The sequence below is a fragment of the Larus michahellis genome, chromosome 1 (genome assembly GCF_964199755.1).
Source record: "Larus michahellis chromosome 1, bLarMic1.1, whole genome shotgun sequence".
NCBI lineage: Eukaryota > Metazoa > Chordata > Aves > Charadriiformes > Laridae > Larus > Larus michahellis.
The window spans coordinates 84,062,182-84,206,360 of NC_133896.1; the positions used below are offsets into that span (position 1 = coordinate 84,062,182).

Below are 144,179 nucleotides of genomic sequence, written 5' to 3' on the forward strand. Positions count from 1 at the left end.
TGCCCAGTGACAGGACTAGAGGCCATGGGCACAAACTGAAACACACGAAGTTCCCCCTGAACATCAGGAAAAAGTTTTACTTTTACTGTGAGGGTGACTAAGCACTGGCACAGGTTCCCGAGGGAGGTTGTGGAGTCTCCATCCTTGCAAATATTCAAAAGCTGTCTGGACGTGGTCCTGGGCAACTGTCTGTAGGTGGCCCTGATTGAGCAGGGGGCTTGGACCAGATGCCCTTCAGAGGTCCCTGCCAAATTCAGCTATTCTGTGATTAATAGTGAAAATAACCTGATGTTTCTTGTCAGTGTATTGTGAGAGGGTACAATCTGGAAAAAAGCTTCTGCTGAGGGTGACTGATTTGGTATTTAACTCTTAAATTTCCTCAGAATTGTTCTGTACAGCTCTACAGACAGAAGCCTGAAAAGACTGTAGGACCACTCAGTCTGTCGCTGTCACTGACAGAAGATAAAGTTCAGGAATATAGTAGAAATATTGACAGGAGTCACCATCTTAAAAGTAGCAACACGACCTATATCCCTGTATTAGTCTTCTCTTCAAATCTCTTTTCTTTCCTTTAAGGAAAGAATAGTTTGTAGACTGCTTTTTATGTCAGATAAGCACCAGTACCTGCCTCCAGGTGAACCCCAGGGTTTGTGAAGAATTGGCTGCAGCTTTTTACCTCAGGCTTAGGCTTTACGGTTACTGTTTGCTGTAGGTCTTTAGCAAATGGGAAACGCTGTGGGATCTGGCCCCGTGTAAGGGGGGAGCTGGGCCTTAGCGTGCCACTGTGGAAGCCTTGGCTGAAAGTCTTGGGGGATCTGCGGGTACTGCTGGAGAGCAGGGTTGGAAGACTAATAGTGTCATTCCTCCTCACGTCAGCCTCAGTCAATAAGCTGGTGAGAGATGGCAATTAGTTTATGTTTCTTCTACCTGCCTCTTGCGTTTGAAGCTTGTAAAACTTCGTTGGATGGTTCAGACCATCCTGCAAATCCCCTTAATTGTAACAGGGGAAAAAGAGTACTAAAACAGCTTCAGAGGATCTACGTTTTCCTCCTTTTCTGTGGATCTTGCTGTTTGGTTTACTGCAATCAGTTACACCCAAGGGATTTCTGCTTAGCCTAATTGGGGCTGAGAATTGAATGTCCTGCCTTATGACTCCCCACCTGCTGCTTTTTAGCAGCTGATAAAGATATACTTAAGGGAAAAATGCTGAATTACAGCATTTTATTAGCTTGGGATCGGAAAGACCTGGTTATTCCGGGGAGTCCTTCTCCCAGCCAATGTGGGATAATTCCTTCCAGGGTATTCCTCAGACTTTTTAAATAGCTGATGTGGTGCTGCTTCTAGCTTTTCCCTTTTCAAGAGGTTATTTTCCAGTTCTTACCATTAGGACATTTCTGTTGATGCTTGGGTCACTTTCTTTTTGTACTTAAATCCACCAGTTTTAGTCGTAGTCCCTCATTCTAATTCTCCATCCTGTGTCTCTCCCATGAGAATCCCAAATGCCTGGAAATGGTTACTGATTTCATTCTTCGTCACTTGATAGTCTGCCTGACTGTCTAATGATGCAAGATGTATGTAGTGGTGGGTATAACTTGGTATTTTTCTGGTGTTTTCAATTTTCAGAACTGATTAGATTATGATACCCTCCTATAGAACATGGCCTAGGACTTTATTTGGTAGTATCATCAAACCGGTTGCTCTATGTATTTCTCTTTTTGTCTTTCAGTGCCGTTCTTCAGCAGCACTGCTATCCAGTTCTCTTCTTCCCACTGCATATCTACATTTTTAAGTCTTAAATATATCGGAATCCAGCTGTATGCTTGTTAAAATAATCTGTGAGGCGTTTGGTGACATTCACTGCATTCTGGCTTCTTGAAGGCTGCCAAAAAAAAAAGTCAGAGCTACAGAAACAGTCAGAGCTGCAATGTGGGTAGGAAGTTACTTGTATACAGCATGTAGCTAATAAGCAATATTTGAGGATCTGAGTTGGCCAGGGTAGCAGAGTCGTGTTGATTCTGTTGTTGGGAGAACAAACAACAGAAAAAGCATCAATCTTGCTTATGTTTCATACCTCTAATTTAGTCTCTGAAGGCCCTTTTGTATCACTTCACTGTCCTACTGGGTTTTGGGGTTTCCAGTTTTGTGTGCCCTGTGAATGCCATCTGTTCATTATTAAGAATGATAATGGGGCCAGACTCCAAATTAGTAATAAACTATTAGATCTATTAATATTACATAATATTGATCTTTTCTATTGTTTGGTAGATAGATAGCAGGCTATGGTCCTTGGACATGATGACTGGTGGTACATTCTCATCATCTTGTCGCCACTTCTGTAACCCTATTTGCACATTCCAACCTTACAAGTCTCTGGCCTTCTGTCAGTTTCATAGAACTGCAGAGAATTCTTGGTTGGAAGGGACCACCAGAGATCTCTTGTGCAAAGCAGGACCAACTACAAAGCTACATCAGCTTGCTTAGCTTCTGATCCGGGTATCTTCAAGTATGAGAATTAAATGTGCTAAATGTTTTGTCTTTGCGCTGAATTCTCTTGCATCCATGCAAACTGTACCTTTGACTGTCTTGCACTGCGGTGGTCTTACAGCATGGGTAACGTAATCCTTCACATTAGCACATCTGAGTGGAGAAACACCAGCAGTGGGGGGAGGGCAAGATCTCCTTTCTGGATATTTATGAGCACTGCACTTGGCTCACTCTAAGTTACCTTTACAGTCAGTTGAGAAGAAAAGGAATTGCTGAGTGTGATTCACGGACAACCTTAAATGTTGACCCACTTACAATAAGTGGGTCATGTTGTGGAAATGTCTGTTTGACTCTGGTGACTATAATGGGAGTTCAGATGACTAGCTGAGATGTTTTAGTGATTCTGTAAATTCCTAGAGATAACCAGGGTAAATCTTACCTCGAGTTTCTAAAACCTGTTAGAGATTAGATATGGGTTCGATGCAGATTTTCAGCCTCATAAAGACTGCAATGCCTCTGAGCAGGCCCAGGTGACCTGTTAAACACCTGGGATGCTATAGAGCACAATATTTGAAATGCCTAGAGTCTGATGCAATGATGGAGTAGTATTTCGGAATCATGTTTTAGGTTATAGGCATCTTTTTTTTTTAGTCTCGCTGTAAACATCAGAGTCCTTTTTGGCTCATACTTAATGGTTCATGGTGCTAACTTAAAGAGATATATGAATGCATTGCTACATGGTGTGTTGTAAGGATAGATCCGCTAACTGATAGATACCGAAGTGCTCAGTTACTGCATTAACTGAGGCCACAGAAGGACCTGAGATGGAGTGGGTGGTGAGATGGAGAGGGTAACGTAGTAGAGTTTTCTGTTCTCTAAATCCCTTGTCACAAATTGTGTTAATATTAGATCTCACATTTTGCATGATTCAGGAGAATGCTGTAGGGGTAAACATTGGCTTCTAGTCAAGCACAAGTGCAACAAGAGAAAGGGTGAAAAGAAAATGTGGAGGAAAGCACTGTGGACTCAAATGTGGACAGCAGAAGGGAGGGGTTAGATGGTGCTGTTCTCTGACCTTCCAGAGGACCACATAGAAATGAGTCCACCAAGAAAATAATGGGAAGGCTGAGCTATATGCTTTATCAAAAATATACCAGAATAAGGTGGAAGAGTGCACGTCTTAAAATAAAAGTCCAGTGAGTATTTTTGCCCAATATAGGGGGCGTGAAAGGGAAGTCCACTAGGGCTTTGAAATTTAGTAGTAACAAGCACCCACAGGAGCAGAATGTATGTGTACCACTGTATATTAGAGGGAATATACGTCTAAGCGTAGATATGTGGCTAGCTTATGTATGTAATGGAGGCTTTGTATGTTTGAGTACTGTCTGATGGAAGTGATTGTTCTGGCGCCTATGAATGAGCAATTCGTCTTTCTCACTCTCTTAGGTCTAGTTTTTCTCCTGCCATTTGGAGCGTGAAGCCTGGTGATCACCAACTTATGCTAGTGACTTCAACGTATGGGATGGCATTACTGCAGATGAATGAAGACATTAGAATAATTGCTTGCTCTAATCTTGCAATGAAGGATTGGGATATCCTTAAAAAATGCGTTTGAGTAAGTGTAGTCCATTATGCACCATCATAGCTAGTAAGGTTAAGCTGAAGTTTTTTATGCTGATCAAAAACTAATCCAAGCAGGGCTGCAAGTTGTATGAGTGCTGGATGTGATTTGACAACCAGAGTAACACTCCTGTATATGACAAGCAAAACTTGCTGGAGTTTCTGGTTATGTAAAATGAGTTTCCAGCAAATGTACAGTCAGTCCCTATCTACCACAGTATATACAATACATGAATGGGGGCACCCACTTCCCCAATCTTTTCAGTGCCCCTATAGAAAATCAGTATTTCTTTGACATTCCCACGCTCTGTGTCTTCGTACTCCCCACATGCTTGCTTCAGTGGGAGCTTTTTTCCTGGTGGACTTTTCAGGGTTTTCCCTTCTTATGTCATTGGTGAAAATACACTAACGTTTATCCTCTAACCTCACACTGTTCAAGGTATCTCAGTAACTGAGGTGAAGCTGGGTGGGCGGCTTGTTACTTTTCTCTTTGCCTTAGAGAAAAGGAGGGCGCTGTGTTATGGAATAAAAAAAAAAAAAGAGAGGTTTTTTGAGCTAGTAGGAAATGCTGCTGCTCCCCACTGTTGCACAGAGGTGTACCAGCGTGGAAGTGAGAGGAGGAGAGGTACTGATGGTTGGCAGGGAATTATACTGTTTTATCTGAGGAAGAGAGTCATGGGCTTGCTCTGCATTTCCTTTTCCTCCTAGGCACTGTTGTGTCAGTGGAAAGAAGCAAGAGTGTCATGCCAGAAACCTAGAGGCTTCTAAAGAAAATGGTTTGCCTTGTCCCAACCATTCCTGCTACTGAAGACGGTCTACTTAATGCTGGCAGCATCCTTACCCCCATATAAAGAGTGAAAACTAAACCCTTCTGCTTTCTCGGGCTTTATCTTTGCCTTAAGTGGGAAGAGGAAATGCATGCAGGACTTCTGGGGGGAAGGGATGCAGCAAAAGCTTAATGAAGGGAAACTAATTTTTGTACCTCATCCTTTATGGGTTTAGTCCAACTGTTGGGATCACTCTTCTTAAGGTCTTACTCAAGATCCTTCTCTTCTACAAAACATAGACAAGGTGTCCTGAAAGGTGGATGGAGGTAGTAGGCAGATATTTCATACTGCTATGATAATTGGAAGAAGTTTCCAGTATATTGTATTGGTAGATAAATTTGTCTGCTACATTGTCCTCATCTCTGCATCACTCTTTAATTTCTGAAGTCTTAGGATGAGTGCTTAAGAACTACTTTAAGTACAAGAGTAGTCTTTATAGACATTTACACTGGGTTTTGCAGGATCAGGGCCTGAAGATGTAAAGAGCATTGTATTGAAGGTGAGGTCTTCTGTGCTGATAGAGAACCTAGCCCAGCAGATACTGATCCTGAGTGAAGTCTTTGGATGCTGCTGCACAGCAAATATATGAATATCAGTTGTTCTCATGTCTCTCTCATGGTGGGAGAAATGCCTGTAAAATATTCCTTCTTTCTGTCTTTGCAGGAGGTGGAAAGCAGGCAAACAAAAAACGCGTGATTTTTCGGAGATTTGTAGGGGGTGGAAAAGCAATAACTTAGGGGACAAGCCACAGTCATTGTCACTCCAGGAATTGACTGTTATTAATTGTGAGCTTCTGTCCCTTATTTTTCCTTAATAAAGACTCCAGAAGGCTTTTCCACTTAGCGAACAACCTGTTCTACACAACAGGGAGTAAGGAAGATGAATTCATCTGTATCTCAAATTTGGATGAGGAAGGAGAGGAACATTTGGTCTGTGGTGAGGGGACACAAGCTGCCTCTTCTAAAATGATCTTCTACAAAGGCCAGTTAAGCAATATGCTGGGTTTGCTGATTCCACACCTGGAAGTGTGTGTGCACAGTTTTTCTTTTCATGCTGAAAAGTTAACAATTTTAAAAACCGCATTTAGGAAAGTTTGAAACAGCGTTTGAGATGCGGTCTTTGCTCAAACTCCTTTTGTTCTTGCTATCTAGGTTGCATATTTGTATATGCTGGTGACACGAGTTCTATTTGTTTATAATTTTTTAATGGATAACCTTAAAATATACTATTACTAGTCATACCACTTTTATATTTAAAAAATAAAATAAATGTTTCCTTCTCTACTATTCTTTCTGTCAATCCATTCACCTCCCCTGTGATAGCTAGCTGGCTTGTGCACCATTCAAGAAAGCTGTGGTCATGGGGCAGATTCCGCTGCTCCAACTATCCACTGATATTGCTACTTCTTAAGCATGGCTTAGTCTTTCTGTGGTCTGTAGCACTGTGCCTTTACAAGCAGAGATTTTTTTGGTAAGCATCAGCTGTGTTTCCTATTATATCAAATTAGCAATAATTTACTTAGGGCAAACATCATGAGTTATGAAGTGGGATTGTGTCTAATTGCGCTGGCCTTCTTCCATCTGGGATTTCACCAGCCTTTTCCCTATGATCCTTGTTTGATAAAGCTTCCCTCTGAAGTAAAAGCAAGGTCTGGGAAATGGCAAGCTGGAGGACTCCGTATAATTCTCAATATTCTGAACTAAAGCACCCTGGTGGTGTCGCTCTTACATCCTGAACCTGAAAATCGCAGGAGTCCTATCAACTTAAATGGCACCATCAAATGCCCAGCTCCCTGAAAGGTCAGGCCATACATGCAGATGCTGTACCAGGGTTTAAGATTGGCATGATAAGATGTTAATTTTGCCTATAGACTGATTAGCATCCTTCATAGAATCATAGAATCATAGGGTTGGAAGGGACCTCTGGAGATCATCTAGTCCAACCCCCCTGCCAGAGCAGGGTCACCTAGAGCAGGTTACACAGGAACATGTCCAGGTGGGTTTTGAATGTCTCCAGAGACGGAGACTCCACCACCTCTCTGGGCAGCCTGTTCCAGTGCTCTGCCACCCTCAGAGTAAAGAAGTTCCTCCTCATGTTTAGGTGGAACTTCCTATGCTCAAGTTTGTGCCCATTGCCTCTTGTCCTGTCCCCGGGCACCACTGAAAAGAGCCTGGCCCCATCCTCCTGACACCCACCCTTTAAGTATTTATAAGTGTTGATAAGGTCACCCCTCAGACGTCTTTTTTCCAGACTGAAGAGACCCAAATCCCTCAGCCTTTCCTCATAAGAGAGGTGTTCCAGTCCCCTAATCATCTTTGTAGCCCTCTGCTGCACCCTTTCCAGCAGTTCCCTGTCCCTCTTGAACTGGGGAGCCCAGAACTGGACACAGTACTCCAGGTGCGGCCTCACCAAGGCAGAGTAGAGGGGGAGGATGACCTCCCTCGACCTGCTGGCCACACTCTTCTTGATGCACCCCAGGATGCCATTGGCCTTCTTGGCCACAAGGGCACATTGCTGGGTCATGGTCATCCTGCTGCCCACCAGGACTCCCAGGTCTCTTTCCACAGAGCTGCTCTCCAGCAGGTCAGCACCCAACCTGTACTGGTGCATGGGGTTGTTCCTCCCCAGGTGCAGCACCCTACACTTGCCCTTGTTGAACTTCATAAGGTTTCTCTCTGCCCAGATCTCCAACCTGTCCAGGTCTCTCTGTATGGCAGCACAGCCTTCCGGTGTGTCAGCCACCCCACCCAGCCTGGTGTCATCAGCAAACTTGCTGAGGGTGCACTTTATCCCCTCATCCAGGTCATTGATGAATATATTGAAGAGGACTGGACCCAGTACTGACCCCTGGGGAACACCACTCGTCACTGGTCTCCAACTAGACTCTGTGCCCCTAATCACAACCCTCTGAGCTCTATCTTTCAACCAGTTTTCTATCCACCCCACTGTCCATTCATCTAACCCACACTTCCTAAGCTTCCCTATGAGGATGCTGTGGGAGACCATGTCAAACGCCTTGCTTAAGTCAAGGTAGACCACATCTACCGCCCTCCCCTCATCTATCCGTCTAGGCATGCCATCGTAGAAGGCTATCAGATTAGTCAGACATGATTTCCCCTTGGTGAATCCATGCTGAGTACTTCTGATAGCTTTCCTTTCCTCCACGTGCCTTGAGATGACACCCAGAACGAGCTGTTCCATCATCTTTCTAGGGATGGAGGTGAGGCTGACCGGCCTGTAGTTCCCCGGCTCCTCCTTCTTGCCTTTCTTGAAGACTGGAGTGACATTGGCTTTCCTCCAGTCCCCAGGCACCTCGCCTGTTCTCCAGGACTTTTCAAAGATGATGGAGAGCGGCCCAGCAATGACTTCTGCCAGCTCCCTCAGCACTCTCGGGTGCATCCCATCAGGGCCCATGGACTTGTGAATATCTAGATGATCTAATTGGTCCCTCACTCGCTCCTCCTCAACCCAAGGGAAGTCGTCTTCTTTCCCTGTTACTTTATTCAATGCCTGGGACTCCTGAGGGCTGGGCCGAGCAGAAAAGACCGAAGCAAAGAAGGCATTCAGTAACTCTGCCTTCTCCACATCCTCCGTCACCATGACTCCTGCCTCATTCAGCAGTGGGCCTACAACTTCTCTGGTCTTCCTTTTGCTTCCAGTATACTTGTAGAAGCTCTTTTTGTTGTGCTTGATGTCCCTAGCCAGGTCTAATTCCAAGGCGGCCTTGGCTTTCCTTGTTTCATCCCTGCACGCTCTGGTGGCATTCTTGTAATCCTCCCAAGGGGACAGTCCCTTCTTCCACTTTTTATAAACTTCCTTCTTCCACTTGAGCTTTTTCTGAAGCTCCCTGCTCAACCATGCAGGTCTCCTGCGTCCCTTGGCCGATTTCTTTCTCTTAGGGATGCACCGATCCTGAGCTTGGAGGAAGTGGTCTTTGAATATCAACCAGCTTTCTTGAGCCCCTTTGCCTTCCAGAGCCCTAGCCCACGGGATCTCTCCAAGCAGTTTCTTGAAGAGGTCGAAGTTAGCCCTCCTGAAATCCAAGGTTGTAATTTTACTTCTTGTTGTTGTTTTGTGGATAGTACCCATGATCCTGAACTCAATCATTTCATGATCACTACAACCTAGGGTGCCCCCAACCTTAATGTCCTCCACCAATCCCTCTGTGTTTGTCAGTACCAGGTCTAGAAGTGCTCCTCTCCTTGTTGGCTCCTGTACCACCTGTGTCAAAAAGTTGTCATCAATGCACTGGAGGAGCCTCCTGGACTGTGCATGCCTGGCTGTGTGGTCTTCCCAGCAGATATCGGGGTGATTGAAGTCCCCCATGAGAACCAGGGCCTGCGCTTGCGAGGCTACCTTCAGTTGTCTGTAGAAAGCCTCATCAGTCTCCCCATCCTGATCAGGTGGCCTGTAATAAACACCCACAACAGTGTCCCTCATATTTGCCTGTCCCTTAATCCTCACCCATAAGCTCTCGACCCGCTCTTCATCCGCCCCTAGTGAGAGCTCAATGCATTCCAAATGCTCTCTCACATAGAGTGCAATTCCACCACCACGCCTTGCTGGTCTGTCTTTCCTGAAAAGGACATAGCCATCCATGACAGCATTCCAGTCATGCGAGTTGTCCCACCACGTCTCAGTAATTGCAATGAGATCATGGCCCCGCAACCGCACACAGACCTCCAGCTCTTCCTGCTTATTCCCCATGCTGCGTGCATTGGTGTATAAGCATTTCAGAGAGGGAGTTGTGTGTGTAGTTTTGACCCTTGAGATGTGGTGTGCCTTCTGGCTTTCAGAAATACTGGCACACTGGCCCACGAGCGCTGAGCAACTACACCCTGGCACCTCACCAGCAAGCCCAGTACCATCCCCACCCCCCTTCAAATCTAGTTTAAAGCCCTCTCAATGAGCCCCCATAACTCTTGTCCTAGAACCCTTTTTCCCCTAGAGGTCAAGGTATTCCTGCCTGTTACCAGCAGGCCAGGCGTTTTGTAGATCAGGCCATGATCAAAGAACCCAAAGTCCTGCCGGCAGCACCAGGCTCGAAGCCAGGCATTGATCTGCTGGCTCCTTCTATTTAGCCCTTCATCATTCCCCGCAACTGGGGGAATAGACGAGAACACAACTTGTGCTCCTGATCCCTTGACCAGGTGTCCCAGGGTCTTGAAATCTTTCTGGTCTGTTTTACACAATGAACACAACTGATTTTAGCAGCGATTACAAAACAGCTATTGGCTACGCTTTAGATCCTATTTATGCTCTAAATACTATGAATAAGTGCTTGCCATTAACAGAAAAATGTACTGTGTTCTCTCTGATCCTTTGAAAGTGTGTAGATCCTCCCCGCTCCGCCCCCATTTTTGGGTCCCTCAGCACTTGGATATTGAACTTTTGGGAGTGATGCTATACTTCACGTATCCTTCTTCTTACAGGCTACGTACTCCTACCTTTCCAACACAAAGCAGTGAAATCTTTCTTAATCTAAATGTAATGCTAAATGTAGAGGTGGAAATGCACAAGAGTAGAATTATATATAGTTCAGCCAATAGTATTGTTGTAAACTAAATGTATCTAGTAATTATCAGGATGTTCCTATATTAAGTTTTAGAGATCTCCTGAATTAGCTGTTTAAAAAAAAAAAAAAGAAACTTAAAAACAACATAACATGCACCAACAATGACTGACAGCATGAATGCTCTCAAGGTAAGTATGTCAGGGGTGTATTGGGAGATTCAGGTTTGGATTTGCAATGGCTTATGGCAACAAAAAAAACCAGTATATGCTGGGCTACAAATTATATAAACTTCCTCAGAGAGAAACTAGAAGGAGGCGAGCAGTACTACTGGAAATGGCTCTTGAATGTTGATGGAGACAGTTTGAATCTTCACTGACCAGTGTTCTGCATAGTTAGGTGTGTTTAAACAAAAATTAATGGGAGTCTTCACCGCCTAAGCAACAATTGAACAGAAACTGAGCACACAGCAACTGGTTTTAGCCCTGACGGCACACAGACTAGCCAACAGGAATACAAGCAGAAACAGCAGAAGGGAACAGGTTAGCTGAATTACAGTGGTTCCCATGTTCACTGTTCTAAAGTCCCGAATTTTAGGATCCTCACCTGAACAGCAAAGGTGAGGGATTTGGTTTTGTTTTCAATTCTTCATAATGCTCAGGAGTTTGGGAGGAGGGTAGGTGAGTTAAGGTGAGTCAGACTAGCCTGCCTGTCCCCCTGTGACACCTGCAAGACCTGAACAAGATGAGATGCTTCAGTGCAGAGTGCTGAGATGAAATCAAAAGATGAGCAAACCCTGCGCTCCAGCCTTTGCTTGTAATCGAGCTGTCCAGTAGCACTGACATCATCTCTTGGAGAAGGAACTGAGAGGAACTTGAAATCCTGGAGAGTTGAATACACCCCTGTTGGATGGGGCCTTCTGCCCCTCGATGGAGACTAAGATCAAGCTCTTTTATGTACATAGTATTTGAAAAAAAAAAAAAAAAAAGAAAAAAACACCAACAAAAAAATCAACAAGACTTATGTTTAGAGAGACACTGTTAGTTCTGGGAATGGGAGCACTGGCTTTTTCAGACGGTAATGTGCTCAGCTCCCTTTTAGTCCTTACACAGACTCTCTCTCCTCTTTTCCCCTTTCTCTGGGCCCATGGGTTTTAAGGTCTTGTGGGACAGAAAACCTTAGTTTAAAATGAATACAGCATAGTTTTTTTTCTGAAAACAATCGAGATTCGTGCTACAGATTCCCAGCAGAATGGAAGCATTTCAAACCAAATGAGTTACATTGGAAAGCAGAAAGGTAGGATGAGGACGTGTAACAAGCATATAGAAGGACTGCATGACAAATGTCTGCATCATCTCTCTTTTTGTTTTAAATTCTGTCATTACTGTATTCTGTCTCCTGGATACCGGCATTAGGAAAAAGTGAGTTATGGTATAAATTCTTGGGGTGGGTGGGTAATACTGCATTGAAAAGCTCCACAGGGAAATTTTGTCTTTATTGTTTGTGTTACCATATTACCAAAAGGCCTTTGGGAATCAAAACATTATTTGTTAGGCACTATATGGAAAAAGTCTCTCCACTTTAAGTAATAACCATGTAAAGAACAAGTGCAGTGGAAGAAAAGATAAGAACTGGAAGCAATACTAGGAAAATCCATTATATGTATCAATATTGCATAGAAATCTTGGTAGAAGATTAAATTGGATTTTAGAATATTTACCTCTGAAGTATATAATGCTGCGCTGAATCTGTGGAGATAGTTCTAGGGAATTTAGCTTTTTGATCTCTCACTTTTCTTAATGTAAGAGATATTTGCATTCTACTAGTGCAATTCTTAGGCTCCCTAGACATGCCAGCATGCTAGGGAATGCTGATGGCATCATGGAGAAATAGTTGCTTATTTCATGGGAGGAAACTGTCAGAGGAATCATGGAATATGCTGGTAAATAGTACCAAAAAAAAAAAAAATTAAAAAAAAAATAAATATTGAGTGAGCTGGAAAAAGGTTAGTGACACTGGCAGCTATATAGGTGAGATTCCAATAGGATGCTTTGGCCAATGGTAAAAATGTCTGAATAGAATGGACCGTAATTGCAGTTAGTATAAACTTACTGTTTCATCACAGCCATGATCTCTGTGGAAAACATACCTTCATATTATATTAACTTTGTATTTAGACAGTTGTAATTGAGGCCAGAATGGGATATTATTCCATCATGAAGTTCAGCCTTCTCCCTTCCCAGGATTCAGAGGATGCTGGATTTCTAAAGGACAGAGCAAGAGAGACTCATGAAGGGAATGCCGCTCGCTTCATTTGCAGATCAGCGTAACTCTAGAAGTTGTGGTGGACTGACTCTTGCTGTGCACTACTCTACATGCAAGGAGAAGTGGGTGTGCAGCTTCTGGAGTATGCTTTTTCATTAGCAAGTAGCTTTTTTCTTTTTCTCCAGAACACGCGTGTCTGAAATGAGTCTGAAATAGAGAGATCTTGATCTAGCTTCAGTCACAGCAAAGCGTGGACATTGTTCCATCACAAACCAGCACTCATTGCCTTAGCGTGCTTGCTGCTGGATTTGGGTCCATACCATTAAAATCCACTCAACCTAGTAACTAGGTTTATCTGTTTTGTAGATTATATGGCTGTCCCTGGGAAGAGAGGGAATTGTTTTTCCTGATTATTTAGTTGAATACCCACTGTTCTTTGATTCCTTTATTTAGAAATAGGGCATCGCAGTTCCCATAGATTTAAGCAGCTGTCATGTAAAAATCATTAGGGAGTACAAGCAAGTCTTCATCGCCTGTACTGAGTGGAATTTGATCACTGTTTATTGCATTGACATATTGGAAGAGCTTTTGCTTTTGAATGTGGTTGCTGATTGATGCTGACATTAGTATATGATTGCCTGTGAAAGTTTCTTGTTATCTCCACAGGATCTCGGTGCAGAAATCATGGCAACAAACACTTAGATAAGTAAAGGGGCTGGCCTTACTTTGTTTCTTTAAAAATAAATAAAAATAAAGCTAGGGGTAGAATTAGATGGTGATGAGAAAATCCAGACTGAACACTTGGATGAAATATAAGCAATCAGTCAGCATGCTTGTTCCCTATATTGAGTATGTGCGTGTCTTCAATGTAGTGAATGACCAAAAAGACTAAGCACGGCTGCTGGGTGCAGAAGCATAGTCAGTTCCCATCTCTGTGCAGAGGCTGGTTCCCAAACTACTTCCCTTTCCTCCTTTGGAGGGGCAGAGTTGCTTAAGTTGTTTTACAGTTCTTCATACTCTATGGACCCTGCCCTTCTGTCTCTACTCCTGGTGGACTCAGAAACGGAAAAATATCGTCCAAGGTGGTAGGCATTCAAAACTCAACTGGACAAGCAGAGCAATCTAATCTAGATTTTAAACTGGCCTATTTGGAGCACATGATCACACTGGATACCTCAAGAGGTCCCTTCCCTAGTCTCTCTATGCTTTTTAATATCCAGATGCTGCTGGATGTACCAACATGGTGGTTGCAAGCCTGTAACATCTTAATGACCCCTGTTTACAGGAAATTCTGCACCTGTTTATCTGGCCAGAATTATACAATACCAAAGAGAACTGGGGAATCTATTAAAGTTTCTGTATTTAAACCCTTTCTGGGTATTGCTTCCTTATCTGCTTCCCATATGAAATCAAGACTTTACTGTATTGGATGTTATGCCTAGACAAAGCACGTATCTGTGAATGTATATTTTTCTCTTTTCTCAGCTAAAATGTATTCAACTCAGATTCATTCCCTCGGCATAAAGCTGAAGAAGGCTTCTTCAGCAGCAGAATCCTGCTGGGTAGGAAAAGGGCTGTGTTGCTTGTGGGCTAGAATGCGACTCTAAAAGTGAGAAATTTGAGAGGGGTCAGATAGGCATCTGGAGAGAAATAGCTATAAGGGTGTATTCCACCACTTTTATTTGTGCTGAGTAAAATTGTTCTCCAAAGATAGCAGTGCATGAAGTAAAATATTATGTACTGCTACCTCTGTGAGGCCCGAAGGGCTTCAGAACTGTATTAGTCATTCAAAAGAGACCCAGGAATAGATGGTTTCCATCTGTGTGTCTGCAGCTAAACCGCTTCTGCTGTAATGTGTTTGGGGGAGAAACTTGGTGCCTTCCCACTGATGCCATGGTACTGCTCAGGAAAGATGATTTGCCTTGTAACAAGGACTCAGAAAAAGTTTAGAATGTGATATTACCTTTGCTTTATGTTATCAGTTTTTTTTCTTAAATCATGCTCTAGTGTGTGTATACTTACATCTCTATGTAAAAATATATACATTGCTACAATCCATCTGAGTGGGGAAAAGTTCTTATAGAAAACATCACCCACTTACTGCCTTGGGTTAACCCAGAAGGTCTTCTGTTTTATTCTTAAGTGTGGTCCTTACAACTTAAAACATTTTGTATTTAAGCATCTAAACTTGTTTAGAGTTGCTCAGTAACTGCCATTTGAGGGCATTAGGAAAATAAATTTTTTGAGGGGAAATTTGCCGAAACAGAATATTTGAGCATTTGTCTGGAAAAAAAAAAAATCAGTTTGAAGTTAGAAAACATACAAAAATGTCACCCTACTTACCTTTCCAAAATACTATATGTAGAAACCTGGCTCATGTTGCTTATTGTTCTGTTATCATTAAGTATATGCATATGAAAAGGGAAAGTAAACTTCAAATCAATATTTTTTGTAGCAGTCTTACAGGTATTGTTAAAATAAATTGAGTTATGTCTATTATTCACAGATATTTTTTTTTTCTAAAAGCTGAAAATGCTTTACAGATGTCACAAAATGCAAAATCTTCTGGTTGACTGAAACTTGGAATTGTTCCGAGGGGGGGTAAAATACAGCCCCGAAGATCTTAGCCGTACTGGATATTACTGGAGATGTTACTACAACCATATCAGGGTGAGAGAGTTGCATTTATTTCAGTTGTTACCCATCCAACTTCAGGGGCATGCACCCGGGTGAACTATATTTTCTTTGTCATATTCACAAAACAAACTATTCTGTTCCTGTGTGAAGTTTGGGGGTGAACTCCCATCTGTGCAGAGAGGCTGACTGGGATATAAGATGGGGGTTGAGGACTCTGGATCAAAGCAGGGATGTATGAAATTGGCAGTGTAGGCACACCCTGTACTTACCTGGAATAACTTTTACAAAGTTCATAATGACAAGCTAGCTGTTCTTGCTCAAAGGCTATATTCTCATTGACCTCTCGGAACAAGAGAAACTGCTACTACTGTGGCTTATGTCAGTGTAGCTTCATTGACTCCGGTGGTGTAAGATAAATCATGGAAAGATTTAGGTGGAAGAGACGCCTGGAAGCTTCTAGACTGATCCTGTTCCAACACAGGCTGTAATCCACAGTCCTGCTCCAGCAGCCAGTGCTGAGTCCCTCTCTCACCCCAGTCTCTCCAGCAGCTGTGCCCAGGACATGCCAGTCCTGTCCCAAGGGCTGGGCTGAGACCCTCACCCACAGCAGCAGCTGGCACCACAGCCCCAGGGTGCCTGCAGCCCCATCTCACTTCGGTTGCTAGTCCCATGTCTTCTTGCGCCCCCAGTTGCTGGCACCTCGTCCTTAAGGCATTCACACGCATGGGATAGGCTGTGAGATTGTACAGAAAGACAGTTAAGAAAGGTTTTAATAAGAAGATAGGGCAGACTGGAGTGATTGGGTGCAGGGCTTGGTCAGACAAATGTGCTGACCAGTGAGGGTTTACATGTGGCTGGCCCGTTTTTATACCTTTTTCTCTCCGTTTTTTCTCCACTTGGTTTTGCCCCGGTCCCCCTTCCCCATAATGTTCCTGTGGTTTTGCACAGTCCCACAGGCCCACTTCAAATATCCTGAGTCCTGTTCCTCTTGTTTCCCTCTTATGGTCATGTACCAAGTCCAGACTGGCCCTCGCCAAAGCTGTGTCTGGAGTTCCTTGATAGCCCATCAATTAGTGGCAGAACACGTTTGGTCTTTGCCAGTGCCTCTGTCTCTCTTGTGCACCTGGTTTGTGCCTCTGCATGTTCTTGCTTTATTAATTCCTCCTTTATTTAATATCCCCTTTGCACTGAAAGGCTCCCTGATTGGATAACCTTAATGAAGCCGAGGCTCTCACTTTCCATGTACCCTTACAGTAGTGGCTGCCTGTCTTGTTCTGGAGGTGCAAAAGTGGATGTAGTAATCCAGAGTGCTTTGCTGGAGCTGAATAGAGAGGCAGAGATTATGTTTTTACCATTTTCACTTAATTACTACTGATTAAACATATACTTAATATGGTATTCACAGTGTTAGAGTATGAGCAATATTTCAGCGCATTGTTTGCTTAGCTATCACAAAACCTGTTATCATCATTGAACTAGAATTAATTTCTGGAGCAATGCTCTGGGGAATGATTCTAATGCTATTACCCTGAAAACAACAGCCAAAATCTAGCTAATTGCAGTAGGAGCAAACTTTCAGAAGAGAGTTAAACGGCACCAGGAATTCACCTGTTTTCTACGGTTACAATCTTGTTATTTCATCTGGTTAGAGAGAATTAACTACTCATTCCCTGGCCAATATACCCATTATGGTTTTCAGTAGAAAAGCTCCAACACGGCACTACGTGGTTGCAGGTGACCCAGCACAAGCCCTGTTGAGAACAGTGGAGCTAAGATACTTTCTCATCAGCACGAATGGAGGCTCAGACTGTGTGGGTTCAGAGGGGTTCAGAGCACTCCTGAGATCACAGGCTAGTACGCGTGTGAAGGATAATCTTCTTTTCCTTCCATTGAGATGAGAAACCTCAGTTACCTGAGCAGAGCTGTTAGTACCACTGATGCAAATTCAGAGATTAAAATCTGTCCTTTACAACCATGTGCCTATGTTAGGGCCAGAAGGCAGTGTGTTTTCCATGTTGAAAGAGAGCCAGAACTGCGCTGCCAAGCTGTAACATTAGAAGAGCTGTAATGAGCCCAAAAGAAGTTGGGAGAGTATTAGCTTACACAAGTGACCAGAATCTGTAACTGATATGGAACAAAACAGTATTTGTGTCCTCTCCATGCTTCAGGTCCAGCAAATCTCTTCACTCTCTTAGCAACGGCCAAACTGAATAGACCTGCAGGACCTTTCATCACTTCTACCAATATGTGGCCCTTGTCCTGCTGCTTTTGTCAGCAAAGACTACATTTTCCATCACTTCTCTTCAGACAGATTGGACAGCCCTTCTTTCTTTTGCTGAACTAATCACCCCCTTGAATGACAAGCCAGCCAGATGGAAGAAAAAAAAGGAAGGTAAATAGCATATGCCTGAACATCCTGCATGCAGGATAAACACATAAAGGAGACTGGAAACTCCATGGTTTTGACTTCTGAAAATATCTTTATTTAACAGGAAGGGGGAGGATTTGACATCCTGCTTTCAAAGTCACGTTGACTTTGAAATGTGTCAGTCTTCATTCCCTTTCAGGGAAGGTTTCTGGAGATCAAGAAAGAAAACAAGCTTTTTTGGCATATGCCCTGCCTGTAGCTTCTCTTGTTGGTCTGGAAGGCTATGGTACCCCTGTGCCTCTCCTGAGCCATACCTTCTCTCCCTTGCAGGAGCTGAACTAGGGATGTCCATGGTCTGCATCTGATCTTGCTTCTCAGGTAACCCTGCTGAAGATGAGAATAGAAAACAGCAGAAGACCAGAGTCCACCCTTACTTTGCTTAAATAACGTGTGGTCTAGGACACTAATCCACCACCCTCTGTGTACTAGAGTAGCGCCAGTAATTTCACTAGGATCTATGCAGACTGTTGCTCTATGCAGGGCTGCTGGTCTGTGACTGCTTTTGAAGCAAGCCCATTCACTTTCAGGGTTAGGTCAAAGCTTTTTGCCTTGGACTGAAAGCATCAGGAAGGTGTTTTGTCTTGATCAAGTCCACTGTCCCTGTATAACCTCTGTGTATGATAAACATTGATGTTTATCTGGTATGGTCATTCCAGCCTGTGCGGATAGACTTAACAAGCTGCTGCCCTTGGTTTACAGGTAGGGAACTGTGGTACAGAGAAAATAAAGGACACATTTCTGGCCCTGTTTCCCTTTGAGTGTTTAAGGGCATCAGTCCCGTTGGTAAGATTGGTATTCAAAAGTGCTTCAAGCATTAAGAGTCTTAAAAGCCAGTGAAAGACAAAAAGGTTTAGATTTCAAACTGCCCAAGTTCTAGCTGAAGATTTCAAAGTCTCTCAGGTGCTTCAGGCCTTTGATGATTGCTGAAAGATTGCTTAGGGCTAATTGGTTGAGAGTTAGGTGCCTTTGAGAATCTTGAAATACACTGACCTCAGTCAAGAATCCGTACCCCGAATCAATAACTTGCCAGTAAAGCATGTATGCTTTTCACTGGATGTAATTCAAATAACAGAAAATAATAAAGCAAGGCACCAGATGTCTTAGTACAAGTAAGGATGCCTTAAAAAACAGTTTATTTCTTGTCTGTTTCTCTATAAATGATGAAAAAAAATTAGAAGCAAACACTTTACTACTTCAGCTCCTATATTATTTACTGTACAAACGCATTTTCCCCTAAGAAACATAATAATGAAATAGCCATCTAAATCAGGCTGTAATTTCAGTTTTCTTCGGAGAAAATACTACCTCTTACAAGCAGCTCTTAAAAAGCAGAGTGGAAAACATAGTGAGTCTCTCCAGCAGCATGCCCATTTAAGAGTATGTCTGTCTTTTTGTAATAGGCTCATATGATAAGAGAACATGGGATTACTCCACATGTGCTTCCCCATGTCTATAGTCACTGATTCTGAGTGACTGATACCACCAAGGTGGCATCTTAGCCTGATGCAAGACATTCAGGATTGAAAGATGCACACTCTGACAATGTGAAGTGATTTCTGGAAGCCTTTCCGTCTTGGAGGATGTTTATGATGCCATTCAAAATGATCTTTTATCCAGAGAAGATTGTGGCTCATTGCTCACACGTTTTAGTTCAGTCAGCTTTTTCCTTTTGCACTGGGTACAGTTCTTTTCTGTGTTGAAGGCTCTCTCCAGAGGAAGAACAGGCTTGCTCTTATGCCAGTCTTGTCCAGGTGTCAGGTTTAGCATCACAAGGAGTGCTTTGATTTATGCTGCTGACACATGATCGGGCTCTAATTAGTTAAGCAGAGTTTAAGCAGGGGAGTACAGTTCCACTGAGAACAAAATCATCATGAACATTTATGCCAGCAGTGATTTTGGGACTCTAAGATTTATCTATCAACATACCTTTATCAGAAATTTGAATTATGTCTGTTTCTCTCTCAGCTGTATTACTCTTTAATCAGAAGGCTTATGAAGGAGCAACAGTTAGCCTGGAAAAAATCTGTTTCACTTTCAATAGGCGTTGGGTGAAGAATTACTCTGCGTTTGAAACCTTCCCCTTTTGTTAGTGTGCGTGTATTTATTTATATTCTAAATCTTGCTTAAATTATTTTATGCTTGTATCTGTTTTGTTTTGGTGGGTTTTTTTTGGTTTTTGTTGTTGGTGTTTTTTTTTATATGGACCTATCCATGGCTTACAGCAAATTTGAGTGTAGTTATTGAAAAAATAAAGACTTTTAATCCAGAGGAGAGAATCAAATCTGCACTATCTGTATTTCAGAAGATCTCATTTCTTGGGTCTCTTCCTTTGGAAAGAAGGCATTTAAAGTCTCCAAGCCAAATAAATACATAGTATTTCCTCTAGACTGAACAACTGCTGCCATATTAAAATCATTTGGGCGAGCAACTTGACCCATATTTGCCCATAGGTAACAATTATTGATAAATAGAAATGACTCGCCATTGAAGGAAACCTTGGGCCAGATTCACCCATGACATGAGTAGGCACATCTCTATTAGCATTAAAATACTGGCAACCACATATAATAGAAGTGATTTTAGCTTTTATGGTCTTTTTTTGCTTTTTGTGCTGCATATGAGCCAGTGGTTAAGCCCGTCATGCCAGTGGGTACCTAGTAAGGAGATGTTCTATCATAACCAGTTGCTGTACGAACATAACTATACAACATTGACTTTTACTTGGATAGTACTGCATATCTTGCATCACCTTTTTTGTGATACACTTTTATGCCTTTATCTCATCGTGTATGGAAGCTTGTAATCTGATTTTGTCTTGGTTGAAAGAAAAAGAGCTTGTGGCAGCGTGGTGCTTCATTTGTACCCTGAGAGTTCTGGAAATTATTTCAACCCTTCTAGCTCAACGTTGCTCAAAGTGCATTGCTCATTTTATTCTCTTTGGCCCAAAGAAATAAATCAAAGGAAAAACTTAAAAAGAAGAAGGGCAACTTAATGTGAATTTGCATAATACTGTTTGTGCAAGACCATCCTTTCTCAGGTATAAGGAGGAGGTCTTTGCAAACGTGCCATGTCTACATCGGCTCTGTGTAGCACATAACAACAAGTGTGTCCTGCTGAGATGGGGTTGGGGAGAAGACGGGGAGAAGCGTCTTGTGCATGCTGAGGTCTGATACGTAGGCTTTCCTCTAATGTGTTTTATTGACATCGATTACAGAGAATGGAAGTTCTGTGTATGCTGTAGTTTCTGTTTAAGCCTTATGAGACATAAAATGTTATCAATTTTGTTGTCGATATTTTATGCTATTTATAACATTATGTGTGATGGTTGTACATTTAAATTATTATAGAATCATAGAGTAATTTGGGTTGGAAGGGACCTTTAGTGGCCATCTGGTCCAAGCACTTGTCAAAATAGGGTGAGCTCCAGAGATCCAACTCAGAGCTAGACTGGTTTGCTCAGGGTCTCGTCCAGTTGAACTTTGAATACTTTTTCCATAGCTCTCTCGACAACCTTACTCAGTGCTGATCTGTTCTCAGGGGAAGATTTTTTTTCTTTATATCTAAGTCAAATTTGACTTTTCACCATCTGTGACTTGCTTCTCATCTGCTGTGTACTTTTGAGGAGAGTCTGGCTCCCTCTTCTCTATAATCTGACAACAGGTAGTGAGAAGCAGCAATCAGATCCCTCCTCAGTCCTTCTCTTCTGCAAACCAACCCCCTTCAGGTGGGGTTTATTTAATAAGCAACGACTGCAGAGCTCTTATTCCTCTTGATTATTTCACGTGCTCAGTCACTCTCTTGCTTCCCCCAACCCAATGCTACAATCTCTAGATCTCAACTTTGCTCCCCAGCAGGGAGGTCACTGCTGGTCTGGGAAGGTCAGTTCCTGCTATGCAGCTCCTTGCATGTGCCAGTCTGGGGGCCTGCTGGTCAAGGTCCCTGGACATCCCCGAGCATTAGTCTCTGCTTAGCAATCAGATCTCCAGGATTTTCTCCCACTTCTAGGATCTTTCCTCCAATCAAGATCTTCATCTTGTTCTTTCCAAGACCCCTGCTGCTTTTTGGAAAACCTTATTTTTAGTGGCACATCTTCTTTCTTGAAGTTAGACCCCTGGGTTTTCCAATCTGAATAGCATATGTACAGAACAGCAACACATGAATGGCCTCCTAATTGAAGGCTCTGTCTCATGTTTCTTTATTAATAGGAGGATTCAGGATTGTTTTCTCTATGTGCTATCTAAATTTATGATCATCCCTTATTGGTTTCAGCTAGCAAGTAGCCAAATTGCGCTTGAGTTTAAAAGCTGAATTTCAGATGTTCACCAACCCACACACATGCAACCAATTATCTGCTGCCTGTTAGCATTCCCGATGTAAGCTCTTTTTTCGTCTATGGCAACTGGGGAACCCAAAACAGGACACAGTACTCCCGATGTGGTGAACAGAGGGTAAGAGGCAATTTCCTTGACCTGATTTCTGCTTCCTGAGTTGCTATGTAGTTAACCTTCATCACTGCAAGGATGCACTGCTGGCATGCATTCAGCTTTTGCCCACCAGGACACTTGCTTTTAAAAGCTGCTCATTGCTGCTTTGTGGAGTTAGTCTGTTGCAGATGCAGGACCTCACGTTTGCCTATGTGTTAAGTTATAAAATTACTCTTGGCCATAAAGATTCATAGTAAAATTTACTTTAAAAGGGACCTGTGGAGGTTATCCTGGCCAACCCTCTCTTTCAAGCTGGGCTAACTTCAAAGCTAGACCGTGCTAATCAGTGCCTAGCCCAGTTGTGTTCTGAATATCTCAAAACTAAAGAAATACGTCTCAAATCTAATGTCTATGGAATACAATTAATTATTTTAAGAAGGGAAGAAGGTCAATTTATAGGCCAGGATCAGGAAAATCCACTTAAAGATGAGCCAGTAGCACACTGCAGACAAAAAAGATGTACTTGCACAATAGTTCTGCAAGAATGTTAACTCTTCTGATTGACACCTTCCAATACTACTGAAGAACTGGTTTGGATTGACTCTCAGAGTACCAGTAAATAAGGATGTTTCTTCTAATTTCTAGCCTTATTTCTAGCAATGTTTTTCTTATCAAAGTTAGATAAAATCAGATACAGTCTCTGGGGTGAAGAAGGGAAACAGATTTATGAGGCATCAGCCACTCTGCTTTGTCACCCCAGGATGTAAGTAGAAAGAACGCATGGTAAGAAATTTGTCTTGTATTTTATTATTCATCTGAAGTGTTCAATTATTAGTGCTATGCTAATGAAGTCTCTTTGGATTGTCTGACAGATCTCATGATAAACTCCTTAACAAAACAATAAAACTGGGAGGATATCAATTGGCTAATTAGATAATAATCAATATTCAGCAGCAGCAGCTGTGACGAGATTGCAGACAGATACTAGGCTCTGTTCAAGGGCTGGGTACTTTGTTGGTTGAAGTTTCAGGGAACATGTTGCCAAAACAATAATAGTGTCATATGACGATAGTTAGGAGAAAGCAACAGCAGCCTAATAGTGATATTAATCTAAACTGAGTACTTAGAAGGGCTTTCTCCTACATAGATTACTATGAAATAGTTGATCCTGGCAATTCAAATTTTTTCTTGAGATGGGTATTGGACAGGGCAGATATGAAACGCCCTGGGTAGAACCTTAAATTCATAAGTCTCAAAGGAGCCAGCAATATGAACCCATGATATATTAAATGTTTAATTATAACTCCACAGATACAAAGCTGATCAAAGTACTCCTTTACAATCTCAGAGGCAACCAGAGCAGGATTTACCTCATTTAACTGTAGGCATCTACAGAAAAGACATAGCCATTTAATTCTGAGCAAGCTATCTCAAGTCCCATGATATCCGGAAACAAAAAACAAGAGTTGTCTGTTCTAATGGAAGTGTCTGCATTATGATGGAGATGAGATACGTCCTGGAAGTCTCTGGTTCTGTTCATTAACTCCAGAAGCCTAGACAGCCACGTCAAGTGCCTGAAGTTGAGAGAGATGAATCTCACCATGATTAACTGTACCACAAATACTAGTGGTAATGAGAACTTGTTTGGTGGGTCTATTTGTATGGTAGCTCAAATGACACAAGTTATGCTTCGCTTACTGATATACAGCTGAAACTTTGCTTACCAAAATTCAGCTTATTCCAAACGTAATTTGGAGGTATGCAAGGGTGAGTACAATTTGGCCTTGCATTTCCACTCACTTGCAGTCCATCTTCATTGAAAAGGGTGCCCCCATTGGCACTGGGTTGGTGAGAACCATACAGTATCATGGACAGGATATTTCCTCAGAAAATTAAGCATGATCCTAAATATTGTTTTAATCACCTAACTGCAAGACATCTTCGTGCAGAAAACCCCTAAATTTCCCAGAATTACTTCCCACAGTAGCTGGGGGTGCAGGGTTTTTTCTGGGCTTGTGTGAGGTAAAGAAGCAGGCAGGAGAAGACAGCGTGGCCTGGATGGTCAGGGCTGTGCTAGAAGCAGCTCCCTCCCGTGTAGTGGAGGAGGCTGTTAAAAAATGCCTCCTGCAAGCTTCTGCCCCTGGTGCAACTTCTCCTGAGGGTTGTGCTGTGCTGCAAAGCACCTCAGCGATTCTTCTCCTTCCCCAACAGTTTCTGTCAGGCCTGGCTTGCGCTGTCTGACTCAAGCCCAGAGGAGATGACCACTGCACCTTCCACCTGCCAGCAGCTGAGAGGTCTTCAGTCTGGGCTTGGGTATATGAGGAGCGAACAGCATGCAGCAGAGAGACGCAGTAGCTCCGAGTTTTGCGACTGTAGGGCTAATGAAAGACTCAGGCTTGAGGTTTGGCTGACAAGTGGAAAATAAGGATTGGGGGAAAATGAAAAAAAAGTCAAGAAATGGCAGTACAGCAGAAGCAAACAGTTGACACAGCTTATTGCGTCTTAAAGCAGGTTAGTGTTCCAGGGTTGTACTGCTGGGTGAGTTTGACAGGTTTATGCTGAAAGACACCACTTAGAAGTGTTAACTTCTTTTAGCTTAGCCTTATGGAGCCTTTTCACTGCAGAGTATAAAGCTGGCTATAGTCTTCATAATTCATTCTTAAAATGTGAGGTTAATGTGTAGCTACAGTGGATATTAAGGGAAACAGATGGAGCAAGGAACACAGTGAATCACAGGGAATCTGTTCAAGAATTTTTCTCAGTAAGAGAATTTTTCCTACTGAGTCTGCCTTAAATATCAAAGAAATCTCAAGTCACCATATAAATGCCAGTTCTACTGTCCCCTGGTTGGTATTTGAAGTTTCGAGCTAAATGTTGAGTTTGTCTGTTCGGGTTGGGGGTTACCAAGGAGAAAAAGAAAATTCATTCTCATTGAATTCAAGTTAGATCTTTGTTCCCGGTCTCTCTTGAAAATCTAAGAGTTTGATTTCTCTGGTGACCATCTGGACTATTATGCTTCGTAAACCTTACAGTTTGGCCATAACATGCAGGTCTGCTTATTTCAGCCAGAAGAAGACACTCCCAATTCCTAACACAAATCATACCTCATATCTAAACTTACAGTAATTCCAGACTACCCATCAGCTTCCTGGCCAGCTGCCCCAAGGCAGAGGAAGGCTGTGTGGTTACATAAATAGGGTTGTTGGAAGCATCAAGTGAGGTCAGCTGGCATGGTTCCCACAGTCAGAAAGCCCAGCCAGGATTTCCATTGCTCTTCAATCAGATAGGATGGAGGAAGAATGGCTCTGATGATCTCAGCTGCAGCTGGGGGCTGATATCTTTCCAGAGCTGGATAAATAATAAATGGCCCTGGTGATGGATGTCTCCAAAATGTGCTAATAATTTTAATATAATGGAGTGGATGGTATAGGTGTATGTTTGTGCCCTCCGCTGGTTGGAGCCAAATGATCTGGTGTTTTTCATTTGTGTGTAAGTGAACAGAAAATTAGGGCCCATTGACAAATTTGTGGTTATCCCCTGGAGGAAAAGATCAAGGGATGTATCACTACCTCTTAATGTTTTCAAAACAGGTTTGCTTTCAGGAAGTAGAAGCTTTAGCTGAATATCTCTCATTGTGCTTGGTGAAGAAGTGAATGGATGAAATTGAAGTCTATGGAACATGAGGAGACCACACCAAGAGATCAAATAGTCTCTTTGTGCTTAGATTCTACAGAAAATATTTTCCCTGTATTTTCTGTTAAGAGTTTTGAGTGAAACTTTTCTAACCATCCTTTGAACTGATCAAAAAAAGAAAAGTAACTTTTTGTCTTGTTCCCCATTTTGAGAAAAACATTTTGTCAGCTGGTTTTCATGTCTCTTTTTTCTTCCCCCCCCCCCGCCCCATGGCTCATATTGCAGTAATCTGTACTTTTGGAACAAGAAGATCAGAGTTTTGTATATGCCTTTACTGAAATAATCCTCTTGGCTATGATGTGTGGCAAAGTGGCAGGTCTGAAGTCTTTTGTAGCATTTGACCTCACCTGCTGGGTAAGATGTGGTAAGGAGCTGTGCTACTTTGCGTGGAGCTACAGCAAAGTATCCCCCACTGTTCCCTGTGCAGAAACGAAGGCTTTGCACCATGCATTTGGCTAGAACACCAGGCTCATCTTGGCTTACCTCCTCACAGGCTAGTGATGGGGAAGAGTGGATGTGTCTGTGAGTCGGTCCTCCCCTCTGTCAATTCCACCTCCTTTGTCTTTGGAGTGTGAGCTACAGTCAACCAACTTTTAACCATCTAAACCCCTTTTTGTTCCTCTATAGCAAGGAAAGGAAACTCAGCTTCTATTTAGAGGGGACAGAAATCTGTGCTGATGTCAAAGTTCGGAGCTCCCATTAGCAGACGTATGTAGTAGTTCACTCTCCAAAAGGCTCTGTCTGGACTTACACTTGGTTTCTCCTGAGGCAGAAGAAGACAGAATTGACACATTTGCAAAGTCAGAGATGGAATTCTGTAGCTGTTCTGCATAAAGCCATAGGTTCACTATACTGGGGGTCATGAGCAGCCTGGAGAAGGTGTAGGCAACCTCCTTTCCATGGCGTCCTGTTGGTTTTCTGCGCTAATGTGGTGGCAGAGTGGAAAACTGCAAGCTGCTGGGCTAGGCAGACAATCCCCTATACGATTCTGAAGCAGGCTGTCTGTCTCTGCTTGTGTGGGGTGTTGGTTCTTTCAGTCCATAGCCTGAATGGTGGAACCCTCAAAATGAGCTAGTATTACACAGCCCTGCAGGTTTATGTGTCACTATTCAGGACCTGAAATGTGCCGAGTAATCAATAAAGAAGAAAAAAAGCCTCATCCTGTCCCTGCTATTTCTCCTTGTAGAATATGCTGTGGTGGCATCCAATGAGCCAAAGCATGGGGCTTCTCTTCCCTTTTCTGTGTGTTGGTTTTCAGCAATGGTGTTTCTGGATACGTTGATACATCTCTGCCACCCTTTATTTCACAAGGTTCCTTCTTTGCCAGCCCTTATGAAACTTGTGACCTTTCCTTAGTATTTATGTCACTCCACATCTTCTGGGCACTAGCAGGATGCAGTGCAATACCAAGCCTGCTGGTGGTCAGAACCCTTTTTAGACCAGAGGTGGCAGGAACACTGGGCCTGGTTTACACTGTTGTTGTTTCTGTGACTTGAGCAGAGATGTTGCTTACCCACCTCCTCACCTATGAAGTGATGGGAGAGTCAAGGTGAGCATTTCTCACGTTCTTTTGCAGATGGGTGTTGTGTGGCATGTGGCTTTGGTACCCTGTGTCACCGTAGTAACAGCAAGTCATTGTTTCCTGGCAACTGTCAGGGTTGCTAAGAGAAAAATCGGCACCATTTGTAAATCTGACATCTTTGACATCATCTGCTCACATTACATTGGGATAAGTTTGATGGAGAGAAGAAGACCTGGTGGCTACTCTCATCTCCTTTAACCCATCTGTTTGTTGGTTTTCATAAATAATTACAGTCTCTATAAGGCATTGGAATAGCCTGTCTGAGAGTCAGGGAACATGGATGCTGTTGCTTGCCCTCCTTGATCCATTCAATAACTAGAGGTAACACTTTCTGCCCTCTGATATAAGATGGAATGAGTTCTGTGGATAAAAATCACTATCTAGGTGCTAAGTGTTATCGCTGATCTTTGATGCTGTGGTTCCCCAGTACATTTCATAGGTGGCTTCACTGAGAAAGAAACTTTCATCGAGCCGTCTACTCTGCCAGTCCTTCATTCTTAAAACATTTTGCTTCATAAACCCACCTGTCCATAGGCCATTGTGTGAAAGCTGTAGTTGAAGTGGGGAGTGTGTGTATGGGGAGGGGAAAGAACAGCAGATTCAGTAAGGTATTACTCCAGCTTAGCTCTGTGGAATTCAGTGGAGTTATACCAACGCAAATCTAAAGCAACACAGTGATGGATTGATAAATCCTATTTGCTTGCATCTGCCCACTCTGAGCCAGAGCTGGAGACATTACTATCTGCTGGTGCCTGCCAGAGCATGTGCAGAGTGAGTTGTTGTGCTCTCTACGGTGCACAAGAGACAGATGGTGAAACCCACCCATTCTGAAGCATGCCTAGAGAGAGTACGGGTTTTGCAGTGTCGTGGTGCTGGCAGACAATGCCACAGCAATATTCGTACGTTTTAGAGAATTGGCTAGTCTCAGAAGTGCTATTGTACCAGTATTCTCTTCTGGCACCTTTCTGTTCCGCAGCTGCCTGCACAGCTTTTGGCACAAACCACTGATGGAGACTGGGAACTGCTGTGGCTGGACAAGCTCTGTGATTTAATGTGAGAAGTGGACTGCAGGCAAGAAAGCCAGGTCATCTCAGCTCCTGAGGTGCTCTTAGGAGAGGAGAAGCAGCGGAGTGATGTTCTTCACCCCTTCTGAAATTACAGCAAACCCTCCGAGTTAGCACTGTATAGGCAGAGCTTCTCTTGGTTGCGGGGTGGAGGGCAGAGCAGATTAATGGAGAGGATGTCTCCTCTACCCTAAATGGCTAACATTTCTTTAGCTGTACAAGTGGCGCTTGTGACAAGACAATGAAGCCCTGTGCGCTTTTGCAGAAGCCATCAGAAATCCTGGGGACATTCAGAAATGCTCAGTTTTCCACCAGTTCCCTGCAGCTGACAGTACATTTGTGTTGACCTTGGTGACAGCACCAGCCTCACAAATGAAAAGGACATGCATCACTAAAAGAAGAATTAAATTTGCAACGAATGGCTTGTATTTAATTTTCTGTTACTGTCATTTTTATCTGTCCCGGCTAATCCTCGTGTCCCTAGAAAGCCTGCCCTAGTGTTCTGTTTCCTGCAGAAGGAACAACGCCTGTGCCCACAGCAGGGGTAGCTTTCTCAGGTCTTTTGTCAAACGCTGTCGTGTACCCCCCGAGCTCCTTGTTCCTTTGCTAGTGGTGGGGAGCCTGCGGCTCAGTGATGTGGAGTCTTCTGCCTCCTTCTCAGACACAAAAAAAAAATCGGCTCTGACTTTTGAATGGAGTTTGTAAAAGCAGCATTTCTCAAATGAAATTGTTGTTACCAGTTTAGCAGACAAGGACTCTGTATCGGTGTGAGAAGGTGAAAAAGTAATTTGTTAGACTGCAGCTGTCACTTCTGAGATTTTCATCCCTTTTTCTCTTATGTAAGCGTGAGAGTATTACGGACATGAGATATGGGGGTTACAGGCACGTGACATGGCTTCACACACCTATCTAGACATCCCTTTCAGCCTAGCTTGCGTTAGAAGAGGTGGGGGATTAAAGAACATATCCGTTTCTTGTTTTAATAAAATGTAGGTGTTTGGCATAATTACCAGTGCAACAGTGACACCGTGGGTGAATCCAGATGTGATTAGTGTGTTATTTTTCTCCTTTTTTTTTTTTTTTTGTTGTTGTTTGTATAAAACGCCACTGTGGCTCATTTTTCAGGATTGTGTTATTATTATTTTATAGTGATCTGGTTCGGCTCAGAAATTCCTACCTGGAAAACCTGATAAGGTGAAGGTGTCCCTTAGGACCAAGAGACAGTCACCTGTAAAGAAGTGGGCTAGTAGTCTGAGCTACCTAGAGATGTTTGCCTGAGTTGCAGAGGCCCGTGATCTGAGTTTTGGGGGAGAGAAATTATTTGGTGTCAGGCTTTAGTCCTTGGCTTCTGGAGCCAGGCCAAATCCACTTCCTAGAATTAAATCATAGTAGTCGGGGGCACGATGATAGCTGGAAATGACCAGGTGATCCAGTAGCCTCTCCTGTCCTCCATCAGAGATGAGGAGGAAGAGGGATCAGAGCAACTGGGGAATTGAAAACGGAGCCCGTGACAGGTGCCACTCGCTGTGCCCCAGTACAAGAGGCTGGCTTACAAAAGAGGGAAGGGCGAGAGGCTGGCTCCTTTCCACCGCGAGCTCACTGACTTTGTAAGGTCATGGCGGGGCTGCCTTGACTCCCTGTGCGCCGTGCTTTCTGCTGCCCTGCCAGCGCAGCGGCTGCGGAGCTGTGGAGCGGCGCTTCAATTCAGCACACCAGACCGCAGCCAAGTCGAGATGACTTTGCAGATGCCGGTGTTGCGCATGAAACGACCTGAGATGGGCCATGATGCAGCTCTCGCGGCAGGACTGGAGCACTCTACCCAGAGGAACAAGGCGGTGGATTCCTCTTCTAAGCGGAGTCCCTCAAAAAGGGTTTCTTTTGCAAAAGGTTTGGGATTCACGCAGCTGGCCAAAGTGAGAATGCGTTTGTATTTCAGAGTCAATGGGAGTTTTCCTTTACCCTCTGTCAAAAATGAGGGAGACAGAAGAGCTTGGGAACCATGAGAAAAATGTTCCCAAGAGCTCTGTGGATAGGAGAGATTTTGTAGCAGCAGCTTGCTCTTTGTATCCCCAAACAGATCTAATCCAGAGAAACCTGAGCGCAGCAAAGCCTTTTTCTTGGCAGTATCCAGCACCATTTCCTCTCTATGGAAGTACATGGCTCCAGTTCTATGCAGACAAAATGCCAGGGCTTCATCTGTCTCCCTCTCTTCTACCAGCTGAGAAGCCAGTGAGTGCCTCTCTAATGAAGGATTAACTTTGCACTCAGATATGTGCTCCTTGTGCCCTCCCCACATACTTATGCAATCATACTCAAAGCATATTAAGACATGCTCACTGAATAAAGCCAGGTCAGGTGTTGAGGTGTCAGTCTGCTGGCTTATAAGTAGCCCTGGCTCCTTGGCTTTGACTTGGCTAGCAACAGCAAGGCTGTGCTACAGGTTCAAAAAAGTACGATTGCAAAGGTTTTGCTCCCCACTTCCCATCTGAAGGCCATGGCTCCCTGAGCTGGCTGGCAGCCTTCTTTTCTCCGTTGTGATCCACATGCAGCCCCCAGCAAAAGTCCTGAGGCATTTAAGCCCCTTAGCGAGGCCGGGGCTGTGCTAGCTGCCGGTGGGTGGAAGAAGAGCCGGGGAGGCACAGCAGTAGCAGTCCAGCAGCAGGGCTGTTTTGTATGTTTTTGAATGTTCTTGGATGCCAGCCCTAGCTAGAAAAGGGGACGTGCTGGTTGGGTGACAGGGAAACGGGAATGAAAATGAACTCTGGGCATTTTTTGTATTAAAACATGTCTCCCTAGCACTGACTGAACTAATCCTGCAGGACTTGGGGTGCCCGTGTCCCGACAAGCAGGGTTTTCAAGGCAGGTCTGGCTGGTGGGCAGTGATGAATGTGCCCTCGCTTTGCATGCAGCAGGGATGGGGAAAAGAGCCTGAGAAAAACAGTAGCTCCCGCTGCCAACAGCGTAAGGCAGCTGACTTCTCAGATGTCATGCAGATCTGAAACATCAAAGGGGCTTCTCCTGAACTAGCTGACCTTTTATTACATATATCCTTTCGCTAATACCCAGCAAATTATCTTTGCCTTATTTTCGCTACTGTGTTCTAGACGTGTGGCAACCCCCTTGCTTTGAACATGCTCCATGATGGCAGAGAGCTGGTATTCGCAGTGACTCTGCTGCTGCAGGTGGCTCCCAGTGGGTGGCGGTTGTTCCTCTCTGAATTTTTTTTTTGCATGTGTGTTCCTGGAAGTGCCTCAAAGCATGTGTCACCACCCCCATGCTTCAATCTATCTGAGCCATAGGTGAGCATCAGTTCAGCGGACACCGAGAGAAAGTGGGTTTAGCCCTGTTGCTGTGAATGCAAGAGTTGACCATGCTAATACACGTGGTAGGCTGCATCCCAAGACCACTGAGGACAGTAATGTCCAGTGGCTTTCTGTCTCCCTTGAGCAGTCTTGCTGGAATCCACGGAAGGGTTCATGGAAACAGATGTGAGAGAGGTGTTTCTGGGGAATGTGTTACTGGTAACTTCTGGAGATAAACATGATTATGAGATGATGAGATGAAGGAAAGACAGGACAGAGGAGAGAAACCCCCTGCTTTTAAGTACTGTTCTGCTGTGTCTTAAACATGCTGTCATTGGGCCCATCACGTTCTTGTTGAGAGGCAGCTGCACAACGCTGCCATGCCCGCAGATTGCCTCTGACTCTGCTCTCAGGGCTGTCTGCAGCATTCTTTTTCCTGGGTCTGCTGTTCTGGTCCTGGACTTTTTCCAGCCAACGCCTCCCACCTGCATTGCATTCTGGTATCAGTGATTCCCTTATCATGTTCTAATCTGCTGGAATAATTTGCACCGTGTAAGCAATTCTTGAAATGTGCATAGAGCTTATCCTTAGGGCAGAGGACAGACACTCACAAAGAATACGAGAATCACTAGAGTAAAAACAGTTCCTCTAGGAAATAAAGGGTAGAAAACTTGTGTAATGTATTACTTGGACCATTAGGAAACCCTGGTTTCTAGGAGAAGAGAAGAAGTGAAAGAGGTGCCCGTGTGAGCCTGCCTGCGTTGGCATACTGGCCCAAACAGTGAGGGTCAGCTTCAGTCTTCAAGAGTCAAGACCCTGGATGTCTGTTGCATTCACCAGCTATCATGTCATGTCAGCCAGTCGCGAAAGCTAGCGGCTTGAGGCTGTGCCTGTAAAAATGGGTGTCTGGTTCTCTCCACTGTCCTTTTGCAGCCTTCAACATCCATGCAACTTGTGTGTCAAGTCTTTCCATTGTGATCTGAATTCATCCTGCCTTCATAGTCGGCCCATGGGGAGAATGTTCAGTACTGAGTTAAATTATCCCCCAAACTGACTTCCATCTACTTGAAGAGCCCAACTTTCAATGTGCTTGCACAGGTTATCTTCTTTGCCAGCAAACTAGCTTCACTGTTTGAGGGCTGCACTCTCCAAGTGGCACTCAATTAGCATTTTCACTCCCGTTTGATCAATTTGTTGCTTCCTGCATGGTCTGTCCCTTTCTCAGTATAGAGATGGGCTGCTCAGGAAGGCTGAAGTGCCACCGTGAATGTGCTCATGTGCTACGCGGAGGAGCACTGGAGCTGACAGAATGAATAATTCTGTTGGGCATGGCTACAATTGAAAGTACTCTTTGCCTCTTTCGTCTCCTGGGCACCTATTGACTACCATCCCTCTACGAGTCTTAAAAGAGGCAGGGGTCCCTACCATACCAGGACCAGTGGATCAAACCCTCTAATTAGCTCTCTGTATATTTTTTTTCCATTTTTCTCAACCCCAGTGAGTTTTCCTGATTGAAAGATAGGTTTTAATGCTGGACTTAATCCTTAAATAGTGAAGCTGAACATTTATATAGGGTCTTAGTTTCAGGAAGGATGGCCAGGAACTCTACTGACAGCAAAACCACAGTGATTTTTGTTGTTAGCAAGAACACAAATAATAATTGATTATAGTTAGCTCAGGTTTGCCATCTCAGAAAGAATCTGGGAGCCACTGGATGAGACAGAAAAATCAGGCAAAGCTGTATTTGTAGAAGACATGCATGAACTGTACGAAAGGTAGCCTGTTCTATATAGGGATAGCTTTGCCTAGGCTATGAAATATTATTGAAACAAAATTGGAACAATCCAGTTAGGTCATGCAATGAGATATGTGATTTATGAGGGTAAAATCAACTCAACATCATCTTAATGACACACTATTAAATACACATTACTAAATTTGATATCTCCAGGAGCACGCTGCCTGAGAGCCAGTGTTCCTATCTAATTAAGTGGTTTCTACTCATTTTCAAACACATTGCATAGCCATAAGAAAAAGAGTAGAAGCACTGTTTTGGAAGGTTACTCTTCTGGATACAGGTAAAGGTATACAATTTCCAGAAGCCTCACTTTTGCACAGCACCTTTGTTTTGACCTCCTGAGCAAAGAATGACTGATGTTTTAAGCTAATACACCATATATAAGGAATGGCAGCCAAAGAGCCAACATATGTTCGCTTCTGTTTCCCCTGCTGCAGGTAAACTAACCTCTGATTGCAGCATGGGTGGTGGCAATGTCTTAAACAATCACAGCTAATATAATGGCGTATCCATGGACCAAAAACATAGCCAAGCACAAACACAGAGTTACTTAGACTTTCCCTGCTGTAGCAAGGAAGGGAAATAGTGTAAGACTTCCTGTACTTCATCTACCTGAGTTACCTAGATGACCTTTCCAATGCTAATTAAGCTGAGTCAAAGATGTGATATGAATAGTTCTTGAACACAGGAAAAAGCAATAAATATACATACAGAGTTCTGAAAGCTTAAATTACTCTTCCTGATGCAGAGAATGTCTGTCCCCTAAGATAAATGCCACCAAACAATGCTGGATTCCTGTCAAAGTGGCAGCTGATGGCCATTCTGGGAGCATGACTACCAATGGTTCAGCATCTGACATCTTGGCCTGTTCTGCTTCTGCAGGATTCAGGCATCAGTTCAAGTTGGCCTCTCTCAGCAGAGCTCATTCCAGGGACTGAGAGGCGGAAAATCCCTTGCATATAACATACCTTTGACACCCCAAACTTCTATCCCCTCTTGAAAACTGGAAGGTGTCCTGTGCCTCAATTTCTACATACGAGGAGAGAGCTCTTTCCTGTGCTTCTAAGGTTTTGCCCCAAAGACCACAAAGTTCTTCTGTGCTATTTTGATGGGAATCACGTGGAAACATGACATAGATCTTTTCCTTATAATTGTAGTTTATGATTTCTGTCCTTTTCATGAACAACAGCCAGCAAGAGGAATGAGCAAGTGGTTTATTGGTATCGAAACTTGCTTTTCTGTTCTTGTGACCATGCAAAATCCATGGGGTGTTGCAGCGCTCCACATCCAAGCAGAGTGATATCTGGTGATACTCCAGATGATACCTGGCGTGCAGGGGAATTTGTGAGGAATGTCACAGCATCCTAGAAAGCATTCTTGGACCTGCAAAGAGGACCTGTTCTGTTACAAAGTCAACTGAAGTTTCTAGGAACGATATAATCATGTGAAGGGAGACCAGATTTAAATTACCAAGTCAGTAGATGTCATCTGGAGGAACGCAGCTCTGAGGTGAAAACAGATAGCAGTACCAGGGTGAACCAGAGTTCATTTGAATTAGAGGGCACTATGCATGAAATTAACTATGCTTTATGCAAAGCAGTTGAGTGGATGAGCAGCCAGCAAGCCCCTGTAGAAGTGCAATAGGTAGAAGGTTATGTGTTGATGTCTAAAGCAGGACAATAAGTTATTAGTCTCTAGGGGCAAACTGTCACACAGACTGAGTTGCTGGGCTGGGTCCAGGACAGACATACAGGAGAGAGGACCACTGCTTCCTACAGCAGAGCGGGCCTGCGTCTTCTACTGCAGCACAAATACTATATCAGTGTCCTGAAGTGCTCCATGAAGAGGAAGAGGTGCCTTGGTAAAAAGGTGCAGTAGTGGTGGGATTATCATTATGCTACTGGGTGAGATATGCAGGTCGTGTAAATACGCTTGGTATCAGTGGACCTCCATCCACCTTCTGTTTGTCATCGGCAAACAAACTCACTCCATCTCCGTTCTGTCTTCATCCCCTTCTCTGATCACGCACGGCGAGTCAAACAGCTTGGTCTGTGCCAGCCTTTGGGTCAAAGTTCTTGAACCCAATATCAGCTCCACTGAACGCTCCTGTTAGCCTGCATCTCAGAGCAACCCTCACTGTATGCACTAGACTGTCACGTTCGACGGACTATTTTCACACTAAAAGTCCCCTTGCGTTAGATTAACAAATGACAAATAAGCTGCTGCAAGTTCTCATGAGAATCCTACAGGATATGCCAGTGCGGGGACATTTTTTCTTGGGGGAAATCCTGTCACCTTCTATGCATAGAGAATTGCAACAGAAGGGTCCATATGGATTCACAAAGGAAATGCTTCCTGAGCATTTGAGATAGCAACAGCAGACAGGATTCCCTGTCAGTATAAGCGTATGAATGTCCTCTGCAAGCGCATGAAAGTGCCAGAAGTTCTTGGTGTCCAGTCTTTTCATTTTTATTTTTTTGGGGGGTGACTTAATTTTAGTTTGCAAGTGCATCAGGTCTCTTCCCAGGCACTGATAGTCAGAAACCCAGGAAGACTGAATGTGATTTACAGTCATTTCCCCATAAAAATTGGAGGGCCAGCACAATCAGGGTCAAAGACTGAAGTAATAGCAGCTTTCACAGTAACAACCAGTCTTTCATTTCTAGATCACTAGCTCACTAGAGTAGCTCCAGGTAAATTACGACAGAAAAAAGTTCTAGGCCAACTAAGCCAAGTGCCAGAAACGCCAGAATGGCAAAAGGTCTGACAGGAAAGAAAGTAGCCATTTCTATGCCACCTTCCTCCCAAATATGCTCATAAAAAGCTAAACCAGGAAAGATAAGAATGACTGGTCTTCATTCTGCCTTTACTTAGAGCATCCTTATCTGAATTTAATAGTTGACCACAACAGCTAATATCAACATGAACAACAGCACAACAGCAGCTGTAGCTTAGATGTTCAGGTCTATATTTCAGGAGAAATCTTCCTGTGGTGTTAAACAAGCCTTTATCCTTCATTTTCCCAGTTCGCTGTTTCATAATACCAGTAAATGAAGCATATCCTCCTGCTTCATGTGATTTTTAGACTGGCCATTAGGAAGCATTTCTGTACCAAGAGGGGGTCAAACACTGGAACAGGCTTCCTAAAGAGGTGATTGATGCCCCATGCCTGACAGTGTTTAAGAAGCATTTGGGCAATGCCCTCAATAACATGCTCTATCTTGGTCAGCCTTGAAGGGGCCAGGCGGTTTGACAAGATCATCATTGTAGGTCCCTTGCAACTGAAATTATTCTATTCTATTCTATTCTATTCTATTCTATTCTATTCTATTCTATTCTATTCTATTCTATTCTATTCTATTCTATTCTATTCTATTTTTGCTGTCATTGCCTCCCCTCTGAGTCTGGATAGCGGGGGGAAAAGGGAATGAGAGTCCCAAAGGGCACAGCTGTTCATTGAAACTATGGGTAGCAGATTTCAAGTGAAGCGGCTGCCAGAGCAGTCCACACATGCCAGGCTGTCAAGGAAGTGCAGCTCAGGAGCGAAGCACATTAACAGCACTGCAGAGGTTGCTTACCCAGCACCTGCCTGCTTTGAACCTGGCTTGAATCAAATACATGAGCCTGTGAATGCTCACAAGTTCTAAATCTAGTGTTTAGTTTCGAAAGCCCCGTAGGAACTTGCTTTTCCTCCCCCCTCCACACCTTTCCCCTGTGTCAAGCCTTTCTCCTCAGTGACTCTGCTGTGTGGGCTGGGAGCAGGATGCTGAATCTCTGCTACCCACTCTGCTCCCGGATGGGAACAGGAAGGATGCCACCATACCGTCGCTGCCCTGTGCAGGCTTCCACTTCCACAAAAAGACATAAGCTGTGTTTGCATGCAGGGAATCTCTGTGTTTCCCATGCCTGTTTTGTTCCACACCTAAACCTCTTCCGAGTGTGTATGCTGAACAGAAAGCTGGCAGAAGCAGCACCTCCATCAACTTAAGAAGAATTGTTCTTTAGTTATATCCATACAGTAAGAAATTGAAGTGCGGGGGAAAAAGTGAAACTTGTCATTATTTCAAGTGTACATATGTTTTACTGCATGGAATCCTGTTATTAAATAACACTCTCTGTGTACATACATAATAAGAGCGAGTGTATTTGCATGTGTGTCTGATTTTCCCAGCAGTCCTACCGTATTTCTCTTGTCAGGAAGGCGAATGATCATACTTTGCACTATTTTTTCAGTATATGATGCTCCTGAAAGAGTTGATGCTTTACTTAACTACAATTTGATGTGGCCATTTCTTCTCTTATAGAAGGCAGAGGCTTGTGTTTTTAAGGCAGTAGCTATGCTGCTTCTTTCATTTCCCCCCATAATTTGCTAACCTAGGGTTATAAGCATTTGGTGATTTCCTGGCTTGCAGGATTTAAGCACTGACTATGTTTATGTTCCAGAACATGGGTAGCTCCTGCAAACCCCTTGTTCATCTGCAAACTTTCCGTCCTGCTTGTTGACAGGTGGCTTTTCACTCCAGTCAAGGTCTGAGAATCTCCAAGCATGCTGATTCCACGGTAAGTCTGGAATACCCGTTCCAGCACTGCACCACTCTCACTGTGATTTTCTTTTCCTTATATCTAGTCAGCGTATCCCCTGCTGCAGCTTCTGAACAATCAACACAGATTAAGAATATTTTGACTAGGGTTTCATGAGTCTGAAATACCTCCATGGCTCTGCTGGAATAATTTCATTTTGCAAAGTCTGAAATACTTTATTTGTATTTGGATCTTTTCTAATGTGTTGAATACTTTAAAATAAGCTAATTTTAAGTAAAATTTGAAGCTCATAGTCATCCTAAAATTAGGGAAACAACATTTTCACTTTTTCACTTAAGCAAATGTTGTTTTAACAATTTCTGAGGATTTTTCCATAAAATTATCAAAGCCAGCCTTTTACTTTTTATATTTTGGTATTTCAGTGTATTGTGGTTTTTTTGTTTTGTTTTGTTTGTTTGTTTGTTTGTTTGTTTTCAAAAAGTATGTTTTAGTCAAAACATATCCCACTGTATCAGTTCAGGAGCCCATGGAAATGTCTGCACAATCAGGTACTGATGAATCTAATGCTAAGTGTGCACTGGTGGGACATGATCCAAACTGATGAGCTTTGATCCAAACCTGTTAGTCAGTGAAGGTCCAGGCTCCACAGGAAAACCTGCTGAGATAGAGATAGCTCTCTCTTCTTTCATATTTACAGTCTAGATTCATTCTGCATAACTATGAACTCTAAGTAGGTTAGTGACTCCTTGCCCCTCTGTTGCATCTGAGGAGAGAGAAGCATCTAGAAAGGGCAGCTCAGACCTCATCTGACCTGGTTTCCCACCATAGGTGTCTGCCTCCCTGTGATAACTACCCAAGGATCTCAGCTTGATCCAGCTGCTAATTTAAATGCTTTACAGAGGTGGCAAAAACCCACTGCAGCAAACAAGGGCTCAAACTCCCACAAGGCAGCTCCCTTCAGCCTATTGCAGGTATTTTCATCATCTGTGTTAAGATTTAGAAGCCGTTCGTAAAACGGACATTAAAGACTTGGTTTGTTGCACAGAGATTGAGGAATGAGGGGATGTCTCCAGAGTACTAATGCTTAAGCTAGTACTCTCCATCGGGACAGTATGAACACCTTCCCTCCCAGAGAAGGTGGGCAGAAGCAGAGAAGGTGATACTTGTGCATCTTTCAGTGGTGGTTTGAGCTCACTTTTCTAAAGGATATTGGTGTGAACATCCATTTTCTGTGAGAAGGCTTTCCAGAAGTGCTAAAGCAAGCTTGTTGCAGAGTTGGTGGTGATAATAAAATTTGGGACGGCAGGTTTCATCCCCAGCCCTGGTTCCTGGGCTGTTATCACCTCCTTTTCATCTGATGGCTCCCCACGTTTTTTCAGCGTAGCGTTGAGAGGGAAACAATTTGCAACTGAGTCGCACTGAGGCGTTCTGCCTCCATCACCAGAAGGCTTAGTTTTGCTTTTTATTAATTACAGGAGTTGAGTGACTGCTTAAAATGCAACAGTATGGCACTGGTGTCCTGTGAAACATATGCGCCCAGGAGAAAGGTCTGACCTGAGCCTCAGCTGGTGTCCCCTGACGTCAGACCGACTAGACCTGTTTAGAGCCGCTGAGGGAGCTGGTCTCTTGTGCGCAGAGCTAAGCTGTTTGCTAAAGGGCAGCCTCGGCTAGGCTGAAGGACTTGTTTTGGGATGAGAGAATGGATAGTTCCGTACTTCCCACCTATTCTTTTGCAATGTTTGCATCGGCTTACCGATGTGGTCTTGAGAAAGGGAGAAAGCAAGCCTTCCCTGATGACTCCAGTGGTGCATGTATTCTTTAGCAACCCTAGAAAGGGAATGCTGGCTTCCTACGGTGAAAATTTCCATGAGTTAGAAGCTGATAAGTTTCCCAGGGTCACCGAGTCCTCTGGCTCTTCTGCTTTGTCAGAACAAGTAAATATACAACTGTGCCAGGGACACTGAGGCTTAGATGGTCTCTGTTCCCTAGAGTTACTGCACCAAATCTACAGCTGGGGAAAGGCAGCATAATTCTGCTTTGCTCCGTTCTCCTGTTTGAAGCTTCAGCCCTGAGGATTTGTTTATCAGCGCTTCAATATGCCAATACGCCATATTTCAATATGAAAATTCAGCATGTTACAATGCTAACTGGAATGACGTTTAATTTTAGAAGACACCTCCTTTCTGTGTGTAGGAAGATGGGATTTGCTGTGCGCTGAAGTGCACAATAAGGCTGTTATCGAACATTCCCATGCTGGTGTGAATTAGAAGCAGCACAGTTTTAAAATCAGCAAAGCTGCACCCACTTAAAACCAGTCTGCTTTCAAAGTCTTTACAGGGGCATTTTGCACGCAAGTGACCAAGTACGTATTAAGGGTCATCTTTTTTCTGGAGCCACATCGTTTTATATCAGCTGAGAACCTGACTTTGCACCTGTATTCTACCAAGTGTGCCAGATTTGCTATGCGGTTGTGCAGCAAATGCCTAAAGACTGGTATGGTACCTGGAGCAATGCATAACAGGACTCAGATATGCCCATGACCAAGCAGAAAAAGTCACTTTCTGGGGAAGGACTGTGAGGGAAGTCACTCATAGGGAGAGGGAGGACTTTTTGGATCACTGCTAAGGGGAGGGAGGGAAAGGGGAAGGAAGGGAAGAACGGCCCATGAAGCTTTCCATGACAGGAGCTGTGCGAGAACTAGTGCAGAGGAGGATGAGCCACCTTCAGGCTTTGGCTTGGGTGGCAAGGGAGGCAATTCCACCCCCCAGACTCCCCCTTCTTTTGCTTTATCACTGCTTTTCTGCTCTCAGACTCTGCTGTGACCCCCGATTCTCCGTTCAGAGAGGGATGGTGGCAGTGCCACACATGTGGGAAGAGCAGAGCAGGGAAGCACAGCGCCTGCTGTGGGGGGTCTCAAAGCCATGCCTTTTGCTGGGCTTTCAGTTGGCTGTTAGAGGGCTGGCCTAGGGGCTGTGGGTAAGTCTGACTCTCCCATGTTTTATGTAGTCATTTTACACCCACAGAAATGGGGGAGGAAGCACCAGCAAATCAAGAAATCTCCATTTCTTTACACTAGACTTTGCTTGCTTTGCATTATATTCCACGGAGGGAAATTACTGCACAGAGCCGTAAGCAGAGACCTTCAGACCCTCATGTTTTCAGTACTGCTGCTGATATACAAGACTGGAGGCAGCGAAAGGGACGTTTCGCCTGACTTGAACTATCTAACACTTAGGCATAAAGTCAGTTAATTGTCTAGGCTCTTTCTGTTGTTAGTAAAAAAGCTAGGCACTGCTAACGGGTGATTCATGCCGCACTATGGTAGATCTGACAGATAGGCACGGTGACTCACCTCCTAATAACCCTAGTATGCCTCCGCTGGCTGTGGGTTTGCTGAAGACATCTAAATTCCAGGTGGGTAAACTTAGGTGAGATGAATCTTACCTCAGGAATCATTTTTTGCTGCCATCTCTCACCTTCCTGTGCAAACACTTTCAGTGAAACATGTGCGGTGACTTGTGAAGAAATAGGCTCTTCAGTATGAAGCAGAACCTCCGAAATGAATATTGTGAAATGTCAGTGGCTCTACCCACGTACCTATGGCCAGCTTGTAAGGGAGTAACGGTTAGACCTGGAGTTGGCAGCCTGGAGCGTGTCAGCAGTAGAAAACCACCAGTCCGAGTGCTCGGTTTGTTTTCACCCACAGAGATTCAATTACAGGCTGAGATCTCACTGGTTCCTCTGAAATCCCCAGAAAAAAAATAAAAAAATTATTTATACCCAAGGAAAATATTTCCCTATCAGAGCAAAGCAGACTGATTAAATGGCCAAACCAACATGAAACAAAAAAACCCCAAACATTGTAAACAGCACTATTGTTTTGGAGATATCCATCTCTTATTAGAAGAAAAAAATATTTATCTGATAGCATTAAATATAGCCTTTATACATAGGTGAGGTACTTTTTTCAGACTACCAACAACAGGGAAGATGTCAGATGTGCTGTATTTGCAGATCAAATGCGCAAACATCCTAGATGTGAAGATTTATTCCTAAATTTCCATTTATTCCAAACTTGAAACTAGCTGGCTGGGTGTCTGTTCAGTAGATTCCAATCTGAGCAATATTACACATGAGTTTTAAAGAGAGCTGAGGAAAGTTTCTCACATGCATAAATAGTATCTGATTTGATTATTAAGGGTCCTCTCATATTAAACCACTGAGTAGTTGCTTATTTGAACTTGCTCTGTCATTGGCAGAGAGTTGTCTTTGGAAGTTGAAATTAAATATGTAGAAACTTCTTTAAAAACATTATGCAAATTTGTACTCACAGTACTGTTGTGCCACTGGCAGATAATGTGGATTTTGCCAAATGCACGGCACATTACAGGCCTCTAGTGGTAGAAATAAAAATATATATATTAGGATCCATCTCTGTAACAGTTCCTGATGGTACTTATTGCAGTCTTACTAAATTGCATAATGCTTTCTGTTTATAGATTTGGCCTGCTAGTTTGCTCACTTGAGGGATATGGAAATTCTGCAAAGCTCAGAGGTGTCAGTGACAATTTTCTGTTAATCTGAAAACCACAATAAGAAAGTAAACTAGGTTGAAAAAGAGAAAAGTACATAGAGTATGTACGTTTGCTACTACTCTTGCTCAATTTCAAGGGGTATTTGCAGTGCCCAGACATGGCAGAATGCAAGCCCTCCCTGTGAGTCTGGCAGGTTACAACCATGCCACACCATATATGCTGAGGCTCAAGCCTTAGCACTGCTTTTTCTGCCAGGTCTGTGCATGCACAGGGGCCTACCAGTACATCTCAAAGCCTGGCCATTGCCCGGTTGGTATCACCTCCCTGACAAATTTGAAGGTGTTAGTTGTCCAGAGGCATCCTCCTTTCAGTCCTTGTCAAGGAGCATACCATCCTGCCAGGCTGATCTGGCAGCATTTAACACTTTATTTGCCCAGCGCAAATTTATTTGTCTTGCACAAAGTACAAGACAGTGACTAATCAACTCCCAGAAGGTTCTTCGGTGGTTTGTCTTGGGTTTTTTTGAGAATTACAAATTTTCACTAATATTGAGAATAACACTCTCAAACGTGGCTTCAATTCTAAGAAAAACATGATGTGTGAATTTATACCTCCCAAGGCTGGACTTCTGTACCGTTTCCACTACCTTCTTTCTTCTCAAGCTTGTGTTCAAAAGGAGCTGAGAACTGCAGGTGAAGAACAGGAAGAGAGATGATTTGGAGGATGTGAAGGTAATGATTCCTGTGTTTTGGATAGTATTAAGAGGAAAGTGATAATGAAACCTGAAGAAGATTGGAGGTGTTGGGGGAAATTATGTCTGCTTGGTAGAACAGAGATAGGAATACTTGCACATATTAAATGCTGATGGTAACAAGGCCAGCGGTTGTTATACAGTGTCTCTAAATGGAAGAATTTCAAAATTGTGCATAACTGCTAATGAGCTAGTAAGGCTCGCAGGTTGCCTGTAATGAAGTTATCCCTGTTTTATAGGAGTGATACCAAAGAAAGCGTAAAGGTAAACACAGCCCTGCTCACACAGGAATAACTCAGAGCTGTGGGCTGTACTGTGTCCAGTGAACTGGACTGACATGGTATAACCAGGATCTAGGATCTCCAAATGCTGGTGCATGCCTCAGTCTCAGCATTCTACTATATTTATAAAGGAGTTAATGGTTCATTAAATACTGTTGATAGAAGTACTATATGTAAAAAAAATGAAGAGTGTCAGAAGAGACTGAAGCTAGATAAACTATTCCACTCTTTTTCCCACTTAGGTGTTCTTTATTGGACAGTGGGATTCATCACTGGTCACTGCATTTTAGTGAAGTAGGCAAATTTGAGAGGCTTCAGAAGAGAACATACTCGGAAGTGAATACGTTACTGTAAGATGCATCCTCTTGTGCTTGAATTTCTTCAGATCCTCTTATCTCCACTTATCAGGCAGGGGAGGAAGTATCTACGTTGTTGAAGTTTGTCAGGTAGAGTAAAAAAGAACTTGCTCATCCTTTTATTGCTTTCTTTTGGTTTTCTCTGTTACACTCCTTTATCCTGTCCAGGGGATGCGTGAGTTTGGTACACAGAGCACCCACATTTCTCAAACATTCCCACTCACGATCCACAGTGAAATTCTAGTGACATGCAGCCACGAGCTTGGAAACAATCGCTCTTTGTGTTACCTGTTTGTAGCTATGTTTGAAGACAAGTTCAATGTCTTTGGTGGCTGTCCAGTGAGATGAAATTCGGTGACCTACTGGAAATCATATACAGTTCAGGAAATTCTGTGGGAAAAGGGAAAAGTCCTACCATACTATTAAGTAGTACCTAGTTATGATAAAAAACTTCCTTCACTTATCCCAGTAGCCCAGTTGCAGGGCATCCTGCCGTTATTGCTAAGCCAACTCACACCAACGTTTTAAAGAGATTGTTTTTGTAGCAGATCCAGCTGCTTAATGTTCCCAAGTACAGAAGAAGAGACTGTCGTGTCTGAGACACGAACAAAGGCTCATGGCTACATGGCAAAAAAAAAATGCTCAGCTAATAAAATAACTGGCATCAGTCCCTAGTCCACAACTGAGCCCTGGCATCTATGGCTGACTTCCAAGTAGCTCACAGGGAATGAATGTTTGCCTGAGATCTACATGGTAGCTCTGATAATCCATTTAACTGATATGTAAGGGACCCAACAGAAGCGATTTCCTGATACTGCCAAGGGGCAGGTTATTCTATTAATTTAGGACCACAACTGGTCTATCCTTTTTATGACTAATCAGTGCCTCTCGTGGGAGTGGAAACCTGCTTGCCTCCCCTCCACTGCTGAGTGAACTCCCTTGATGTATCACCACGTTCCCAGAATGACTGCAAGCACTTAGATGTCACTTTAGGCCCTTCACTCGTCACCTTTTACTGTGGCAGATGTTGTTTGGCTAAGCTGTTACTCCTGGGGAACAGGGCTGGGCAGACAAGGCTGTGAAATCCCAAAGCGAATCTATTTGTAAGTGGGTTGAGAGCGACCTACTGATGAATTATGTGGAGGGCGATTATGACACTGCACAAACCAGCCTAATCACTACTTCTGCTGGAAACATGACTTCACTATCAGAATCCTAAATGCATACCTTTGGATATGCTTTTGCAGGGAGCAGCAGGAAACCTTTAAATCTGTGCTTCTGCCTTACCTACTTAGTATAGAAATGGAACTATTAAATTGGGCTTTAGCACATTATTCTAATTTCAGTGCACAATTTCTTTAGTTCAAAGGAAGCCCGTGATCCATGTGAACATTTTTTGCAGAAACAGGTCCTTTTTATTCTATCTGCTTTCTTTATATCATTCATTTGGGCATTGCTTGCTATACAGTCATTATATCATGTTTTAATTATCTAAATCTCTTCATGACAAAAAGGCTTCCTTGATATGCTAGGCATGAAGGGAACAAGTTGTACACCATCCACTTTTTTAACGAACAAATGAGACCGAGGTATGTGATCTGCATGCTCAGAAATAGTCTTTCTTTCCAACATCAGCATCTGCTTTGTATTGCATTGTATCTCCTGTGGCAGAGATCAGCATTTTCCTCTCAGGAGGGTAGTGGGTTGTCTTCCAATTAGGAGTGTACACTATCATTAAGAGTGTGTTTCCTATACTGGAATATAGAAGATTGTGTCCCAAAGCACTGTAAGGCAACAAGGGCAAAACTGCAAGTCCAGGAGCACTTACAATCCTGACTTGATCAGTTACAAACTTCTTACAGTAGTTAAAATAGGAAGGAAGACTGAAGTATATTGCAGCTTGAGGTACACTGAGCTACCAAAGCAGGATGGCTAGTCTACATCATCACTCAGGATTTGCCTGATAGCCTGTAAATATGACAAGACCTATGACTATAGGCTAGGTTAACATTCCCTAGTATGTAATGCTATTGAAGGGCAATGGAAAGCAGGAAGTTTCCCATTGCTGCATACTGCAGCAGGAGGAGAGAGAATTCCTGCATTCCTCTGGCTAATTTGTTGTCACCTTTATGAGGACTGTACTGGCCAGCAGCAACAGTGACATTAATGATGCTACCCATGAACATATTGTCTTTTATCCGAAGATCTTCCAGCATATGTAAACAGTAATTAAGCTCCATAACACCTCAGGGAGTCACAAAGGATTCATGTCACTTTTAGGATGCAGCTCTGCAGCTGTTTGACTGCATATGGCCTTACTAGTTATTGATTGATTCACCACGAGCCTAAGGAGTCTGCCAAAACTGGAGTCACAACTGCATCCGTTTTCTGCAATAAATGGAGGGGGAATAGCACTTTTTTTCCCCCAGTGATCATACACACTGTTTTCATTGCTGTGAAAGCAGTGTATAGAATCCAGCCCAAGTCCTCTCCAGTTAGGAAGTTGCCACTCTTTCAATTTGAAGGAAGGTATGATGCCTCAGTAAAGATTTCATGTCACTATGCCTTTTGTTATGAGTTATATTAACTCAAGACAAAGTCTTCTATTTCACATAGGCCATGCATAGATAGACGCTAAGGACGGGCAATAACAAAACTGAAACTTTTTTGCTATTGTAAATATAAGGCAATTTCAGGAATGTGTCTGCTGTATTCCAAACAGTAATTGCATTAGATGGACAGAGATCGGAACATTATGTACTACCTATTGGCTACACAATCCACCATTAGAAATTGGAAAGTTGAGTTGTTCACTTTCTGACTCCGATAAATATCTGCTCTGTTTGGCTTCCAGAACACCGCGAGCAGATGTACCAGATCATTAAAGGTGGAAAGAGGATTTTGCATCCTCAGTTTTTATTGCTACTATAAGTACTTTGGTAGTCACTGCATGGGGAATTGGACCCTGCACATCTTGCAATCTGCATGTTAGACACGATCAAGTGCTTTTCAGACATGGGCAGGATAAAGGTAGGAGTAGGCAAAATGGAAATAGAAAGTAAAGTCGTAAGAGTTAGGGAGACATCCTGGTTTGGCAGTTGCCTGTTGACCACCACATGCCAGCAATTTGCAGGCATTAGTGTGAAAGATTTGAAGATGAAAAGGAGCGAGACATTTCCATGAGGAGGTTTCTCGAGGTGTAAGGCTGAAACAGAAGGGGATGAAAGCATGGTGGCATCACAGAGAGATTTAGGTAAGACTAATTTGATGTAGACATCTTTGCAGAGGGAAGATCATATGGGTATCTGCTGGGTGAACAAGAAGAGGTACAGATGTCTTAGACTTTCAGAATCCCCATGAGGCTGACAGATGTTGGTATGGCAATTCAGAGCACCTGATTTCAAAACCAGAATACATTTTTTGCTTCTAATGCCAGTATTTCAACTATGAGAGCAACCTCTTTCCTGTAGTGGGAACCCCAGTCATTTTTAGGTAGCCCACACAAAATCTGTGCACCGTTTATACCTCTTGTCAGCCTCTGAAGTAGCATCTAGTATGACTGGCATGTTTGATCAGGTAGGTCATATCTCTCTTCAGCCTCTGAAGTAGCATCTAGTATGACTGGCATGTTTGATCAGCTAGGTGCACATAGTGGAGGAATATCAGAAGGCACGGTACAGGCAGAAAAAATTAAAAAATCCCTTCTCCAATGGCAGTGGATGCTCAGTTGCAATTACTATTATGTACTTTCCCTTTGAAAGGAACAGCTGGTCAGAATTAATTTCTCAGTTCACTGCGGTTGGTTGTTTTGTGTGAGAGTGAAATGTAAGAACAAAAATTCTTAAAAGAATTGAAACATTCAAGTATTACAAAGAGAGAGGTTTATAAAGGTTTTGTATCCCCTTGATTTCACAGGGGAAAACAAGAAATAGGGCTCATCATTCCAGATCAGACAGTATGGTGGTGCAACCTGCCCTCCACCTCTCTTGGCCACTTGGTGCTTGGTGTGATTCCCCGTCCCTGGGCCACATATCAACCTAGAAGTCAGGCATGAATTGCAAAAGACAAAGGACCAGAGTGTTAAGGCACTCCCTTAACGCACCTGGCTTCTGCTTCCACTATTCCTTAGGAACGGTAATGGCAATCAATCACCCCCTGACAGCCTAGTACATCTCTACCTGGATCATGGCCAAAGGGAGGTGATACCAGAACTCCAAGATCTAGCAAGCTCTGGACTTGCACAACTGATGGAAAGTACCAGAATATTCCATTGTCTGAGTTGGGCTGGAGTAGAAAAATACCTGACGAAAGTCAATTATCTCCCTATAAGTAGCTATTCTAGAGAGACCCTTTGAGCTCTTCTGGATCACAGCAGGCTGTGATCAGCATCTCTCCTGAGTAGGGATGCTGCTCAGGTGGATACCTGGAGGATTAAAATGCCGGGGCAAGTCAACCCTCGAGTCTCAGTTATTGCCTGCTGAGGAATGCTGATGCATTGTGACTACACCAAACTTGAAGATGGAAATTTTAACTGTAGGCTAGCCTCTATTTCATCCACCTCTCTATGTACACATTAGCTCTTATGAGCATGGATGTTCTTATACTTTACTGGATCCAAATATCTCTCTGTGCCTCCGTAAAAAGGGGCACCTGTTGCCTAATTGGAGTCGTCTGTTGCGAAGGGACCTTTGGTCCTAGCAGTTAAAAACTCCTATGTGTGTGTGTGCACGACCGCTCAAGTGGTGTGTGTTTGTATGTTTGTGCTCATATGTGTATGTATTGATTTGGGAAACCTTATAGTAAGTTAGTGTGAATCACATCACCAGTCACAGTCCAACTCTGAAACAATACCGATTCAAGACACAACGAAAGGTCAGTAGATTTTGAGGTGAAAGTCAAAGGTTTCTGAGTTCTCTAGGCCTAGAAGTTGTTTGGGAATGCACTTTTGGAGACGGGTCTGCTTCAGGCTCCAACAACCAACACTGATGCTTGGTCACAAAAGCACATAATGAGAGAAGATTCTTACCTCAAATAACTGGTCAAGTAAGTAGGTAAGACTGACAAAAGGTGGGCATAGAAGCAACAAGGACTCAATTCAGATGCTGACACATAGGTATCTATTGCCTCTGGAGATGCCTTAAGATAGCTCTGATATCCATGTGGAGCTCCCAGATATGGCACAGAACCTGCAGGAATCCTTTGCAGGAGCAGCAGGAGATTAGGTGAGGTACCTTAGGGCACGCTGAATGTCAATAGGTTCCTATGTGTGGGCAGCTGAATCAGTCCTTACAGCTCCCCTAAATATAATAGAAGCTAAATCAGATGTAGATACCTATAGGTAGACACCTAAATTTTGTATCATCTTGTAAGATGATTGCCATCTGAAATCAGTTGTCCAAGGTCACAAAGACAATAGCCTCAGAGCCAGAAGCAGAACCCTGTTCTTGCACCCAGATGGGCAGAATATGGCTGATATGGCTGTACACTAACTGCAGGTCACCTTCACCATGATCCTATGAGATAGGCAAGTTTTCCTTCTATTTTACAGATTTGGAAACTGAGGCATAGGATGACTCTTCTGAGATGACAGGGTATGCCTCATATATTGTATGCAGAATAATGAAACTGAAAAATCTATGCTGGTAGAATTAAAATGCTGGGGTTTAAGACCATAATTTACGCAAGAGCTGCTGTAATCTTCCAGTCCTCTGCATAGAGACAGGCTGCTCAGTACCTCTGCCAAAACCTTTCTTCCTGTAATCTGTGCTAAACCTTCCAAGGTCTGTGCAATTGGTTGCATGGTGTGTAAGTGAGGCAATCAAGAAACAGAATCCTTGTGCCAGAAGGAGCTTCTTCCTTCAACTGCTTCACTGTGCATCTTAAGGGCTTCTGTTTGCTTTAAATATATATGGGTTTGGATTTTTCATGCACAAGACCTTTGTGGACTGGACCCAAATATACTGAAAAGTTTGGTTAGGTTTTCAGAGTGGTTTAATGATGGTTGATTGTCACCTGAAATCACTGTATTTCTCCAGAAACATATATGAGCTGGTAATTGCATATTAGCAAAACAAACTGAGTCATTCAATTATTATTCTGTAGGAAACTCTATTGCTGTAAAAACACCTATTATTATGTTACCCATTGTTGAGAGAATACTCATAAAAACAGCTGTTATTTATTTCTGTTGTTAGCAATTGAAAGTTGATGTGATTGTTAAAGAGCGTGAAGTAAGGGAGATTACATGAACCTTCCTCAACAAATAAGCTCATGAAGATGCCATTTCAGGAGTTCAGAGCTTTCTTTGGAGGATGGTCTTGCCAAGGAGTAAGGTAGTGCTTCATCTGCTGGTAGTGTTGACAATCTAATCCTGTCCTTGAACTTCTTATTACTTAGGTACACCCACCCTAGGAGGTATGTTATTCCATAACTACCTGTAGACCTTGCTTAGCAAGAGTGCAGCTGTAGATATGAGCTGAATGAGAGATTTGGGTTCCTTCCTGTGCTGTGGCATCTGCAGCTCTGACATTTACATCTTTTTGAAGCATTTTTCCAGCTCCAGGACCCTCCATGCTAGATGAAGCTGGTCATGAAAGTGCCACCAGAGATGTATGCTGCAAACTAGTGGCGTACATCTTCCTTTGGACTTCATTCCTGATCAGGTGGCATCAGTTTCATACATAAGTTACAAGTAATTTTAAATATCTGCATATAAAACACTGATATGAATATCTGCATGCATAAAACACTTGAGAGATTTGGTTCAGTTTAATTGCATATGAGATGAATTTGATGCCATTCGAGTTTTCCAAGGGCCAGGTATATGCAAATTTTAGAAGGTATCTGGCCACCTCAGATCTTTAAATGTGTGCTGGTAGCTAAGGTTGTGGTGCCTTAACTGGTTAGATATTCTTAGACCCAACTTAAAATTCCTGCTGCTATTATTTGGTGTTTTGTTGATTTCAGCAGGCTGGCGATATCACTTGAAGGTGTGTTCTGCTACAGAAGAGATCTTGTCTGTCACTGCTTTCACTATCACCCCATGCATCCCTGCAGTTTAGAAGCTCATATAGAAAGTCAGTTTGCTTGATTGGTAAACTTAGTCATTTTTTTTCAGGAAGATTTCTTGTTGCTTATTGGTGTTGTATGAGCGTGGCTTATACCTTTGTAACATTGTGGAAATGAACAGAAATGGGATATCGGATCTGAGACTTTCCTGCCCTATAGGACTTGGCCTGGATTCAGCGGATAACTGAAGTAATAACATATCAATGGTTCAAAGATCAGATAAGTTAAAAATAGGTCTTAAATTTGGTGAAACAGTTTGATTAATAGCAAGAAGCAGTTCTCATTTTTCAAGCAATTTTATCTATATTAAAAGAAACTTTTTAGGTGGGTAAGTAATTTTGATCAAAGAGAGCTAAATTGCTATTGCTCACAGCTACAAAGAGCATTGCTACAAGAGATGAGGTTAGAACCCAGTAGGTTTTGGACTTCGACAAAGTACACCTCCTTCATATGAAGTGCCGGTAGGAAAAGCAAAGCACCCAGGCCTATCAGATCTGATAAGCCTCTGCTGTGGTGTTGAGAGCATATCCATGACGTAGCCTGGATATCCAGATAAAACTGGCCCACTGCTCCTTGTTTTTTTCAAGTGTTGAAACAGGTTTGTTTTGTTAATTTGTGCTTTTAGTACAGTTTTCTTCGGAAGGAACAGCAATCAGAGGACCAAATCACAAAACCTGCATTGTCTAGAAGCTCTCAGAATTGTTTTACTGTTGGTATTTGTTATCGGTAATGATTTTGTGGCAAACACCCATGCTACATGCAGGAGATGCCCAGCTTTTAAAATAGTTAGAATATGCAATCTTTTAAATTTCTGATTGACTTATTTGAGCTGTCACATATTGTACATAACTGAGTTGCTTATTACTGTGGCATCCATGTTCCTGCAATACCCTTTTTTTTTGACAAATCACTGAATGAAAAACCCAATTCACTTTGGCATTCAGAGCTCCCCTGATACTATTTCAGTGAAGGAGCAATGTTTTTTCTATTGAGTTTTGGCTGAAACTGAAGGCCCCAATGGCTTTTGTGTGTGGTCCCCACAGAGCTGCCCTCACAGTTGTACTCACATCCATCAAAGGACGCCCATTCTCGGAGTGTAAAAGTACCATGTTACTGATGTCATATCTCCATCTGCCAGCCATGCTAGTGAACACCCGCAACAGTACCACTGGGAATACTTCAGGAACAGGGCAGGTTTTAAAAAATGAAATACGGTTCATGTTTGGTTTTTTTTTATCATTTCAGTTCACATGAACAAATAAAATACTTTGCCCCAAATGCAATGTGTTTGTGAAAATTCACTTCAGCCAAATGTTTTTCACCAGGGTAAAAAAGTTTGATGGAAAAGTTTGTGTCTGTAATTCCGAGTCTTATACATCAATTTAAATAGTTCAACAAACATTACTTAAAGTTACCAGACAGGAGTAATAAAATACAGTCCCATCTACAGATAATAGACAGGTAGAAAGGGCTGGTCTGATTTATTACCTCCATTGATTCACACAGATAAATAATCAAATCTTTTTAAGGATTTGGGCACCAAAACTTTAGAAATTAAACCTGTTGGTTAGTGAGCAAGTACAAACTTCAAGAAAGGGCCTTCATAGGAAGCTCTGCAAAAAATGGTATGTTCACTATCATTGTGTCCCTGAACCTGAATCGACAATCTGGATCAACAGAAAAAAAAAACCCAATATGTCACCAAAGGTCAGTCAAACCTTATCCTAAACTGGGTTGCCCTTCTGAGGCCCCCACCCCTACAACGCAAAGCCTACACCCTAAATAACCTTTTCCAAAAGTATCTGTTTAATTTCTTTCATAGTTGCCACAAGCCATGGAAACACAGTAGTTGTCCATCAGCATCAACAAGTGATGTGTTTCAACGAAAAACTACCACCACGTGGCATGTCTAATTATCCTGCTTTCAAAAGCTGATCTTTGGCATTTTGCCCTTCAACAGTATTTGTGATGTATCTAGTGACAGACACAACGCAGTGGTACACGGCATGACGCTACCCTCTTTTTTTCAGAGTTCTGCTAGTAAAATGTGCCCACTGGGAAAATAAGAGGGCGTATCTACGCTGCAGGTGCAGGTGCACTTCAGGTGACCAAGCAGAACCCCATCATGTGGCTTTGCATTATTTCCTGGTGGGATGGGGCCCAGGTGCTGGTTCTGCGTTGGTACCTCCACGTGGGACTGACTCACATGCACTGCAATTACTGACTTGAGCCACTGCCGACTAAGGCTCTCTGTGTTTTTCCTTGATATGGTTGCTGGAGATCACGAAGGGGGAGACTGTCAAACTCCTCACGATTTTTTCATATATCTTTAAAAACAGTAAACGTGACTCCCCTAGAGACAGAGGCTGGATACGGAGGGGTGACTCCAGCTGACTGTGCTCTGCCCTCCCAGAGTGAGTGAGTGGATGGGTGTTCCCACCATTCTCTGCTCCCTCATTTTATGGTTTGGACTTACTTTGAATGCACAAAAGGCTCATTGACAGCCCCTTGTGATGGGCTGAAGGAGTGCTCCAAACAGACTGTTTTCCAGGGTCTTGTCCAGGCATGATTCCTCATCTTTTACTATTTGAAACGCTGTCATGGCATGTCCTGAAGAAAACTGCAGAAGAAATGCTGGCCTGGCTCCCACTTGGCCAGGCTCCCAAGCGTGACACTAAAGGTCAGTGGTTCACTCCTGGGGAATCCCAGTCCTCTTCCGCATTCGTTTTCCTCCTCTTTCCGGTCCCCTAATCTGATAAATCATGTGGGGAGAGGCAAGAGAGGGAGGGGGAGGAGTATGTGATGTAACCTCCACTCCGGCAAAGTTACGAGACAACACCACGGTGCCTGCAGCTCGCCGCGGTTTTACCAGTGGGTACTGCTGGGAGACCCTGAATCGTGCTTAAGAGGTGTGAAGACCCACCACCCCTGCGTGAGACCCAGCAGGTGACGTACTCACCTCACCTGCAGAGAAGAAAGCCGAGGAGAAAGGCGCCTGCTTTTTTGAAGCTGCTTAATTGCAGCTTCTTGTTTTGCTGCCTGCCACATGCAGCCGGAGTGAGAGAAGCAGCGGCTGCGTGCTGAGGACGCCCCTGAAGAAAGGGAGGCGCGAAGCCAGCTGCACTGCTGGGGTAAGTCTGTTCCCGCTTCCTGGGTTTCCCCCTTCATTACAGGCTGACAGCTGGGGGGAGGCAGAGGAAGCGGAGTGGAGTGAGCTGGAATGCGTATGGATTGTTTGAGGGCATGTTAACCGTATGAAATCCCTGCTGGATTGACTCTGAGCCAGCTGATAATCACTGTCTAATCTCTCTGCTGGCAGATTTGGCCCGGATTACAAGGGCGTGTGTCTCTGTGTCAGGATGCGTATGAGATGTGTTTGTGCTGAGGGTCTCGGGGTGCGTGTCAGAGAAACGCACCAAAAAGGGGTTTGACTGCAGTGATTGACTGCCGGAGAGAAATTTGGGCAAGTATGCTTCTGTCACCCACATGGTGCTGTATCTGCGGTCGCATGCCAGGCTGTGAGGTCTGCAGCCAGGGGGGCGTAGGTTTCGTTGCGTGTCACGTTTCACCAGAGTGAGTCTGTATACAACTAGGATACAGCAACGCCTTGTTAATTTGAACAGGTTTTATCCAGATGTGCAAAGTCAGAAGTACAGTTGGTAAACGGTGCCAGGCACGCTCTATGCATTTGTAGTTCCAGCAGAACTATGGGGTCTGGGTGTTAAGAAACTGTTCATATTAATAAGGCTCCACAAGACACATTTATACCAGTATAAGAGGCCTTATATTGGGCTACAGTTTTCTCTGCTGTGTATTGCACAAGCAGTAGTGCTGTTGCAGGAGCCCAGTGGGCACAGGAGAGTAGGGGACAGGTGCAAAGGAAGCGCGGCTACTCTTGTACTCAGCAGTCTGTTAGAAGTCAAAGGAGAAAATGTGCTTTTCTCTATACTGGGAGGAGATGAAACTGGAAGGAAGCTGGTCCTGTGTATTTGCTAACGGACAGAACTAGGGCAGATAACACAAGCTGTTGAAAGTAACCGCAGAAAAGTGTTTTCTAGGTGAACTTCCAAATGCCATTAAGAAGATCTCCCTGCTAAAGGAAAGAAGGGAAGAGGAGGAGCATCGTATTATATATGAGTATTCTAATTTCATATACTATATTATAGAATATATACGAGATGAAGCAAAACAAACTTAACGTATAAACCAGGCCTCAGAAAGCCAAATAACCAACGTAACTCAGTTAACATCTCTGGAGTTGCAGCAGTACTGAATTAATCCCAAACTGCCTGCTAGCAGTGCGAATCTCCAAGAACGCCTGCAGAAGGATGCAGTTATGCCACCCGGTGTGTGTCCTTGTGTGAATGTTGTGCCTACACTGCTTTAGGAAAAAGTGCCACGTGACCAATTTCCCAACATGGTACACAGAGCTCTTGGCTCTGGTATTTTGCAGGCAGCTACTCAGAGTATTTTTAGAGGCGAAACTTCAACAAAATATCAAAAGCTGGAAATAGAAGTTAAGTAGCTAATCATTGCAGGGTGTTCTCTTCCTTCCTTTTTTAAACCTGACCCTAATTCTGGTACGAAATTTAAATTTCTACGGAGAGCAAACTATTTTCTTTTCATTAGCTGTAATCCTGAGCCTTTGTCTAAGGAGGCTCCTTATTCAAGACTCAGTCAAGGCTAGGATAAAAGTGGTTAATCTGATCCTGGAGATGCTAATTTTAATTTCTTTCCAGAACTTGTGATGGCTTCAGTTTGGCAGAAAACTCAGCAATTCTACAACTGGATCATTGAAAATGGAGGTAGGTGTAAATGCTGTCTTAAATAGGAATTTCCACATAAATAGCGTGAACGTGAAGAACAACCCTTGAAGGACCACGATCCTCATATGAGCACACTTTTTTACATATGAGCACACTGAAAAGAGGTTGTAGAGAGGTGGGGGTCGGTCTCTTCTCCCAAGTAACAGGCGATAGGACAAGAGGAAATGGCCTCAAGTTGCACCAAGGGAAGTTGAGGTTGGATATTAGGAAAAATTTCTTCACTGAAAGGGTTGTCGTCAAGCTTTGTAACAGGCTGCCCAGGGAAGTGGAGGAGTTGCCATCCCTGGAGGTATTTAAAAGACATGTAGATGTAGTGCTGAGGGACATGGTTTAGTGGTAAATTGTCAGTGCTAGGTTAATGGTTGGACTTGATGATCTTAAAGGTCTCATCCCAGCCATAACAATTCTATGATTCTTGACACAGCCCATAACAGGAATAGTAAAGAACTGGAAGGTTTAGAAGGGATGGGGAGTAAGAGAGTCATGTGGACAGGGGTGGCATTTAAAAAAAAAAAATACCCTGAGGTCCATGAGCTCACCATTGAGCCAAGGACCAAAATTCAATAGAGGACTTCTGCGAGGATCCCAGGCCTAGAACAGTGAGAGGGGTCTAGGGCTTGGGGCTGGCAGGTCCAGAAGCAAAGGGAGATACTGAGGGAGTTTAGCAGAGCAATGACCAGAATGGGAATAGGAGATGAAAGCATGAATGGGAACTGTGATGTTTTTGCAGATACCATGTATCCTGCAGTTCTGTGTGTCAGGGATGAGGCAGGTTTAGGAGGAGGTGGCATGACAGAAAATCTGTTGATCTTTCCTTTGCTGTAGGACTGAAGAGCAGTTTTAGCAGGGAAAAGTGTTTTTCCTGTGTCATTTTCCATTGAAATGGCGTGCTTTTAATAGAGTCAACCCTATGAGGAGATGTGAAAATGAAGGGGTGGAAAATTTCAGATGTCTTGAGCATTGTGGGGCAGGAAGGAAATAACACCAGTCATTGAAACAATTTTATTGTTCAGCTGTAAAGATTTACACTCCTGAAGCGCCAGAAACCGTTTGGTTTGTTCTGTGCATCCCTGCTGCTTGTCTCTTGAACTACTTCTTTTGCCCATGTGTGTGGGACAGTCTCGCAGCCTGTGGTGGGGGCTCCAGGTCCTGACAAGAAAGGTCTGTTCCTTGCTGTGCTGCAGAGGGCTGGTGCTCAGCAGAGCAGTCTTATAGTATTCCAGTCCCAAACTGAATGTCGTGCTGAAGCCTTTTAGCACAGTCTGGCACATGGAGCTCCAGGGGAGGAGAAGGACTGTGGTACTGCCTTGTACAGACACGTGAGACACCAATTTTCTTCCTGCCAGAGAGCATGCCGCAGAGACCATGCTAAAGGGAAGTAATTAAATGTATTTGCCCTACAGCGTATGTGATGTGCCAGCTTTGCCTGTGTGTTTTGCTTTTCAGATCCAAGGACAGACCCGTGGCCTCTGGTCTACTCTCCACTTCCAGTCACACTTCTCTTTGCCTTCTACCTCTTTGTCGTGGCGCTGGGGCCCTTCTGCATGCGTCAGCGGAAGCCACTGAAGCTGCGAGGCCTGCTGATTGCCTACAATCTAGCCATGATGACATTATCAAGCTACATGTTTTACGAGGTGAGGAGACGGGATTGGCTCCTAGGTAAGCATCCGGGAAGTGTCTGAAAGCCAGAGCCATTTCAACAGCTTTTGCTGATGGACTCTAATGAAGGGAGTGGGAGCTGACTTGGACATGTCCAGGTTTTGCTACAGGAAAAGCAGTATTGCCCCGTTGAAAGCATTATTTCCAAAGCATACCTCATTTCCTCTCATTTCTCAATCTTCCTCTCATTCATAAAATTAACACTGAAAGGTTCCCGACTGAACGAGTTGAAAGTTGAGATCTCCCTGGTAGACACAGAGCATACAGAGGATGTGGAAACTCCTCATTTCGTCTTGGGTCTGGCTGGTGAGGGACACATCTCTGAGAAAGAGAACTGCTTTTCTAGACTTACGCAGTCCTCCCCGAAAGTGCCAAGCACACTTCAGCTTCCTGCTGCTGAGAGTATCGATGACATTGTTTTCTGATTGTTCTCAGTACATAAGCCTGTCTACAAGCCTTTCCCTAGTTTGTGTAGGCCACTGAAAAGTCTTCAAGGGAACATGGCTGAATAGGTTTGAAAAAGCATTTTGATGTCGACAAACTTGCCCTTTTAGTTTATAACACAATCATTACATTTAGTTAAAGCAAATTGCAATATTTTTGAGCAAATACTACTCAATCGGAGGACAGGTATGAAAACTGCTTGTCTGTGCTTGGTTGTTCAGTTATACTGGTTACTCGGTCCAGGTTTTGTCTGTCCAATTAATAGGCAAATGCAACCAGCCAAAATAAAACAGTATGGAATCTTTGCAAAGGAAAACAGTGTAGTTTCAGAAACATTCTGAAGCCTAGAATTCACTGTTCCTACTGAAGTGTTTTTGAGCACTCCAGTGAATACATAAAGAGTTACAAATATGCCCATACCGAATTTTCTTTTTCAGATTCCAAACAGGATGTGAAGCACTTTGTTTTAGGTTTTTACTATTTGCTCCACTTTATAAATTACAGGGATTTTCTGTCAGTGAGTACTAGATTAATACCCTATTATTTTGGCATTAATAGGCACATCTTTTTGGAACAGATGGTGTTGAACAGAAAAGGGATCTCTATTGCTTTTCTTTTATTTCAGTTTCTGGTAACTTCAATCTTGGACGACTACAGCTACCTGTGCCAGCCAGTGGATTACAGCCGAAGTGAACTAGGAATGAGGGTACAGTTCTATACAAAGCTTGCCTTAGGCCCTGCTCCTCCCATGGGTATGCAGATTGTTTTGCTCATAAAGAAGGCTTTTACTCCAGTTTGTTGCTTGTAAAATCTATTTCACTGAATTGTCTGCTTCAACCGTTGTACTTTGCTTTAGTTCTCTATAAATTAATCATCTCAGTCAACATAGCCATCGAAGTTCCCTCTTTGATCACTGGAGAGAGGGTGATCCTACCATCTGAAGATAGATGTCTAGTGTAGATATTGCAAATTATGTCTGAAATATATGTGATTCTCCATTGACTATCTAAGGATTCTGGGTGATCACTATCAACACGAAAATCAATTTGCATGACATAAATCTTACTCAGCATTGCTTTTAGCGGAGGGCTTTGGCTAAACTATTCCTTTTCTGGTCATCACAGGGTGAGATGGTTCCCACCAGCTTCACCTTTCCAAAATACTGCATGAGTTTTTTGTTTGAATTCAAACCTATTATGCTTTGCTTCCAGATATAAATAGGCTTTGAACAGATGCAAGCATGGGTATTATCCTTTCAGTTTTTTTAATACTTGCCATCAGGCTAGAAACAGTTTCTGAGCAGCTCACCCTTGCCTCATCAAAGAGCAAGCAAATCAGCAAACCAATCATCTGACCAGCCAAAGCAGCCCTGAATGCCTATCCTCCCCACAGATCAACAGGAAAAAAAAAAAAAAGGCAACAGCCATAAAAAAAATCCCCTTAGTTTTTCCCTTTCGCTGTCGATCCCAGGTGGGAAGCCTTCACATAGTGCATAGTTGAAAATCTCAGGCAGTGAGACTGAACAGTGATTTTGCTTTGAGGTCTAACAGCTTTTCCTTGTGCTGCCCAGCAGATGGCAAGAGTGTGTTGGTGGTTCTTCTTCTCCAAAGTCATCGAGCTGCTTGATACGGTAAGGAGGACTCGGCTCCGCTCCATGGTGGGACTAGTGCTGTAAATAAATCGCTTCCTTGTCGGAAAGGGGCAGGGTGCCAAAAACTAGTGTCCTCAGTTGATCCTGTATTGATTTGGTTGATGCTTTTCAGTAAATGCTGTTTTCATGTGTTCTGCTCTGCCTGTTTGTGGGAATAAGGCTAATACTGTTAAAGAAGAGGGCTCAGCTTCATCGTGCTATTTTTTGACAGCATTTGGCCTGCAAGAGTCCAGCACCGCCACTGGCTATCATACTGCTAGGCTTCCTCAAAAGCTCCTTTCCAGAACAAAAGAACCACTGCTGTCCAGTTTGCTGGTCTTTGTCGCAGTGGCTGCACGCATTCGCTCCCCAGCACCCTTCCTGCGGGTGGGCATTCCCTCCTAACAACAGCGCTAGGGGAGGAGCTTTGATGGTGGCTATTGCCACATGGTCCCCCAAGTTATCAGCTACCAGTTGATTAAGGCTGCCAGACAGTATCCATCTGTCTGAATAATAGCGGTTAGCTGGGCAGTAAAGAAACTGGAAATGTACAAGTATGTGTCCCGGTATTTTTACTGCCACAGATAATCCCAAAGTTGTGGGTTAAAGGTTTGTGCCCCGTGTGAAATTGAAAGTTAACCTGAAGACAGTACCATTTTGTAGCTTGTCTTCAGGTGTCTTGTATTACAAATAGTTGACTGAACAAGGGAATCCCATCTCTCTGCTTGGTCAGCAGGAGTAAACTGTGTCCAAGCCTGTCTAAGACTTCACAGACTAGTGCTCTTTGGGGGATAAGTTGACAACACACTGTCTGAAAAGTGAATCAACATGTGGAGCCCTCCTAGGCCTATTTCCATTGGGTTGACCAATTTTGTCACTGTTTCCATCATCAACAAAAGCAGCTTTATGTCAGTCCTGAGTCCCTGAAAAGCAGATTCGCTTTGTATGCATGTGTGTGTGCATGTGCGTGCTGAAATACAGTGACATAACACGTATTCATCTGCCAACATAATTCTCTTTACTATGCAAATTCCAGAAGAGCTTGGGCATTCAACACAACACAACACTTTTCTGTGGATCATTCTCTGGTACCCATAAACATCTAACCCATGAACTGAAAAGGACCAGACGCAAGCAGCTGCAAATTATATGGAAGCTCAGTCTGACATTCAAATGTGTCTCCTTTGGACCTTGGGACCTGAATCCAAAGTTAAAAATTGCTGGGCTTCTGTGGAAGAAATTCTACCTTCCAGTTCTTCCCCATGCCAGATAATATACGATCTATTGCATGTGTTGAAATTCAGCAGTTTTTATCTGCAGCAGAGGAAATGGGTTTGGGAGATTCAGAATCATATTCTTACCACATTTAGTGTAAAATCTTTTGTCTAAACACATCAATTCAAGATTTTCCTTTGTCTCTCTTCTTTCAGGTTTTCTTTATTCTGCGCAAGAAACAAGAACAGGTGACTTTTCTGCATGTGTACCATCATGGCACGATGCTGTTCAACTGGTGGTCAGGGGTCAAATATGTGCCTGGAGGACAAGGTATGCTTCTGTAGACACCTTGTGTTTCAATTTTTCTTCTGCTGTGGAGATAGCATAAACAGTGCAGATGGCCTGACTGGCAGGTAGGGAGCTCACCTACTTCCACAGGTGTGAAAAATACGTGTGTTTCAGTTGATACCATCTGCTCAGCTCTTTGGGCTATTTAGAGTGCTATATTCACCGCCTCATCCAAAATGAGAATGTGCCACTCATTCCTTGTCCAAATCAAACAATAACATCCTGTAGAAGGTCTACTTATATATCTTCACCCATACCAGTGCTCTCTCAGTCCCTGTTCAGCTGGGCCTGGTGCAGCAGCCCCGGTTCTAGCTCTCCTGCTCTGAATGGGTCCAGCCTAGTCCTCACTCCTTTTCTAGTCTGTATCCAGGCTGATTCTCCTTTTTGCCCCACCAAAGAGAAGCACCTGTAACTGACAGAGAGAACTAGACCACTATAGGTAGGCCCTATACAACATTCTGGGGTATTTCTTTTTTGGGAAGTCATTTTGACTACACGGTCTTGATACCAAAATGGATGAAATGCTTAGGTCAGAAGATCAAGAATTCTTTCCTCTGCCGTTGAAGCTCTTCTCTGTCTCTGAACACTAGATATGGGATGGAGATATGCTGAAAGGAGAAGGGAGAATATGACATTCTTCCTAGGCAGAGTCTGGATTGAAGGTTCATGCATAGGTGTGATGTGTTGTATTTTCACAGCATCGTCGTAGTGGCTGTGGGCTCATCACAGGGTTAGTCTTAAATGGTTTGTGTGTCTTCTTCATCCTGTCTTCTTTACTCCTCAGCCTTCTTTATTGGGATGCTAAACTCCTTTGTACACATCTTCATGTACAGCTATTATGCCCTGGCCAGCCTGGGACCACAAATGCACCGTTACCTATGGTGGAAGCGTTACCTAACCATCATGCAGCTGGTAATTAATTTCATGTGTTTGTCTCTGCACTTCCATGTCTCGGGTGTGATGACCCCTGCTGTCTATCTCTGTCCCCTCACTGGCTCAAGTCTTTCTGTTTGCTGCCTATGGAAATCACTGTGTCCTTAGGTGTCCCCATGTACCACTGCAAGATGTGAACTGATTGGTGACCTGCTCTGAATGGTACTCAAAAAACCAGCAAGAGGCCTTCAGTGACCATATCAGCTAATAAGTCCTCACCTGTGTAATGGGAAGGAGAGAGAAACATTAAAAATTAGACATCTCTGTTTTCTGTTGTATGTGGCAGGCTTTTATCCTCTGGAGCCCTGAAAACAGAGCTTGATTTTGAGAGGTGTGGGGCAGTAACTAGGGAAAACTTCGGATTCTCAGGAGGGCAGGAGAGTGGGCGGCCTTCATTCTGTTTCTTCAAAAAGGAAGAGTATGTCTAACTGTAGGCAAAGGCGAGTTAAAGAAAAATATGTGAGTTTTACTCTTTCTGTAGAGAATCCCTTTGGATTTTCTTTCCCTCATCTCTGAAGAGGTGACAAATCCTGACAACCCTATGGTTTTTCAAAGATACAGCATAAAAGCAATGTTCCAGACAAGGACAATGACTATAGTTAAGCATGTGGGAGAGTTAATTCCATACAAAGCAAGGTTTCGCAAACAAAAACTGCAGTTACCAGAGAAGAGGAAGAAGAGTTAGGGTATATGTAAAATAGTGGTGTACTGAAGGCTGGTCCAGAATTCTTATTTATACTTAATGGCAAAAGCAGAACAAGAAAGCATTGCATAAAATGAAAAGGTATTTGTCATGCAAAATATAGCACAGGAAATCAGTTTTTATTTAACATATTTTCAGTAGGTGAAACTCATTGCTTCAGGATATTGAGACAGGTGAGTTAGTTAAAAGAAAAAAAAGGATTAATGTTTAAATTAATAGAAGTAGCATCTGTAGTTCTTCTATGTAAGCTAAAATACAAATCAAAATCTTTATGGGTATAGTAATATGATTACCATCAGCGAAGAGGAGTCTCCCACCTTTATTTTCCATATTCCAAGATCTCAGCTACTGGCCCATGGCAGAGAAGTGGCACAAGGGCAGTGGTCTGCTTCTAGGTGGGAGAGGCTGGGTTCCAAACCTGCTCCTTGCAGCAGTGGGCAAGCCTCAATGTTTGGTGGACACGTGACAGCCTTTCATGTTGGGAAAACAGTGTTAGGCTTGAAAGTCAAGTTTTTCAGGGATGTCACTGCTAGTTTGTTGTGATACTTTTGGTGATGGACCAAACTGTCAGTTGAGGTATGTCTCGTGTAGGATCCCTAATCTGGCTGCTTCTTTTTTCCCCCTCTTCCAGTGCCAGTTTGTAGCCATTGCTGCTCATTCTTCCTACAACCTCTTCACAGAATGCCCATTCCCTGATGGCTTCAACATTGCAGTCTTCCTCTACATTCTCAGCCTCATTGTTCTCTTCCTACACTTCTACTATCGGACCTACATTAGGGGAAAGCAGGAGAAGCTAACTTAAAGAAAATCAAAGAGGAGAGTGAGCACAGTCCAATGAACCTGCACATTCACTGCTGCATCTAACATGAGTGCATGAGGAAAATATATTTGGGGAGTGCGTGCAAGGCTTTTGTGTGCAGACTCGCGGTTGCCTTCAAATATCTTAAGTTAGGAAGAAAAAAGGAATGACATAAACTCAGAGACTAAGGTATTGAGGAGTACACTTAATTGAAACTGATGCAAAGCCAAGCCAAGTAGTCATCAACATAGCAGCCTTCATGAAATTAGCACCAGAAGATCTCCTCCTTTCCTTCTGTCTGTTAGTTCAGTTCACAAGGTCTACCATTCAGCCATGACTCCTTGTCTCATTTCTTAGGCTATAAAGGATTTTTTTGCATTTCTAAGACTCTATCAGTTTACTGTTCTAGATCAGGCAGGGTCAGGTGCCTCCAGCCTGAAAGCAGCGTCCAAGTAACAACAGCAGCCAGGAACTCACTGGAACTGCAGGATGCACTCACCTGTACGCTGCATCCCAGCTTTTCCTATTGAGAAAGCTCCCACTAGGACTGGGGTGAATTACAGATATATGGCCCTGATGGTTTGACTGTATATTAACATAAGCAGGAAGGAAACTGGACATTACATCCAACTGGACAGATGCCTCTGTTCCTTCACCATTCTGAAACTAAAGAAGGCATTATTAGCACTTTCATTGTAAGAAATAAACTAATGCATGATTCCATCACGTATCACTTTCTGGAATGCTTGTTTGCCTTTAGTTGTGCTCCTAACAATAGAGACCGTTTAATGCATGAAGACTACTTGGCATTCCTCCTTAGAGATGCTGTATTTTTTTAATAAAAAGAATAGAATGAGATTGCCTATTAATACCTTTTTCCCTCAGAGTTGTTGTTGTTGTTTGTTATTATTGTCATCATTTTAAAATTTTGCTTCTCATCAAAGATAAAAAGTCTTACATCACTATAAGCAGCCATGTCCGCTACCAATGTGTACGAGTATTAATACAATATGTATAAAGTCAATTCACTGGCTAGTGCAAAGATACATAGCTCCATTGACTTTATCATGTCCCTTATTGGCTCCTTTTTTGCTTCTAAATTGACTGCAACTAGAATTTGCCACTTACATTCATCTGCAGACAGTAAAATACTGTTAAAGTCCTGACCTGGTAGTGCTTTGAAAATGCTAAATTCCGATTTTAAACTACAATGTGATATTTATTGACTGCACTCTACTTTTGTTGATTAAAACTAGTATTATGGAGCAGTGATTTTTTTCACAGTTGAAACACAAAGCTCTTGAAGGAGAATATTAGAATTAGTAATTTGGATGCATTGCCATTGCCAAGCCAAATTCACCTCAAAAGTATGAAAGTCTAGCTCCTCTGGGAATGTTCAGATGCTACTCTGAACCTAGCAAATGGGCGTGCACAAAAGAAAAATTGTGTGCTCTACCCCAATCTGGAATTTAGTGGCTATGCGAAAGAAATGCAACTTGTTCATCATCGGTCTGTATTCACCTTTCCTTTCACCTTCCTTCACCTTGCCAAGCCTTTCCTTTAGCTACTGCACGCACATGTATAAGATAAAACAGTATTCTTCCATTCCTTGCCCTCCTGCCCTTCACACACATACGCAAAGGATTCGTTTACATTACCACAGTGATACATCATAGATGTAATTTCATTGATTTGAATAGTCTTTCTTCTGATTTTCACTGGTGAGTATGGAAGAAAATCCTGCTGTGTATCTAACATACTGTATTCTTGTTGAGGGCTTCCCCAGAGACCTCTCCAGTACTGAAGATTTAGTGCAAGTAAAGCTGTTTCATTACTCCTATGCGCTTAATGATTCACTTTTGGTCCCCTAGTTTCATAGTAGAGTGTACCTTCCTGCAGCTGGATAATTTATCTGTGCTTATAAAGAAATCTAATTAATTTAACTCTTTTTTCCTATATGTGAGGGGATCATGAGTACGTGTCAACCTTAGTTTCCCTTCACATAAGCTTTTTCAGATTGTAGTTACTAATTTCAAGGGCTTCACTAATAATTTTATACCATAGTAAGCATCACATATTTTGATTTTCCTTGATTCATTCATAGTTCATGACTGCTTAAAAATTAGAAATGAGCAGGAAATTTGGATGTGATTAGTCAATATTTTTTGCAAATCCACTCCTTTTTAAAAAATATAAATTTGTAAACACATCATTTAGCTTTTTTTTAAGCAGCCTGTGAAGCTCAATCTGTGTCCGTGTATAACTAAGCTTCCTGCAATGGATTCTGGACTGTGACTGGCCACAGAGCTGGTAACAAAAGTATGAATTTGCTACCTAACAACTTGAAGTAAGTGACTGATCCCCTAAATCACGTGCCAGTGTAACTATTTGTCCTAGACATGCAACCTTTGATCTATCTGTTCCACTCACAGCCTGAGTGAGTGGCCTGATCTTGCACTTTTGAACCAGTAAGAGCTTTTTGTCAGTGTGACTTCAATGGCCATAGGATGAAAATGAAGTATTTGCAGTTGGGTGATAAGGGGGGATCAAGTTTGCCCAGGAAGACCATGCTTTGCATACCTAAATATTGGTATGGAGTACAGCCATTACAAAAAGAATCAATGCAAACAAAATTCACTTGTGTGAGTACTTGCACTAGCAGTGAAGATTAAATTGCATAGTATAGCTGAGTGGCTCTGCAGGTCTTGATTCTTTCCTCCTTTTGATTGCGCTCACTTGTCTTCATTCTTCTGTTTTACACTGGGATATCACAGTTGGCATTGTCCACTTGGGGCATCCTGTTGTGACAAGAGCAAAAAGCCAAGAGTAGAGGTACATGTTCCTGGAGTTTAAAAGAGAATAAAGGCACAGAATGAGATTTTTCCTTTAAAATCAAGTCCCTAGAGTTAAAGATTACAGCACAATAAAGCACTGTAAGTCAAAAAGGCTGGGAATTACAAATGGCAAGTTTGGATGATTCATGCTGTCTGGCAGAGTCCAAAGCTTTGCGGGTGAATTGAAAATACCCTGTCACAGCTGGATTTATAAAAACCTCTGGGCCAAATGCTGATTCCACCAATATCAATGAGAAAGCCCGCAGATTTCACTGGAAACAAGATAGCGCAGCTGTGTGAAAAACAATGCACTCCGCTACAGGGCCTGGTTTGCGTGTGAGCAGACTGGAGTGTTTTTCAAGCTTAACAGATGACTTTTAAGGGCACGGTTGTGTGCAAGTTTCCCCCTTATAAAATGTGGGTCATTATATGTTCTTGGAGTAGTTTACATTCACAAGATGTAAAGCATAATGCAAGTAGTCTGTTTAAATGAATAAGCCTGATATCTGGTAGTGCTCAGCATCTTTTCTGCTGTTCAAGTCAATGTAAATTATGGATGTTCTGATCAAATTACTTTTGAATTAACCAGACCATTTACTCAATGCTTACTTTCTCTCTGAAGATAAATGAGAGGGATTCTCATTTTAATCAAAACAAAATACAGAAAAGAAAATCAATTACTATTTAATGTTTTTTCCATCAGTGTATGATGGAAAGTTTCCAGAGGAACTTGGGTTTAAAATTGCAAAATAATATAAAATGCAGGAATGTGGTTGGGGTTTAACTATTGGATTTTTATTATGTACTATCAGAAATTATGACAGTGTGTGTGGTTTTTCAAAAAAAGCAGAATTACTCTAAACAATTAATTAAGCAAAACCAGAATGCAGTAGATTGCTTGTACAATAAATAAAAATCTGTTGATACAGATGTAAAACACCTCCAAGCCAAACATAAAAAAAGATCAGCCGACTCTATATATAGAACAGTGTGAATTTGCTGAATTCATTAATGAATAACTTCATGGATTAGGCCTTGATAGATGGAGTGCTCACATCCAGATGTTTACTGTGATTTGTCAATGGCCTTGTACTTAATCCTCCCGAACAGGAAATAAGAGTCTTTTCTCTGGGGTCTCCCTTTGGGACTGTGGCAGTCTCTCGCTGGCCTGAATCATCTCAACATAGGATCAGGCTGCTGGGGAATTAACCAAGTGGAGGAGGCACAGTTTTGCCTTTAACCCCTTCGGTTTCTTCTCAGCCTCAGATGGCTTCCTTGCCATCTGCCATGATGGGAATGTTATTTAGTCATGGCGAATTAAAAAAGGAGTCACGCATGTCGTCCCGTGAGGCATATTTGTGGGGCCCCTGTCCCCACAAAATGTGTCAAAGCAGGCACGTCTAGTTCCACCGCCACTGACGGGGAGGGCTGAGGGCAGATCAAGCCTCTAGATGCTGGTGCATGCCTCTTCACATCTCAGCATCATATTTTTTATTTTGGTGAAGCTGCAGCGCCACAGCCACTGCCAGTGATAAGGGATGGCCCAAGAGGGAGTATTTGTGAAAAGACTGGATATCCCCAAGGTGTCCTTAGTCAGGTATGCCAGAGGGTGTGTAGTGTGTGTGTGTGTGTAGGTAGATGAACGCAGCCTCTGCAGACCACCTCTATTTCTCATTTCTCAACATGTGAGACACCCACATGGGATGGGTTACTCATTTTGCTGTGTGCAAGTGTCCCACTGAATGAGAGCTCCCAGCAGCCACACCACTGCCGCTCCTGCTATGTAATGATGTGTATTTGGTGCTGCTCATGAGCCCATGATGGCTTGGATCAGCCAGTTGTATCTGTCCCAGCACCCAAGAGCAGGGGCAGGTGAGAGAAAAGCTGAAGATGCAGCAGGACTTCGGGTGGCAGTTACAGAAGTCTCATACCTGGTGCACATGATTACACTGGTCTGAGCACGGGCATGTATTATTCATGTCTCCTGCATGACGGCTGCACAGGGCAAAAGGATATGATCCTTCTTTTCTCCCCATGCAAGAGTAAGGCAGATAATCTCTAGCTTGGACAGTGTTTCTTCTTCTGCAATGCCTGTATGAACCTCCAATAGGCGCTAGGTGGTAAAGTAGGGAATCTTAAAAGATTCACCGTTGGGCAGCCCCTTGATGCTGCCTAACCAGGAGAGTCCCATTTATTAGCCGCCTGTCCTGCCTCAGGAGAAAACCTGCAAATGAGTCTGCAGGATAAGCCACTAATGGTGCTGTGTGGACGAGGTGGAGGGGGGGAAAGCAACACCCCAGTCACAGAGGATGACAAAAGGCATTATAACTGGATTAGAAGAACTGAGTGTCAGTGGGAACTGGAGAGAATGGCAAGTTTTGGTGTGGATGTGCTGGAATGTAAGGGACTGATTGCGTGTGTGCATGTGCTCAGGGTAGAAAATACTTCTTGCTAAAACACAAGTAGGGGGAGAAATAAATTCTTTGTCAAAGTATGCCTGGTTAAAATATTAGTAGGCTATTTCTTCAGCACTTGACACGTCCTGCTATTCTCCATGTTACATTTTCTCTCCAGGACCTTCACTTTCTTCGGTAGGACTGCTCTTCAAGAAACTGTTCAGTGTCTTTTCATCACATTCAAAAAATAAGGGATGCTAAATAAGAATTGCCATTTGAAATTCCCTGCTTGGAGTACATAGATGTTTCTTCCCCTTTAACATCATCCTTCCACTTTCTCTTCACCCCTTCTTCCCCTCTTCCTTTGTATGCAAATATACAGATACCGTACTAGATTCTCAGAACTGTTAAAGCTGCAAAGAAAGTAGTTATATTCTACTCAAACACTATAGAGAGCAGCGATGTTTTCCTGCTATATCAATTAATAATGTACAATTTCTTCATAGGGTTTTCAGTGAGGCTTTCAGCAAGGTGAATGGGGGCAAGTCTGTCTTTTTCTCCATACTTTAGCATTATCCCATCTGCCTGCAAATTCAGGACATGAACACTGCAACGCAACATTTGGAAGGACTAGAAACTTAGGGTTTAATCACGGGCGAATTTAAAATCAGTGTAATCACTCCCGGGCGTCAGAGAAGTGCTGCTCCCCGTTGTTGATGAAGGAACGGCAGAATGGGTAAAACCATTTGAGAGGCAGCAAGTTTAGTAGCCCTCTGTGCACTTTCTTCTACCCTGTATGGTGTCTGTCAGCCTCCCTGGGCTGTGTCCCCAGAGGCTGTCTGCCACAGTCCTGAGGACGCCTACTGCATAGCAGAATTCTTGAAAGCGACTCGAGGAGTGGGAATTGAAGTGTAGGAAGAGGGTTGAGAATGGATGGGGTGAATTTTGTGAAAGAGGGGGGGAGATCTATGATGGTTAGCATGTAAATGTCCATCTAGAGGGCTGGGGTTTGCTCTTGGAGCCTGTGGGGACTTGTCTAATGCAATGACAGGTCACATAAATGCAGGGTGATTGCAAGCAAAGGCAAAATGTAACCCTTGTGGGAGAAAGTCCCTGGAAGGGGGTTTTGCAGGTGAGGACAAGGGTGTGTATGTTCAAACACATGCAGAAAGAGCAGACTGAAAGAAAAAAGTACAGAGGTGAGGGAGCAGGCACAGGTGCTGGCAAGTCACCTGTTTTGTGTTGTGTTACTGGTTATATTCGTATGCAGATGAAAGCACAGATGAGCATCTGTGGATGCCTGCCACTAGCCCTGTGGAAGGGACATACTCGCTGAGCAGACTCCAAAGGTGTTTGTTGTGATAGCCAGGTGCCACGGTTCCTGCCATGCAAGTTATTAATTTTGACTGGCGTTGCCTCCGGGAGATCTATATGAACTTGTCTAGGGATGTTTCCCCTTGAAATAAATGATTATTCCTGAGGCAAGGTTTGGAGGGAGAATATCTTGCATTAGAGGAGCTGACAGAGCTGGAAAACCAGAATAATTTTCCAGTTGTAATCGTCTGGTTATAATCCCTGACGTGCATGGGTAACAGATCAGCCGTTACTTGTTGGGGTGCACAGGTGTGTATGTATTTATTTCAGTGTTTGCTAGTCCCAAAGGGTATTATGCTACATTTTGCAGGTTTGATAGATTATTCCATTAAATAACTATAAATCAAAGGGCAATTATTTTCAAAGGGCTCCTTTAGGAAACTTACCTGTAATTTTGCTTCTAGCAATTACTTGTGTGAGTAGAGTGGTCCTTTACTTCACCGGCACAGTGGTAAAACAGGTCAGTGATTCTGTGCTCAGTTCTCAGAGATAAATTATTGAATACGACCATATCATGGGCAAATCATCACTTACAGTAACCATTTAATATGTTTTTTTATTTTGGCACTGTTTTTAATATCTTTGGGCATATTTCATACACAGAGATAATATTTTAAATTAAGTGAAGCTAGGTAAACTATTCGATGGAGCTATGAGTACTACCACAAGGATGTAGTAAAAATGTCACTGCAGTGAAGCCAACTGGAAGGCAAAATGGTTTTTCACTTACTTTAGTATTTTCTATACTTGATTTTGTTAGAAACCCAGAAACTCCGCAAGAGTGGACTGGTATATATATGTATAGGTTTTAATCCTACAGTATTTGTATACGTTTAGGATATTCCCCTGTGGACCTTGAATAGAATAGATGAGTTCATGGTTTGAATATAGAAAATAAGATCTTAGTATTGATTGTATTACTGAGCTGTAATTGAAGTAATTGTGTAAAGCTGCTTCAATTCCTTTTCTCTAATAAAATGTGCATCTGCTGAAATGTACCAGCCTTGGATGTGGGTTTAAGAATGCATCAAAGGGGAAGTACAGTCCCTGTCTGCAAATGCTAACATGAAAGTAGCCTGGTAGAAATATTGTCATCTGCTGGCTTTGGAAGCACCTTTTGGAGCCGCACCAATTCCATGATAAACTCGGGGGAGGAGGAGGGAGAGCAAAGCAAAGCGAAAAAAAAATATACCCAATCCCTTCCTTTGTTCTCATTACGCTGGGGAGGGGGAGGATGGAGGGGGGGAGGGGGAAGATGGGGGGGTGAGGGGGCACACGCCAAGAGGCGCCAGGAATCCCCGGGGCTTTCGATTATCATTTTCATTATAGGTGAGTGGGGGTTTACAGCCAGAGCCCTCCCTGCGCGGCAATCCCTTTAGCGAGTAATCCACGCGTGGGGCCCGCACGGTAATCCCCCGCTGCGGGGGCGGGCGGCGTGGGGGCTGGGGAGCGGGCGGGGGGCCGCCCCCTGCCCCCCTTCCTGGGCACAGCTGCCCCCCGCCACCCCCTGCGCCCGGCGTCCCCCTCCTCCGGAGCGCCCCCCCCCCCCCGCCCCGATCCCCCTGGCACGGCGGTCCGGCGGCACCTGTGGGCATCCGCAGCGGCCGCCCCGCCGGGGGCCGTCGCGTTGCCAACGGATGAGCTCGGCTGCCGCGCTGCGGAGCCCCCCTCGCCGGGCGGGGCGAAGGGGGATGCGCTATCTCGGTTCCCGGGGGAGGCTGCCGCTGCCTGCACGGGGGCGCGGAGGAGAAGGGATCCCTTTTGACGTCAAGTGACCATAATATAATGATGGCTCGTTCATATCCGGGTCCCCGGGCGGCTCCCCCGGGCCGCGCTCGGCTGCGCGCCGCCGCGCAGTGAGGCGGAGGCGGGCAGGGCAGGGCAGGGCAGGGCAGGGCAGGGCAGGGCAGGGCGGCAGCCCGGAGGTAGCCGGCGGCGGCGGCAGCGGCGGCGGGGCGGCGAGCGCAGCATGCCCGCCGCCTCAGACGCGCCTGCCTCCTGCCGCCGCTGCCCATGGAGATCGCGCTGGTGACTCTGGAGAACGGCGGCGCCACGGCCATCGCGGGCGGCGAGGATGCCGCGGCCGGCGGCGGCGGCGGCAGCGCCCGGGCTCGGCGGCGGAGCGACTTGCTCCACATCGCCGGCTCCGCCGCCGCCGTGCCGCGGCTGAGCGACGGCAAGGAGGGCGCCCCGCCGCTGCCGCCGCCGCCGCCGCCGCCGGACGAGGAGCGGGAGCGGCCCCCGCCGGCCCCCCGGGGAGGCGGCGGGAGGCACCGCAGCGGCAGCGCGGGCAGCCCCAACGGCCAGGCGGCGGCGCGCGGAGCCCCCCCGCCGCCCCAACCGCCGCCGCGCGCCCCGCGCCCCGGTGCGGCCATGGAGATGGGCCCCCCGGAGGAAGGGGGGCACCGCCGGGGCATGGCCATGGCGGCGGCGGGCGAGGAGGAGGAGGAGGCGGCGGCGGCCAACGGGGGTGCCATGCACCACCAGCGGGTGCTGATCAACATCTCGGGGCTGCGCTTCGAGACCCAGCTGGGCACCCTCAACCAGTTCCCCAACACGCTGCTGGGGGACCCGGATAAGCGCATGCGCTACTTCGATCCCCTCCGAAATGAGTACTTCTTCGACCGCAACCGGCCCAGCTTTGACGGGATCCTGTATTTCTACCAGTCCGGTGGCAAGCTCCGCCGGCCCGTCAATGTCTCCATTGACGTCTTCGCCGACGAGATCCGCTTCTACCAGCTGGGTGAGGAGGCCATGGAGCGCTTCCGGGAGGACGAGGGCTTCATCAAAGAGGAGGAGAAGCCCCTGCCCCGCAATGAGTTCCAGCGCCAGGTCTGGCTCATCTTTGAGTACCCCGAGAGCTCTAGCTCAGCCCGGGCCATTGCCATTGTCTCTGTGCTGGTCATCCTCATCTCTATCATCACCTTCTGCCTGGAGACCCTGCCGGAATTCAGGGATGAGAGGGAGATGCCTGTGCCCCTGCCCCCACAAAGTGGAGGTTTGAATGGCACGATCGGGGACTCCCCACCCATGCAGACACCCAGTAGCCTTGCTGACCCTTTCTTCATTATCGAGACCACCTGCGTGATCTGGTTCACCTTTGAGCTCCTCGTCCGCTTCTTCGCCTGCCCCAGCAAGCCCGAGTTCTCCCGCAACATCATGAACATCATTGACATTGTGGCCATCATCCCCTACTTCATCACCCTGGGCACCGAGCTGGCACATGAGCAGCAGCAGCCTGGGGCTGGCAGCAGCAATGGGGGTGGGGGCCAGCAGCAAGCCATGTCCCTGGCCATCCTCAGAGTCATTCGCCTGGTCAGAGTCTTCAGGATCTTCAAGCTCTCCAGGCACTCCAAGGGTCTGCAGATCTTGGGACAGACTTTGAAAGCCAGCATGAGGGAGCTGGGCCTCCTCATCTTCTTCCTCTTTATTGGGGTGATCCTCTTCTCCAGTGCTGTCTACTTTGCTGAGGCCGATGACCCCGAGTCTCATTTCTCCAGCATCCCTGATGCTTTCTGGTGGGCAGTGGTAACCATGACCACTGTGGGCTATGGGGATATGCGACCTGTCACTGTGGGGGGCAAGATTGTGGGTTCCTTGTGTGCCATCGCTGGTGTGCTCACCATCGCCCTGCCTGTCCCTGTCATTGTATCCAATTTCAACTACTTCTACCACCGAGAGACTGATCACGAAGAGCAAGCTATCCTCAAAGATGAACACAGTAGTGCTCAGGGCAGCACAGCAGGGGGAGATGCGAAGAGAAGATCCAGTAGAAACTCTCTGAACAAATCTGTTGTGCACTTGGAAAACAATGAGGGGTTCAACAATGACACCAGCTCCTTAGAGAAAACCAATATCAAAGCGAAAAGTAACGTAGATCTCAGAAAATCCCTTTATGCACTCTGTCTGGACACCAATAGGGAAACAGATTTGTAAGGAGAGGAGAGAGTTGGAGATCGGAGATGCAGAAAGATTTGCTGGTGTCAGAAACTTACTACTATAACTATTGTTTTGGTACCAATTAATTTTTTAAATCAGGCTATATTTTATAAATTGATCAGTGTCCTGAGTAGTCCTCCAGAAATACATGTTTTTATGTTCTTTTTCCATGACACAAAGGGTCACCTATTTTTAAAATAGACTAAGAATAAGCTACGCTCCATGATGCAGGAGCTGGTAAATTGTGACAGTGCAAAATCTAATTTGTAGAAACTTATTTTAGCAAATGGTGGTTGGTTTTAAATGGGTCATTTGTAACCAATTCAGTTGCTCCAAGTTTAGTATTAAAAGAGTTGGGGGATGTGTGTGTGGAGAATGAATGGACCGGGGGGGGGGGAGGGTTTTTGTACTGTAGTTTCAAACTGAAATTATTCTGATATATTTTATATCTGTATAACTGTATGTATGGTTGAAAGGGGATTTCTTATTCCTGTGAAATACGACATCGTTAAAGCACTAGAAACATTAGCAGATAAGCACTTTCAGTTTTCCACTTGTGATCAGTACAGATCTGGTTATCTAGTATGTGAAGTGAATTTGGTGCTTTTAACCCTATAGCAGAAAACTTTTATTGTCATTGATATGTTAGTTTCTTGTGAGCCTTAAATTATTAAATATTGTAGATATACTTCTTTATAAATAATTTTATTAATTACCTTACCGTTTCAGAATTTCTAAATAATTCAGTCCTGTGCTTACTGTCCCCACTCAAAAAAATGTATGTGCAGCTTTTTTTTTTTTTTGGTAGTTTTACAGTTTTATACCTTTGTTATATTTTTGAGACCGAAAGAAAAAAATTGTCTGCTGTTACTGGTTTTGATCCAAGTGCACAACAGATCAGAAGAATGAGGGAATGGATAGATATAACAAGAAAGTAGAATACGAGTGCAGTATCTGCAAACCTATTTTCATTGTACACTCCAGATTATTTTGGCATGTGTATAAGTCACCTTCATGTATCCATACCATTTGTGTACACAGTTCACTCTTTTTAATTATCATAGACTGGAAACGGACGGCACTTAAAGAGTCTAACATGGCATGCCGTGCTACTTAAATAACCGTTGCGTGGCTTATATCTTGGACTCAGACGGAAAGCATCACCTTTCATCAAAACACATGCTTGTTTTCTTTTATTTCCAAACAAAACCTTTTCAGTGCTGTGGATTTTACAGATAAGATGTTTCTGAAAGACGAGTGACACATTATCTTCATCGTGATAATACAGCACTGTACAGCTTACTAGTGAAGACTGACACAAAGTTGCTTCTTTACTTTAAATCAAAAAGCTGTGTTACCATTTGCAAAGGACATCTCTGTTTTCCCCTCAAACTGTTTTATTGCTGAAGGATGTCTCATGCCTTTACCATATACAGTGGCACAGCAAGACTAGCAGAAAGAGAAGTCTTGATTGTCAACGCTCAAGGTTTGTTTCTAACAGATTTTATAATACAACTAAGTAAATACTAAATCAGGATTATAATTTATGCAAGTACCTCAGATATATGTACTGTGATAATTTTAAATCAGCTTTACAAAACAGTGCTTTTATATTCTTTTGTCCAGACACAAATTCTGCTTGCCCATCCCTTACCATGCCGTTTAATGATAATGGCCAAATGCATGATGTTTTTCTTTCCTATTCAGTAAAACAGGCATGGTAAGGGCCAGGCAAGTAGTATTTTTCATGTTTGGTATAAAGAACTGTCACACAGAGCTCAGCCCAAAACCCAGGGGTGAGGGGGAAGGAGGTTGAATCTGATTATAGAGAACAGGATCTTTCACATTAATTGTAGATGTTGGTTTCTTGGTTGGTTTGCGTGTTTATTTAGACGGGGAATGATGCTGTAGTATGCTGAGAAACTGCCTGCAAGAAAACCAGCAGACAAAGTGCCCAATCCGGCTGCACTTGAGATACAGGCAGATATCCTGTTTGCTTTAGTGAGAGTTTTTCTATCCCGGTGAAGTGCAGAATTGGCCCTTTGGTGAGACTGAATCTAAAATGAAACGAGGTGGTATTACTGCTTGTTGCACATGCTGAGATCTAGGTCGTTGTTGGACTTACATTGAAGCTTTTTGCTCAAGCAAATAGTTTGATTTACTTTCAGTGATTAAATCCATGTGACTCACCTGAATAAGTACCAAACACTGCAGTGAGTCTTTTGGGATCAAATTTTGGTTGTGTCTTCCTTGAATTACTGCCCCCACCTTCCTGACCGCTTTTACCTTCCATAGTTTGCTCTTCCAGTCGTGCGTTGTGCTGAATGAGACCGTCAGCTCCTCAGAGCCTGGGCAATGTCTTTATTATATACAGTCCCTTATTTAACAGTGGAACCCTGCTTATGGCTGGAGCTTCTGCATATTAATGATCTGAATTACATAACAGTAATTACTGCAATTAGTGGAGTAACACCAGTGTAAAACTGATGTAGGTGAAAGCAGATCAGGGCTATGGGGAGTGGGTTGATCTGATCTTAAAAGCCCATTTCTGATGGAAAGGGAAGGCCTTGTCTTCCTCATTCCTTTTCAGTTTTCTTCCTCCCATTGTGCGCCCTTTTGTTGCTTACCCTGAACTGGTTCTGTCTTTGTGCAAGTACGTGTGCAAGTGCTGCCTTCTCTTCCAGGAGCTGTTTGAGCTCACTAATCTGGCAGAAAATCCAATGGAGAAACAACAGCAACAACAACAAAGTAGATATTTTTCTGTCGAATTAGTGAGTTGGAAAGCAAGTGAATGCCAGTGCCAGTGCAAGGAAGGGATAGGGAACATCAGTGGTGCAGGGAAGTGAGGAAAGAGGGAGGAGTGAAATCCTCACCCTTCAGTGGCAGTGAACTCTTAAGTTACCATGGCTGCTTGTTGAACCCTAGTTCAGGTTTGCAGAGATAACACAGGACTTGGTCTTGCAAGGTGCTGGGGGCCTTTAACTTCTCACTGGAGCCAGTCTGCAAAATTCAGCTCTGGATTCCAGCGTATGTGCCCTGCTATAACTGAGAGGAGAATTTGTCCCAATCAAGATCTAGCTCTGTGAGAGCAAAATACCCTAATTGCTGCACAGGGTTCTATGCAAGCTTGTCAAATCATTCCTCGACCTTTAGTTTGAACACGCTGCGTTTTTCTATAATAAAACAACAGAACTTTCCAATAAAAAGAAAACCAATTATTCTCAGAATATGGTTGCAAATATTTGTTTGGCTTGGCTTTCTAAACAGTCGTCAAGCACAGTTCAGGCAAACTCAGCTTTGACACCTTCTTTACAAGGATGCATAATTTCTATTGGCTTATAAGGCAGTAAAGGATTTGCTTTCTAATGAGAGAGGTTGCTGCCAGACACTGAGTAATACGACCAGAAACATGGTTAGATCACAGTTCAGCAAAGCGCTTAGCATGGGCTCAGCTTTGAGCACATGCTTAAGTAAAGCATTGTTCAGCAGGTATTTTAGACACGCTGATCTTTGAGATCGTTACTTAAAGATGAACTATATACCCTGCTGAAAACTTAGAGCCGTCTAAGTTCCCGTTGGACTTTGGTGCAAATAATTAGGTACGTGGTACAGTTTGTGAGCCTGAAAACACGTGGTGCTGCAGGGCACTGTAATCGGAACACCGGATTCTTATTACAGAAAGAGTGCCTGTTCCCGCAGCCACTACACATCCGAGCAGTCCTCTTGATGTGATCCGTCGCAAACCGAGTAGAGAGATTGTCTGCATGAAGAATTGCAACTTTGGCCGGGCTGAGAGTGTATTTTCACTTTCCAGCAGTGAGAACCTGCTTTTGCTCTAATTGATTTTGGTGTCAAGAAGCTTCATTGAGTTCAGCAGGCAGCATGTATCTGTGCCTGGGATACAAGCAGTGCAGAAGCCTCGTAACATGCGGATGCAAATTTCTGCCGCGAAAGAACATGAGAGAAAGAGAGAACCAAATCACTCCGAGAAAGCTCCTGTAAATGTGAAACAGGAAGAGAGTTTAGGCTATGTATGCCAATTCTAGGCTCATTACAAGAAAGAAATCTGTCCAAACCATTATTGATTTTATGTTAGCTGACCTGGAATGAAAAGCAAATGGAATAAAACCTCTTTGGAATATCAAAAGCCACAAGATACCAGAGATTAATGAATAGCAAATCATTGCAAACGTAAAAAAAGACCCAAACCAATGCTTTTTTTGTAAACTCTGTTGACTAGGAGCTACATCACTGAAGATTTCTCACCCCACACATGCCTATATGCTATAGTTATTAATGTCTTGTCATTTTGTGTGGGACAGTATGTACTGGAATGCATTACCCTTCCATTCTTCCATTTTGGGGATGCTGAAGTGAATATTCTTTTGGGTCACCAGTAATGTAAGTTTAGTTTGCTTAGCCTGGCCCCAAGGGGGGTCTACATTCCCATTTTACTTTTCCATCATTCTAAAAAATGATAAAACAGTAACTATGAGTTATATAACATCATTCATCTCCTAGTGCTTTAATAGCACGATGATCTTCTATATACAAACCTGGTAAAGAAAAGGCTGTGGAAGGGAAGACCAAGCCTTTCAAAAGGGGAGAGGGCTAGGAGAAACACAAAAATGAGTGTGCTTGGCTGGACTGGGACATCTCAAATGTGAGATCTCAGGGAGGGAGGGAAGGGAGGAGAGAGATTCACCCTGTGGTCTCCTTTCTGGTCTCTTGCATAGCTCCTGGTGTCTCTGCAGGCAAGGGCTGTATGCCAGCATCTGTGCACTGTGACCCATCTGGTGGGGTCACTGAACACAGAGGGATAGTTAACGCTGCTTTGAGCAGCACAAACAAATCCCTCTTTTGTGTGCCCTTTTTATTTGGACTCTGTAAGGAGAAAACGGCACTTCTGCTGCCTGTTGCCTGGCTTCTCGTGCTGCAAACACCACTGTTCTGGTGGTGGTGGTGGTTATGGGGCCTCTTGATTCACAGCACGCTGAGCACTGCTCCGAAGTAGCTTCTCTTCTCCACGCACTGCTGTTCACCTCTCATTAGGTAACAAAGGAAATACCAGTGCACTTTCAGTCTCATGAAAGATATATATGTATGCAAAAAGCCTTACTCTTCTGAAATTTATCAGTGAAGCTAGTTCTGAGGTAAAACAGGGAGACCATTTAGTGGCATGCAACAATGCCACTTAGCCATAGTGAGGAATGTAGCTACCTAGCTGAGATTTGTTCGGGTCACTTGGAAGGATGTCCTGACCAGCAGTGGCATTTGACAAGGGCCTGCAGGCAGATTGCTGCTGCACTTAGGGAATAATGAAAGGAGGACTTTAAAGACCGTATCAAGACTCGCTACTTGGCCAGTGATGGGATTGGTATGTTGTATGGCAGTGTGTTGGAGAGACTAATAGACAGACACAGAGCTGTTGTGAACCAGTGCCTTGAAGATGGCTTGTTTACCTGGAAGCATTTTTTTTTTTTCTCAGTAATACCAGTTGATGCAATAAAAGCTCTTTTCTCTCTTCATAAGTACTACAAGTAAGCACCTTTGTATAGTTAGCATAGCTTTGTTGAAAGCACCCAGTAACTGCAGCTCCAGATTCTCACCACAGTATCAGCACTAACTGACTTTGTTCTGTTCCCCACTGTTGTAAATACGTGGGACTTGATTCTATGCTTGTGCCAGCTTATGTGCCACTTTCCCTTGAACTTACAGCTCAGCTGCCCTCTAAGATAATCACATATTTTTTGACAATGTGATGAATCCGACTCAGCAAGGAGTTTGCCGTTGTGTACTCTGAAATCCCACTCCAGGGCACAATGAACAGGTAGTCCAATTTAGGAATAGCTTTGCATTGCCACCATTGGGGCTTTCTTTAAGAACTTTGTGCTAGGGATAGATACCTGGATTTTGTTCTCAGTGATGCCTGGGTGAATCCAAAACAGCATTGTTAAAATCCAGTGGCTCTGACTGCAATCTTGTTTTCATTGTTCTGAAAGAGATGCAACATCCTTTGTTTTCAGTTAATTTCTCCTCACTTGACTTGACTTGAGATGAAAATGAGGTTACCCTTTCCAATGGAACAATGTTACTTTGAATTTTCAGCTAATTGACCTGATCTCCAGAAATTACCTGATCTAATAGTAAAACTAATAACCTTTCTAGCTGACAACAAAGTGTTTCCATTAGAGCATGGACTTCCCAGCACACATAGTCTATATGTTTACTGCAAAATTAATAATTTTGATTTTATTTATAGATAGATAGATAGATAGAATTTAGAATTTACCAAAAGTAATCTGCAAATTCTCTTCTGTAATTCACTCATGTTCACTGTCATCAGGAGGATGTTTCCACAGAAATCAGTGCAGGTTGTAACGCTTGTGTGACATGCAGAAGGCAGAAAAGAAAGATATATCTCATTTCTGTGTTTCAACTACAGTGTGCCAGGGAGACTGCTACTTGCAGTCTTATGGGAAATGGCTTTTAAGCAGCCAAGGATAACTCAATTTTTTGTAAAACATTCTGTGTTGTTTTATTCTATTTAGTTTATGTCACCCATTGAAGTCCTTCTCACATGAATAATGACTTAGACGCAGGGTTCCCCAGTCTTCACTGATATTATCTGAGAAGATGCAGATCCAAGATGAAGAGTTGGTTCTGCAAATAGGAGTGATTTGCATTTTTGCCTTCTCTTCCAACTCCCGTTAATTTGTTCTTGGATTACTCTGGCTCTTACCCTTTGGATTAATACCTCAGTGCTCACTTCCTCCCTTCACTTTTATCACGCAGTATATTTGATGGTGATAGCAGTCCTTATTGCAAAGCAGTAAGTGGCAGAGCTATCCTGCTGCTGTATGTTGTAGGTGTGATTAGTGCTGGGCATTCTACAGCTCTCTCCTTTCAGTTTCAGATGGATGTGTTGCTAGAGGTGGCTGTGTTAGAATTGACATAGGAAATCGTGTTGCTAGAGAAGCCACGTTGGGTGGAAGTCCATAATAATTCCCCTCTCAGGACAGTAGTAGTTCTGCACTTCTCCAGTTTTCTGACAAAGACAGTTTGGAGATAAATGTTGAAATATACAGTCTCTTCTGTCAGATCACGTCTCCAACCCAGTCCAGGCAGTGGTGGTTTCCCTGTGGTCTGTTTCCTGTAGGTAAGGAGTACAATGAAGCCTTGAAGCTTTTCTCATGAGAATACAGTTGCATAATAAATACTCATATTCAGTGTGGCAGTTTGTATGAAGATCCTGGAAGAAGTGGTGCAATTTAAATAGATTGGTAGCGCAGCTATCTAAGGGTCTGAGGTGTGTACAGGGACCAGAGGTTGGTAATGTTAAAATTCCTTCCTTTGTATGGTTTCACTTCAATGGTGGTGTCCTAGCACTTAGAAATACCCCCAGAAAATCTCACAAATCCATACGAGGGTTTTCTTTGTTCCCCCCAGAGTTAGTAGGGATTAGCTAGACTCTGCCATACTTAATTCTCTCGAGCAAGTTCAACAAACTTAAGATCTCCTCTTCCTCTCCCTCCTCCCTGTTTAATTGTTAGCAGAAATGCACGTGACTGGGGGGGAAGGGGGGCAGCTGAAAATTGTATGAATTATTTAATCAGTGTAGCCTTATTTTTTTTTTCTATCTTGTTCAAAATGATTTGAAGATATGAGGGGGTGTAATTGAAGGAAGCCTTTAATGTGAATTTGCAGTGCAGATTTTATGAGTTCCTTAGTTCAGAAAACACTATAATTTTCAAGGCAGTGCTGCATAAGAGGCTTACTTAAAGACACAAAATGTTAATGTGAAAATACATGTTGTTGTTACTATTTTATTATTATGCAATTAATTTTAGGAATGTTTTAATTAGGAAATATAATCTTTGATGTGCTGAGAAATTCTGGCCATGCAAGAGGACTGATGCAAAGAAGCAGTCAATTTGGAGGGTGACAAAGATTGTCCTGGGAAGGAATACCCTCTAGCTAAAGCTTAACCACTATGCTTTGAAGGAGACAACATTCCTTGAGCCAAATAAGAAGCAAAGGGAAGAGCAAGAGTCTATAGCTGAGATATCAGGGCATTTGCCTAAGAAAGCGAAGGTGAATCCCAGAGTTGTTTCTGGATTTCAGCTACTGGGCAAAATACCTACACAGTATCTGTCAGGATCATGTTTCAAAAGTCTGCTCAGTGATTTGAAAGAAAGGATACAGGTACCCGCCTTTAGGAGAGTGTGCTAAAAGGTGCATCCAAAGCAGACACTGACATCTTCCTGCAGGCCTGGTGGAGTAAATCCCAGTAAATAGCAAAATTCAATTCAGATTCCCAAAACGCACTTTTCTCACAGGGTATCTCTAAATGACCTATTCCTTGGGTTAAGATGCTAACTTTAGGGGCTCTGATGCCAGTGTGTTGAATATTTAGAGATGCCCCATATCTCTCTGTGGGCAAAAATTCTGTAGCCAAGGCATTTCAATCTGGATTTCTCTGGAGCTGAGAACAGCACCCATTCTTCAGTGGCCCTATCTATCTCTTTGACTTACGAAGCACAGAGGAGCACCAACAGGTGTGTATAGCTCGCTCACATACAGTGGTTGCAACAGGTAAACTATTTCAGCAATGCTAAATATTATTATTATTACACAATGGAAAAAAGTAATTTATTATTAGAAGATAATTAATTTTCTAACTTGGTCTGATAGCTTTGCTCTGATAGCAGAATTCATTTAACTGCGTAACAGAGTGTTCACAAGCTTGTCCTGGTTGTGTTTTGAAGGATTTTTTTTTTTTTCCTTCAAATTTTAGCTGTCGTCTTGACATTCTGAATTGAAACCATCTTAAGGGGTTGCTGGAAGGTGTACCAGGAGATGTAAGAAGGATCTCAGTGACGCATACTCAGCAGAGGCTGAGGAGCATAGACTTTTTGTTTTTTCTCTCTCAGCGTAGAGTATGAGAGAGAAATCCCTCTGGAAGCCTTGGAAACACTGTGCGTTTCAAAATGGAATTTGCAGTTCTTCTTGCTAGTGGAAAATGGGTTAGGTTTGTTCTTAATAAGGAAGGTGGATATTCCACTAAGGAGGACATACGAATTCTCATAGACATCCTGACTGCATCTATATTAGAAAATGAAACGTGCCCAGGACCATTCTCTGGCACTGAGGCCAGTTGGCATACAGCAGCCTGTGTTCATACTGTTAGACTTTCCCTCCGAAACAAAGTGGCCGGAGAGAGACCGACTAATAGGCTTGGTTCCTGGCCTGTGCTGATTCCCACATCATGCCTAGGATTTGGGAGAGAGCTCTCTGGTACAGACTTACAGCTGTGACCAGGAGCCTTTAACAGTGTAGTTGATTGTGATTAATTGCCTGTGAACGTTCCCTCAAACTGTTTTTAACTGACAAATGTAGATACCACTCAGTTTCATACTTAGGGCTGAGAAGTATGCCCTGCTTTGATGGTATATGGCATCTTGCCCTCAGACAATTTTTTGGAGTATCTTAAAAGCTTTACACTTTTCCCCTACCGGTACTTTCTTACCTTAGACAAGAATCAGTCTCTATTCATTAAGCACTATTATTTCTGCAGAAATCTGCTCTCATCTAATTCTGCTGCCACCTGAGCAGAGTATATGCAACTATACTAAAAGTCACCACACAAATCCCCAACTTTTTAAAGTGCAAATGGAAGAGCATGAGTGAATCTGACAGTGAGAGCAGGATACTGTGCTTTGGTTTTGACTGACTGATTTTCCTGTTTGCACACCTCTACTGTAGGCTATACCTTGTGTTTCAGTCACTGTCACTGCATCTTGTAATTCTGTTTAGGAACTGTGATACAGTTGAGCCCCTGGTGGCCAAGCGCATCCCCCGTTCTTGCTATCCAGCAGGCTGCACTAGAAACTAACCGGAAATGAAAAAAAAACACAATCAAAACAAAACAAAGGGGCTGAGGAGACAATCCTAACTGCATGCAAAGAAATACAGGAATTCAGGCAGTCTGAGAACTGCAGAGATCTCACTGAGGCCAGCCTCCTTCCCAAAGAGGTGGTCAGCCTCACCTGAAAGATCTTCTGCAGATGTTAACCTGGCCTGTATCTGACACGGACAAGGCCCTTCTGTGCTGGTCCATGGTGTTTACACTGTGAGTTGAGTTTCCTTCCCTTTGCATATATGCCAAAATGATAATTTGGTCCTAAACTAATTGCAATCTGAAAAAGGAGTAACTGAAGGTCAAAACAAATACACACTTTCTGAGAATTGTTAGCTTCCAAATGGCTTTGACTTGTCTAAATCCATTGAGATAGCCTCAGAAAAATGTGCGTGCAAGTAAGGACTGTTCTGAAAGCATCACCAAGCTTCTCTTACAAAGCATTGGGATTTTAGATGTCATACTGGAAGGAAAGCTAATACAAGCATGTGTAACTGTATTACTGCTTCTAGTGCTGTAGAAACCGTGGACTGCCCAGCACTGCTAGGAAGTGGACCACCACTAGAATTCTTCTGTAACTTCAAGGTGAATCTATATACCAGCAATTGCTCTGCTGGGGTCCCCAAGGACTGGAACATATGTTAAGTTCTGTCAGACTAAAGAGTAAGAGTGCATGTCTGGAAGTAAACTTCCACTTGAAATCTTTTCTGATACTGTAATTTATGGATCTGGACAGCTCTAACTGCAATAATTTAAGATGTTAATGCTACCAGCCACCCCAACAAGTGGGTGAGAAGCAAGTCCCTCTGAAGGGACCACTAAGGACAGGTGAACCTATCAATGACCTTTCATTTTTTAGTTTTTGTATACACAAGCATCCCATATGATCTTCCACTCAACATCTCCTTCCTTCTCCTAATGACTGTTTTCTCCTTTGTCTCCTTCTCTGTGTCTGGAGTACCGTGTCCAGTTCTGGGCTCCCCAGTTCAAGAGGGACAGGGAACTGCTGGAGAGGGTGCAGCAAAGGGCTACCAAGATGATTAGGGGACTGGAACACCTCTCTGATGAAGAAAGGCTGAGGGATTTGGGTCTCTTCAGTCTGGAAAAAAGACGGCTGAGGGGGGACCTTATCAACACTTATAAATACTTAAAGGGTGGGTGTCAGGAGGATGGGGCCAGGCTCTTTTCAGTGGTGCCCGGGGACAGGACAAGAGGCAATGGGCACAAACTTGAGCATAGGAAGTTCCACCTCAACATGAGGAGGAACTTCTTTACTTTGAGGGTGGCAGAGCACTGGCACAGGCTGCCCAGAGAGGTGGTGGAGTCTCCGTCTCTGGAGACATTCAAAACCCGCCTGGACGCGTTCCTGTGCAACCTGCTCTAGGTGACCCTGCTCTGGCAGGGGGGTTGGACTAGATGATCTCCAGAGGTCCCTTCCAACCCTATGATTCTATGATGATTCTACGATTCTCTGACAGAGGTTGTCATCCTTCAGTAGGAGTGGCAGGAACAGACTTCTGAGTACTGAAGGCCTGATTGATGATGGCAAATGTTCTGGACAATAGAACTTGCTGGCTGAGGAATTTCTGCTTGGAGGTGGTTTCCTCCAGCTGATGGATAGGCAGGGGGCTTAGTGCAGTGGTCATGTCTTAGGTGGCTATGGCAAAGACCACCAGAACTTGGGGTCTGGAATGATGAGGTCCACCATCTGGAAAGTCTGATGGAACTTTTTATGTCAGGGAATCAGTCTTTAAGGTCTGTTTCAACAACAAGTAAGGTTAAAAACTCTGTTTATCATATTTATGTATTATTTAGTATTTAGAGACAGGATACGTACTTTAAATGGACGTGTAAAAAACATGTAGATTTGCAAGAAAGTATAATTCAAGAGCCAAACGCATCCCAAAACCACTGGAGCCAGTAAGGGGAGGGAGCCTTTCTATTAATTTCCCCTAGAAAAAGAAGTTGTAAAGTCATTATTGCAGCATTCATGGAAAGTGAAATATATATCTAAAGTATTTCAGGAGCACATCCTGCTCTCTGTTCACTCTGTAATTATGGATTAGTTCTGCTGAAGTCAACTTCTGTTCCATTCCAGGAGAGCTACTCAGATAGACTCGAGGGCTGCAGTCATATCTTCTGTTTTCCTTGAATCTTGACAGACCAAATTAAATGGAGATCTCTCTTACAGTGATAGCATGCTGACGGCATGTGCTATGGGGAGAAGGGAATGTGGAAACAATCCTGCTTCTTGCTCGAACTCAGCTTGCAAAACGGCAGCACAGCATGTCTTGTTAGTCTACACTAGTTTCTCAGGCAAAGCAGGTGATGCTGGGAAGGTGTGTGAAGGGTCCAAATTTGGAAGAGAAAATAATCGGAGACTGATGACTGGAACAGAATTCTCAAGCCAAAATGCTTCCTCCCTGGGGAAGCTCTCCCACAGTCAGATGTAGTGTTGTTTAGCTGTCTGGTTTTAATTCCAGGACTGCAAAGAAAGCATGGGTCTTAAGGCCCTGCCTGGGACTTTTTTTTGTGTGCTGTTGGGTAATGAATCCAAACATATAGGGATCGTGCCTGAATAAGAATCCCACATACCATCCACGTCTCATGCCCTAAACCCATACTATTCCCTTGTCTGATTTTCTGATTGAATTGTCACGGGTGTAAAATCACACTTTAAAATTTCCTCCTGTTATTTGCACAGAGCTCAGAGGCAGGAGCCAATGTAACATACTTTGAATTTGTTTTCCTTTTTAGAAGGGGCCTGCAGTTTGGATTTTTTTTTCCCTTGGGCTAATGTACATCTGATGTCAGGCTTCCCAGATGAGAGTGGTTAGACTGGCGTTGACATTTTTAGAAATATGTGCGAATGGAAAAATATCCTGGGAGTGCTGCCAACGGCTGATTCTGTAAAGTTTTAGTCTCTGTTGAATAGGAAACATGAGCCAGGTACCTTTACTGAAAAGAAGCCTTACTCATGAAGTGTCTGTACGCAGGTGTGTGCCATGCATGCCTTCTCAGTTTAAGGAGAGGGCAGGAGTGAATTCCAGCAGGCTGTGACTCATTCAGGCGATATTCAATTCCCCTTTCTGACCAGATGATAAACAGACAATTAGCATCCTTCCCAATGGGAGGAACAGCTACAGCAAAAGATCCTGGCAAAAAATGGATTTTCCAAGGTTTAACTGTGAGGGCAACAAACAAAGTGGCTCAGACAAATCTCCTGCCTGATCCGTGGCTGTGCCTTCCAGTTTGGTGCTGACGTGACTGGGACAAAACAGCGCAGAGCTGAGCTGATTTGCAGTGAATCAGGCCTGGAGCTTTCCATTTCACAGCGAGATGGTAGAATTTGGAGGATGAGTGCAGCTGATTAATGGCGCTATGAATGTCAATAATTTTTATAGGCTTCGCAGTATGCTCATTTTAACTGCCTCATCAGAGTAAATGTCTCATTAACAGATAGTAGATTTTCACACAGTGCAGGTCAAATGCGGCTCTCCCTTGAAGAGAAGCAGACCATCCTAAGTGAACAGGGGGTTGTACAGGGGTTAAACCAGTGCAGGACGTGCTCTCAGGGTGCAATATCACTGCTCGCTAAGAACACATTGGCTATGCCTATATCCAGGGCTACAGCCGGCTCCTGCTGAGTTGCTGGCTCTGTTCAGTTTGGATCTCAGTAGGAGCCTGGAGCCAGGAGCTGGTGCTTTTCACTGAGGCAAAACAGTGCTCAGTGAGTGGCAGGGCCTTGCGGCTCCAGCTGAACTCGGTGCTGAGCCCAATCTGCTGACTGGCAGCATCTTGCCTCTGTGAGAAGCAGAATCTGATGAGTTGCCCCATGGCTCAGTACTCCACAGGAGCTTTGGTGGCCGTGTCGCATGCAGCTGTCCCTCCGCCCTCCCCTGATGCGTGGCAGGATGCTTGTTTGCAGCATGGTGTTGCACGCCATCGTTCTCCCAACGCTGTCTCTCTTTCGCAGAGTTAGCAGTCTCTTTCTCCTCATCATCTCTCTTTACCTTATGCTCACATGTTGACAAGGTTGAGTGGATGCGGCTGCACCTGGTGCTGCATACGCCAGCCCGTGCATTATGGAATGCATATTCTGGCCTTGGCCGGCCCATGTTGTGGATGACTCCTCACACAGGGACATTGGCTTAGTGGTGGCCTTAGCAGGAAGTTTAGATGCAGCTATCTTCACACATCGTTTCGTGGTGGGATTGCTCTGTAACTGCTGCGTGGAGCACCCCAGAAATAGATTCTATCAGCTTTACAGAAAACAGTATGTTGAACTGAACTGGATTCACTCTGCGTCATTCTGGGGAAGGGTTTAGTGGTTTCCAAGGGAAACAAAGTTTTTTTAGTCACTCTTTTGTTCATCAGTAACTTTTGAGCTTGTTGGCTATTTTCAACTAAATATGGCAAAAGAACACCAGCCTTGAAGAAAAGAATATTTTTTTTACAACTTTTGTAAAGATAGCTGGTTGCACGGGGGGAAGAAAGACCTGAATTAATACTGTTTCTTTTAGGGAAAAGCTGTGGCATTAGCTCTCCTAATTGTTGTTCTGTCAAAACAGGAAAGACATGGTGAATGAAATGCACTATCAACCTGGGTATATTCACAGACTTCTCTGAAGTGTGGCAACTACTGATTAGATGGGATTTATAGAATAACAGTGAGAAGCAGAGTTGTGCTTAGAAATATGTCAAATAGTGCTGGCATATGGAGACAGAATTCTTTCCTTTCATCTAGCAGTACTTTCGGAATGTTTTCAAACTTTTAACTTGTTATAAAGCCTGCTGTAGTTGCAGGGGGAGGGAGCACGGAGAGCGAGCTTGCTTGATTTCAGTGAGTTTGGGGTCAAGTTCATCATGGTCCATTCTCATGCCATCCTGGTGTTTTAAAAGATGAGGAAACAAAACCTTGACATTAAAGCTCATATCCTTTTCTGCTCCAGTGCAGTAAGGAGCTTGGAGGGGTAAGAAGATGGGAGGGAAGAGTTAACAAGAAGACTCTATCTTTACTATTGGAGTATTTACTATTGGACTATTTCTATTTAAAATAGACTGTTTTAAGTAGATTGGCTTGCATGCCCCTTAGCAGCCCTGCACAGCAGCTGTACCAGCTGCAGCTCCGTTACTTCCTAGAGCTGAGTAATAGTTCATCCTATTTGCTTTTCTAAGCATAAGGCACTCTGTAGAGTTAGTTGATTCTTCACTACTCACTAACCAACTATGCAATACATATTATGCCCACCAGTGGCATTTGCTATAGGACTTTCTGGCCTGATTTGACAATGGACAGGAAGAAAAGCAAACCTTTTTACTGTGCCATGTTTAAGATTAGACCTGAAAAGCATAACTGAGCTCTAGGCAACTTTCCTGAGATCACACAGTAGTGGGGTGCAGAAGAGAGGGCACATTTCCTCATGGGGAAGCTTAATTTTAAGGACCACGTAGTCACACTTTTTGCCCACAAGTTTTACAGTCATAAACTAAAATGAATCTGTAAGGTACACCTAGCCAAAACAACTGTCACTTTACTGCTCTCTAGCAGGACAGCAGTTACATGCACTTTTCTGTGTTATCTGCAAACATGTTTATCGCTATAATCACTAGACTTTACCGTTCTGGTCTAGCCAATGCTACCTGTTTTATTTACATTCTTATACTGTATTCACCACTGATTCTGTGGATGAGACCCTTCCAATGATGCCATAAGAAATATACCTAATAGCCCTTGTGTATTGGTTCTCTCAGTCTCTTCTCATGAGAGCTGTGAGCAGTGAAGCAGATGGAGGTTTTAAAAAGAAAATATAGATACATACGTATTAGCAATATGTGATTTCTGAGAAGGAAGTACATCTTGGAGTTTATTCTTTATCCTCCAGACTTTGGCCCTATCCTGAAGGAAGCCTTATTTCCTGGTCCCTTATGGTAGGAGGTTTTGCTGTGTTGAGGAAGGCATTCGCTTGCTCTAACTATCAACTTGGAGCTCTTAGCTGATTTTTTAAATACCTTGGACCAACGTTCTGTTTCCTCAGTGTTTCCTCAGTTCTGTTCCAATATATTTATCAATGATCTGGATGCAGGAGTTGCACCATTAGGAAGTTTGCTGATGATACCAAACTGTGAGGTGCTGTTGACTCTCTTGAGGGACAAGAGGCCTTGTAGAGGGATCTAGATAGAATGGAGCTTTGGGCTGTGATTAATGGGATGAAATTTAAGAAATCAAAATGCTGGAATCTGCACCTGGGATGGAGTAACACTAGTCACACGTATAAATTGGGAGAGGAGTGGCTGGAGAGCAGCCCTGCAGAAAGGGACCTGGGGGTGCTGGTTGACAGCAGGCTCAATAGGAGTCATCAGCATGCCCTGACAGCCAAGAGGGCAAACTGCACCCTGGGGTGCATCGAAAACATGAGAGATGCTCACCAGATCGGACACTAGCAATATTTCTAACTTTAAACCATGCAAAAAATACAGTATCTCTAACAAGCCAAAAGTAAACAGGAAGAGCCCCACATTTGAAATCTGATTTTTAAATTAATCTTATGATGCTGTGAAGTCTGACTCATGATTGTTGAACACCCAGACTATCCTATTCTGTCAAAAATCAGCCTTATTTTGAACGGTAAGAAATGCTGTAGAAGGGCTGCAGAAGAGGGGCAGAGTCCCAAACATGCTGGGCCAGTGAGGACTTCGAGGTTCTAGAAAAATCTTCAGTAAAAGCCTTGTGCATTATTTGGTTTCCCTTTGTATTCTTTTACCACTACAATATAAATATAACAGTCTGCTGCAAAACAAATAGAACGTAAATCTGCCATTTTCTCTTGGCCATTTTGAAATAGTCTGCTAGAATAGCCAAAGAATGGCATGCAGGCAGTTTGCAGAATCATTTTGCATGAAGCGATTTCAAAAAGCTTCCCCAAAAGCTACCTACAAGTTATTAACTCACATTTGGGAACCATCTGCCTAGTGGCTTTTCAAAATAATGCTATAAGGACACATGCTAAAAGCAAGGAATGTCTTACAAAAGCATATTTTCCAGAAATAAAAAAAGAAAAGGCAAATACTCAAATAGTTGAGCCTTACCTTTTGTTATATCCATAGGTGATAAATCATAAGGTATTTGGGAACATAAGTGTATCTGGGGCATTGACACAACATATGTATGTTCTGAGTATCATCTTGCAGTTTCTATTGCAGAATCTTGGTGCAGCTACGTTTGTTTGGGGAAAATGCAGTGTATGTAACAGGAACATTAATATGGCTCTTCAGACTTTACAGTCAGGAATTTACAGCAATTTTCCTGCTGCAGAGAAGGACCAGGCATTGGAGATAGGGTTTTTCTAAAGCTGTAAGGATTTGTCTACATGGGAACACTTGAGAGGTGTAATCTGAATGAAAAAAAAAGATCTGAAGTACAATGACTTGAAGTGGAGCATGCCCCTCTGTGGGTAATCACATTTGGAAGGTAGGCCTGACTCGTGTAATTTAGTTCACTTCAGAATACTAAAACAAATTTAATCTTTATTATTTGAAAGGGGAATGACTGTGCAGGGACTAACCAGAATAAACATGGCTTTTCCCCAGGAAGACAATTGCCATTTTTAAAAGTCATCTGAGAAGTCAGGAAAGACACTGAAAGTCATTGGAAAACAGACGTGCCATCTCTGCAATTTGCTGCACACAAAGAGCACAATTCAACAAGGTGCTGAGCAATATTTTTTTTAGGCTCTGCTGAGCAATATTTTTTTTAGGCTCTTAATTCCTTTTTCATCTGTAAGTGTTGAAGGCAATTTGGTATCACCCATGGTGCAGTACAGATGGCATTGAGAATGACCTGTGCTACTCAATATGTAGACATATCATAGCTCTCATCAAATTTCATGGCCATTGAATGAAGAGTAACTTAATCCTGTAAGGTATGAAAAAAACTTTTTGCAACTGGCTTCAGCAGATGTAGGATCGAATAGTACTGCTGCTGCTTTTGGTAAACTTTCATACTACTAGTTGGACAGAGTAGCAGTCGGTCTGAACCTTGTTCTGAACTAGTGAAAAAAATCACCGAGCGCGCACTTTGAAAAAGGGTGGGGATGAGATAATTATTATTCACTGCCAGCTCTGAGCCTAAATTATGATTCAGGCTGTTTCTGTGCTCTCTAGAAAGGCATCACATGGCATTATATAAGGCTGGGTGTCACTGTCAGTAGATAATGCTAAGCCTGAAAAAAATGGAGCTGCAGAAGATAGAAGGAAACAGAGGCAAATGGGACTTCTGTATTTCCTTAAGAAAAGTTATCTGAGGGGTTACAAGTAACAAGCTGATGTTTAAAGGCCTTGTGTAGCATCACGGCATGCCAAGCTAGTACTAAGTATTTGAAAAGATAGCTGGAATAGTAATCTATTCCACGTTTTTTTTGTCTGTAGTTTATAATTTTGGATAATCTGGATATTCCCATAAGTGTCCAATCCCTTTGGAATCCGGTTAAGTTTTTGGCCTGTATGATCGCCTGTGTCACTAAGTTCCATAGCTTAATTACTTGTTGTGTAAAGAAGTATTTCCTTGTCCTGTTTTTAAATTTCCTGCCTTACATATTTGCCACTGTCTCTGGATATACATTTTTTTTTCTGAGAACAAAAAGTCACAGTTTGTCTGATATACTAGGTTCTATATAGCATACATTTTGCCCAGAGTCTTCCTATTTGTATCCTTCACGAGGCAAATAATCCAGTCTTCCCAACAACTTTCAGTATGACAGTTTATCGTGGCCCTGGATGATTAGCATGTTTCCTGTAAGCCTTCTTATCTGTTTTGAGCTCCAGCATCTAAAGCTGCACACAGGGTTCCAAAAGGGGCTGATCCACTGATTATTGTAAAGATGACGTGACATTTTCAGCTTTGTTTTCTTTTCCACAAGCACCCTAGCATCTTTGTAGCTCTGACTGCAGCTTGCATAGTCATGACAAGCCTTCTCTTTGCAAGTAATAAAGGCCGTGTCTACACTGGTGGTCTCTCTCAGTAACTGAAGTAGAGCACTGACCTGAAGTGGTGGCAGCCAGGTCTCTTGAATGTTCACTGGGGCAAGTGTCAGGCTGATTCAGATTTAAATGCCAATGTTGATCATTTGGGCTAGCTTCTTTTTAAACAGCTTGTATAGACATACCCAGCGGTGCTCAAGCCCTTTTTTGGAAAGCATGCAAACATTTAGATCTCTGTAATACATGTGAGGAATTTTTCTTTAGAAATGATACAGCTGCAAGTTTCACTGGCCATTTTGGCATGTATTCATCTAGCTCGTTCCTCTTTCTCTGAAGGATCTCAAAATTCCTTTTTGTCCCAACTACTGTAAATAAATTGAGGATTTGCAGGCTACTCTATCTCACTTCCACCTTTCCAGAGAAAATGTAAATATTCAGTGAAACAAGATCATAGAATCATAGAATCTTATGGTTGGAAAGGACCTTTGAGATCATCAAGTCCAACCATGCACACACAAAAAAACCAAACCCTACAATCTCTGTCACTAGAGCATGCCCTGAAGTGCCAAATCTAGACGTTTCTTAAATACCTCTAGGGGTGGTGACTCAACCACCTCCCTGGGCAGGCTGTTCCAGTGCCTGACCACTCCTCCAGTAAAGTAATTCTTCCTAATGTCTAACCTAAACCTCCCCTGCTGCAACTTCAGACCATTTCCTCTGGTCCTGTCATTATTCACCTGGGAGAAGAGGCCAACCCCCGCCTCTCTACAACCTCCTTTCAGGTAGTTGTAGAGGGCAATGAGGTCTCCCCTCAGCCTCCTCTTCTCCAAACTAAACATGCCCAGCTCCCCCAGCCTCTCCTTAAATGACCTGGTCTCCAGACCCCTCCCCAGCCTGGTAGCTCTCCTCTGGACCCGCTCCAGCACTTAAATGTCCCTCTTGTACAGAGGGGCCCAGAACTGAACACAGCACTCAAGGTGAGGCCTCACCAGTGCCGAGTACAGAGGCACGATCACTTCCCTGCTCCTGCTGGCCACGCTGTTCCTGATACAAGCCAGAATGGGTACCGTTGCCTGATCTTCTTCCATGATTACAGCCGATGTTTCCCTGACAGTGGACATTCAGCATTTGAAGCAAGTCCAGACTTCACAGGAACAAATTGCTAATGGAAGACTGTCCTTTGAATATGAACTAGAAGATTATGATCTGCTGGGATCTAGTTGTGTTGGTCTAGTTATTTCTGTAGATTTTAGGAGGCCAAGCTAGGCTGCTGAGTGCTTTAAATGGAACAACAGTCAATGATTAAGGACTCCATTGGGCACTGACTGTGTCCATTAGCCATTCTGAGTGCAATAATCTTATTTCTGAGATATTCAAGTGTTGTAGTGAAGGTAAAACTGTGTATCTTGGCTGTGGGTGTGCGGGACTCTCCTGAATCACGCTTTCATCTTTTCCTCTTCTTCAGTTTGTGAATGGCTTTGTTCTTTGTACAACTACCAAAGCCGTTAGCGAGACTGCCTTATCAAGCTGTCCTGCTAGTTTTGACAGGCTCTGTGAGGCTCAGAGAGATAACACCTCCTACAGGCTCTAGCAACACCTGTTGAAGTTATATGCTGTCAGACTCAACATTGCCTTGCCAGCATGAATTTGCCTGTGCAGATAGGCAGCTGGTAGCTGTAGGACCATGAACCTGACCTGATACTACATCATATTAAGGGAGCTGGTATTGTTTCAGCAAACCTTGTGCTTTTCTGATGTGATGTTCTGGTCTACATTCCCAGTTCACAGAGAAAAAGTCTGTCCTCACAGAGCCTGTGTAGAAGCAGGAACAGAGGAAAAGTGATGCCTCAGAATGATTGCTCTCATATTGCTGAACATATCAGGGCCAATCTAATTAAACTGCATGCATGGAAATGAAGAGCTAATCTATCCCTTACCACGGCAGTCAAAGTGTGCAGTTTAGGTAATTGCCAGTGTCTGTCTTAAAAACAATAGTCCCAGTCCTGATGCAGTTGAAGACACTTGGCATTGTGCCACTGACTTCACGGGGGTCAGAACTGAGCTCAGTGTTCTATTTTAGACAGAGCACAGTTCAAGGAGAGGATACTGATCTCTGTCAATAACTTAAAACTGAATCCAGTTGACACAGCATCAGGTAATTTCTTTGGAAAGTTTGCTAGGCTTTTCAATATCAATACTGGGTTTCAGAGGTATATTTGCTGAATTACTTGTTTGACAAAACCCCTTAATAAGCAAGTCTGCTCTCCATCTGGTGTGATCTTACTTAAAATACAGTGAGATTGGCAACTAATTAATTGATGGACAGAAAAAGAGTTGCATAAATCAGTTAATACTGGTAAGTCCAAAACTTTCTTGTAGTTTCTTGAAAAAACAAACTGTGAACCTTTCCTCTTAGGACAGAAATGGTTTGTAAGATGTAGAAGTATCTCACACACTTCTGGTGCTGAAATACTGAGTACTGATGTTTGTTTTTTTCAGATTCCTTTCTTGCTAATTCTTGTTCCAAATATAGTACCATACTTGTCTTGAGACTGGTTACACTTCATGTTCAAGGCAAAATTCTTGCACTTTCAAGATTCAGTTTTATCTTTAAGGCTTTAATCTTGCATCAACAACTTTAATTGCTTTCCAGCGATGCACTGAACAAGGAACTAACAGTCGTCTGTTGTTTTCAGTGCCAGATAGCATTTATATCAAATGGTGGGCCTCCTTTTGCCATGAAGATGAAGTTACAGAGATGCAGTGTACAGATGTTAGGCAATTTGATCAATGCTATCCAGAAATTATAGTGATTATATACATTTTAGGATTTAGTTTCCCTTCCAGGTCCCAACTCCTTCTTCTGGATCACTAAAACGAAATCATGCTAGTTTTATTTTCTTCTAGAATCCCTACTAAAAATCTTGTTTAAAATGAGTATGGGAAATACACTAGATAAGGTTGAAATGTTGGGCAGAGAATGGCTTGAGAGCAGCCCTGAGAAGAAGGATTTGGGGGTGCTGGTGGATGAGAAGCTCAATGTAAGCAGGCAATGTGCACTTGCAGCCCAGAAAGCCAACCACATCCTGGGCTGCATCAAAAGAAGTGTGGCCAGCAGATCGAGGGAGATGATCCTGCCCCTCTACTCTGCTCTCGTGAGAACTCACCTGGAGCACTGTGTCCAGCTCTGGAGTCCTCAGCACAAGAAGGACATGGGGACCTGTTGGAACAAGTCCAGTGGAGGACCACAAAGATGATCAGAGGGCTGGAGTACCTCTGCTATGAGGACAGGCTGAGAGAGTTGGGGTTGTTCAGCCTGGAGAAGAGAAGGCTCCGAGGAGACCTTATAGCAGCCTTCCAGTACCTAAACAGGGCCTACAGGAAAGATGGGGAGGGACTGTTTGCAAGGGCATGTAGCGATAGGACACGGGGTAATGGCCTCAAACTGAAGGAGGGTAGATTTAGATTGGATATCAGGAAGAAATTCCTTATGGTAAGGATGGTGAGGCACTTGAACAGGTTGCCCAAGGAAGTTGTGGGTGCCCCATCTCTGGAAGTGTTCAAGGCCAGGCTGGATGAGGCTTTGAGCAGCCTGGTCTAGTGGGAGGTGTCCCTGCCCATAGCAGGGGGGTTGGAACTAGGTGAACTTTAAGGTTCCTTCCAACCCAAACCATTCTGTGATTCTGTGAAAATTCCCAGGAATAGGATTAAAATGGGATGAGTTCAGAAGAGAAAAGTACATGCATGACTTTATGACTTAACAGTGACAAAAGACATTTTTTCAGGTAAGGATGTAAATATCCAAACTAGAAGGCTGTATTGACACAGTCATAGAATCAGAGCTTTACTGATCTTCTCATTGAATGATCAGGAAGGGAAAAAAGGTTGGTCTTGATGTCTCAGGCTATCAGACGAATGAAACCTCCTGCAGGCTTGAAATAGTGAGAAAAAACTGTGAGCTGCTCTATTTGACAGCCAGTTGACCTTTGTGACCCACATTAGAGTTCCCTGTGTACTCTATTCCCCACCCAGTAATTTCTGTTTTCCTTTCTCCATAAGCTCCAGCCATATGATTTTTCATGCGAGAGGAAAGGAGAATAGCACACCTCATCAGCGTGACAGACTCAGGTCTATAATCAACATTTGATGCTTCGGTTCAAGTTCCTCATCAGAATGCTGGCAACTTGGGGTTTGAACTGGCCCTTTAAAATTCCAAGGGAATATCTGATAAAGGGTTGGATTTCTACTGTTGCACTCTCTTTTTTTTTTCCCCACAAGTAATCCCATCCAGTGCGTAACATGTATCAAGGAATAGTGTACCCCAAGCTTCACTCAGTCTCCTGGCTGAAGCATCTGGGAATGTGGCAAGACACAGTGATCCTCCCTCTTAATTTCTCTTTGTGATCTTCTGCTGTATGCTTGATAGCGTTCACTGTTATCTTGTGAAGTCACATTGAGCAAGACCATTCTTTGCATTGTTTTAGTTAGCAACATGTTTAGGCTGGTCCAGAAAAAAATTGTACAGTTACCATCCAGGATACGTGGTCTTTCAGCCTACAGTGCCCTTGTGGCCCATCAGCCATGTGCAAGCAGCTATCACAAAGGGATGTTTCAAGACCAGCCTGCTTGAGTTTGTAGGAACTGTGAGTTATTGTCTGCTAGAGGTAGTAAAGAGCCCATCTCCCATCTGACTGAGAAAAATTTTCCCAGAGAACTCTGAATTGAAACAGGCATGTTTCCATGAAAAATGTCTCTTCTGAGGACTGAACATCCTCCAAAGAAAACTGTTCACTGAGGAAGTACCTTGCTTTGCTCTATCCCATGTATCAGTTGACTACAAGTGAGCACAATGGACTGTGCCCCTGCATGTTCCTTTCCTTGTGTTTGAAAGAGACAAGTGGGAGGAAGTCCAGTATCCAGAATACCAACCTCGTGTGAATGGAGAGCTCCTCTTTAAAAGTGGTTTCCTGAATTTTCTGAGCAATTGCTTTCATGGCCTTTTCTGTCTCTCAGTTGACAAGACGAAGCTGAAAAGCAAGATATTGTAAGAGTCCCACTTAATTTGTACAGTCGGCTTAGAACAGCTGCAGACAAATACAGGTTCAGGACAAGAGACTGCAGCTCAGAACAAACATTACTCCAAAGGACTGCTGATATGAGTTTGACAAGCAAAGACTTGTTTAAGTCAGTAGTACCAAGGAGCCTGTCTATTGAACAGAAAGCTCACAGCTGCTCACAGCAGGACACTGCTGTTTTAACAAGATTTTCTGTGGCTGCTCCAATTCCCTTAAGCTTTTTTTTTTTTTTTTTTTGGTAATCATCTTTCAAACTGCAGCAGCATTTGCTGTCCTGAGGTGCTGACTCTAGTGGAAGAGATTCTAGTGGAAGCTTCTACTGCAGTTTGCACAGGCTTCATTTCAGGTCACTAATCGCATCCTCCTCAGGCTCTCCTCAGGCTCTTTAATTGGTTGTCTTCCAGCTGGAGGAATTGTCTGAAAGAAATGACATGACTGGTGTGTTGAGGTCACATTTTTAGATTGAGGGTGCACTGAGGGAAGCTTCTGCCCTTTGGATTCAGGGAAGACCTGACATTTGAATGTGGTGTGGATGTGCAAGCCTTCAGTCTTCCTTCCCTACCATGCACATCTGCTGCCCCCTAGGGCAGCCCGTTATGTTGAGAATGGAAAGAAGAGAGAGCAGAGGATGTGATGGGTGACTTGAGCTGGTGTCTGGATGCTAAGCAGCAAAGTGTCTCTGCTGGATTAGGCTATTTCACCAACAAGAGACTCATTGACTATTCTGAGTCACCATCAGAAATTCACGTGAAGCACTTGAGTTGAGGTGACAAGATAGGAAGTTTGCCCCAAGGCAAATGTGGAGAACAAAGCAGTCATAGAAATAAAACATGCTGTATGTTTTCTGGTGTTACCTGTATAACTAGATTTGACAGAGTGGAAAAGCAGGAGGCCAGAGGATCTAAAAGCATGAGATGAAGGTCTATTTGAGATCCTTTGGTACATTTTTCTCTGAAAACTGAAGTAACTCAACGGAGCACGAGCGATCCTTACACTAACCTTACTTCAGAACCGAGCTGACTCCTACCTACCATCTCAGAAAAAAGGCAGATTACTTTGGCAAGATACACACTAAGGTCCTTGGAGAACTCATTGCTCCAGTACCTACACGAGAGGAATATTGCTACTGAGTGGAATTCTCATCCCTGAGTTAGGATTTTATTCCCTGTTCCCCACATAAATGCCTTTTTTGGCAAGAGGTAGATATTCTGTGGACAAGGCTTCTTTGATTCCTTCCAATGAAGTTCATTTTTTTAAAGTGACAGGGCAAAAAAGGAGAAAACATAATCTTCTAGCCTGAGATTTACTGGTTAGTTTCTGGTAAGAATGTTTATTTGAAGGTGTCCAATTGCCAATTCAAATGGTATTGAAGTACTCCGTCTAGCTTAGGGATTATTTTCTTGTTCATATAAAGAGTAAACCCTCTGATATTGGCTTCTAACTGTTTAGAAAATGCCCTCAGAAAGATGGAGATGAAAGTTCAGATACAGGCAGACAAAGGAGGGAATTGGGATTCTTGAGCAAGAGGTCTTAAGACTCAACTTGGAGGCAAGAGAAAATAATTATGCTTCCTCTTATCACTCTGATTTCTGGGATGTGGGAGAACTTAGGTTCCTAACTAGTGAACACCTGATTACTTCTGGATTTAAACAGAGGCCAGAGCCTATGTACTTGGGAGACTGAGTCCGCTAAGAAGTATGAGTGCAGGATTATACAGCAGCAGACCGAACTGGGATTTTGATGTTCTACATTTTGGATCACAGTAGATATGCATGTAATTAGTAAGGATTTAAGCATCTAATTTGTCTTGTGGCCTGGCCTTCCCATCCCATATCAAGTAACTGTGGTTTGGCCTCATGAAGCATAGGTCCGTCGTGGTCTGTCTAGTGTGGCATCGAAGAGTTATATCCCTGAGGTGATAAAGTTAATCAAGAAATATGTAAGGAACAGCTCTATTACTGATGTTGAATTTCATTAATCTGTCTCACAAAAGCCCTTTATCACCTCACAGGATGAGTCTTATAATTTTTCTAAAGGTTTGTGCAGTGCCAGCTTTCCACATGACTGTCTGTAACTTAGAACGCTTTTGCCACCTATGTCACCGATGCTATAAAACCAGGAAGAACTGCAACCCTCACAAATACTGAAGACAGTTTGCTAAAGAGACTGCAACAGTCAGAGCAGTTATGCAATAAATCAGTGAGTGATGTTGTCTCTCCTTGTTTCTAAGAGTAACCTGGAGCTCGTGCATCCAGATGGTTTTCCACAGCATCGTCTTCCGTAACACACCAGTGAGCCACGAGACTGAGACAGAAATTCCAGTGTGGGGAGGGTGTGAGTCATGAGATGGTGAGTGAAAGAAACAGCAGGATAAAAATAACAGAGCACAGTATGATGCAGAATATTAATCTCTTACCCTGTGTTATCCTAGCTTGTATTACATATACTACTGTGTTATACCGTAGATGCTCTACTGCTCAAAACAGATCTCTCTATGCTACTCTGAAAGATTATGGCTCAGGATGCCAGATTGCAGGGACTTTTAATACTTCTGCCTTTAAGTTGGCTGAAAATTCTTAATCAAGAATAAGTTCCTGCAATAGAATATATATAGTGAAAGAGTATCAAAATGCCATTTCTGCAATTCATATTTTTTTATATTTTATATGAAAAAATCAACTTCAGTTAATTTAACATCAATTGAATAAATTTATTTATTCAAAAATTAAAATTATGTCTCTTTTAAAATCCCTCTCCTTTTCCAACATTCCTTTTTTAATTCTTCCTTCATGAGGAGAAAAGAAAGAATAAAAGTATTAAAATACCATGAAAAACAGACATAAAATTCAACTTTGATTCTAGCTAACATGAACGACTAGAAAAAAAGGAGAAAAAGTAAGAATCAGTAAAATCAGAAGAAAAGCCAGGTGTTTTATTTTGAAATATGAATCCCTATTTTTCTAGTAAAATTTGCCTTTCTGTCCTGGCTGAGCTTCATTCTGAGATCACTCACAACAAAATCAGGAGCCCTTCTAGGGAGCTATTGTTTTCAGCTCAGCTAGTTCAAAGTATTTGAGTAAAGTATCTAACCCAATCACCTTGACATCTCCTATAATCACGGGAGCAAGACAGTGATCTTCAGAGAGCTATTTGGAGCTTAGGAAGCCTATTACCATGTTATTTTTCAATTCAGTCGGGAATCTGGGCATCATAAAGACAGCAGGAGCTTTTCCTTTAACTTCAAAGGGTGCCAGCTCTGGCACTGAGTCTTCATTGCAGATTAATACATGGACGGCTCTTTTGATAGAAACTGTGTCTCTGTTATTTGGGAGTGGGGAGAAATGCGTATTTTATTTCCCACAGATTGAATTCAAAATCTTTCAAATGGGTTTATTTTTGCTTTTTTTTTTCATGTAAGTCACCTTCAGGCTTTGTCAGGACTGTGGAAAACTTTGTCAAAACTGGGGAACATAGAACCAAATGACAGGGCGACCTCCTCTGACAAGCAGTGGTCCCTGTGATGCAGCACGTAAAATGTGAATGACCAATCTTTGTATGGCTCTCCCTCCTCTTTGCCCTTTCAGGACTGCCTGATGAAGTGAAGCATTTGCACACATAGTGAAAAAAGATGCCATTTAATCATGATCAATTTAAGGTCACTTGATTTAAGGCACATGTTTGTGTAGAGTAGTATGGTTTAGATATGCAGTTATGGTCAGAATACTCCTTGCTCCCTTTTAGATCCTGTTGAAACCTATTTCTTTGATCCCACTAAGTTGAAACTTCTCTGAAAAATCCCATTTTTTCTTCTTTTTTTTCTGTTTTTGTCTTACAGAGGCTGCCTGGGAAATTACTTGGGAATATCTTTCTGGTTTTTAAATACCATTCTTAAGCAAACTTCTGCAATTTTTTAAGTTTATATTTCCATCTATTAACTTATTCTTGTATATCAAGTCTGTATATTTTCCAATACGTAAAGAAAAAAACACTTATTTTTTAAGTTATACAAAAATGGAAGTCATTGTAATCATGATTTGATGTCCTTGGAACGTATTTTATTTACTATTCAATAGCCACTGTTTTTATTAGGACATTGTTTGAACGTAACTTTAAGCCCAATAAAGTTCCAGGACTAATCTCCTGGGAGAGGATATTTATGGTCCATATTTTCAGAGAGGGAGATTGGAAGTAGAAAAAGGCTTAAGTATTTAGGCCTCGGTTCAACTCTGAAGTCAGGGGAAATCTGTCTGTTGCAAATAGTCATTTGACCAGTTGAAGTAGTCACTTGCATGTGCAAATGCCCAGCTTGGAGGGGTAGTTGCATTCGGGGTACTCATTGCAAGCAGGAACGTAAGCCTCAGACTGTGTATACTACTGCAGGGGAAATGACCTATTTTTCTGGAGAGAAAAAAAACCTACCATAAACATCTAATTTGCAAGAACTGTAACAGTGGAAACAATACTGTTTTTCTCTAGGATATTTGGTTATGCAAACAAATTGATGAAGACAATATTTCCAGCAGGAAAACCACTAATGGTGCTGGGTGTCACTCAATTAATATTGAAAGGAATGTGAAATAGTGGTGCCTCTTTCACTTGTTTCTAAACCATAAGTCTGTATCCAGTGTGGAGCCTAATGATTTGCTCTTGATATTTACTATAACTTTTTGCATTACAGAATTCTGATTGCTTTCCTCCCGCAGATACTGACCGTTAGGAAGACACTGCTGCAGAGACTGAAACCAAGCCCATTTATTCTTTGTTCTCAAGTCATCTTGGGTTAGAAGTTGCTGAAAAATCGTCTCCTGGATAAATAACTGTGATGTCCCCATCAAGCATACGTTCTCAGTAAGCTGGATTTCTTCATTCAAATTGTTGAAAATCTGTTCTGCTTGGAGGTTTCTCTTGCAGAGGAATTGTTCATCACCACAACAGGAGTGTGCAGGGGTCCCATAAAAGTTTAAATGCTTTGAACTCACTCCCAGGAACAAAAAGACTTTACTACTTCATATTTTGTTTGGAAATAAATGAGTTCTTGTCATAGATTGAGCATCTTCTACCATGATTCTCACATATCAAAGTTTCTTAACATTCTGGAAGTTGATTCAAGTATTTGTTCTCTTTCTTTTATTGGCATCTTTGTTTATTTATTTTGTATTCTTGAGATGTGTTGCATCTCTGGAGTTTGTATTTCTAATTTTAGCATAAAAATGCTGTACATACAAGTCTAGAATGCATCTGAAGTTTAGTCTAATTTTTCACGTGACTTTGACTTGAACATTTTTCTGTTTATGTTTATATTGCTATTTCAAAAATGTGCATTACCTGTACTCTTTATGCCTTTTCCCCATCTATAACTCAATAAAATTATGTCCCCATTCTGCAGAACCATATCACATGTGCATAACAGTGATAACAGTTTTTGAATAATAATGACCAATAATTGTAAATGGATTAATCTATATCTATATTTATATTTGTATCTAATCTATATTTATCTGTCACAGCCTGAAATTCTTCTGATGTAGGATTTGAGATAGTGAAAAAATTACCAGGGAGCGGTAAGCTCAGCTCAGGAATAATTCTTCATAAGGCTATTTGGACTTGAAAGGTAGATTTTTCTGTTCCTTAAAGGTGTATGTTCTTTATTTCAATTTTCACCATGGCTAAATTTTGAACTGGTATTAGCCATGTGAGTCAATGGAGTGTTACCCATTTCATCAGGCTGCTCATGTCTTTTGTGTCTCTACAGCTCAGGGATAAATAAATGACTGCAATTATGTCCTTTGTCACGGAATATGCAAGTTTCTAAGGAATGCTAGCTTAACCTTTCAGAGCTCCTAGTCATTGTATGATTAAGTGAGATTATAGTCCAGGAGTTCTGCCACAGGGCTGGAACAGCAAAGGCTTGTGTTACGTTGAATGGCCTAGCATGAGTTGTCTTTGTGAGAGCAGGTATATTAGATGAGTTCCAAGCATATGTCTCTCATAGGAAGTTAACAAATACTAATTTGAGTACAGTACCTAAAATTTCTGTGAGAATCCACGTCTGCTGACTTTTCATGGACCCTACATTTGAGACAGAGCACAGACAAAATCAACGTCTTCTGATGAATGGCTGTTCAGTGGATGAGCCTAGTAAACACCAAAGCAGCAGATCCAAGGATGGAGATTGTTTTGGTCCACCGTTTGAAGTTAATGCAAAAGAAAAGGCTCTGAGATGTTTGTGTGAGGACAGTACTTCCCTGTGCTACTTTTTGAACTGAGTGCTGTAGGACCTGGCTCTGCCTTTTCAGAGTCTTTAAGGCAGATTCTCAGCTGGCATAAACTAGCCTAATTTCTTTGACATTAGTGGAGCTCTTCTGATTTATACCCATTGAAAACCTGAGAGCTTAGCTGCATTTCAATGAAACTTGTTTATATGAAGCACAACCTTTTTAAAGGAGAATCTGTGGGCTGATGCAAGCCTTAGGCCTTTAACTGGTGGACCTTCACTCTTGTCATGTGGATATTAGAGTTCTTTACAACTCCCTTGATTTTCTGTGCTTCTATTTTGTAGTGGGTGGATATAGTGACGCGCTCAGTTCTGTCCTTAAGTGTAGCCCTAGCTGACATCAACAGACTGCACACGTGCACAAATGGATGCAGGACTGAGGCTTTAATGAGTAGATTTTTGAGTGTCTGGAAATAGGCTTTGATCTTAGAGTGAACTTATCAAACTTCTGTGGGCTATGAGCATTCAGAGACATTAATACCCTCAGAGCAAGGACATGAAAACATCCAATGTCTCTTCTGCTTTGTGGAGATTCAGCTTTTCTTGGCATATTTGCTAGAAGATGTTCACTGCCAAGAGAAACTTGAGGCCATTATACAATAGTAGCTTTTTACTGCTGTAATATTCCTTTGGGTCTCCAAAGTTTAGTGAAGTCAATGGGAAATTTTCTATCAGTTTCAGTGTTTGGGGAACATATCCTTGCTACAAGTAAGACTCCCATCAAATACAGTTATTTACAAAGCATTCAAAGAGGGAAAGACATTTCTCATTCTTATCCGTTCAATGCTGTATGCCAAGCCTGTGTTCAGGATTCTAAATTGTGTAAACTGAAAAGTGCCCCATTTAAATAGAATGAAGTCTGAACCAATTTATCTGCTTCTCTAGGATAATTTGCCACAGGGAAAGGGCAGTAGGACCTCCAAAGAGATGTCTGAGGACTGTGAGAGATGATAGTGGTCATGATGACAGATGACTAGTCTGACTCTATAGACTTACCTACTCCAAGACATATCTTCCTTGCTCTACCGTTGACTGCAATCATATTTTCTCCTCTACCCAAAAATGACGGATCTGACTCCTGTTACATCTTGAAGGTATAGTATACACATCTAGACATCTCCAATCAGTAACAATATATATTCATGTGAACAAACAGCTGGGGCTGGCTTATAATTAGGTTACTAGTTATAGGACATCTTCTTTCATTTAGGTTAATTACTGCTGCTGTCTTGCCAAAAACATATTCATTAATTTCTTTCTAACTTCTCCTTGTCATTATTAGAGGATATAAAGCAAGTTATGACTTCCTAGAGGAACTTGTTTGCATTCCCAAATTGCTTTTATTAGGTATGGCCAATGGCCTTTCTCTTTATTACTTTTCTTGCTCCATTTTTCTGATAAACACTGCCAGGACAGTCATGGCTTACAGTGTCCACTGTTCTCTGTTCTCACAATCTAAATATAACACTTCTCTTTGTAATTCAGTTGCTACTGTAACTTCTACAGAAATCTGACAAATGCAGGGAATTGCAATTTATGCACAGTAAAAAAGACTGAGGACTTTGTGCCTACTTCTTGTTATGGTAAAGCCAGCAGACCACAGCCTGGATAGAAATCTTGTAAAAGAAACAGCTATCATAGTATGCAGCCCTCAGTTCAGTCCCCTAAAAGTGACTGACTGGGGCCAGGAGGATATCTTCTGATTCTAACATTCCTCCTTAAGTATCTGCCATAGGATGAGTGGATTTTGTTTTGCTCTAGTACAGAATTTCTTGTTCAAGGAAGAAAATAGTAAGGGGGCTCAAGCAAAGGATAACAAGAAACTGATAACAATTTGAATAATTATCATCTTAGCTATGTGGGCTGCTCTAGTAGGAGCTGTACATCTGGATGGATCAACGTTTCCATGGTAGACTTGAATGTTTCATGCGCAGGATCAAAGTATATAGGTAGCTGAACTGGGTTTACTCATTCTTTGAGAATTAGGAGGTTCTGGGTAGGATTTCCACTTTGGTATGGGATGAAAAGCTAAACCATAGCTAAAACATGTTCATGGTTTAAAAAACTTATAAATCACTTTGATTCTATTTATCAGCTTTTAATTTACAATAAAAATTCAATTTGAATGAAAATATCTTCAACCTGAAAAAGGGAGTTTGCTTAGAAATTGACTCTGTCCCTAACTAGCTCCTAGCCCTGTGCTTGGGGTTTGTGGCTATAATTACAGGAAAAAGTCCAAGGTAGGCAAGAAACAAAACAGAAAATTCTCCTAATACTAAGAGAGGTGATAGACTGAAATTCACGGAGGTGAATGTGCTTCAAAGACCTGACTACAATAGGATGTTTAATCATGGGATTCAGATCCATAGGCTTGTGAGCGTGCTTACAGCAAAGAAACCTTGCAGAGCATGTGCTTGCAATATGCCCAGCTGAATCAGCTGCCAACACTCTACTGAACACTAAGTTCATTCATTATTATTGCTGCGTTTTTAGGAGGCAAGATGAGCAAAATCAACATCAATCTCCAACAGATGGGACTAGAGAAGGGCAGCTGCAGGCGTACAGTGTACTACATAAGGCATGCAAGTGCATGTGGAATCCTCTGCCCCCAGAGCTCTGGTGTTTCTGTTACACAGGCAGCAGGAAAATACAATTATCTGAATTAACTGTCACTCCACAAATCCCTTTACTTTGTGCTGTCCAGTTGGAAAAATAGGCAGGACTCAGGGAACACTCGGTACAGAGGTGCAATTTGTCACGTGGCAGCAAGGGCAGCCTTGAAAGAGCATATTACTGCCTACATGAGATGAGCGAGGACATTCCTGTGAGCCTCCTGCCTTTTCTTTTTTGTTCTTGGTATCTCGTTTTATTTTTTTACCTTTGGGGCTGAAAAGCTGGTAAATACGATTACAGCACAGGCATACAGAAAATAAAATATAGTGGAAACATGTGTAAACAAGATTACTAGGCCAAAACAGTGCCTCTCAGCACATTAACTGCATTGTGGGGGATGTACAGCTGGGGCAGGCCTTGAGGCATTTTTGCCTGGGTACAGCAGATGCGGGTGGAAAATACTAATGCAGCGCTCTCAAGAGAGCTGCTCTCATGCCTGTTCATTAAGTGTAGACAAACTGAGGGTGGGAAAGAAGCACAAGGAGTCTGATCCGTTTGGGGTTTTTTTAATTATTCTTTTCCCCCACCTCAGTCATCTTAAAATCATGTTGGATTTCCACAACTTTAAAAGGATCTCAGCTGTCATTTTGCTGTTGCTCATGCATGTACCAACGTACACTTGGTATGACAAAGATAAGACATCAGGAGTTGCCTTAGGGTAAGAAATCCAATAAAGACCAAACATATTTTGTTGATGATAGGGAGGGGATAATTTTGGGTGGGTTGTTTGTTGTTGATTTAAAATGCTTGAGATTGTTGATACAGCCCCTTTCTGTCTAGCCTGGTAACCTGTCCGTAATATGGTCTGAAGTGCCATGAACGCTTATCTTCGAGAGGTCTACATGAGGAAGGGGCCACAGGAGAAAAAAATTAGCTTGTATTTAAAAAAACAAAACCACATCACGACAAACCCTCCACCTTTCTGCTTGCTGGCAGAATCTCTGCTCCCTCCCACGCAGCCCCAGCTGCAGAGCCTTTACTTGCAGCAAAAGCTACCCTGCTTGTGCCAGTCTCCAACCACTCGTTGCTCCCTCTCCCTTCCTCCCTCATAGGGAGCAGCAGCAGCAGCTGCAGCCGTGGCAGCCCTCTTTTCCAGCTCCAGAGGGGTGCCCCACTTACGTAATTTGCGGAAGGCAAAGGAGGAAAACATTTGTTTGCTGCTAGATGGGGTCAGGGTGAGCATCCTAGCTGCAGAGATTAACAGCTCCAGTTCTGCAGTGAGCATCCTGCTTCGCTTTCAGGTTGGAGTGAAGTATTTCACCCAGGCCCTGAATCTGTCTCACCCATAAAGTCAAAGCAGAGGAACTCTGTGCTTACGTGCTTCTGCATTTAAAGATGCCTTTCAGGCTATAGTTGAACCTGGTGTTTTGAGTCAAGGCAAGTTAATAGGTTGTGAGGATGACGGCCATGTGGGAGCTTTTGACTGGCAAAATCTGGTCTACTTTGGCAGCGGAAGGATCAGTGCTGCTACAGAGGGGTCCTCTGGTGAGAATGCCACCTTATTCCCCTCTCTGTCGAGCAGGAGAAGGAGAGACTAAGTAACTTATTGAACCATGCTGAATCCTGGCTGAGTCATGGGTCCTTAGTTTCTATCCATAGTGAGTGAAGCTAAAAGTAGCTTTTGGGAAGAAAAGGGGGTAGAAGGCGGGAATTAATTTTCCTCTGGTAACCCTGGGGTCTGCCCCATTCCCGCCCATCAGTGAAATGCACGCTAGTGTGAAAGTTAGAAACAGATGTGCACTCCACTACTTAATGAAGTGTGAGTGACTGTTTCCCTTCTTGCTTAGGGAGCACAGCAGAGCTCTCGCTTTTGTGCCACAGGCAAGTCTCCAGTCTGAACAGTGACTCTGAAGCTCCAGTAAGGCTGCTAGAGAAGAAGTGTCAAGGAGCGAGGAATGAGCTGAGCAGTCTTTGGGAACTGAAGGGGTGGCAGCAGCTTCAGTGCTATTTATATGTAGCTAAGATCTATTTTATAAATGGATCACAGCTATCATTCCTCAGCTGCACAGAGGTCACGGACCTCTGGGAAGGATAACCAGTAATTGGGATTAACTTAAACAAGATCACTCAAGGAAAGAAATGCAAAATGCCATTTTGAGAAAAGTATGCTCCTAAAGTGTAAAAAAGATGGAAAGCTGACCAAATTGACAGATATCTCTTATTTACTTTCCTGTGAACTCACCAAAGTACTTAGAAAGCTGTTTCTCTTCATGTATTTTTGTGATTCGGCTTTTTGTAGAGCTGGAGGCTATAATGACTTATTAACATGGATTGCCAGGTAACTGTGCAGTAAGAGGGTTATTGCAGACATTTTGAAAGAGCTTTAAGGTGTCAGAAGTTCACCAGATATGAGTAACAGAAAAAGAACGACATGACTTAGAGCAGGCAGGGACACATCATGGCTACTGAGTTACAAATAGAAGCCCCCTCAAGCTTTACAGTCATCTGCAAGAGTTTGGAGCTGAGATATCCATATAAACAACTCATCAGAGAGTCACAAATAAGACTGTTAGGAAAAAAAATCCCATCTGACAGTGGAGAATTCTCACACAACAACCTGATTCTGCTGTTTGCTAGGATTTGTTACCCTCATATCCCGTGAGTTTCTTTCGACTCTTTCTCTCATTTTCTCTTTACAGCGCAGGCTGAAAGGCAAATAGCATGTAAGAGCAAACCCTTACCTATCCGATTACAGAAAGAATTGTCTCTGTTCAGAGGTGCATTAGGAGAAAAGTATACTAGAGAAGAAAACTCTCCCATCAGAGCCCTCACAATGTTGTTCTCCATCCTGTGTTGTGCATACCTGGGCCCCACTGCCACTGCCTGGCTAAGCAGGTGGAGAATTCCCAGGCTCAGCACCCCACCCAGGGGAGCTTCTGGGTTGCTTCGGCTTTGCTGGATTTTTCCATGCCCTCCGTCTTTCATCAGTGTGACAAAAAAGCAGTCTGCTCCCTACATGTATTTGTTACATAGAGAAAAGAATAAAGACCTTTAAATGTTGTGGGACATATTTTTCTTCTTAGCTTTTTCCAGCCTGCTTTGCCAAACTGGCACTCCCAGGTCAGCCTCTTTTGGAAATCTCCACGAATAAAGCCCGTACTAAAAAAACGCTCAAATTGCAAATAACCATAAAGATGAGTTTGACAGTTCATAGCTGACCAAACTTTTCTTCACTTAAATTGGGGTTTTGTTAAGCAAGATTTGGCATTCTGGAAGAGAAAACTCTAATAGCAAAATAATTTTAACATTCTCTGAGGCTGCATCTGGAGTACTGTGTACAGTTCTGGGCCCCCAGTTCATGAAGGACAGGGAACTCCTGGAGAGAGTCCAGTGGAGGGCTATAAAGATGATGAAGGGAATGGAGCACCCCTCTTATGAGGAAAGGCTGAGGGGGACCTTATCAACACTTATAAATACTTAAAGGGTGGGTGTCAGGAGGATGGGGCCAGGCTCTTTTCAGTGGTGCCTGGGGACAGGACAAGAGATAACGGGCACAAATTTGAACATAGGAAGTTCCATCTAAACATGAGGAGGAACTTCTTTACTTCGAGGGTGGCAGAGCACTGGAACAGGCTGCCCAGAGAGGTGGTGGAGTTTCCGTCTCTGGAGACATTCAAAACCCGCCTGGACGCGTTCCTGTGCAACCTGCTCTAGGTGACCCTGCTCTGGCAGGGGGGTTGGACTAGATGATCCCCAGAGGTCCCTTCCAACCCTATGATTCTATGATTCTATTCTATGATTCTATGAAATATCTAAAGGGCGGGTGTCAGGAGGATGGGGTGAGGCTCTCCTCAGTGGTGCCCAGCAACAGGACAAGGGTCAACGGGCACAAACTGGAACACAGGAAATTTCTTCTCAACATGAGGAAAAAAATTCTTTACTGTGAGGATGGAACAGGCTGCCCAGAGAGGTGGTGGAGTCTCCTTCTCTGGAGACATTCAAAACCTGCCTGGACGCGTTCCTGTCCAGCCTGCTCCAGGTGAAGCTGCTTTGGCAGAGGGATTGAATTAGATGATCTCCAGAGGTCCCTTCCAGCCCCTACCATTCTGGGATTCTGTGATAAAAATATTTATTTATTTTTTTTATTTTTAAGTGTTTAAAGCATTTTAATGCATCAGAGTGCAGTTCACAACACATATATAGAGGCAGCTTTTTTATCACTGTTGATCATCTAACAGGTTTTCTGTGTGGAATGTGAATATGTGGAATATGTGGAATATATGTGGAATATACGTGGAATATGAAGAGCTGATGGGAAAAAGAAAGTGAGAGGCAACAGTTAATGCTAGTTTTTAAAACTAACAATCCAGATTAGTGCAGTTAAGTAAATGTGACAGCTAAAACTCTGAGTTCCCTGACTCTGTCTATGTGAATTGCTGGTAAAAGAAAATATCTTGTCTACCACTGAGATGAACACTTTCCCTATTATAGTGGTGTATGTCCTGAAGAGCTCAATGGTGAGCATTGCCATTCTCTGGATTTGTGCTGGTGCAAATAATAATAGAAATTCCTCCTCACAACTTTCTTTATTCATGATATAAGGAGATTCCAAGAATAAAATCTAGCTAATTGTCTCCTGACCCACCCTCCAAAACATGAAGCTCAGGCCTAAAAGGACCTTACCTTGTGGTTGTCTAGTTTAGGAATTGACAATTTTTATTAAGATTCTCATAATGTTCAGGATAGGCACAAGGGAAAATCTTTCGATAGTCAACCTCTTGAGAGCTATATTCTAAGTAAAAGCAGAAACACATGAAAGAATGTGGATGGGATATGGGATAATAATAGATTCTTTTGCCAAGGCTGAAGGCCAAGAAGTTGGGATGGCTGACAAGCAGGTGGAATTAGATGAAAATGAGGTAAAAATATTATCTTCTCCCCTTGGACACAGAAGCAGGGCAGGTCTATTCGAAAGAAAGTGCTTAGCTTAAATTGAAGCTATTTTGAGGCTACGTAACCCTTCCCCTTCTCTGTGTAGAAGTGGGCACCAAAGATAGCACAATCCATCTTAGCAAACAAATGTACCAAATTCCTAAAGGGATGGGTTACTCTAGAGGCTGCTAACAGCCTTATGAAGAAGGTATGAAAGGCTTGGAGACAGAGGGCTTATAAAAAGTTGTACAGCGGGGAAGAAAGTAATAGGGAATAACTTTAAAAAAGAAAAGAAGAAATTATTTTAAGCCTCCAAAATTCAGTGCAATAATTGACATTGCATCATGGGTGTCTCCCATGAAGAGTAGCGAAGTACCCAACCTGTGAATTTTAAAAATAGGCAAATGATGCTTAATATTGCATTTCACAAATGATGTTATAAGGCCAATGAGATCCCTTGTTTCAGCTTGTTAACATAAAAATAATGTGGGCTTGCGGGTGCCTTGAAAGCCAGCAAGCAGACTGTTGAATCAGCCTTACCTTTGATTTGATATGAATGGTGTAAAACAGTTCTTATTAAGTGTATGTGTCAGTATCATAGAATCACAAACTTGTTGGTTGGAAAGGGCCTCTGGAGGTCTGGAGTTCAGCTTCAAAGAAGGACTCCTGTCAATGCTAGATTAGATCAGCTGCAGCTGCCTCCACCCAAGTCTTGAAAACCTCCAAGAGTGGGGTTTCAGTCACTTTGCTGCGTCACCTACTCCAGGGCTACACTACCTCTTGGTGAAACACTTCTCGATGACCAGCTTGGACCTCCCAAGATCTAAGTATATGAGGTGAAGTGAAAGAAAGCCTACCCCTTCTGATGAGCAGGACCGGCAAACTGGTAACAATGGACAAGGAGAAGGCTGAGGTACGCAACACCTTTTTTGCCTCAGTCTTCAGTGGCAACCTCTCTCCACACACCTCTCGAGTGCATGGACCACAAGGCAGGGACTGGGGGAGCAAAGTCTCTCCCACTGTAAGAGAAGATCACTTTCGTGACCACCTGAGGAACCTGAACATACACAAGTCTATGGGACCTGATGAGATGCATCCCAGAGTCCTGAGGGAATTGGCTGATCATAGAATCATAGAATTATAGAATCTTCATGGTTGGAAAGGACCTTTAAGATCATCGAGTCCAACCAAACAACCTACAGTCTCTGCCACTAGAGCATGCCCTGAAGTGCCAAATCTAGACGTTTCTTAAATACCTCTAGGGATGGTGACTCAACCACCTCCGTGGGCAGGCTGTTCCAGTGCCTGACCACTCTTTCAGTAAAGTAATTCCTCCTAATATCTAATGTAAACCTCCCCTGCCACAACTTCAGACCATTTCCTCTGGTCCTGTCATTATTCACCTGGGAGAAGAGGCCAACCCCCACCTCTCTACAACCTCCTTTCAGGTAGTTGTAGGGGACAATGAGGTCTCCCCTCAGCTTCCTCTTCTTCAAGCTAAACATGCCCAGCTCCCCCAGCCTCTCCTTAAATGACCTGGTCTCCAGACCCCTCCCCAGCCTGGTAGCTCTCCTCTGGACCCGCTCCAGCACTTAAATGTCCCTCTTGTACAGAGGGGCCCAGAACTGAACACGGTACTCGAGGTGAGGCCTCACCAGTGCCGAGTACAGAGGCACGATCACTTCCCTGCTCCTGCTGGCCACGCTATTCCTGATACAAGCCAGAATGCTGTTGGCCTTCTTGGCCACCTGGGCACGCTGCTGGCCCATGTTAAGCTGGCTTCACCAGCACCCCCAGGCACCCCCAGGTCCTTTTCTGCCAGGTAGCTTTCCAGCCACTCTTCCCCAAGCCTATAGCGTTGCTTGGGGTTGTTGTGACCAAAATGCAGTACCCAGCACTTGGCCTTATTAAACCTCATACAGTTGGCCTTGGCCCATCGATCCAGCCTGTCCAGGTCCCTCTGTAGAGCCTTCCTACCCTCAAGCAGATCAACACTCCCACCTAGCTTGGTGTCGTCTGCAAACTTACCGAGGGTGCACTCAATCCCCTCATCCAGATCATTGATAAAGATATTAAACAAAACCGGCCCCAAAACTGAGCCCTGAGGGACACCATTGGTGACCGGCCGCCAAGAGGATTTCACCCCATTAATCACAACTCTCTGGGCACGGCCATCCAGACAGTTTTTTACCCAGCGAAGAGTACACTTGTCTATGCCATGATTCGCCAGCTTCTCCAGGGGAATGCTGTGGGGGACAGTGTCAAAGGCCTTACCACAGTCCAGTTAGACAATGTCCACAGCCTTCCCTGCATCCAGAAGACGGGTCACATGGTCACAGAAAGAGATCAGGTTGGTTAAGCAGGACTTCCCTTTCTTAAACCCATGCTGACTGGCCCTGATCCCTTGGCTGCCCTGCACTTGCTGTGAGAGCTCACTCAAGCTCAAGGTGTAGTTGCCAAGCCACTCTCCGCAATATTTGAAAAGTCATGGCAGTCAGGTGAAGTCCCTGGTGAGTGGAAAAAGGGAATCATTGCACCCCTTTTTTAAAAGGGTGGAAAGGTGGACCCTGGGAACTACCACCATGTCAGCCTCACCTCTGTGCCTGGGAAGATCACGGAACAGATCCTCCTAGAAGCTCTGCTAAGGCACATGGAGGACAGGGAGGTCATTTGAGACAGCCAGCATGGCTTCACTAAGGGCAAGTCCTGCCTGAGCAACCTCGTGGCCTTCTATGCTGGAGTGACTACATCAGTGGACAAGGGAAGAGCTACGGATGTCGTCTATATGGACTTCTCTAAAGCCTTTGATGCGGTCCCCCACAACATCCTACTTTCTAAACTGGAGAGATAAGGATTTGATGGGTAGACTGTTCAGCGGATAAGGAATTGTTTGAATGGTCGCATCCATAGGGTACTGGTCAATGGGTCAATGTCCAGATGGAGATTGGTGACAAGTGGTGTCCCTCAAGAGTCTGTATTGGGACCAGTACTGTTTAGTATCTTCATCAGTGACAAAGACAGTGGGATTGAATGCACCTTAAGCAATTTTGCGTACGATACTAAGCTGAGTTGTGCAGTTGACATACCTGAGAGACAGGATGCCATCCAGAGGGACCTAGACAAGCTCAAGAAACAGGCCCATGTGGACCCCATGATGTTCAACAAGGCCAGGTGCAGGGTCCTGCATCTGGGTTGGAGAAACCCCCTTTTATCAGTATGGGCTGGGGGATGAAGGGATTGAGAGCAGCCCTGTGGAGAAGGACTTGTGGATGGTGGATGAAAAATTGGACATGAGTTGGCAATGTTCTCTTGAAGCCCAGGAAGCCAAACTTATCCTGGGCTGCATCAAAAGAAGCATGGCCAGCAGATTGAGGGAAGTGATTCTCCTGGTGTGCTCTGCTCTATTGAGACCCCACCTGGAGTGCTGTGTCCAGCTCTGGAGCCCTCAGCACAGGAAAGCCATGGACCTGTTGGAGTGGGTCCAGAGGAGGGCCACGAAGATGATCAGAGGGGTGGAGTACCTCTCCTGTGAAGACAGGCTGAGAGAGTTGGGGTTGTTCAGCCTGGAGAAGAGAACGCTCTGGAGGGACATTGCAGCCTTTCAGTACTTAAAGGAGGCCTAAAGGAAAGATGGGGACAAGCTTTTTAGCAGGCCTTGTTGTGATAGGACAAGGGGTAATGGTTTTAAACTAAAAGAGTGTGGGTTTAGACTAGATATTAAGAAGAAATTTTTTACAATAAGAGTGGTGAAACACAGGAACAGGTTGCCCAGAGTGGTGGTAGATACGCCATCCCTGGAAACATTGAAGGTTGGGTTGGACAGGGATCTGATCAACCTGATCGAGTTGAAGATATCCCTGCTCATTGCAGGGGCTTATCCTTTCCAACCCAAACTATTCTATGATTCTATGATTTAAAACTAATTTCCCACCATGCTGCCATAGTAATTACCTTTGTCATGAGATGTTCTGAATCAGACTGCATTATGATCTCTCTGCTTTGTGCTGAGAATGTGGTTCCGTTAGTCACAGAACAATGCATGCAAGAGAAGTGGGAAGTTGGAAAATTTGCACCAACTAGTATTCAAAATCAACCTCCTCAACACAACTTTTCAAAAAAAGCCTGACGTTCAAGTCATCTAGGGCTTCGTGGTTGTTAGGGAAGGTGTTTCCTACTAAGGACTTTCCATACAGAAAGAAAAACACAGAAGTGCTCATTCATTAGCCTGCATTTTTTGAGTGAAACCATCTGTTACCTGTTTCAAACATACTAGCTTGTGTCAATGAACAAGCACTCAGAAGCAGAGCTGTAGCATGCACAGCGTCTGCCTACTGAAAGGGCTTGCGTAGGTGTTGGTACATATTTGAGTAGGTGCACATCAGCTACTTAGTGCACACTGCCTTGTAATCCTGCATCTGCAACAGTAGCCTCGTGCCTTTTAAAATAAGAAGGATAACAAGAGCTAACACAGAACTGCATACACAATGCTGGGATTTATCACAAAACACCGTGTTAGGAAAAAAGTTACAGCTAATGAACTCAGTGAACTAAAAGGCAGACGCTGACACAGTGTTATCTTTCTTTCCTAGGGTGTATTGATTTCATCAGCCTTTTCCTTTCAGTAAAATGCCTGAGTACAAGTGATATTAGTATCTCTAAACTGGATTCTAGTGATAATATCTCAAATGAAAAAGCCATAAGATGTACAGGAAGTTTCCATAAATCTATTGTCTCAAGTAGCCATGTTATTGAAAACAGTTTTCATGATGTTTTCCTGAAGGAAATTGCGAAAAGCATCTTCACTCCAGGGCCACATTACCCATGTAACCACTTTTTAAAAGAATCTAGAAATAGTATAAAGATTTGAGCTCCATTCCAACATAAATTTCTGATCATGAGGCACACTGCGGTGTGTGTGACTTAAAACACAAACTGTGTCAGAAAGACTTTTGGCTTTCTCCTGATGTGCATTGATGCACAAAAGTCATTCATAGGAACTCACTTTTTGTATTGCTTGGGAAATTCTTACGTCTCATATTTTGCTTTTTTCCCCATATATTTTGTCCTAAATTTAGAACAGAAATAAAGATACTTAATGAAAGGAACAGACAGTTTTGAAAGCTCAAACTGCATTATTATATAAGCTGTATGTACACACAGAATGTGTATGAAATTATGGTTACACTTAAATAATCTTATTTGTATTAAGTGCCGTAGAAATCAGATAAGAAGGTGAAACAAAGCTTTACTGTTATGTAGGGTGAAACATCTCCATTCACCTAAACCATGTTGTCCAGCAGAACGTTGTTCTGATTTTTTCCATTAGTTCCCTTTTTGCTCAAAATTGCGTGAGACATCTCCCATTTGCCAGGAAATTAAAGACTGAGAAAACTACAGTGATGATCAAGACAGAAACTGAGAGTAAATAAGGTCTGCATTTATTCTACTGTGGAAGATGATCTGGTCTGATGTGTGTGGTCAGCTTTTTGTGGCTCACATCCAGGATCCCCATCAGGCTCTTTGTAGGCTTTCTTCTGTCCTTGTAGTCTCTAAGCACCTCCAGCAATTCATTGGAAACCACAGAAAAAACAGGTCCTGCACTGAATACGTTGATCTAACTCTGTGCTGGAAGAGTGATGTGGAAATATGAAGAATAATCTACAAGGAGAGTAGTCTCATATTTCTGATCTCCGCTCTGGGAATAACATCATTCCCTTCCAGTGGTACAATTACACAGGTATCTGTGTAATCTAAATTAGAGTGAGTAAACATCCCATATCTCAAAGTGTGTTTGTCAATGCAGTAATATAAGGAGGAAAAGTATGAAAGAGCGGAGACTTTTGATAGAGTTAAGAATAATGAATAGGATTAAAAAAATACCAGCCCTACTGACGTAACAGCTCTGGTGTGCCTCACCCTAGTATTAGAGCCCTTGTGTTTGTTTCTCTATTGCCAAAAAGCTTAATGGGGGATAAGGTTTCTATCAGTACTTAAAATTTTGTTTTGATATTTCAGATACCACAGAACATAACTCAGGGAAATAATAGAATTTCCTTTAAGTAGCATTGATCCAATTTGTACCTCATTATTTTGAGCTCTAACAAGTCAGAAGAATTATCTTGAACACAAAATAAGACACGCCTTTACTATACATAGATTAAGTGGTGTGATTGCATCTCATTCCCTTATGTAGACTAAGGTAAAAGTAGTCTGACACCAGAAAAGAGTTCTGAAGTGAACACTATTTATGCAGATACTCTCACCTGCAAAAGCTCCAGCCTTCACAAAAACCTAGTCTTCAAGCTTTGGTAAATATGGTAAGGTTTTCTGCCCTAACCCTTCTTAATGTCCTTCAAAATATATATTTTTTTTTTTCCTCTTGATGGTAGTTATTTAGCATTTCTTCTTAAAATATAAGGAAAAACATTTTCTTTTTTTTTTTTTTGACCTACATAATCACTAATTGTGTACATTGTCATGTTATTGTGTCCCATGAAGTTTCCGTATCTCTGTGGATTGTTCTTTGTTTACTCATTGTAATTTACACTTAGATGTTAAAGAAAATAATCTTTATACCTACAGCTGTGAAACTTAGATTGAATGACTGTGGTTCCCTACTAATGTTTGGTGGTCAAGGTGGCACAACAACAATTATTTTTTCACATGGGATTGAATTTACAGTGTTCTCCACCCTAACACTTACCTGATGGTATCCGAATACGAAATGAGTGTGAAAGACTACAAAGTTGCACTCAGTCTGTGTAAGTACAAATAAATGCACAAAGTAAGGACCAGTGGAAAAACTCCCTTCTCTTTATTTGTCATGCTTAGAGAAGTTTAAGGGCTGGTCTTCAGATAAGTTAGTTCGGTTCACATCAGGTGAGTGGGAGAAGATTCTGGGCCAAAGAGACTGAACTGATCACAATGTGAAGAAACTTGACCTGACAGAACCAAAACATGCCCTTACATTGGCTGCAGGATCAGTGACCCCAGTGGCTCTTTCCCCTTTCTCTCCAGCGATTTGCTTCATGCACCATGAAATGTGCATTATTTTGACAGCCAGCAGAGCACTGAAAGACGGAAAACAAATATTATAAATGTAAAGTTCTTGACTCATTGAGTTGATCTGGCAAAGTAGATGTGTTTTGTCATGTGTGTTGTTCTTTAAACTCAAAAACCATGAAATGACTTTAAGAAGACTCTGAGACAAAAAGAGATCTGTTTAAATCCCTAATCAGCCTTCTAATTTCTGATTTCTTTCCTTTCTTTCTTGTCCCCTGTCCTTTGCTCACAGAAAACTATTAACCAGAAGTCAGATGCTTGAAACAACTCAGAGCATTCAGTGTTTGCAGTAGAAACTTTGCTTCTGATCACTTGCAGTAAATGCTGTTTGCTCCTTGTCTTGCTTGAAGATAAAAGATTTTTCTAAAAGCAGCTGCCTGGCTAAGAACAGAACGTAGAGAGCTGAAATTCCAGGGATTAAATTGGATTTTCCCATGCAAGAGCACGTATACAGTGAGATACATGCCATTCTGTTTACTCCTCTATAGAGTCCAGTGAAGACATTTTCAAAAGCTCACAGAGAGCTCACATACCAGGAGAAGTTACTTCTCGGTGATGAATCCATACTAAATTTATCTCAATTCCAGAGCAGCAGTTTATAGTGCTATAGTTTATAGCAGTTTATATTTTAAAAAAGAACCCTCTTTCCTTGCCTTCAGAGTCTTAAGTTTCACTTGGGAAACTTCTCTCAATGGCTGTGTTTTTTTTTCTCTTTCAAGTAAAATCACGAGCTGCTGAAAGGTCCCAATTTAAGTTCTGTGAGACGGCAGGGCCCCCCAAGTGGTCTCCGCCAATATGACTCTTGGCAAAGGCCACACGCCTGCTCTTTTATTTGATTTCCTCTGTGAGGGTGAAATTCCCACCACAAAGACAGCAATGGGCTGGAGAGGGAAGGTACTATATAGTCCTGGAAGTCAAATAGTCAAAACATTAACCTCAAAGTAGAGCTTAACCTCAAAGTGATGGGAAGGAATACAGAACTTAACGGGTACATAAGGCAGATAGCTAGGGGTACAAGTTGTGGGGATACAATGAGAAAGAGTAAGGGGGACATTGTGTTCTACTCTGTAATAGTCCACGTAGTCAGTGGATGCCGCTGAAAGGAAATCTGCCTGGGTACAGGATATAAAAAATAATTAGGAAGAGGCCCCATAGTCAGAGAACGTCATTATAGGAAGTATTTGGAATGACTGCTCTGTAGCGTTTTCATTCCCCAGTGAAATATATGGAAGGTACATGGGGGATTTGTTATCATAGAGGTTTCTCATCATTCTCAGGCTGTCAAGCTGAGCAGAGAGAAAGGATCCTGCAATCAGATTGGGTATGCAACTGGCCTGATATCTTTCTGATATGCGGGTTTGGGGGTTAGTTTTTTGCTATTTTATATAGTTGTCGAACATATTTTGTAAAAATGTACCCAGTAGTAATAGCTGGAATGCAAAATGTCTCTGCCTATTTTTCTACAATTTCTCCTTTGAGACTTAAGCCTGGAATGAGATCACTGTAAGTGGACCTTTTTGGCCCATGTAGGCTCACATTGTTCCCTCTTCCTCCAAGTCCACCGAGTTTGATGGATTTAGAAGCAGGTGCCAAGAATATATCAGATATAGGTCAAAGGTATTCATTTTCAGATATGTGATGCTTCAATGTGTAGGGCAGTTTTTGTGATTCTAGGATGCTAGAAAACTTGGTTTTAAGAATAAATTTAAAAATAAATGGTTTATTAAAGAAGTATTGTCAATAGCTTCTCTCTGAAAACAAAACAAAGGGATTCTTTCATTTCATCTGAAGACTCTAAAAAGAACCTGTAGGTTTTAGGATGTGGGTAGATCTGTAGGCCTGTCCAACTCATGTCTGACCTGAGTGGGAGCTCTTGAACATCATGGTAGGAGACATACGTATATAGTGTAAGTGCCAACACACTATCCAGTAGAGCATGTGTAAAATATATTGGTTATGTGATGTCAGTAGGTAAAAGATCACCAGCTCTAGTGCGTATTTTGGTCTATGTGAAATTGCAGAAAAAACAGAAGTTACGCATAAAGTTTATGTAAGAAGTGCAGTGGAAATGCAACCATTTGCTTCAAATCCTGTTCCCAGCTCTGTAGTGACAGCACGTATTTCTTTGTTGCAGTCCTCAATAGTGAACTTTGAGTAAAAGGAGGAGAGAGGAACCGTAGCTTCTCCCAAGAAAGAACCGCACTTCTTTCTTGGGAGAACCACTCCATCCCTGAGATGTGCAGCTGAGTAAGTTAGCATGAAAGTCACAGAATCCCAGAATCCCAGAATGGTGGGGGTTGGAAGGGACCTCTGGAGATCATCTAATTCAATCCCTCTGCCAAAGCAGCCTCACCTGGAGCAGGCTGGACAAGAACGCGTCCAGGAGGGTTTTGAATGTCTCCAGAGAAGGAGACTCCACCACCTCTCTGGGCAGCCTGTGCCAGTGCTCTGTCACCCTCAAAGTAAAGAATTTTTTTCCTCATGTTGAGAAGAAATTTCCTGTGTTCCAGTTTACCTGTTGACTCTTGTCCTGTTGCTGGGCACCACTGAGGAGAGCCTTACCTCATCCTCTTGACACCTGCCCTTTAGACATTTATAAGCATTGATAAGATCCCCTCTCAGTCTTCTCTTCTCGAGGCTAAACAGACCCAGGTCTCTCAGTCTTTCCTCGTAAGAGGGGTGCTCCATTCCCTTCATCGTCTTTGTAGCCCTCCACTGGACTCTCTCCAGTAGTTCCCAGTCCTTCGTACCGGACACAGTTTGGGGAGCCACACTGGAATTCAGGATAACCTTTGCAGGTATGGAAAAAAAAGACCAAAAAATTAGGATCTAATTCAGCAAAGAAATGTCTGTGTACTTAAACTCATATAGTTTCCAAGTTTAATCTAAATGCAAGCTGGAAAATGACTGGTGAAACAATGTTACTGTAGAAAAGGACAAAAGAGTTACACTGGTATGCAAATTGACCATGAATCTGCAAAATCATAATGGAAAAAATCTAAAAACCCTGGGAATGTGTAAATAACTGTGTTGAATGAAATATCCTTGAAATAATCCTTCCTTTGTACTGAGCATAAACGGGATCTTGGCTGGTGCACTCTGTCTCCAGGTCAAGGAAAATGAGAACAGACTGGAGGAAGTCCCCATCTGAGCAACAAGAATGAGGCTCAGAAAACATGCCTTCTGGGCAAGAATAAAAAAGCTGAGTTTGTTTAGTTTGGAGAGGGGAAGTGTGAGGAAAGTTTTGATGTCAGGCAAAGAGGAGGATAATACTGTTTTGGGACACTTTGGAAGTGGGATGAATGCTGTAAGACATTTGTGAATGGATGCAAGACCAGAGCAGAGGAACACCAAGGTGATTCATGACGTAGGATGAAGTGATGGGGGAGCTGGGTTTGTTCAGATAGGAGAAGAAAAAGCTAAGAGGGATATTATTGCTTATCTCCTGTTACCTATTGGGTGGTTACAGAGAACAGAGGGTCACATTCTTCTTTCTTGGAGATGCACAGGGGCAACAGACATAGCTTGCAGCAAAGAAAATTCCAACTAGTTATGAGAAAAAGAAGAGCCGTAATGAAATCCATCAAACACTGGAAGAGGTTGTCCAAAGAAATTGCGGAAATTTTCAAAGTTCAACTGGAGAAAGCCCTGAGCAACCTGATCTAGCTTTCAAGCTATCCCTGTTTTGAGCAGAAGGTTAGACTATAGACTTACAGAAGTCCCTTCCCACCTAAATATCTCTGCAATTTTATGAAAAGAAATTCAGGTTAGAAATCAGGTGTGCTTTTTTAATATTAAAAATAGGAAGAGCCTGAAATAGACTGTGTGGAAACAGTGAGGTGTCTCAACTGCCAGAGGTTTCCAAGAACAGGGTAGACTAGCATCTATCAAGAGAAGTTTAGAGACAATACTTCCTAACTCAGAACAGAGAAAAGCTCTAGATAATACCTTAGAGTCCCTTTCAGCTCTGTTGTCTCTGATTCTCTGAGAAAGGTAATAAGGATGTATTTATCCAAACCCTCATAGCTTTGGCTCTCTCTTTGGCTTATGTATTTGTCCTAGCTATAGACAAGAATGGCAAAAATAGTTTCTGGACTGAAGTAGTGAATGCCTGATAGCGACACTATACATTTCACTGTGTCTTAGATATGTGGGCTGAATCATAAATTTTCAGGAACTGGGCACCTTTAAATCCTCAGCTTCAGAAATTTAAGCTATGAGAGGGAGAGCTCCAGCTTTTCCTTGCTTATGTTTAAAAGACCTTCCTGTCTTCAGAAAACATGCTGACCATATGAATGGACCCATCTAAGGAGGCAGAATGCAAACCCCATCTTTTCCTCTAGTTGGGGTAAACAGTAGTGTGAGAGTTGAGAACAAGACTCAGGAAGCAGGCTTGTTCTTGGGTTTGTATTGTGTTAATTAATTACCCTAACAATGCCAATCCTGGGAAAAGGAAAGAACTTGTCATCTACGACCATATAATCATAACACACAGTGTTAATGGTGTGCACCAGAGGTACATTTGCTTCCAATAGGATTTTTCCAGTGATGCCTCTGTGTGTTGAAAAAAGTGCCTCAATAGCAAGAGTCACCCTGGTATTCCAAGAGGAAAACAAAACAATATCCTGGTTGAAACTATATCGGAATGCTGCTAACCATGTGGCATAGGTTAGCTGTTAAAGCCAGAAAAAAAATAAGATTGAAATAATGTGAGGATTACCTGAACTGCTCCCCTACCCCTGCAGTCTGTCCCATATGCTAGAGGAATAAAGCAAGATAACTGATTGACGATGCAACTTCACTAATTCATTTTGAAAGGAAATAATGCCCTATTAGGTACTTGCCTGCTTGCATTTAAATAACAAATACTTACAGTCTCAAGATCTTAAGGGCTGCAATCTTCTGTACGGAGGAAACCATCTTTAGTTTAGTGATGAAAAGAAACAGATGTTCTCTCCTTTATGCACTAATCTTCCTGTATGTTTCAGAAAATTAAGGTTTGGGGAGTAGAGTTGGCGGGGGGTGGGGGTGGGGGGTGAGTTCTTCTTCTGGGAGAAAAGATTCAACAAAAATCACTTCAAGTAGTTTCACTAAAATTTGTCTTTCTATGGTTCAGTAGCTTGCAGGCAGATTGCCAATCGCTTTTCCAGAATATTAACAGCTTGTTTTAATGATTCTGTATTATGCAACCTTTTTGTATCCATCTCCTCTTGAGCTGTTCCCAATTTAATATGGGCTATATTGTGTCAAAGCAATGCTTTCTCTGCTGCCAGATTATGTGCAAATTCTACTGTGGTTTAGTGCCAAGTGTACTTTAGGGTGAGGAAGGCAGATCCTCATCTGGGATTTATTCTTATTCTGCTTCTTTTGTGCACTTGAGATGAAAGACTTTCATAATAAAATTGTGTATCTGGAGACGTCAGGCAATTCTGGGCTAACTTGGGTCTACTATATGTTTTTATCATATAATGTTTGATCTAATCATATACAAGTAGAATATCGCACCTCCAGTGGCTCTACAGGGAGACTTTTCTGAGTGAGGCTTTAATCTGTTTCCTGAGTTTTTGGATGGGTTTAAAGTTTTGGGTCTGTGGTGTTTTTTTTTTGTTCATTTGGTTGTTGTTGGTTTGATTTGGCATTTTGACATGTGGCTTCTTTAAAGAGGTATCCTCAAGATCCCCTCTGACTCAAGTTTGTATTAAGAAATAGAAAACTGGCCAGAAGTTAGGGAACCTCAGGGTTATATTTGCCTTGTGAACAGTCTATGCTTGCTAAGGAAGCACCAAAGGAGGAATTCTACCTCCCAGTTTTCTTTTTTTCTTGTTCAAAATTAGTTATCAACGTAAGTAGAAAACACTGAACCTATGGCAATAGATCTGAGAGGACACTTGGGCCTTTCTCAGTCACGTATTTGTTCTCAGAATTCTTTAGGGTAAGGTGGCAGAAGGTAGTGCAGGTAGAGTTTCACATTATTGTGCCATGGTAATGCATGGGAGATCAAGTGACAGCTTGGAGGCCAAAACTTACACAGAGATGTTTCAAATGTGGGTCGGGTTAGTTGTGACCTTTCTGCTTCTGAAGGGCTCTGCATATTGAGAGTTTGGCCATTACCAGCTATGTCAGCATCAGGTTTAAATTTATTTTGGGGTGGGAGGTCCACACACTGTATGTAACACCTTAGTAGCAGTGAGGCTAACTTAGTTCTTTCACAGATGTAGGTAGGCAAACTTAAACAGGACAGCAAGTAATCTGTCAGGTGCATGCATGACTGACGCAAAATAACTTACAGTGTGAGCTATCTAGCAAGCGGAGGGCGCAGGTTATTTTGCTGATAAATATGCCATATTCAACAGCGGAGAAATGTTCCCAGCCTCTTCCATGAGTAGTAACTGTACGCTACCGATTAAAAGAAAAAGGAAGAAAGCCCACATGCATCTGGAACTTCCTTGAATTAAATGTTCCTGCTTTGGAAAAGACCATTTCTATACTTGGAGCTTGACAAAGCTGGAGGTAAAAATCTGAAAAGTGGGGAAGTGAAAATTTTCCCTCAGCAAATTTAGAAACAAAAGGGAAAGTTAAAAATATGTGAGAGCTGACATTACCTGCTTCTGTACCCACTGGACAGAATTATGAAAGCTACTTTGTGGAAAAACAGAGCAAACTTTCTGCTGTATTTTGGTATACTCTTTTTTTTCTGGCCACGTTTCTGATTTTTCACTGCATGTGCAGGAATAATGAGGGCGTGCAGGCTTCTGTGGTCACAAGGGTTTGTTTCTGTTTCCTTACATTTGTCTGAACATGGCCATGTGAACTTCATTAAACTTATGGTCATGATTTTAAAGCATAAACAGAGAAACACTTTCCACATTTCCGTCTTTCTGATTTTAATACAGACAAATGATAGGAGAAATCAGTTAGTACAGTGGTGTCGTGATGCTGCATCAAAAGCTGATGATATTTCTTCAATATGTTAAATAATGAGGCATTGCCATCACGACCTTCGAAGCAAGGTTATATAACATTCAGATGCACACATCATGACTTGTGAATTAGTGTCGTGATGGCAAAGCTAGGTTTCAAGGCCCTTTGAAATTAAGTTGACTGAGACTTGCTTTTCTTAAAACCAGCTGTTGTGCTGCACTGTAGTCACCTTTGTTGCTGATTCTAATGAAAAGCATTTGCAATGATACGTGATATAGCCTGCTAACGTTTTGGAGAGGTGAAACCAAAGGCTGGTGCGGGGTTTCAGTTAAGTGATTTCATAAATTAACTTTAATGTGACCTGTAGTTCCTTTGTCAAATAATAGATTAGCAAATGAATTTGAATATGTACTATTTGAAAGATGAAAGCTAATGCTAGCATCTGAACGGAACCTGGAAACCTGACAGGATTTATTGAGCTCCAGTCTTCTTATCATATCTGGTGAATAATTCATGTCCTGAAGGTGGCGGTGGCAGAACGACTGCATAAGCAGACACGAGACAAAACCAGACATTTACCTCATCCCATTCTCACCTTAAAGTGTGTGTTCAGGCACACACAATTTCTACTCAGAAACTAATTTCCTTAAAGCGTTGAGTAATTCACAGCATCTCGATGCAGCCTTCCACATAAGGGAGTGGACCACATCACTCTGCCAGACAAGGCAGCAGGGGTAGAAGGCAAAAATGACGGTGTTTGAAGTCGAGGAGGGTAGCTTCCTACATAGCCAGCACTCCACTGCACAGTGAGCTTCTCATGACTCCACTGATAAGGGTGTGCCAGGAGATTTGCTTCAGGCATGTGACATTTTCCCATCCTAGATAACAGACAGGTGAGAATAGATACCATGCGGCTGTGGGAACTGCACATTTAATTCAATATAATACTGTTGTGTATAATTTTAATACATAGTTTATGCAGCTGTTGCCCCAGATCCTTGCAGGTTAACATAGCAGAGTGAACTAATCATGATCTGGGAACATGATCAGAATAGGCCTGTGGAAAGAAAAGGATTGTCTTTTCCTTCTGCTCGTGGAACACGATGACAAATGCTTCTACTAGGAACTAAGCTGAGATCACAGAGTTTCTTTTTAGAGCGTGCATCAGGCAGGAGGAGCCAGGTGTCTGGTTCTGATCCAGGTCTGACCTCACTTTGAAAGGCTATGGGGCTCAGTGGCCATTCTCAGGCCTATTCAGCCTTTCAGTGTGATGTGGTCCGTTGCAAATAACCTGCTTTCTGGAAATCACTTAGTGGATAATTATTGAATTATTTTCTCAATGAGATCAAGGAAAGAAAACACGGTTGAGACGCATAAATAATTGATTCTATTGCTTGAAAATACCCACTGAAACTGATGCCATGACTGAGACCAGTTTTTTATTCAGAAAATAAAATGTCAAATTAAACACAACTCTATTGATACACCGAGAAAATGTTTCTTGGTATAATGCCAACATCAATAATTATAAAGGGGAGACAGCAGGCTAAAAGGCACGGCTGGCAGCAGTTTTAAAATATTTGTCCTTGGTGGGACTGGAGACTGCTTTAGTTTAAATTTAGATTCCAAAGAAAACTAACATCTCAAAGGCATATCATAAAACTTACTGTTTTACTTGTTGCAAATAAGAACAAACAAGGTACAATGGAACAAGCTTATATTGGCTTTAAAATACTGTAACAATGGTGCAGTCAGATAAGCGAGTCAATTTGGTTCACAGTTGCTAAGGATTTAGCCTAATAAATCACAAATGGGAAGGGAAAACAGTGATATGAATTTATGGAGGCACACATTTGCTTAACAGGTACTCCCCCAGGCAGTGCCAAGCAAAGCCTCAAAGGCTCTGTACCCAGTGTGAGCCTTTATGATGAATAGACACTGGTCTTTTCATCTGCTGATATTCTCAGGTGAACCCCTGCAGACCAACTGAAAGATCTTTGATTTTTTTTCTGGTTGGGACTTGTCAATGGCTACATAAACTATCACTGTTGTCAAGGCATGACACCAGCATTTCTGGGGCAGGGGGGGTTTGAGGCTTTTGCTCTGCAGGTGATCCTAACAATCCCTTCTGAATCAAAATGCTTTTAATCTCTATGGTGGCATTATTTGAAGTTACAATTGAGTTGGCTCTTAGTGGTGGGAGAAAGGCTTGCAGGGCACGGTTCTGCATGAGGAAAGATGGAGCATTGGGTAGATTTCAGGACTTAATTGTTTGTGGGAAGTTTCTACGTGAGGCTAGACTGTCCTGTCTTTGAGGAAGAGATCATGTTTTCAAATCTCTGTTTGTCAGTGTCTATGAGCATGTAGTATGTTCCGGACAGTCCCACAAGATGAAGAAAAGAAATTTAAATGGACAGATTCTGTCTCAGTTATGCCTCATCTCTTTATGATTTATCTCAAAAAGGAAGCAGGTCCTGAGTGTGGAGGGCAGACAAAAGGTCTCCGAGCAAATATTGGCTATTAAAGTCTATTGAGTGGAAGTCTGCTTGTAGTTTATCAAGTGGTCATACACTTAGACAGTTAAGGCAGAACCTATTGCCGGTGGGTGATCTAAACATTTTCTGTCAGATCCTGAGAGAAATCAATATGACTGAGGTTAGTGAAAGAAAAAAACTTGTTAGTTCATTCAGCCTTCTCCAACCTGTAGTGCATGAGCCAGTGACGGATCAAAGCACAAACATGGGCTGAGCTGCACTGGATACTCAAGTGGCACAGGTGAGAAATACCTGGAGCAACCCAACTTGTCAAAATAAGCAAAAGAAAGTTTATTGTAACTTCCTGCTGCTCCTACTGCTGCAGCCTGCTCTTTTCGTAATACAGAGAACGCATTACACAGGTAAGGAGCTCACCTCTGGGGCAGCGAGAATAATGTCGCTGGACACAACGGAGATGACTTAGTCTTTGGGCCCAAGGCTGACAGGAGTGTGAGGTGCAGTGAATGATCTTTCGTAACCATTATTTGATACTTCCACACTCTCAAAGTCATGCCCCTCCAAGGAATAAAATAAATAATGGTTTCCCTTTCAAGGCTACTGCAAGCAGCATGCTTTTCCAAATTTATTTTGTCAAAATTTTGCCAAAATGTCTAGAAAAGAAATTTGTACAACTCCCCTACAACTCCTCTTAGGAAGATAGTACCCAAGTGGGGATTCTTGGAGAAAGTGATTGCCTAGTAGCTCCCTTGTGAAATGGTTCTCTTAGAACTGACTTACCACTATTTTGGGGGAGAAAGCTGTTGTTGTTGTTTATAAGAGTGCTGCAGGAGTGGTTTTAATTTGTACCATGAAATACTGCATTCATTAAGATGTGAACTGTTTACAAATGGTCTCTCATATCTCACTGCTTCTCAGGCAACTTGCAAAATACTAACTTAACAAAAAGTGTTCTACATCAAGCTGATGCCTGCTCTAGTGTAATGACAAATGCTATTTTGGAAATACTATGTTTCTGTCAGAGATAGTTCGTGTTATCACAATGCATGGGTCTAATAACCCACATTAGATTACAGGATCAGCCCTTGAGGATGATTCCTTCTCAAGGATGTTTCTTGGGGTTGGAACTTCCTGAATACCAAGCATGGTGATGTAGTTAAAAAATAAAAATACATCATATTTCCTTTGGTCTTTCCCCTGAATATCATATTTTCTTTTTTGACTAGCAATCACCTGATCTCACATATTATGCCTAGTCCAATAGTTAAAACAGGAGTCTGATCCAATGTCTGAACCTATAATGATGGCAAAAAGGATAATTTTTCAAGAGCACATGCTCAAAAGTTATTTTAAAGTCTTACTTCTTATTCAAAATAGGAAAAAAAGAATCAAAGCAAGAGGCTTTCGTGGTCTCATTTTAAATGAGCACTCTGAATTTCCAAGTGTGACACCTTAAATACTGGAAAAATGCAATGTATATTAACTTTCCAGTAGTTAAGCTTGAATTTGCGAGGCATTTTTATGATTACAGTGTTTTTATGTTTTCTGAAAAAAAGACATTGCCCACTTACTACAATAACTGCATAGTCCCAGATGCCACAAGATGGCTAAAGACTTTTTGCTGTGCAGCCACAATTTTCTTTACCTTCCGCGTTGTGAAATTACTTTGCAAATGGATAATTTTTAAGGAATTATTTAAGATTGTAATTTGATTGTGTTCTTTCTAGCCCTATGTTAAGACTTGGTCCCTTGTACCTACCAGTAGAACTGCAATTTCTCCTGAAATTTTTTAAATATCCATAGCATCATGCCAGGTCACATCAAGTCATTCAGGCTTTCAAGACATAACATAAGCCTACACAATGTGACATGCTTGCTGCATCATGTCACAAATCTTCAGAGATATTATAGTTTTTTAAAAAATTAATGTGGAAGTTACCATGGCTACAAACCTTCTTTATTCTGCTCAGATTTGAAACATTTTTAAGTATTGAGTAAACCACTCTTTCCTTTCCAGCAGCGACACAGCAAGTGTTTCACAGGTGCTTATTGTCAAGTTTCGCAGATGAAGGAACCCCCAGCGTATTTCCATGCTTTTTTAATCAGCTGTAATTTCTCTCCTTGGGATAAGTGTAAAACGTGAAGAAAGGGATTTTGTTGCTATGTCAATGGCAACTGAGAGGACTACAAAGAAGTGCTTCTTAGCTGCTGTAAATCAGGATGACTCCACTTTACACTAACAGCCTCAGTGGCCTGTGAAGATCAAGGTGTGTGTGGGTTAGAAAAGCGCAGTGTCTGGAGAAGGAGGCAGTGCCCTGTGAATGTTGGCCATCAATCCTACTCAGTAATTCTGAGTTTCGTAATTGTTCTTATTCTTTCCTTAGAGTTAATCACAGAGAAATTAATGCGGAGCAGCTTGTCAGGAAGCCCTCTGCCCTGTCCTACCATGAACAGCATGATGAAGAAGCTTCATTTCCCACCATAATACTGGTGGGGATTTGCCGGTTTTATTAGTGAAAGTGCTTTACCTCCTTCTGCAGGTTCTAACGATGGTGCATTGCAGTTGCTATAATGAACAGAATGGGGTGAAATAGTGCAAAATTTCAGCTCTATGAACCTGAAGCCTATTTGCCCTCCTGCCTGTGTGTAAGGTACTTAGGTGAATGTAGGATTCAGCATGCTTGTTCAAATGTGACATTCCTCTACTCCACACCTCTGCTCTGATGGTGGCCAGCATTGGGTGGCCCCAAGGAAAATGAAAATACTTTAATGGGGAAGGATGTGGGTTATGATTCTCAGTGTCAGTCTAGTACTGATCTCTACTAAGGAGAGACCTTAAAGCAGGTGGCTTAATAAAATTGGAAGGAATCTCTTTTTCTTTCTCTTAGTTAGTGTGCTGCTGTTTTCCCCTCTTCCTTCCTTCCCATTTCTTTCTCCTTTCTTTTTTCTGAAGGCAGAGCTTTTTATTTTCAGTATTCTGCTGTCCTCCCCTAGCAAGTTCCAAAGTCTGACACTCATTCCAAGAAAGCTTGTATGACTCTTCTGAGTTTGCAGCCAGATGTTGGGAGTTTCAGAGTCTTGGGAGGAACATAGCCTGGGAAAATAACCTCTGCAGCAAGAAGGTAATTTTCTGAAATCATTTCACCACAGGGGGAACGGTCACAGTACGTCACACGACACTTTGCAGTGACAGACTAGCAGCATGGGATCTTACTCTTGGCCCCAGCATTCTGGGCGAAAAGAAGCCTTTAGGTTCTGGTTCCTTATTTCTGTAGTAAACAAATCACAAAAACTTACCCTTAAGTTGACACAGTAATTGCTTCTTCAATTTTCTCTGAATGTGGAGGGAGCCTGGAAAAATGGCATGTGTAGTTTCCTCCTTAGTCTTGAAATGTGATTGCTGTTTTCTAGTGCAGTCGTAGTGTGCCCTTACACTGATCTAAGGAGGCTTCTAAAATGCTGTGGAGGCAACCACTTCTGGGAGAGAAATATACAACTGAAAATGACAGACAAAATATAGATAGCTGGCCCAGTGGTTATAACACCTTCTTGCTACCATGCTGCAGGAGTACAAGCGAGCAGGAAAATGCTAGCAATAAGTGGCATGAGGGTTACATATATTTGAGGATCAGATATCGACGGGCAATTGCTGGTCCTTTCACTTTGCTGATCACAAAAGCAAGGACGCATCTGGGATAATCTTCCCTGTGTGTAATTCTGGAACACACCATGGCTGATCTCACTGGGTTGAAAGGAAAAAGACTTATTTATCTGTTGCCTTCTTAATTTTTATTTGCTTTTAATTATTGAGACATATTTTTAATTTAATGACTGTATTATTGAATCGATCTTAGTTTTAACTAAAATAAATCACTTTATGCCAAGCTTTTTTTGCTCGCTCTCCGTAATGATTTCAAATATTTTCAAAAGTAATGAATGGGAAATTTGCTGGAACTTAAGCAGATGATTTAATACTCCTTGTCATAATTATCTAATATCCATATGATGTAGATGTGAAATCTAGGAATTAAAAAAAAATTGAATTCTATCATCCTTTCCGTCTGGGGATTCTGCACACATTACTGTTTAAGGGCTCTCCACTCCAAAAAAATATCTGTAAACCCACTTACCCTAGCAATTTGAAATGGTTTTCTTTATTGCTAGGAAAATTGCTAGGACTAATTGCTAGGAAAGTAGCAGTTGGCAGGATGGAAGAGCTTGAAGGACAAGTTTTAACAGAAAAGCATCTATATTAGGAACCTTTATTCTGTTCTTCCTCATTGTCTTCATAAAAGTGGAACAATGGAACAAATTTTAGTGATTAAAATTGTTTAAAGAGAAAATCTTCCTTCTCAAACATGCATACAATTGTTGATGAACTCAGAGGAGATAAGCCTACTATCTGTCCGACAGCAGCTACATCAGACTTGCATAGTTTTATTTACTGAGAGTCAGTGTGCAGTCTCTGAGTCCTGCAGCTCTCATTTAACTTATTTGCAATGTATTTTTCCTTTGTATTTTATTTGGTTGTTCCTTCCTGTGGTTAGTTTCTGTAAATTCCTGTGACTAATCCATTTCTTAGGTGGCTCGTTTTGTAGTCAAACGTCATTCCCTGTACGAACGAGACTTTGTCTGAATCAGTGGGGGCTGGCAGCATCTGAAAGAAGGTCGATGAAAGTGATGCAAGGAGAGACAATTTACAATGGCAGGGAAGGATAACTGATGCTCCGATTTTTCTCCATCAGCAGTCTCCTCACACTGAGTATGAAGGGACCATTTTTGGTTCGTTCCTGTTCTGTGCCAATTGCATCTCTTTATAATCCATCACCCGAGACCTTTTAGCTTCTGTAATCTTGCTATCCATTTCAGAGGGAAACCTAGATGGCCCAAATTTAATAAAAGCTTTACTGGAATCTGATTTCTTTCATTTCATATACCCACTCTATCTGGGTATGAAGGGATTTATGGTAGTGTAATGTAAGTAGCTGGGAACTGCAAAAAAAGAGAAATGTTATCATCCTCCTTTAGATAGTTCTTTGGTTTGTGATCAAAATCCAATTTGAAAAGAAAGAGCAGAAAAAATGAGGTATCTCATTAGACTACAATCCTTGTCGTGGGGCAGCAGGAGAACCTCTCCCACATGGTGGTTTACTTACTCCTTTGGTGTTCCAGTTTCCCGTAAGGCATGAAACCGGCTCATACCCTCTATGCAACATGCTATTGTGTGTAACTTCTTTGAAATGTATTTATGTTGTGTGCATCTCTGCGTGTGTCTGTGTGAACAAATGGATGGCATAATCAGAGGTAGGGTGAGAAAATCTTTGGGAATTTAACTTTGATTGGTGATTTCCAGAATTCCAGAAACCTTTCTTTTTTTCTGCCTGATGTCAGAGAGTGTCAAGGCAGGCTGACCAGGGAAGTGCTTGAGTCACCATCCCCAGACGTATTTAAAAGACCTGTAGATGTAGTGCTTAGGGATATGGTTTAGTGGTGGACTTGGCAGTGTTAGGTTAACGGTTGGACTCCATGATCTTAAAGGTCTTTTCCAACCTAAATGATTCTATGATGCTATGAGGGAAGGGAACCTGCAAGCCATGGCAAGGCAGGCAAGGGTGGCACCCTCATCGATGAGGGCACCGTCCCACCAATGCAGACAAGAAGATCAGAGAGGACCTGTGATGATAATCAAGATCCTTGGGTCAGCCAAGTATCCAGTGATCACCAAGCAGGTCTGTTCTGATGAGGCAGGTCTGAGATCAAGCCAGAAGGTCGAGTCAGTGATTGAGGACTGTGGGGGCACAAGACAGGGCACAAACATAGCCACCATGCAGCTGCAGCCAGCCAGACTCCCAGCAGTGGGGCAGCACTCTGGGCTCGGGCACTTGTTTGCTGTGTATTCTGCTTGCAACGCAAGTGCCAGCCACGAATGAAGCTTTGCTGCGGCACGCAGGACAGCAAGTCACACAGCCTGATTCTCACAGGACCTGCCTCTGGGCACGTGACTGAGGTGGTTATTTACTGGGACCCTGAGGACACTAATTGGCTTTCATTGCTCTAAGCAGGCCTCTGCTACTGAGTGGATTTTCAGGACTGACCTTGGACTTGACTTGTTTACCTTGTCTGATGATCACAGGACCATCAGGGGAACCTGTTGCTATCACCCCCCTGCTCTACTCACCCCCCTCAGGCCCTGCGGGTCATGGGGGTTCTGCATGTGCCCGTTTTGTGGTCAGTATTGATTTCTTGCTTGCTTTCCTTCATAGAGAAGCCCAGTTCCTGTTGCTCCCTGATACTACTTTGGGGGGTCTGGTGCCTTTAGACCCCTATTCAGTCACTGCCAGGAGAGATAGGCATGTACGGAGGAAGTTTTGTTCTCAGGTGGGTTTGAATGGTGCTTGGCAATGCCTTTATTGCTCTTGTCCCTGCAGAGGACACCTAGGAAGTCAGGGCCCCCAGGATAGGTAATATGTATAGCATGCACAGAATTAAAAGAGTATACTGTCAAGAAACCTCAGGTGTGCTGCTTTTGAGAGGATGAAAAGAAAAAACTAAGAAAAAGGGATGAGGGGATCAAAATGGTAGAATAATCTAGAAAGGGAAGGTGTTGAATAGAGCTGAACTGAAAACATTACAAAGAGAATGCATCACAAGAGTTGGAAATTGCCAGCCAGCACAAGACTGAGAAAGACCAACCACAGACATGATAAATGATAAACCTTTCTGTGGTTGCTTCTGTCATTGCATATGAGCACAATGTCATGATGTCTGAATCCTCTCTCTGCAAATTTCACCTCAAGACAAATGGCACATGTTTTATCCTCAGGCCAGAGGAGGTACCGCTTGTGTCCTCATTGCTCTTAGGAAGCCTTCCTTGCTTAACTCTGGTTTTCGAACAAAAGATAATCGGGGTGGGAACTCCCACTCAGAAATTCTGTGACTGCTTCTGTATCTAGTTCTGCAACATCAATCCTGCGTTCTGAATCCCTAGTTGTGGGAAAGATATTCCTACCCTCTGTGATTGTTTGGCTTTCCACTGGGACACAAAGTCATCCTCTCCAGTAGAGTCAGTGTAAGGATAGCAGAGAACAATCCAGAATGTGAATGTGTTCAGATCCATTGGCAGATGGAAGGTGATGGGGAAAGGCTAGTTTGAATAAAAAGAATAGCTGGGCTTTGGTATGGCTGTGCTTTTTCAGCATAATTTCCCACTGGTGGGGTCCTGGAGCACAAGAGCTATGAACTGCCCCATTCACAGGAAAGGCACAGCCCAGCCCTCCAGTGCGTCTTTTCCTTCCCAATATGACAATGTGTATCACTCACGGGCTGTCTTACCCCAGAAACTTGTTTGGTTCAGTTTGGCCACAGGAAGGTTACACACGCTATTTAATGTAAACAATAAGTAGCCTTGACAGTGCTTTTTAAAGACCTGGCGATAGCACAAGGAGGGGATTTTATTACTCTGCAGACTGGTTCTTCTTACAATGCAAATGGAACCAAATCTTCACGTTTCTCAAGAGAGTCTTAATACCTAAAGTGTCTGTTTTTCTAACACCCCACTGAATGATGACTATACATTTCTAAATGAGAGCTATTTTAAAGGCACTGCACTCATTACAAGGTGCTCCAAGTATGATATCAACGTCATGGATTGGATTCTGGCAGTCATCTGCCTCTAACCCCTTAGCCAGCCAACGATGTAGAAAGGGGATCATTTGGTGGGTTAGGCTTGTGGGTCCAAGCTTCACAGGTTGAATTTTGACTAGAGATTAATCCTGGTCTATTGTGAAAACTGTGGTCTGACTTCACCATGCTCTGTACTGTGCTGTAAATCCACTGCCTCTCTAACCACAATCAGACAGCTTTGGCTTTTCCTGGAGAGCTGATGGGAGAGGCCAAATCACATCTGTAAAGCTTTACTGGTGAATGTTGCTTTCAGTTCCCAAATAAGTTGAATGGGACCATCTGCTGCTCCCCTTCCTCAGAACAGCAGAAGTAAGCTGCTAGTCAGGTGTTCTTTCATTCAGCAGTACATTGACCACTAATACCAGCAGACAGAAAGACTAACCATCTGATGAGAGTTTCCGTCTCCTTTGAAACAATGCACTGTGGAAAACTTGGACATAGCCCTTGAGAAATTTTAAGGCAAGTGGATGCTTCTCTATCTGAGCAAACTGTCCCCTAGCCAGGCAATCACAGCTGATTACAGCCACTGCACAGGAACTGATGAGTGGTTTATAACTAACACGCATTGTTGCAGGGCAAATGCTCCCTTTGCAAACAGGAGTCTGAGCCAACCAAGGGAAGACGGCAGGCTGAAGCAGCTTGCCCTTGCCACAAAATCAGGATGATAAAGGTGGTTTTCAGTTTAATCCTTTTAAACTGAAACTGGAAAACATTTTACTTTCCACTGGGGTTTGAATTCCTGGTCCTAGCTCAAAGTCTGGCCATTGTAACATTTGCTGCCTCTTTTATTTCAGAATTTTATTTTGCCATGTGCATGTATTTTTAAGCTTCCATATGAGAACCCAACACACAAACAAATTAATAAAACCCAAGTATTATTTGTTTGCTAATACCTGCTCTTGGATATGTGAGGGCTGACTCCACTAAAAACAGTGGAGCAACATCTGTGCTTCTGGTGTACTGATGCAGAGCGCTTTGTGCAAACAAAAATAGCAGATGAGAACAGCAGAGTTGTGCTGCTGAGCTCTTAGAAATCAAACTCCCTCAGATGATTTAATGGTAGTGACAAAAGCTATGTCAAATCATTTCCTTGTTTATCTGATAGCATCTAGATACATCAAATATTAGAGCTCCATTGTGCTAGGCTCAGTGCTGATATATGATAATAAATATCCCTTGCCCCAGAGCTCTTGCTGTGCGGATGTACAAACTGACAGGAGGACTGCATGGTAGCTGTGAACTGATTAAGATTAGCATAATGAGCAGCAGCCATGGTACACCAGCTGTCCTTTGTCTAGAAAGGGTAGAGTAGGGGCTAAGTCTTAAAGAGATATGTGAAGAAAGATATGACAATGGATTTTCACATTATGACTGGAAGCTTTTCCCATGCATAGAGGATAGAATAAAAAATGAAAGGGTGGGCATGAAGAAAATCTAACAGACGGTCAACAAAGGCAGGAATCAAAATCTGCTGGGTAACCCATAATTGAAGATCTGTTATCTGTACTTCTTCCTTTTTGATCATAGTAAATTATTCTGGATCTCATTTTCTTTGAATGTAACACACACACCCACCAAATACTTCAGACAAATAATTTTCAGCCTCTGGATTGTTTGTGAACTGTTAATTTCTTTGCTTTGCTCTTGCTCCTAAATTGCATGCCATTTTTTGTTTCAATTACATGAGTGAATGAGGTTAAATAGAACAGCTGATAGTCATTGATGAACGTTCCAGAGTGGCTTTTGTTTTACTAAGTATTCTGAAGTGCATGAGATTTTCATTAATAAAGACCAAAGTGTCTGTATAACCAATTTAAAAATATTTATGTTCTAATCTGTGTGGGCTGATTAAAATCTTCCTCAACAATCTTCTTGCATTTACAGAAAATATCTGTATGTTTTGCTGTCCAGCTAGCAGGGCTTGTAGTAACTATACGTCATCTCTAAAATGTGCATAAATATCCTCTGTGATAGAAGTTTCCCAAAACATGCAGCTACAAACAGCACAAAAGTTAATCTAGGGTGATATCCAGTGTGAAGGGAGACAGACTCTCTGCCTGTACAAGTCAGGGGTCAGCTGTCACATATTACGGTCAAGTCCACCAGTCCTCTGTTCCTATAGCAATGTGACTGGTGCGATGCCAGAGTTCAGGTCTTGAGATACTTGGTTGCTTTGGTAACTACAGCTTATTTTCGTGCTGAAATATGTGGGCTTTAGCCAGCAGGACAGTCTGTGTTCTGCCACTAGCAAGTTTCTTCGCAATAAAAATAAACTGTGCTGCGAGTTCATCAAATGGATTATCTTTTGCCTCTATTTTCAGGTTTTTTCAGGCCGCTGGCGTGACTGACTTCTGGTGGTGCTTGTGTGTCCTTCAGTGTTTGTCTTCCGTGGTAGTTTGGATGGGACAAATTTGTTTGTTCGTTTGTTTCCTTTTTCTCCAACAAATTGGTAGCTTGCATTTCCCCCCTTTTTAATGTCAACAGGACCGTTCTCTGTGTTCTTTCCCTTCCGAATTTCAGGAGGACGAAAGGCCCGTTGCAAGGTATCTGCGGCGGGAGACAGCGTGCTCCCACGTGGTGCTGGCGGCAGCTCAGCGCAGCTGAAAAGAAGCTGCAACCAAATCTCCCAGCAAGGCTGGCAAGGCAGGGAGCCGCGCAGATGCACTGCGTTTCCCTGGCCCAGCGCGCCAAGCCTATTCCCCTGCATCGCGTTTCCTGCAACGTATCTGACAAACGCAGCTCCCCGAGGCTTTCGGCTTGTGCTGAGCGCAGCTTCCTACGGCAGAGCAGTGGCTGCAGGCGTTCTCTGAGCAGCTCGCTCACTCACTGTCCTCTGGGTCAAACCCCAAATGCTCTTGCATCGAATAAATCCTTGCAGCCGGGTCCCCTCTTGGGACTGACCTCTCAGCAGGCAGCTGTAAAAACATTCCCTGTGCTGCAGAGCAACGGGGATGTCCCTGGGGCAGGTGCGCATTTTGAAGCGTGTAAATTTGCATTATTTTTTGTTTTCTTTTCTTTAAGTGCTTCACATCCCAGTTTCAGTTTCCGCCCTTCTTTCTGGGTCTTTTTTCTCTTGTTGAGGAAGTGGTATGACTGGAGTGCTCTGGTGGCACCTGTGGCCAGTATTTTATAGGATTTTACAGAGTGATGGGGAAAAGGAACATATCTGACTTCTGTTCTTGGGACCCAACATAATGTGGAGTTGTATGAGTTGCAGATGGTACAGGGAAGTTTTTGCTTTATCAGCTGTGGAGGAAAGTGGGATTCTGTGTTTTATGGCAAGGTATTTAGTGGAAAAAACGGCTACTCTCCCTCACCTCCCCCTGTGTGCCCTATAAGCATGTGGAAAGGAAGAAAACAGGGAGTGAGGGTGAGAATATTTTTGCTTGTGCACGTAAAAGCTAAGGTTAACTCTCTGCTTTTCTTGATGAAGTACAGAAACAGCCAAACATTATTGCATGAAAAATTATTATACTTTCTTTTTTATTATTATTGTCAGAGCTTCTCTCAAAGCCATTCTAAGTACAAGTATTTAAAGGTTAGAGTTTTTAAAAAGAATGAAGAAAAAGATCTGGAAACGATTTGTTTTCATTCTGCCCAGGGTTGTAAACTTAATAAGACGAGGCCTCCTTTTGCCCCCTTTACTGATCTTGACAAGTGCTTGACTGAATGTCACGCTGCTAACAAACATGGCCATGCCATGGCCCTGGCCTCTTCTCTGCGCTTGCTGACCCCATCTGTCCTGTAACAGCCTGCTTCTGAAATGGACGGTGAGGAGCTGTGCAAAGGGTGGGAAGTTTTTATGCACTCTATTCGCCTGTATACACCTTTCACATGAGCACGGGGGCTTTTTATGACTTGACTTCAAAACTTCTTCAGGCTCAGTGGATTTTCTGCTGGAGCTTGTAAGGCCTGGGATGAGCTATATGGCTTTTCACCCCCTCAGCGAGGTATCTTTGGAGCCTGGGTAACTTGTACCTTAATCATGCATTTCATGCAACTGACAGGTTTTGCACATGTCATTTAAGAACTGTTTAGGTGAAGACTATTCAAAGGTGGGCAAAGGGGTTTTTAATGGTCTACAGCAGAGGCCATCATGATCTTTGAAGAGCTTGTAACTGACTGACGCTTCACAACTCCCTTAAATACTCTTCGGACTGCAAAAGCATTTGGGTAACAGACAACTATTTGGTTGTAAAAGTCCATGGAGAATCATGGCCTTGTACGAGAAAGAATACCTGTGTGCCTAATGGAGTCAGGTAAGAAAAGGTTGTGAGCCGTCTGTGTTCTAATCAGCCTGCCTAGCTCTGGAAGCGCAGGCACAACTTGTGCTTATCTCTGCTACTGCACCTCACCTGGCTCACTGAAAATGTGAACCGTGGGTTTGCTAGGAGGTGCCCTTCAAAATGTGTTGTACAACTTTCCTTTCCTTAAGAAGGGTCAGTGCTAGTCCTAAGCAGCTTGGCTGTGTTCCTGTTAATTAAGTAGCTGTCACTGATTTAAAGGATGAATCAGCAGGGTGTTCATTCGTTGCTGGCTGAAAGCATCAAAGCAGTCCGTAAAGCTGCCAGGATGCATTTATTCCTAAATATTCCTACACGGTCTCCTACACGTGACACAATTTTGTGTGGGGCTGAAAGAAGTCTGGCTCCACGAAGCTGACATGAAATGTCAATACTGCAGACCATTTCTGATATGCTTGAGCTTATACTAATCCAACTTAAGGTTTATGCAGACCCAGTCATTCATAAGTCCGTCAGTCACCCAGCCCCTCATGTGTGCTCTGAGCCTCCGGAACACAGAGGGCCATCTGTTGTTTTAATGGAGGATTAATTTCTAGGAAACTCCAGTGTCTAGTATCAAAGCTGCCATGCTTACATCCATGTTTGGCTAATTTTTTTTAATATTTTTATTCTGGGCAATAGTTGAATCTCACTCAAGATAAACAAAGCACATGCATATCTTGAGATTGGGACAGCATGTGCAGTTTTCAGAGCAATACAGTCGGGTTTGCTAAATCCTGTGACGCCAGGTGAAGGCTTTGTCACTTATTGTCCTGGTCCTGTAGATGCTTATGGAGATAATCAGGTATTGTGTCCTTCTGAGGAAGAAAAACAATGCAAAAGAGAGGTAATAAACCGCAACATGATGTCATATTGAAGCCAATTTATAAGATAAATCTATTTACTTTATTATTGTTATTTTTATTAGTAAATTAGAATGTGTGTAGTGCTAATCGGAAAATGCTTATAAAAGGAAGGAATGCCAATGAGGAAGGCACTGTCAGTGTAAGGCAGGGGCCTTCAACTTTGTCAAGTGGTGTGGTGAACTGGCTTTTTAATTTGAAAAAGATAAATGTATCTGGAGGCGGTGTTTAATTTTGCAAGCAAACTTTACAAGGACAGGTAAATAAAAATTTGTAGCTGCTCTGAACTTCATTTGCAAAGTACATTCGCTGGGGACTGTTAGCACTGCTGTTACCCAGTGAAATGCAGCAGGAACTGGTAAGGCCATAGCAGCAAAGTATCCTCCTAATCATCAGCTTCTGGGAGAATTAGGTGATTATTCACGTGCCAGGAGAACCAGCCCTGCCAAGTTGCCAGGTCTATACCTGCCTATGCCCTCTACTACATGTGCAGCTGGCACGGCATCAATACACTGCAGTGTCTATATGGAGTCTCATTTACTTGCTTCACATGTGCTTTGTGTTAGTTCAGTCGGATTCCGTATCTGGTGACAGTGGCAGACTAAGGCAATCTCAAAATTCTCTTGGGGTTTCTGGATGGAAATTTAGTGATTAATTTAAGTATGATGTTTTACAGGAAGTGTCTGGTTTCCTCAAGCTTTGCGTTTTTCCTTGGGGGAGGTGGTAGGGTTAGGGGGTAGGCTTTTGTTGTTCTTTATCAGCATTTTCTATGGTATCTTCTGCAGTGGTGGTTTTCTGTGTTTCTAGTACACAATTCTAACTCCCATTCATAAGGTATCTAGATGAGGATGGCTTAAAACCAGTGCTTGGAGCTCTGACTGGTCCCATGGATTCAAACTGTACCTGAGCGCTCCACCTTCAGGCAAGTTTTAGCAGGATCCAGCGTTAGAAACTAACACACAAACCTAGGCTATATTGGAATATAGCCTCATGATGAGCGATTATATAGGCCTTTTTTCTTTTTTTCATTCCTAATAGTGTCAAAATGGAACAGCTTCTCCAGACTTGACATGATGTATCTATTTTAACTGAGGGATTGAATGCTGTGCCATGGCCCTTGTTAGTTCTTCTGAGGCTCACTGAAGAGGTACAAAATGCAATAGCAATAGCTCTTTTTCAGAAACAATCACCATCTTTTTTGGCTGTTCTCACAGCTTGGCTACATCTGTAGATGGAAGAGCTTTTAAGTAAGAGCTCGAGTATTGATTATGGGTAAACTTTAGCCTCTGTGCTTTTGCTAAAGGCTAAAAATACCTGTCTTTCTTTTCCTCCAGATTGTTTTCTGCCTTTTGATCTTGCTTCTCTGTTTTTCCTTCCTGTTCTTCCATCATTTTGTCTTCAATAATTTTCTTCCCTCTCCAGTTTCTTACTAGTTTCCCATATGCCTGTACTCTCTCTCCCCCTTGCTTCCCATCCTTGACAGCCGTTCTGCTGCTCCTGTCTCCTCCAGCTCCTAGTTTTCCCCAGGTGTTGAACAAGTCTATGATTCATGAAGTCCATTGGTGTTGTCTCCCATGGAGGGAGGAGGGAGGCAGAGGAGGGAAAGGTCCCCATGCCATCTACTCCATGCCTCACTGGAAATGAATGCAGGGAGAAATGCAAGAACGGTCCTCAGAGCAGAAAGTGAACAATCGTATTTGCAAAAAACTCTAACTTAGAGAACAAAGCAAGGCAAAAAACTAGGAGGAGGCCAATGACGTTGGAAAGACATACATTGTAAGAGGACTTTTTTTTTTCCAATGGTATATAGGAAATTGTTAAAAGGTTTTGATACGAGCGATAACATAAATAACCCAGATTTTTATTTAAAATCACAGTTAATGATGAGAAATATTGTAGAAAGGTTATTACATCCTATTTCTTAGGCCAGTTTCTTTTAGGGATCAGGGTAAATTATGATGTTTGTGCACAGGACAGGGTGAAGATGACTGTCCAGGCAGATTGCTGTACTGCAAGTTTGTTAAGCTCTCTGCACAGTGTCTGAAAAAATGTGACGGGCTGGTTGGAGCAGGGTCTGTGACACCCTGACCCTCCATGGTCCTCAGAGTCACACCTTTAAGAATCCCTGGCGCATATAAATTGATTTGATCAGTGCTTTTGCAACCCCGTGGTGCAGCCACACCGTAGCGGCGTCACTGACTCCTGTCAGAAGTCCTGCTGGCAGAAAAGCCATAGGGGAGGTGGGCAGGAGACTGAACATCCCTACTCTCTTCCCCTGCTGACACTGGATCATGCTGGTATTGCTCTGTGGTGTGATCCAGCTGCTGCTGAAATAAAGCCTGTGCTGAGGCATGTTGACAGTCTGTCAGTCATATACTTCTTGTTGATTCCAAATTCATTAAAAAAAAACCAACAAAACAAAACAACAAAATTGAGCAAATCTTTGATTAAAAGGGCAGTTGGTCAGACTAGCCTGACCTATCTCCTTCAGTTTAACCTACCATAATCAGCTTGCTTTCTCTGGTAACAAGAAATCATTCTGCAGCAGTTTACATTAAGCCCAGAGTGTTGTCAAAATATCTGAAAAGTAGGTTAAATCTGATAGAAATATAATTTGATTTTTTAATTTTTTTTTTAATGACATGTTTTTGAAATAGGATGGTTAATGCTGCTTGAACTAAATTACAATGGCGAGACAGGAATGAGAAGAAACCAAATATAAAATCTGTAAATTGGGAACGAGAATGCTGAGAACAGATTTGCCTTGACCTGGTGTCTTTAATCTCTTCTTTTTTTAATATTCTTCCTGAACCT

The 144,179-nt window shown here is 42.9% G+C and overlaps 2 protein-coding genes across 4 annotated transcripts; both read left to right on the plus strand.

The window, feature by feature from the left end:
• Positions 1–53,843: 53,843 nt before the first annotated feature.
• LOC141744151 (very long chain fatty acid elongase 4-like) lies at positions 53,844–104,027 on the plus strand. 3 transcript variants are annotated; one of them, XR_012587351.1, is made up of 10 exons: positions 53,844–54,300; positions 55,228–55,515; positions 55,909–55,974; positions 57,442–57,629; positions 58,724–58,804; positions 59,672–59,728; positions 61,159–61,273; positions 62,076–62,203; positions 100,473–100,591; positions 102,946–104,027. XR_012587351.1 is itself a non-coding variant. In XM_074589486.1 (9 exons), the coding sequence occupies exons 2-9, from the start codon at positions 55,506–55,508 to the stop codon at positions 63,727–63,729; spliced, it is 816 nt and encodes a 271-aa protein (XP_074445587.1). In that variant the 5' UTR covers positions 53,844–54,300; positions 55,228–55,505; the 3' UTR covers positions 63,730–65,993. The 3 variants fall into 3 exon arrangements, 2 of the variants coding, with proteins under 2 accessions (XP_074445587.1, XP_074445596.1); XM_074589486.1 differs by lacking the exons at positions 100,473–100,591; positions 102,946–104,027 and adding an exon at positions 63,559–65,993; XM_074589495.1 differs by lacking the exons at positions 100,473–100,591; positions 102,946–104,027 and adding an exon at positions 63,559–65,993 and having other exon boundaries at positions 53,844–55,515.
• LOC141744142 (potassium voltage-gated channel subfamily A member 1-like) lies at positions 72,319–74,648 on the plus strand. The gene has a single exon (XM_074589477.1). The coding sequence runs from the start codon at positions 72,344–72,346 to the stop codon at positions 74,264–74,266; it is 1,923 nt and encodes a 640-aa protein (XP_074445578.1). The 5' UTR covers positions 72,319–72,343; the 3' UTR covers positions 74,267–74,648.
• Positions 104,028–144,179: the final 40,152 nt, after the last annotated feature.

Bases quoted from the DNA above. Each gene is read 5' to 3' on its own strand.
- LOC141744151 (XM_074589495.1), top strand. The intron at 58,805-59,671 runs GTACAGTTCTAT...GCTGCCCAGCAG, and splicing joins GAAGTGAACTAGGAATGAGG to ATGGCAAGAGTGTGTTGGTG. The intron at 62,204-63,558 runs GTAATTAATTTC...CCCCTCTTCCAG, and splicing joins ACCTAACCATCATGCAGCTG to TGCCAGTTTGTAGCCATTGC.
- LOC141744142 (XM_074589477.1), top strand. From the start codon at position 72,344: ATGGAGATCGCGCTGGTGACTCTGGAGAACGGCGGCGCCACGGCCATC.